Below are 142548 nucleotides of genomic sequence, written 5' to 3'. Positions count from 1 at the left end.
AAATGATCCCACAGTAACTCTGATTTTGGTGTCAAAAATGTACGACTTAGCAACGATGGGAAAATCTTCGTCTGTGATTGTGCGTCGCTTGAAAGCCTTAGCAGATCACTTACACTCGATCCTTCGGGTCTGGGAAAAAAAACCCAAACCTGGCTACGTCCACATCTTCAGGGGAACGCCACACTCCAGACGTCAGAGATTTAAATAAGACGGCATCCAGCTGTCACTCACTAAGAAGGCTCTATTTACTGGCACCCAATCTACGACGAAGCTGGACTCTAATTTTATCGATTTGAAAGGCTGCCATGTGAGTCTGTGTCGCAAAGCATTAGCAACCTGCTGCGATGCTGATGAAACATCAAAGTGTAATGACGCAGATTAAGTTTGATAGAAATTTAGTAATAATAACTCAGTTATTCAACACTTTAGCATCTCAAAGGAAGTTCAGCACTCCCATGCTGCACGTATACGGACACATAAGCATCCTAGCGTGTGTTGCAGTCCATGCATCCTCAAGTATATGATCATGTGACTCTGCTTCAATCCAAACTACAGACATGCAGGACAACAGGAACGACTTCTTGTCCGCTGTGTCCCAGGCTGCCGTTGTGTATTTTGAAGGGAGGGCGACAGATTTGTGACATTTAGCATGTTTGGAGTGTATAGCTAGTGTGCATTGTAGTTTAGTTAGTGTCTAACTTTTCTGCTTTTTTGTGGAAAAAAAAGAAGAAACTGAGATTCTGGGTTCATCCCATCTATCTATCTATAAAATATAGACATATTCAGGATGTCAGTGAGGCAGTTTCAGTGCTTGTTGGCAGAGATGATACTGTATGTAAGGAGGCAGAGAAATCATCGAGAACTGACTTACCCAAAGCAGTTTGTAGCTGTTAAAATGTATTATTTTAAATATCATTGTATATTCAGTACTGAAGCGCGTTTTGATTGGTCAGATCAGTTTATTTGTATTTTAAAAAACTAAACAAAAACCATAAATCAATCAAGCTTGAAAAAATGAAATGTTGCACATTCGTCCAGTGAAATTACACGGTTGGTATGAACGGCTGCATTAAGAATAGATGAGCTGAAACAATATTTTCAACACAAGATATTTGCATGGATTTTGCCCATCCAGTGGGACCACTTCTGTCTCTCTAACAAACTCAAACAATAGCCACTCTATCATCACACACACAGACACACACACACTAGATAAAACCCATGTCCAGTGGAATTTTCCATGATAGTTCTCTGAACAACACGCCACCAGTGACCCTGCTGACACAGCAAATACCAACGCTACACACACAGTCCACACAGACATCGTCGGTCAGGCCGAATCCCACACAGCCAGCTTTGGTGTGATAAACAGCATCCATGTGATGAGGTTGTAGTACTATACAAGTCAGAAACAAATGCATACAGATTCTGTCCCTGTTTAGTTTCAGCCTCCTCAAGGTGACGTCTGTTCATCTTGAGCTGCACCCACAGAGATCTCAGTGTTCCAGCGTCGGTCCCTGACATGTCTATAAGAGCAAGTGCGCTACGTGCTGATTTTCTGTACTAGCTGCTCAAGAGCCTTCAGAGTTTTTATGCTGCTCTCCTAGTATTAGTGCCAGTAAATTTAATTAGGCTTGAAGTACGAGCTCGTAGGGTGAGCAGAAGACAAATCTCTAATCTTATTCTACCTGGAGTCATCAGACCTAAACTGAATTAACATTTTGGAAATAAATGTATTTGCAATTCAGCTCAGGGTTACACGAGAAATTAATGCCTCTCATATCCGTAAGTTTAATGATTAGCTAACTGTGACGATGTTAAAGCTCACTGACGCTGATCATTCACACCAACGGTGGCACATTTATAAGTCATCCCACATCATGTGACCCTGTCGGAGGTGGGCTGGCATTTACATAAGCGTGGACGTATTGGTGCAGGTTGCCGGTCTAGAATCCGCCTGACTTCATGAGGTGGTGGTGCAGATAAACACAGCAACAGGTGGCTGACTGGAGCTACTCCACGAAGTTGTCAGAATGTTGGGATCATCGGATTTCTTGGTTATGTCAGGTGAGATTCCTGACTATGGAGTGTATACACCGCGTGTTTAGTTAACACGTGACGTGTGGCTTGCCTGCAGTGTGGCTTACGGTTTGTTTTAAAAATGTGTGAAAAACCAGTGAAACAGGGACCAACAAAGACAAGAGCATAAAATAAAGTGCAGAGACTGACAGACGAGAAACTCTGCTTTGAAAGCTTTTATGGGAATATCCGGCTCCGAACATCGAATACAATCAATCGGCCTTTTATCCAATCGAGACACGAGAGCAGGAAATGGAAGAGGAGAAAATGAAATCAAACCAAACATGAGGTCAAACCAGTACAGTGTGCATTTAGAAAAAAGAAACATGACAGATGGAAATGTGTTGAAGAGCGAAGAAAAGGAGAGTTGATATAACAGGATAACCATGTGGGAAAGTAAAGATTCTGCTTTTCCATCTCTCCTTGCTTCGTCTTTTTCTTTACCCCCGACTTCCCTTCTCTCTCTCAGAGGTTCACTCAGTTCCTCGTTCACACCGGGGGGCAGAGAAAGATGAAATGTCCCCGAGGACAAGATGACACAAAGGCAAAGCAAAGACATGAAATTAGCAGGAACTTTGCAGAAACTTGGAGAGTCCAAGGCTGGAAAACTGTAACTGTGGGTGACACAACTACGTCCAGGTGACTGACCTCAGAACAGTCTCCTCTTTGTTTCTGAGCTCCAGATTGAAACATTTTACCTTTAGCTTTGCCCAAAAGCTGCACTTGGCAATAAAAAGCAGCTGTTTAGAGGAACCATTTAGCTTTCTTGCTAACTGTAATGTTGCAAGACTGGTGTCATAGTGTGAGTCTCTACCATGAACAAGAGAATAGGAATGCAGCTTGACCAGTATTCAGTGTTACGAAACTAAAGTTACCCTTTAAGATTAAAAACTATAAATCCTAGAATCCCGAGGAAAACAAAAAAGAAAGCTGGTCTTACTAATACATCGATGCAACGATACACAAACATGTCACACTGAGCGCTCCTAGTGAGCTGTTAAACACGGCGACTATCCAGCATCCAGTAAAGTGTGGCTTGTCAACTATTTGGGAGCATTTCCGGTTTAGTCTTCTCGTTAAAGGTGAGACAGCAAAAACAGGAAAAGATTGTGCAGTGTGCCGTCACCGCCGCGACTTCCTTTCTGTTCTAACGAATCCTCCATCCAGACTGTTTTTAGATTGATTACATGGAAATTAAAAGAACGAGTTGCGTTACTCAGAGCGTGGAGAGCATTAGCAGCGAGAGCATTAGCAGCGAGAGCATTAGCAGCGAGAGCATTAGCAGCCTTCTTTACTCATAGGTCAATATCCATATGTTATTATGTACTGTTCTATAAGGGGTTGTGACAGATTATAATATAGGCAGTATAAATTTTCCATGATATAAAAAAAATGCCATATGACAATATTATTGCTTAAACAATACAACACCTTTACATGTGCACAACAGTGGGACAAGGCGAGGCTATAACACCTTACAAGTCGTTATAAATCCCGCTGCCTGCAAGCACCAATAAAACATTTTTCCCGTAACAATAGAAATATTTTCTTGAAATACTGCGATATTATTTCGAGGCTCTATTATCCACTCATAACCCCACATGTCTGCTTATTTTGACAAAAGGCATCCAAATACTTTATAGCTCAAAAAACTTCATCTTTCTCATCGACAACATGCAATCTGTGTATTAGCAGAGATGTGTAATGCAGCTGCAGGCGCATGTCTGCTGTGTTACACAACCGCTGTAATATAGTGATAACATCACTAATTCATTTAAACAAAAAACCCAAGAAGGGGTTGCAATATTGAACCCTTCAGTCAGCTAATAACCATCACATCCCTAGCTACAATAACCATCAACAGCTCAGCTCCCCCTAAACGAAACACTCATTTATCATCCGCCCCTGTGAGGTGCCAGGAAGTATAAAGGTATGAACAAAGCAGCCCCTTAAATGCACCGCTTTAAGGGGAGTTTGATTTCAATCTCGCACTGGTCTCACTGAGTTAAAGATTCCTGGCTGACATAAACCACGGTCACATGTTTGCATCTGCACTGCGACATTCTGCGAGGACCTTGAGCCGCTGCAGCTGATGGAGGCAGAGTCATTGTTGCATCTCCACTCTTAAGCGGTCGAGATGAATGAAGTGGACGGCGGATGCAAATGGCTCCAGGCCCCTTATTGAAGACCTCAAAGCGCGCACACAAAGAATAACGCAATCTGCTTTACAAACATTATGAGCCTGTGTTGAATGCAGAAAGCAACCTTAAGCGTAACATGTGAAGCTCTCTGTGGAAGCCACTGTGGGTGGGTGTGTTTGTGGTACTGTGGATGCGTGTGTGGCTGAAAGTGAATTGCATTTGTGTGATGGCAAAAGATGGTCCCGATCTCTCCATTTGATGACTCACTCCCTCGATGTGCGTCACTGGATTTGGTGTTTTAAACACTACAAACTTGTGAGGGCTGACCATGACCGTCAGCAAACTCCTGCTTCACACCTGTTTACACGAGGAGCCGTATGAATGCAGCTACAGACCTGAGCCCCCACCCACCCATACACCCAGGAATCCACTGTATAGCTTCCAGGTGCACGTCACCCCTGCTTCCCCCACCTCTCAGAACCCACTGTCACCCAGACACAGGCCTGAAACAATACATACGTTTTAAAATGGGTCAGTTAGGCTGCGAGGGTTTGTTTAAGTTCAAGCTTTCTTTTAAAAGCGATCAGCTAATGCAGAACTGAGACTACAACAGAAAACCAAAAAGCATCCGGTATCAAAAACCTCTCCTCCAGATTAGTTCAGCACCAAAACAAGCAGCAGCTATTATAAGTTACTATACTGTGAACAGCTCAAATCACTTTTCACTCAAATTGCTGCAGTTTCATTTTCATATGAGAGGTTTACATTTCTTGATTTAAAGGAGTTGGACTCAAACAGCATTATACTGTCCTCGGTGCACAAAGTGTCAGAATTACACCACTTGCAAAATAATTATGTTTTTTTTGGTACATTAGCATACTGTTTTAACATTGCTTAAAAAATAAAAAGCATAAAAACAATGTTTTCATGGGCTTTAGGCACCGTGTCTCTTGTATATTGATGAGGATCATCACACAGAAATCAAAAGAAGTGGCTCATTTGAAGCAGTGATTTATTCATGTGTTCTTGTGGTCGAGAGCAGGTGAGGAGTCACGACTTCGCTTTGGATTCAATTGGTAATTTTGTTGTTAATCTCATGAACTATCTGCTTAATTTTAAATAAAGCAAAAAAAACAATACAAAACTAAATTATTACTTTTTTGCCTCCTAATGCAATACTGTGTAAAACTGTTACAGGCTTTGTAACAATCTTTTTACAAGCAGGTCTTCACTGTGTTTGTATTGTACAAGCTGCAGTCTCAGATTATCCTTCTGTTGACATGAAAACTGCACTGGGGAGCTGAAGCCTTCTTCCTTTTCTTCAGGCGAACATGCTCACAGTTCTGCCCTCTCCTGTGGGTGTCGTAACCACAGCTGGTGATTCTTCCTGGATAAAGTAGGAAAAAGGAAGCGACCTGTTCAGTCACTGGACAGGGGAAATGCTTTTACTGCCATGTGTGATTTGCATTCTGAATCTCTTCAAGCTCATCTGGGCAGCCAACATTCTCCTCATCTTTTATAATGATTTGACTTTATTTTTGGCCCCAAAACAATAAGAAAAAATAAAAGATAACTTAACAGAAAGATGCATCGAAAGTAAGAAACCTGAAACCTTTGGACACCATGTGTAAGTATTTTTCTTCCTCCTTTGGGTCTTAACTTCCCGACATTCCCCATGTCTATCTTACACGTCTAAATCTCCTGGAAAATATTGACAGTATGATGCACAGACTGCTGGAGAAACATATTACACTGGAATCCAGTTAAACAGCAGCACAAACTCACTGCAACATACAGTAATGTTGCTTGTTATTGATGTACTGGGATTCTTATGCTTGGCTTTCAAATTGCCCAGAATCACAGCTGCAACAGCCAATAAAAAACCGACACAATCATGCCAGACGCCACTTCTGCTCCACTGCAATTTTGGACGTGCAATTTCCACACCGCAATAACCACAAGCTCCTGAAAACAGTGATTTGGGTAATTTAGTTATAGTCGCTTGAAGAGAACTTAAAGCAGCAGATAAGCAAGATCATATCAAGATCAGGTCAAAGGAGAAATAATCACTCATACCACTTAACTCATATTAAAGTTTCTTTTTTTTTTTAAATATATAGATTAGATATATACATACAACATATCTAAAGTGTGACGGTTGCATTTATGAGGATTCAAACATATGGTTTGAAATAAACGACCAGCAGATTTGATGGTTATAGCTGTGGGACAACAAAAGACCAACATGCTGCTAGATCAATACTGGATTAGCAAACTGACAACTGTATAACTGAATCATGGGAATTTCTCTATAACATGACAGTATATCCACGTAAACAACCATCAACAGGTTTTATGCATTGGGGATTAAATTGTCCTCGCAGACTGATTATGTTTCAGAAACTCGATTTATTTTTCAAACTAGCTAGAAGAGCAGCAACAACATTGTTTAATGTTTAGGAGCCACTGCTCAAAAACAGAAGGTTTGAGAAAACAGGTTTAGGTGAACTCTGCTCTCGACCTGAATGAATATCCTTTGCTGCACTGAAGGGCATCCACAAACGTCTTTGACCTTGGAGAGCTCTTTAGATTTTTGAGTGATTAAGTCTCTCGCTTCAGTGGGAAAGATAAGAGCAGGTCGTAAACGTTTAAGTGTTTCGATAAGACTGCTCTGCACTAAAACTAAGGTGGTTTGAGTCATGAGCACCAGGTCTGATTTTAAGTAGTCGAGTACATTTTTGTCCATGTTCATTATCTGTTTTTTTTTTTTTCTCATCCAATAAGATGAAATATTTGTTCAAATATTGTCTCAACTTCAAAGTGCAAAGGTGGATGTTCTCATTTTGATAAATCCACTAAAAATAGGCAGTCTGTGTTTCTCAGCGGTAGCAATCATCAGCTACTGGATGGATGCAGAACTATTAGAGCGCTCTGGACACAACACATGAAACAAACAACGAGCAATTAAAATCATTATGTCGACAATAAGGGCACAGAAACGGAAAATTACATCTGCTGGCTGCTCACAAAGCTCTCTCATCAATCGTTAAATCACACGTCTGTTAATAACAATGTTGAAATGAAGTTTGCAGTGAATCCATTTCCCCCGTAATCATTTACTTTGGCATCATTCAGAGCATCCAGCAGGAAATCTGACACCCAAATGGTCGATGTTGGATACGGAAATAATTCCCGTTGATCCTTTGGACGGATAAAGCTACAGTTTGTTACAACATCGATATTCAGATGTTGACACATTTTCATAAAACATGACGGTTTTTGTGCACTGAAATCAGTCATTTTAAATTCAGCAGTAAATTCGGCTTCTATTGCCCGATTTACACGACTGACCCCTCCTTTTAATCATTTGAGCCAATAGAATCACGGTAACGTCACTGCGAAGCGGTGAACATTTGTTTTGGATGCAAGACAGCACAAGTAAGAAAGTTTGTGCTGCTGTTTTTCCAAATGCGATGCGTAATTTTGGTCTTCGTTTATGGTTGATTTAGTGAATTTTGTTCAGAGCGTGACGAAATTTGCAGTTTTGGAAACTGTGAGATGTCAGCGTTTAGTAGAGGCGTTACTCATCCGCGTACGTGAATCTGGGTTATGCCTGTATTTGGCGTCGCGGCCCATTAAACTGGACGTCCCCCTCTCACCCCAGCTAGTTGGAAAAAAGCTGCCTTAGAAGTTAGCATGTGGGGAAGTTGGGGGTTGTTGGCAGACAGGCTGATTAAAAACACTTTGGACAGCAAAGCCGGCGGCAGACATGGAGACGGGAAAAAGCAGGCCTGGGTGAGGACGAGAAACTGTAGCTGTGTGAGAAAGGCTAAGAAAACAAAAGAGTGAGGGGAGTTTGTGGGGTCACTGAGCAATGCAGCTTTCTTTGAATGGAGCACAGATTTATTGCTGTTGACAGTTTGGATAAGAGCCACATTTTGATTTGTCACCTGTTGTGATTAATGATGTCCTCGCAGTAATTGTTACTTGCATATCAAATATGAAACTTTAAAGCTTGTAAGATCAGGGGGATAAAATGTGTTTGTATATTTATTAAGTAAGGTGTGTTTTATGTTTGGAGCTCTAGAGAATCTCATTTTACACCCTGCTGCACATTCAAAACTTCACCTGCTGCAGACAAACAAAATACACACATCGAAGTCAAACAGTGCAACCTGATCCTGTGGTACCATCACTCAGCCCATGTATACTTTTACAGCTTCCCACAGGATGCATCTTCCTTGACAGAGAGAATTTGGGGGATTTTGGAGGTCCCAAAGCGTTTTAACCGAAGCCAAAGTTAACTCACCAGCAGCTCTAAAGCTGTGGTGGCTACATTTACTCAAACAGTCAGAAATCAAAGGAAAATGATCTCTATCAAACATTGTATCATTTAATTACTGCAAATTGTATTTACTAATGTAGTCGCACCCAAATGGCTCCTTGTCAACCAGGAAAGTCTCTGCAAACCAACATGGCATGTCTAAACAAAGAATAATACACGTAAGCGCTATGAGAGAGGAGTTCACCTGCATAAAGACTCCATTATCACTTAAATTGTTTGCTGGCTTTGTGTGTTTCCATCAGTGGCGTCAGATGACTTTCACAGAAAGGTAAGCAGAGATGATGGGTTAATATTACTGCTGCATATGTTTGAGAAATATTCTGTTTATTCACAGCATCATAACCTATAATTCATGTTTGTTGTCCTGTAAGGACAAGTATCTCTTGCTACAATGGCTGAGCACAGCCCTACATCTTCATTTAAAAACAACAACAACAGTCAGTGGCATAAACAGGCTAGCTGTGTTTCCACACAAAGCTAGCTGCGCTGCCTCACTTCTTAAAGCAACTAGGTTGATGAAAAAGACGAGAGCAGTTACTGAGGTCAGTTACAGGACACATAATGCACTCTCAGCATTACAGAGGTGAGTGACAACAAACACATGGCCTGTAAAAGCAAAGATTCCTTAGGAGAGAAATGAAAGCTTGCACACATACAAGGTAATACCTGCACTTTGTTCCAGTCACTCACGGCATTTTGTTCAACTGTATATAAAAGAAAGTGGCTTTGGCGGTGATCTGAACCATAGTCCAGAGGACTGTACTACGAAACCAGATTACTGGATTAGCAAACCAGGTCTCGCTTCAAGTCAGAGTTTTCTGCGTCACGAGAGAGGCTCGGTTTTTACCTGGCTAAATCACCATGGTAACTTATACTGACAATAAAATCTGTTCATAGATTTGGTTTGTTTTTAACTCTTCTGGTCTTTACTGTATGTTTTAAATTTGATAGATTCTCTTCCAGGGGAATAAAATTTAAGTTGTTGAGTCGTATCTCACTAAAACCACTGAATGAAGCATTGCATTGTCACATTAACGTATAAATGTGGTACTTGATTCGAGTCTCTTTCACACTGCTGGAACTGCAGCTACCACAACAGAGGACACACACCAAGATTACCTGCTCAATCAATATTACAATTTGATCTGCAACAAACTACAGTGATTTCCATGCCTCTGTTATTAGGCTATGGGACAATAACACGTAATGTCTAAATATATCCAGCTTAAAGTTTCAGAGCCCTAATGTGCAGCAGCAATCTTAGAAATAAACAGCAACACGTTATCATCTGATAACGTCTGACTAGAGTAGGCGCCGCACAGGGACCATTTCGGGTCTAAGAAGAATGACATTTTGGGGGTTGTCCCAAAACGTTTTAACGTTTGCAAAATGCAAATTTTTAAGAGAGCACGCTCGCAACCTGAAGCAGAAAGGCCGGCTTAACAGGGAAAGTTGATCGCTAGCATCATGATACTTGTTACCTAGCTGGGGTTTTAGAATTTGTTGAGCCAGCTAATGCAAGGTAAGCTTTTCTGTGTTGAACTTGTGGGTAGAATACTCCTCGGTATCATCGCTTACGACTGACGCTGTTCTTGTCTGTGTTGTTGTCCGTTGTCATCAGTCGTCTGTTTGTTTTGAAAATGTGCATTTCATTTAGTCGCGCACTGCAGACTAAACCTACCTCGTCGTAGGCCAGACGAGGATCCATCAGAGCACTGCTCTACACCCTCCATTAAACCCAGTGTGAGACCAAAACACAAAAACCACAGTAGCATATAGGTGAGAGAAATGTGCCACAATGAATACATAAATTCAGAGAGATGAGGCAGACAAGCATCTCTGCAAATGCAGTCACATTACACTCTAATATGTAAATCAAACCAGCAGTCAGAAGTCAAAACTATCCTCTTGCTTTCTGTCATGTGATGACAGATCAGTATTCCCACTCCAAACACACACAGACACACAAACCAGTCCACGCATGAATCTATTTGCATGCACTCAGATGCATGTTTGCTGCAGGTGTCTATATGAAAATAGAATGAGGCAGAAACAATGTCATCTCAATAATGATGACATCATTTGAAGACATTATTGGGGAAATTAGGTAAAAATGTCACTGACTGGCTAGCTACTGCCATCACTTTGACTACCACTGATCTAACAGCTCCAGGTGACACAGTCTGCAAGTCTTCCAATCGGTGCTAGCGACAGGATTTAACAGGCATCGCATGACAGGTGATGGCAAGCTGGCAGCACTCATTCGTACAAGCGAGTATGTGAAAGTATGATTTATGCGTCAGCTCCAAATGACGAAACTTGAAGTGTGAAAAAGTATCCAGCACGCTGACATGATTACAGGTCAGTCAGTTAAACAGTTAATATGATGGTTATTGATACGTGCTATCAGCTGTCCGTCCTTATCAGCTAAATGATTCAGTAATATCAGCACACACAGGCGTGAGATTTTCAGATACTTTGCATATATATAAATAACAAACTCCGTGTGACACAATCACCACAGCATACACAGCTTTTACACTACTGTGACACTATGTAGTTAACAGCCAATTTCTTACAAAAATAAAACAGATGAGAAGCAGATTATGGAAAATCACACATATCCAGGTAGAGCACAGTTGCAAAGGAAAAGTCATTACTGAAAAGAAGTCCAACCAACACCAGAATAAAAGTCTGTGTGACCTCTGCCACAGACTGTTCTCACTGCATAACCAGCCCGAATGCTGGGACAAAGACAGGAAACACCTCCTCAGGGTGCAGCATTAGTCCAAACTAAATATCACTGACAAGCTGTCTGGCTGAAAAGTTTGGAAAAACAAAATCTGATTGATGACAAACTTTACATTCTCCTTCTGGCCTTGACTCTAACGTGCATGCAAACACCATGGATATTCAGCCATGACTGCTAAGATGGCTTGTGCTAACCCAGAAAGAGTCGCAGAAAAGGAAGCCAGCAGTATCGCTGTGTCCCCCGACTGCAAACAGTTCCAGCCATGATACGTTTGCATGCAAATCTTAATTTACCAGTTTAACAAAGTGCTTCCTACTTTCCAAAGTGTGAGCGGCGACGTGCCAGGCATAGATCGCAGGAGCCATTCCAGTCACAATTCCCTACCCAGCGTGGAATTTGCTCCCGAGGTAAACAACAGGAAACACAACTGCGCAAAATTTCACTCGTGCACACACACACACACACACACACACACACACACACACACACACACACACACACACACACACACACACACACACCTTTACAGGAAAGAGGCCACAAAACATTAGCAGCTCTCTTTTATCTTCTAGTTGTAGCGCGCCGGCTTCCCTCTCCACCTTCAGTTACGCACCGTCATGTTTACTGCACTTTGCTACAGAAACACACGAGCGTTACACTCGATACAGATGAAAATTAAGACTTGAAATGAGATGCAGACAGTTTGGATTTCCATCTGTTTTTGTCCCTCCTCTCTTTGCTGTGTCCTCTTTATGCTATTACACGTCTTTCTCATTGTCTCACGGGAGATTATTACACCCGATCATGTTGCATTCAAACAAGCTCCTTCTGGCTTCACAGCTGTAAAAGGAACAGTCATAAAAAAAACAAAAAAATAATCCACTGGTGAGAGTTAAAGTGGCCTGATGGCACCGTTATCGTCTATGAGGGTAGCTTCTACAGCTTGTGTTGCCGACATTCAAATGAGTGAGTATCTACCGCCATGTGTAAAACACGGTGGAGGCTCTGACCAGAACCTACAGCAGGTGGAGAGCTGGTTCAAATACCACACCCATCTCCAGCTGCAGTCAAAGAGTTTGAGTCTGAGAAGCAGCTCCAAAATTTATTGGGGTGGTTTCTTCACAGTAAGTTGCCCTCAACCTTATGAAAGACATGGCTGATAATTCAATAAATAAGAACTCAATAAAAAATGAGTGAATCCAGAATTGTTAGAGCTCAGCATTAGATCCAAACAGACCCAACAGCAGGGGGTGTCCACTGGCTTCACTGCATTCTACTGTGCAGTTTTATTGGTGGAGGATGGCATTCATATTTTGACACAACGTGCTAAATCATCACGTCAGTCAAGCTGACATCGAATGCAGTGTTTATAATAACTCCACTTCAGCGGCCATCTAAAGTAACACCATGGCATTTGAGAAGTCGTTCAATAAAACAGAAAAACCACAATAAAGCACTTAACGATGAAGTAGACTGGCAGAGATCGAAATACATCTGAAATTTATTTTCACGTTGGGGAAGTTTGAGGGTCTTATACAGTTTAAAAATACACACAGACATACAGGTGCTGGATAAAACCCAGACCTGCAACTCGCTCTGTAATTTGTGTGCAGCTCTGGAGAGACCTCAGCCTTTAACTGAAAACCACATCCTCAGTGAAACTGTGACGATAGCCAGTCAATACCTTTCCTTAGAAATCGAGGATTTTTCTTCTTCACACACAACCAAACAATAAAACTCAACGATATCTCTTGACCAACACATCTAATGAGATTTTTCTTGCTTCAACCAGCAACAGGCAGGAATCAGGGCTCAAAAACACAGGATGATCCTCCACCTTTGCTGTCCTCTGTGGCTAATGCACCCACACCCACACCCACACGGAGAGAAACAAACACGCACTTGTCCAATAATGAGCTGCTGATAGATACTGGCAATATCATGCGGCTCTTAAGCGCCCACAGATGCTCGTCTTCCAGGACTTCATTAGCTCTGAAGGGGGGGGGTGGGCGGGGGTTGAGAAAAAGCCTTTTCAAGTTTCTGAATGAAAGCCTCTGACTTTCATAAACACACACACACACACGTGTGTGTGTGTGTGTGTTTATGAAAGTCAGAGGCTTTCATAAACACACACACACACACGTGTGTGTGTGTGTTTATGAAAGCCTCTGACTTTCATAAACACACACACACACGTGTGTGTGTGTGTGTGTGTGTGTGTGTGTGTGTGTGTGTGTGTGTGTGTGTGTGTGTATATTCCCTTGCATGCTTTTGAGCCCCAACCCCCCCCCCCCCCCCCCCAAAGGAAATGAACGCCAGCTCGCGCCAGGAAAATCCTTGATGGAAAGCAAAGACTGGAAGTCAGTGAACTTTGGCGCCTCCAGTAACTTACAAATACAAACGAGCTTAAATAAAAACCACACATTTCGTCCGCTGAGCTCATTTATATAAACCACAGTGTTTGTCGAGCAGGTGTAAAGTTCACAGCTTCCTTGGGGCAAAAACTATTAGCTAGCTGCTGCAGAAATTAGCCGCGCGCTCACAGAGCAGCGCTGCGTGTGTTCGAGTCTCACCTTGTTGCCTCCAACTTCAGCACTGACGTTTCTTCTGAAGCTGGAAAAGTTTCGGCTCTGAACAGTTTGATGTCGTGCTGCGGGTTTGTTCCCCGCTGTAGAGCGTGATGAGGATGAGCTTCAGCCTCCCGGAGTCCAGCAGAGTAAACTCTTTCACTCTCTCTCGCTCTTTTTTCCTTTTTTCCTTCTTTTTTTTCTCAATGGGCGTAACACCATCGGAGTGACGTCACCTGTTACCGTAACAGGCGCTACAGCGGGACGTCAAAAACGAGCAGCCGTAAATACGCGACACAACACGCAAAGCGGATTTGTTTGTATATTTTATACAGAAAACCACTTTTTACAAGAACAAAGGAATAAATAAAATGTTTATGTTATGTTTGTTGCATTTGTATGCAAGTTACTGTTATTTTATTACGTTTCAAATAAATAGACAAACTCGTGTTGCGTGGGAATAATAAACAGCATTGTCTGCACGCTGTTTATTTCCTGAATCCTTAAGGCTTCTGAATGCCATGCAATGAATTATCTATTTCTATCGTTTCCTATTTCTGTATTGTTGGTACACAGGATTAATTCAATATTACATGTAAACTCATTGTATATATCGCACATTTGTACATAGTATAAAACACTTTTGGACTAATAATGCTTGATTTTCCCGTCTTTTAGTATATCTTTGATTCGATTTTTCCGTCTGAGGCTCCAGCGTCCCTGAAAAGGATAAGCGGAAGCGAATGGATGGATGGATTTTTCCGTCTGACTTGTGAGCTGCTGTAAGACGTAAATTTCTTAAGTGTGGGATTAATTAAGGTGTCTTATTTTTTTTAAAAACGGTCACACCGCCTGACAAAAGAGATTTCATACATTTTTGAACCAAGAAATTGTAATAAACACCTTACGTGGCACAAAGACAGCACTTATTGGAATAAACAGCTAATTTAACACATTTATTACCATTTCATGTTTTGGTGTGCGTTTTATATGAAGCTATACTTATTCTTTGTTTTGGTTTGTTTTTTAAACCATGACTAAAAACAAAATTTAACTTGAAAGGAATGTAACAGGAAATAAGATGGAAAAGGTTCACATGAAGCACTGCCTCACATTCAGCAGAGGGAGACATTTTCATACTTAAGCTCAGAATAAGTGGGAATTAGACATCAGTTATATTTTTGTAACGTTATATCCTGTTAAACACAGTGAGTCAGTGTGTTCTCTTACCACCGTCTATTGATGCTGTCCATACAATCCATGTGGGAAAAACAAAGAGAACAACACATGTACAAAGGAACGAGACTGTGGGAACAAACCTCCATTCAGTTCCATTTGCCCTTTAGATGACAAGAAAAGTGCGGTTTTGCCCGCCAAGTTAACAGTCTGCAAGGTGACCTGCTGTCGAGGCGCACACATGCCCAACCAAACACAGGAAGCTCGCAGTCTAGCATATTCACAATGAAACAAAAAGAGAAAGCTAAGGTCCGGCCTGCTTCTTTACTGAGTTTAAAGAGGCTCCTATGTTGATTTCCCATTTGACACTTTTCATATTTGAATCTACACACCAGGAAAGACATAAAGTAAGGAAGTCATATGGAATTTACTACACTACACATTTAATCCTGCGATACTGAAAGAGAAATGCAATTTTGAGTACATGGTGAAGAAATGCTGCTGCAGTAAAGGAAACTGTCAGCATGACTCTCTGGGAAGAATTCTTAAGAAATAAATGTGTAAAATGACAGAAAAAAGCTCGTGTGTGACTAAATGACACGCAAGACTAAATGGTGCATACGGTAAAATATGCTTTTGTTGACTGGTGGAGGGCTCGGTGTTGAACCACACTGGAAGTGAAAAGGCTTTCTAATCAAATGAATCAGTAAACTATAAACTCCCTGGCCGCTGGTCAACTGCTCATTAACGCAATTATCTAGTCGGCCAATCGCATGGCAGCAACTCAATACATTTGGACAGGAAGACATGGGTAGGACAATCTGCGAAAGTGCAAACGGAGCATCAGGAGGAAGAAATGTGATGTAAGTTCTCTAAGTGACGAGTATTTGTCAAGCAAACCACAAAAACAAAAAACAACTGAAAAACATTTGATTGACAGACTTTTAAATCGTCTGTAAGGATTTGGAAACTGAAAAGCCAAATGACTGTATTGTAGAAGAATGGGTTAACAATTACTGTATCAAAGAGAGTGACAGCATGTGGAATAAAACATTTCCTGTGCAGAGGGCGATCGGGATTATTCATGCTGGATAACTTTGACCTGTGACCTCCTCCCCGCCACAGCATCAGGTGTCCAGTTTGTAGCCCGTCACAGATTAAACCTTCGTAATCAGCTCCTTCAGTCTGTTAGCATCACAAGCTTAAAGCTGCTTCCTTGGCAGACCACAGTAAAGTATCTGATGGAACATTTGCTGCATGTGTTGAAGGATCTGAGCGTCTATAGGAAGTCGAGCCTTCTTGTATGCAGCCTGTGTTGGTCCTTCAGTCCTATCTAATAGGTCCTCATCTCCATGGACCTACAGGGTGCAATATGCACCAAACTACTGTGCTACAAAAATGGGAAATAGATGCAGCAGTTTACTGAAATGAGGCATGAAATTCCCCTTTCTGTTGGCATAGAAACATTTAACTGGACATTTAATCTCTGAGATTTGTCGGTATACGAAGAAAAACTGTGCAACACCAGCAGTAAGTCTCAGTTTTTCTACACGATAAAGATGCTGTAGTTTACTCTGGACACATTATACGATCAAACAAACAATAAAAACAGGAACTTTCATTTAATCATTACTGTACCATGAATGTGTGCACGAGAGGTCTGTATCAGTAGGACAAGCTGGAAAATTACAGTTAAAAGCCCAAAACTTTGTCCTACTTCAAGATGTTCTTGCTGGGCTGATTCTGGCCCATGGGTCTTATGTTTGACACCCTGGAAAGCAAACAGCACACTAACATACATGCTTTACTGACCACACATTTTGTGCTCATACATCTGCAAGGACGACACAGAACCATCCAACTTAACCACACAACACACAGTCTTTTTTAACTGTAATCTAATTTTAAAGCTGATCTAAAATATTGAGCACGACTTCTACCACCTCACGTTTCTCTCTCTCAGGAAAGCCTAATGTTGGTTGACTGCTGCCGCATGCTTTCAGTTGTGTTACTCTTACAGTCGGGTGAAACATTTCAGGGGAAACATCGGCTCTGAGTGGGTCCTCCTGTTGCCCAAAGAGCATCAATCGGCTAAGTAACACAAACACAACCAGTGCAGAGGACGATGATCTCACCCATGTGTTATAGCTCAAAACCATTTTAATAACCAATTATTAAACCATGTGCAGAAACCTCTTAATAGTGCTGTGACCACGCAGAGCCATTTTATACGCACTCTATATTAAAAATGAATGAAGCTTAATGAGAAAAGCAGCCCATTTCCCATCATCTGCTTCTGCATCAGTACTTCAGGACTCCATAAGCAACATTTTGGCAGGATGTTAATGCTTCTCTTGTGAACGTATGGCACCAGGCTTCAGGTCGCACATTAGCAAAGCACTGACGCATACATACACAACCCACAATAAGTATGAACTACTATTTATTAAGTCTTATAGCTCTAATATAGCATAATGTGCCTCAGTTAGCGGTGCAGTGGTGCATATCACACTGATAGCAGGATTCATGCTTTTTGAAACAAGGACTCAGGTCTTCTGAGAGCCTTTTGTGAAAGAATCTGTCGTGTCTGCTGAATTCCCATCGTTCAGCACTGTGTCTGCCACGCTTCAGGTCAGTGTTGTCTCCACTGACTTCATCTTAGTCAGTACTGCTGAACCCTGCAGGTCACGAGGATCTAACACAGAGGCATTTAAAAATGTGTTTAACGTGTACACAATATTTAGCTCACCAAAATATTTATAGTGCATTTTTCAACTCTGGTCCAAGATCCAATGGGAAGATTAACCCAATGATTCTGTCAGTGTTGTCTTTGACTTGAGAAGCTTTAGCTGTTTGTTTAAAGAGGAAGCCCAGAGTGTGGGAATCAGAAAAGTCAGAGGCTGACCTCAAGCTGCACTGTTGGAAGCGTTAGGATGCTGTTTGTTTTAGCTCGACTCATTCACACGTCTTCAATGGCAATGAAGCGGAACACTGAGACACAAACCACTGAAACAGGGCCTGCTTGGAATGAAAACAAGGCTCAAGTTTATGATAATAAGACAATCACAATGAAAACAATAGAACACTGTCGTCCTACAGCAGGGCAACTCCGACTGACTCAGGTTTTACAATCGCTCAGATGACACAAATTTATTGCATAAACAATGTCAGATGTTTTCAGAAACCCTCGGGGCTGGTGAAGTGAGAGATGAACACCCGAACTGTGATTATGTTTTTGTTTTCACAGTCCCCCTGACCTCATTCAGTGCTGTGCCATGTACCAAATCAAACATTGTTGCTCTCTGATACAGTGGAGCAGGTTTTGTGTAAAGTCCAACGGAGCTCTAACAAAATGAAGAAACCTCACCGCTGCTTTCTGACAACATTAATCAGCGATATTTGTCTTTCACCCCCAAACTTTGGCACTTGCTAGGTTCTAATTTTGGGACTCTGTGTGCTTATACGTACACACCTGCATGCATGCAGGCACGTGTGGTGGACGATGTTTTTCTTCAGCTCTTCTACAGGCCGACATAAAAATTTAACCTGGGACAAATTAAAAAAAGAAAACAATCTGAACAAACATTTCTCTACATTAGCAGCAACGTCACAGACCAACTGGGCTGCAGCCAGTTACATTAAAAAACCCCTAAAATAAGCACCCAAGCTACTCTCTCTCATTCCCATCTGGATCATACAAGAGAAACAATGCAGAGTCCTTTTTTTGTTTGCTTAGAAATGTGACCGTACGTTACCATTACAATTACAACAGAGTGCCAATTTCATGAATGTTGTGAAGAAAAATGAAATAAATCTGACTGAACTGTCCCTCAAAGTTTCCTTTCTATAATCACCTTTATTCTTATCTACTTCCCGATTCAGTGTATACTCGTAAAAGAGACAGGGATGGGTTATCTTCCAGCTAGTCCTACTAACAGCATAGAATAGACACACATATTGAGAGCAATGTATATATTATCTTAGTATATATAATATACAACAGTGTACATAGTCTCTGACAGTGGTGGACAGGATGAAGGGAGGCAGGACGATCGGCTGAACCTGTAGTCTCTGTTTGGTTCCCAGTGTGTGTGTTACACCCTTTCCACATCAAAAATACAACCTGTGTTTGCCGTTTGTGCATCAGGGTTGACGTATCTGAAGCAGGTCCTCCACTCCGCGCTGCTGCCTGGCCTCTAAGGGAGGCTGCCACCGCTCGGCTACACTCAGATTACAGCTGGAGCACAAATGGGACAGTGTGATATGTATATATGGGCGAGTAGAGGATCTGATTAAATCAAGAAAACAGTGGTTTGTAACCGTAACTCCCACTGTCTGTCAGTGTGAAAACAACACTGCACATTTCATGACGCTGCAGTGAAACAAACCCTGTAAATCAGTGGGCGCTGAAATATGTGAACGGTCAAATGCAGGTTGAACCTGAGGTCCTGTGTGTCACACAGGGTGTGGAAAGCTGTAGGAGAATGTGAGTGTGCGTGTACATCTCGGCGTGTACAGGGGAAGACTGACGGGAACATCTGTGTGACTGAAAAACAGAAAGGAAAACAAAACCAGTCAGATGAATTAATTTAATATTTAATAATGTGGGTGACATGTGTCACCATAAGCCCCACTCACCATGCTGTGTCACATTGTTCTGCTGTACTGGATGCCGGTCTTGGAGGCGATATTGGACCAGGGGAGCAGCGAGCGCAGCAGGGACTGGGCCTGTCGGTACAGCCTCTGAGGGATGGAGCAGGGGCTCAGGCTGGCCAGGGTTGAACCGATGTGCTGGATATAATCAGTGGGACAGGAAGTCAAGGAAAAAGAAACAATGCAACATTTACTTTTTCTCCTGCAACATCAGGACAAGTATGGCCCAGAGGAAATGAAATAACAGTGAGTAAGTGAAGTATTTTCCTGCTTCCAAAAAAGGATATAATATTGTCCAGGGTGGATGACCCCCGTTGATGTAGAGCACATATGTGAATCCATCTTTGAGGACGCCTCGGATGGAGTAGTAGTAGGGTAGGTAGTGGTGCTGCCTGAAGTCCCTGTTCTCGTAGAAGTTGATGGCAGTGTTGTTCGTGGTGAGAACGTGTAGGTAGATTGCCTTACAGTGGTCCTGGGCTGTCGTCGATATGTGCTCCTTCAAACTGTCCAGCAGCAGTGAGCCTGAATCGTTTCAATCAATATTAATGTACTGCAACATCAAATTTACATCAAGTCTCACAGCAGATGAGTTTTGAGCGTAGTTCCAACATGTGACTCAACAGATCAAATCATTAATGTCTTTGATGAGACAGTGTCTAACCCGCGATTCGTTCAGATTCTTGCTAACTGAATAAAGGGTGTTAAATTAGTTCTGAACAGTTTTTGCCTCATCTTGGTGTTGTGACTTCGAGATGTTACTGGATGTGTTTTCTTTACGTACTTTTCAATTCAATTAAATGTAATTTATATAGTGCCAACTCATAACAGTCACCTGAGGTGGCTTTATATTGTAAGGAAAAGACCCAAATCCAACAATCTGATAATCCCCCATAAGCACCATCTATGACTGTGGGAAGGAAAAACTCCCTTTTAACAGGAAGAGACCTCCAGCAGAAGCTTCAGGAAGGGGCGGAGCCATCTGCTGTGGCTAGTGGTGGTGAAAGAAGATAAAGAAGAAAAAAAAGAAAAAGAGGACTGTTCTAGTACACGTAAAAAAAGCTAGTAAGCCAAAAAATGTTAAAATGTAACAAAACACAAATAAAATTGTATAAACTGGACTTCCTCAGCCTAAATGGCATGGAGGTTGTATAACCCCAGATTAGTTTAAAGGGAAATTATTCATTGCATTTTCTGACCATCAGGTTTAAGGCACTCGTGCCCTGGCTTCACATTTCAGACCTAGAGGCTGTGTTTGTCTTGTACATAAAGCCTTTGGTTTTAGCCACAACTGCAAACAGTGTGTCTGTTTACCTATGCCATGTTTCCTGAACTCTTTGACCACTCCCAGGCTGAGGATGTAGGCTACCTGTGTGTCCACGGGGAAACTGGAGGCCAGGATGTCTCCATCCTAACACGCATACATAGAAAGAAACAGACATATACACAAGTTGATTATTTCAACGTCCACAGTGGGTGACAGAATAAAAACGACACTTCTTCAAGCTTTGTTATCTTAAGTTAATCGTACCGATTTCTCAGATGTTGGAAATATCACATTGAAAACATGCCAGAAATTTGCATACTGCACATTCAAGTTTGGAGCTTATAGTCTAAACTCATTCAAACGAGATAACATTGATCCCGATCAAAGCAAAATCAAATCCATTGCACTTCGTTTACACAAAATCAAAAAAAGACCACAAGTTACAGCTCTTCTTTCATCAGTTTCTTTCTCATTACCCTCTTCTCCTATATTTCGGGCTAATGAACCCATCTTTACCAAAGGTATCCTTTTTGCCAAAGCAGTGCACTGAAAACAGTCGACTATGTCAGTGATCTACTTATGACATCTCTAAGCAGCAGCAGACATTCACACACTCAGTGACACTATGTCCAGAGAACACAATGTCATATTTTGGAGGAAATCCACATTAAGAACGTGTCTCTTTCTAGCTGCTGCTGCAAAACATTAAAAATATTATACTGCACCTTTGACTGGACTGACAACATGTTACACTTTCTGAGCGAGAGATGGCACATCCAAACTGAACCTCTTACCTCTTTGTGTACTTTGGTCCGACCTTTGATCTCGGCCACAATCATTCCCACGATGCCTCCTCTGTAGGTGGCAGCGAGGGAGAAGAACTTCTTGTTGGAGGTGATGTCCTGATACCATGAGTCTGGGTACCTGGAACCAAACGTCATATAGTCTCATATCAGACTATTACTCAGACTCCAGAAGGTCTGCTTAACTTATGGGCCGCTACTTGTTAGCTCACTGGGCATTCAGTCCATTTATGCCAGTCAATAACAATGAAACAAAGACAGTTCCTATACACACAAATCTCGGCCAATGACACTCTCAGTATGATAACTTACTCGATTGGGAACCAATCACCACAGAGCAGCTTAACGTTCTCTATGTCATCGTGGCAAAGGAAGCGGAGCTGGACTTCACTGAGGGCTGTGGGAGGCACCACGTCACTCATTCACACCTGCAGGTTCCAACAATGTGCACAGGAGAGATGGTGAGACTGCAAAAGCAGACTAAAAAACAACAACACCCTTTACAATTAAGTACAAGGTACTGACTAACACTGAGGCATGCAGACCTCTGCTATTGTGCAGTTCTAGATAACAAAGAGAAGTCAGGTAAGCCCTCGCACAATTAACACGCATTACTGACATTTATAAAGGTTAGAATGACACACATTTAAACGGACCAGCAGAATGAAACGCAATTATGACGTAAAAAACCCCAGAAAATTAAACGCAAATATGTAATAGGCATCAAATAAGGTTGCCCATAAAAAGTGAAGTGACCATTAGCAGTCGTGTACACAAACCTCTCAAGTTCTTGTAAATACGAAAACAGTGATGTTATTTCTTTATTTACGTAACATCCCGGCAGAAACGGAGCATGCTGCCACTGGTATCAACAGTGTCACTCTTGTGTCCGCAGGTTTAACCACATTTCAGCGTACAGCACACAGGCTAGTGTTAGCTGCCGCTAGCTAGCGCTCTGATGCTAAGCTAACGTACCTTGTTTCTACACTCGGACCGGAGGAAAGCCGAACACAATTAAATTCCTTGAGTGTCACTCGATACAGTCACCACTGCGGACACAGCATGATAAAGCACTGGTTTATTCCCGACTCTCAAAGCCGTTTCATTACGGAGCCACTGCTACAAGGGTTGCTACGCTAACCAGAGCTCTCCGTGCTTTGATAACAGCTGGATGTTTTCTTCCTGTTTGTGGCTGCTACACGAGTGACGTCACTTCTAAGGCGTTTCCTTGTTCTGTTCAGTCCGTTGGCGATTTGTCGCCACCTGCTGGACAGAAGTGTGTTCTACAGGAGTGACTCCTCCATAAAGAAATGGGATGAGAAAAAAAATGAATTAAATTCAGTTTGTTTGTTTGTTTGTTTGTTTGTTTTTTATCTTAAAAGCATACAGATTCATTTGTGTTTTCGTTGTATTAACAAATTATTGCGGAAAGTAAAGACAACAGTGGTTTACTGGACATTAAAATGTTTTCTGAAGTATCAGTACTATCGGCAGTACTGGCCCTGTATTTACTTGCTATCAGACCGGCGCGAACATTTGCAGTATGGCACAGCACAGAGGCGCTGCTTATCATTGATAAATAAGACTTGCTCTGGCTGAATGAAGGGGAGGAGTTCATTTCATGACACATATCAGCGTGCAGATTCAAAACACACTTAACCTGAAATGTTATCAAGTTAAAGTTAGGAGAGTAAGAAAAAAGAAACCGGTAAGAGTGGACATGTTGTCAAAGTCAATAAAGCGATAAAGCCAAGGTAAGGTCTGTATAGCCCCGATTCACTGATGATGATTTCATGCCCCAAACAAAATACATTTGTTGATATGAACTGGTTCGTAGTCATGTTGGAACAAGAAGGGACCATCTCCAAACTGTTCCCACTAAGTTGGGGGTATGAAATTGTCCAAAAATGTTTTGGTATGCTGAAGCATTAAGAGTTCCTCTCACTGGAACAAAGGGGCCGAGCCCAGGTCCTGAAAAACAACTGCACACCGTAATTCCCCTCCACCAAACGGCAACCGCCAAACCCAGACTTATCCATCAGATTGCCAGACTCAGAAGTGTGATTGGTTATTCCAGAGAACAGGTCTTCACTGCTCTAGAGTCCAGGGGTGTGCTTTACACCACTGCAGCTGACGCTTTAGGTTGTGCTTGGTGATGTAAGGCTCCTTTAAGCAAGCACTTGGCGACAGTGCGAAGGAAAAAATCCCCCTTAACAGGAAGAAGCCTCCAGCAGAAGCAGGGTCAGAGAGAAATTTGACTATCATCAACAAAAACAAGTGGACTTTAAAAAAACAGTCAGAAACCCATCTAAAAGACAGAAATGAAAAATGGCCACGTGCACATTCAGTCGGTCACATAATGTCAGCGCGCCCTCTGGTGGTTATCTGCTGGTACTGCAGCAACACGAAAACCAAGTCAGATTAAATAATTAGTCAGAAAGACACAAGGACTGCAGTTGTATGTCTCCTTTTATTTTTATGTATGTTTTACTTTTATTATAGTGATCAGAATGTTACTGCAACCATTTCAAGCATTTAGATTCAAAGGTCGTTTGCACTGTTGTCTCCTAGTTGGGCTTTTAAACAAAGACATGTCAATAACATACATTATCTGTAAAATGTACATTAAAAACACAAAAGTCAAACACATCAATGTATAGACACAGATGCAGCAATAATAATTCATTCAAAGTGAAACCGTCTGGGTCCAGTTTGAGTTCTACTGGTGAGGAATTCTGCATGTTTATAACCCTCATGGAAAACATTTGCTCAAATAAGGATTTCATGTCACAGCACTTTGGAGTTTCCAGTATATGATCTGGCTGAAACCAGAACTCTAACCCACAAGGTCCCTGAGCACCTGCGAGGAATGGTTACTGGGAGGAATGGTTATTATGTTAACGTTTGTATGGCAGTCTTAGATTAGCAATATCAAGACTTTTAATTGCCTGTCTGCTCATCATGGAGATGCTACTCAAGAGATTACAAAGTAATTTGAATGTCTGGTAAAGAAGGAGGGAGCCTAGATCCTTAGAGCCTAGATCAGTCAGGTCAATCCAGGTTTATAGAGCCATTAATGACCTTTTGACATTAAAACCCAGAAAGCTGGTATTTCTCCAGTGATTTACATCATTTATAGCTGGAGCTTCAGTGCTGACAACTATTTCCTGTTTCCACATATTAGCCTCAAGGGGACTGAGTTTTTAGTTTACTGTTTCAGTTCTGTGTACTTGCATGTTCTGACTGTTTTCTCCAGGTTTTTAACGTAGCTCCTTTAAGAGGCTCCTTCACGGTGCTAACCTGTTGGCACACCTGTTCTCCATAATCATCAGTGAGCACAGCAGTTCATCCACCAAAGATCTCTCTGGGATTCGAAGCTGCTTCACAGCAGAGCTTCTCTGAGTTGGTGGGCCTGAGCTCCTTCTAAGGTAAACACCCAGTTTACATTTGCTGGAGTTCTTTTGCATGTTTAGATTAGTTTACCTCTTGAATATTTGTAGCTCAGGTGTCTTTGGAGAAAAGACCACAGAATCAACTCACAGCTTTACTATGACTGCATGGTAGTCTCCTTGTTTGCCATCATGGTTAATGCCAGATCCTGAAGTTAATGAATGCTTTCTAAATAATAAGAGAAGAAGTCAGAGGGATGTCGTGAAGAAGATAAGACCTCTGTAACAGCAGTTGAAGTTCACACTCGGGGATCTGTGGATTTCCTGAGTGAGAAATGAGAAAGACAGGTCAGTGTGATGGGAACCACACAGTTCAGCTGTATCCAGTACAGCAGCAGCTGCAATGACAGAATTAATAAAGCAGACTGTGAGCTATGTTTTGTAACTGCAGAGAGTCACCATCACTACGTTGCAAACATGTTGTTTGTCTGAATATATGGAGTTGCTGTGACTCATCTGCTGTTTTTCCTTGCTTGTGTGCAAAATCCTGAAGTTGAGTCGGACCTTGCCAACACGCAAGTGTCTGCCTTTTTAATTTAGTGATTGCACACAACCGGGAAGTCAAATTTAATCCAGTTCTTCGCCTCCTACATCCTCAGCATCAGCATCTTGATGCTTGTCAGGGACATGACGTCCAGCTCTTCTGAAGATCGTAGAATCGTAGAATTCCAGATGCTGAGAAGCTTTTAATCAAAACATTAGTTCAGTTAACAAATCCAGTATTTGTGCGGCGGGACTCTTTCGGTTTCTGTGCAGTTCACTTAGATATCGTATGTTGTCCACACTGACAACGAATGTGGGGAAAGAAATGTTAAAGCTGCCTCCTGGCACGCGCAATCATCAAGGTAAGGGAGTCCCAGAAAGCTGATCCTCTTCATCAGGACGTAGCATTTCCTCACTGATCCGAGTGACTTCCCTGCTCAGTGGCGCTGTCCTTACTGGTTTTTAATCCTACATCTTGCAGTCATCTTGATTTAATCCAGAACAGACTAAATCTTTGTAAAATGTCGGTAATGTGCGTTTTATTCTGGGACTAGGCTGTGAAACTGGCCCAATTAAAATCAGTTTTTCCACAGGTGTTGGGAGGTGAAAAGAGTGCGACGGAAGAGCAGAGGAACGCTGTCGGCCATCTTAGTCCAGCTCAGCCACTGAAGAAGGCAAAAAATGGCTTATTTACAAATGGTGAGACAGCAACACAAAGACGTGATTAAGTAACAGACAAACAGCATACTTGGCTCGCTCTTTGCACAGCACGCAACAAGAATAAAACATTTTCAGTAGAACTTAAATCCTATGGAGGCACTAACACGTCTGCACATGGTTTAACTCATTAAGCTTGCTCCATGACAGCTGTGTCTTTGTCGCTATAGGGACAAACAGACCCGGGCGGGGAATGCTCTCAGGAGGCCGAGGATGCTCGCCCAACGACCAGCGGAGATGAATCCCACACTTGCGATCAGTGTGAAAGGACTTTTGCTACCAAGAGTCGCCTCACAGTACACAAACGGATCCACGCAGATGTAAAACTGTATCGCTGTGACGAGTGTGGGACTTCTTTTTGTCGGAGCAGCAGCTTAAAAAGGCATCGAGTCATCCACAGTGGGCTCAGACCGTACACGTGTGAGCAGTGTGGGAAGACTTTCAATCAGATGAGCATCTTGGAAAGGCATCGACTCCTCCACAGTGGAATTAAACCACACGTCTGTGACGAGTGCGGGCTGGCTTTTACCTGGCTGCCAAGCTTGAGGAGACATCAGCTGTCCCACTCTGGGAGTAAGACATTTTGCTGTGACCTTTTGTGGACAGACTCTTAGCCAGCCAGCAACGCTAGAAGAACACACACAGATTAAGATGGTCCTGTGACCAGTGTGGGGAAAGCATAAAACCAGTTTAGAGACCATTCAAATCTGAAAAGTGTGATTAAACCGCTGCAAAGAGCTCCACACAGGATAAAGGTTACGCAGCCACTGCATACTCTTCAAAACTGTCTTTTCTGCCAGACTAATTTTGGCTGTTGGACAGCTCCCCTCAAATTGTGTGGCTTGCTGAGATGATTTTCTTTGTTCCCCTCCTTCAGTAAAGTCCCACTCTTTGCTCTTGCATCGTGCTTCTGTAATACGTATCATAGAGGAGATCTGTTAAACACAGTTTATGACCTTATTCACATTTTCCAAAGCTGCCATGACACTGGATTGTCTCATGAACCTACTTTAAACTCCGTGTGCTGCCAGTGGCTCTGAGCGAAGGTGTTGTTTTTACTACCACTAGTTAGCTCTTCAGCTGGGGCCCTGTTTTTGTTCTTCTTCTCAAGTTTTAAGTGTGATCTTAAAAGTAGAGAGGGTGCCTGTCTCCCAAATCCAAACTGGGCGCTGATTGCACAGGGGCCTGAAAACTGAAGGCTCTGCCTCCCATTCTACTTTTAAATACTCCACGAACAACAAGTAGGCCTGCAGTGTGAGAGCGAAGTGCTCTAATGTGTTGTAATGTCTGCGTCCAGGTCACGGTTGTTTTTGAAATGAAGCCAATTTGACCTCTCATCCTAGAAGTTAAGTAAAGTGGGAGAGTACCAGGAATTTAACCTCTTGTCTTAGACTCTGTGTCACCAGTGAACTATTCCCAGCATAAAATGACAGACAACCCTAACGTACTTTGTCTTTGTTTTAGTTGCAGACTGAAGCAGATGCATGCAGCGCTGTAGTAGCCACTGTTCTTTACCGGCTTCTTCACAGCAGGCCCCAACTGAAGTACTGAGAAGAACTTGGAAGATGTTTCTCCTCAGAGGCTCATTAAAAGTCCATGGAGTCACCCACAGACAGGAAAAACCGGGAGTTGGGGGTTCCTAGAACTCAAATGTCTTCTTTTCTTTTCTGTGATCTGCAGTATCTGTAATTTCTAAAGTGTCACAGTGAACATTTGGTCACTTGCGTTTCTAACTTTGAACAGTTTTAATGTCCCACTGATTGAGGTGCGCATTCAGATCTCCCATCAATTGAACCTGACCAGTAGTAAAACATCCAGAAAGTAATCAGATCACCAAGTGAAAGCTAAAACTGCTTTTAACTGCTTATTAAACTGACTGCTTCTCTTAAGTAATTGATTAGCTGCTTATAGGAAAAAGTGCCCCCCCCCCCTCCCCCCCAGCAGTTTAGTATTTATAGTTGAAAGAAATCTGATACTACGGTAACTTTTTGAATCTTAAATTGTATATTTTTTGTATTCACTGTATTTTTTTTTTCTTTCTTTTGTTGTTGTTGTTGCATGGAATCAACACATCTGTACATATAGTACTGCAGTAAAGCTGTATTTTTAGCAGTGTTTAAAGTTTGGTTGAGTTGTACTATTGGATCGTGTGTTAACATCTGAACATCATGTATTATGACACGATGCAACATTTTGGAACGACTTGGCTTCTTTCGTGTTTAGGCGGTGCAATGTAGCTACAACATGTCACATGTAATGATCTTCCAGTGTTTTTCCATAGGTTAAAAATAAAATCCTGTTTATAACTTCAGTTTGTACTGATGGTCAGTGAAACAGTAAAGCTCTCTGACTTGTAGCTCCTCATGTTTGAGGAACACACATTAATTATACAGATTTGATGAAGTTGAAGTGCTGGCAGTCAAACTCATCGTCTACCATCAGTGTAGCGGTGGAAAGTAAAAAAACCCCACAGACATCAGTATTTCCACTCACAGATGATATACTGTACTTATGTGCACAGAAAGTGTTCTTAAGTTGGTTTGATTTCAGGACGTGAAACCGTAAAAGTGAAATTAGTCTTGTTTCTTATTAGTTTAGCCCCTCCCACCAATGATGCAGGCATAGAGCTCAACAACTTTTATGCTCGTTTTGAGCGAGGGAACCCCACAACCACAACCAAAGCAGACGTGACGCCAGACCACCAACCTCTGACTCTCTCCCCCACCGATGTAGGAGCGGTGCTGAGCAGGATCAGTGTCCACAAGGCTGCAGGTCCCGATGGCATCCCCGGGCGTGTTCTCAGAGCGTGTTCTGGGGAGCTTGCAGGAGTGCTGACAGACATATTCAATCTGTCCTTGGCCCACGCTGTGGTACCGGCCTGCTTCAAATCCACCTCCATCGTCCCGATACCCAAAAACTCCAACCCATCTTGCCTCAATGATTACCGCCCAGTAGCACTCACCCCCATCATCACTAAGTGCTTAGAGCAGCTGGTCCTAGCACACTTCAAATCCTGTCTCCCCCCCACCCTGGACCCCCACCAATTCGCATACCGCCAGAACAGGAGCACAGAGGATGCAGTCTCCATCGCACTGCACTCTGTCCTCTCACACCTGGACAACAACAACACCTACGCCAGAATGCTGTTTATAGACTTCAGTTCAGCATTCAATACAATCCACCCCTCACAACTCATCAGGAAACTGACAGACCTGGGCATCAGTTCCCTCATCTGCAAATGGTCACTGGACTTCCTGACCAACCGCCCCCAACATGTCCGTCTGGATAACCACTGCTCATCTACCATCACAATGAACACCGGTGTACCACAAGGCTGTGTGATGAGCCCTTTCCTCTACTCCCTCTTCACCCACGACTGCAGACCTGCTGATGGTTCCAACACCATCATTAAGTTTGCAGATGACACCACGGTGATTGGCCTCATCAGTGACAACGATGAGGCCGCCTACAGGGAGGAGGTGGATCGTCTGGCTGAGTGGTGCGACAGAAACAACCTGCTGCTTAACACCGAGAAGACCAAGGAGCTCATCGTGGACTACAGGAGGAATGCTGACCCACATCCACCCATCCACATTAAGGGGACGGCTGTGGAGCGTGTGAGCAGCTTCAAGTTCCTGGGAGTCCACATCTCCGAGGATCTCACCTGGACGACCAACTGCTCCAAGCTGGTCAAGAAGGCTCACCAGCGCCTCTTCTTCTTGAGGACTCTGAGGAAGAACCACCTGTCCTCAGACATCCTGGTGAACTTCTATCGCTGCACCATCGAGAGCATCCTGACCAACTGTATAACAGTCTGGTACGGGAACTGCTCTGCCTCGGACCGGAAGGCGTTGCAGAGGGTCGTGAAAACTGCCCAGCGCATCGCCGGAGCACCACTTCCTGCCATAAAAGACATCTACAGGAAGCGGTGTCTGAAAAGGGCTGGGAAAATCATCAAAGACCCCAGTCACCCATCACATGGACTCTTCACCCTCCTGCCCTCTGGGAGGCGCCACAGGAGCCTCCGGACTAAGACCACCAGGTACCGGAACAGCTTCTTCCCCACAGCTGTCAGACTCCTGAACTCTGCCTCCTGACATCTGACCCACGTTAAACTCATGGACTGAACATACACACACCCACAATGGACAACTGTACCCTCAAACACACAATAATAACATGGACTGAACCACCACTCACAACCACTAGCACTTTATATAGCCTCTGTAGAAACTATCTACACCCTCACTTATCTTAACTGCACTACTGTATAGCTCTGTGTAAATAATCATTCTGTACATACGATAATTTTTAACCCTACAACTGTTTACAACTTGCATAGTTCCCATTTCTGTATAGCTGTATATCTCAGATTCTGTAAAGTTATTTATTTCATATTCTGTATAGTTTTTCATATTTATATCCTGTTCATATCCTGTACATAGCTTGTACTCACTACAGCCTGTACATACTTATAGTTATAGAATATTCACAACATACCTCATACTGTGTACATTATAACATACCATAATAGACCCATTTCTGTAATATACTCATATCTATATTATTGCTAATATATATTGTAATATATCTATATCACTAAAGCACTTCTGGATGGATGCAAACTGCATTTCGTTGCCCTGTACCTGTGCATGTGCAATGACAATAAAGTTGAATTCTATTCTATTCTATTCTATTCTATAGGAGGTACCACGAGGAGAGGGGAGTCAAGGCAACAGGCCCGTACATCTGTGCCTTGGATTTTCACTTTAAAGTGACATTAAAGCTGAGTTTGAACGCTCTGCATCTAATCAAATTCAAAATGTAGCATAACATGAAAAGCTCTGTTTACATGGAGAGTTGGATCATCAGAGAACCAGCTTTTTGAAGAGCCGTACACAGTTGCTTGTTATCTGTGCTGTGTGCATGCCTATTTATGTGCTGAAGGTGAAAACACTGAGCAAAGGGAGGAGTGTATGATCTGTAGATACTATGGAAGCTGAAGATTGTACCTGACACCCGTTTGCTGCTGCCACCTTCTGGCCTTCAGGTGCTCTGGACGTGCTGTTTTTTGTCCTACAGCTTTAAGAGGCTCTGTCTCGGCTCTTAGTTGTTGGCACACCTGTTCACCATAAGTCATCACAGCACAGCTCATGGGCTGGGCTCCTCCAAAGGTAACCACCAAGCTGATGTTGGTTGGAGTTGTTTTATATGTTTAGATTAGTTTGTTGTCTCCTGCATGCTGTCATCTGCTGCTCTCCCTCAGGTATGTTCCCAGCTCAGGTGTGTTTGTGAGGGAGTGTTAGGGACCCGCAGAGACACTGGAGACAATAACTTGTACGAGCACAACTAAACTCATGGCTGCTGATCATTTAAGGTTTACCTTCAAAGTAGGAACTGCTGTCCTCCCTTAAACTGTGTGTACAGTGACTGGAGAACAATCCTCAGTGCTGGCCTACACCTGGGACACTGCAAACCAGGGTGCTTTGCTAGAAAGCAAGTTCAGCACATGCAGGATGTGTTTCTGATATCGCGGTTTCGCAATCTAGCTTTGAGCACATTCATGGTTCCTTTCATCCTCGGCACCAGTTGCTGCTTGTTGGGAACATGACCTCCAACTATCTGTCCACTAACTCTTGGGAAGAGCCCATCAGGATGCTTGGTGAAAAACCTCATTTTAAAAACAGCCCTGCACACTGTTCCTTCACCGTGACCAAAGAGTTCCATGATTCCAGATGCTGACAAGTAATGTCGCTCGATTGTAACAGATCAAGTAGTGTAATTGTGTTTGTGTGCAGTTCTTTATTTATATATTTGGATTGTCCGGGCATACGAGCACAGCTAAACCTACAGCCGCTGATCATTTAACCTTTAGCTTGGCTTCCCAGTTAAAGTGTTTACAGAGAGGGAATGATTGAATCAGGGTGTCATTTCTCATCTGCACGTGTATGTTGTCCATGCTACCTCAGAGATATTTCAAAGGAAAGGTTAGACCTGTCTCCTTGAGGGATTATTTAAAGCTTCAAGTCCTCTGATCCTCCGTCTTGCCATCAGCTCAGTTTAATAGAATAGAATAGAATGCAACTTTATTGTCATTGCACATGCACAGGTACAGGGCAACGAAATGCAGTTTGCATCCATCCAGAAGTGCTTTAGTGATATAGATATATTACAATATATATTAGCAATAATATAGATATGTGAGTATATTACAGAAATGGGTCTATTATGGTATGTTATAATGTACACGGTATGAAGTATGTTGTGAATATTCTATAACTATAAGTATGTACAGGCTGTAGTGAGTACAAGCTATGTACAGGATATGAACAGGATATAAATATGAAAAACTATACAGAATATGAAATAAATAACTTTACAGAATCTGAGATATACAGCTATACAGAAATGGGAACTATGCAAGTTGTAAACAGTTGTAGGATTAAAAATTATCGTATGTACAGAATGATTATTTACACAGAGCTATACAGTAGTGCAGTTAAGATAAGTGAGGGTGTAGATAGTTTCTACAGAGGCTATATAAAGTGCTAGTGGTTGTGAGTGGTGGTTCAGTCCATGTTATTATTGTGTGTTTGAGGGTACAGTTGTCCATTGTGGGTGTGTGTATGTTCAGTCCATGAGTTTAACGTGGGTCAGATGTCAGGAGGCAGAGTTCAGGAGTCTGACAGCTGTGGGGAAGAAGCTGTTCCGGTACCTGGTGGTCTTAGTCCGGAGGCTCCTGTGGCGCCTCCCAGAGGGCAGGAGGGTGAAGAGTCCATGTGATGGGTGACTGGGGTCTTTGATGATTTTCCCAGCCCTTTTCAGACACCGCTTCCTGTAGATGTCTTTTATGGCAGGAAGTGGTGCTCCGGCGATGCGCTGGGCAGTTTTCACGACCCTCTGCAACGCCTTCCGGTCCGAGGCAGAGCAGTTCCCGTACCAGACTGTTATACAGTTGGTCAGGATGCTCTCGATGGTGCAACGATAGAAGTTCACCAGGATGTCTGAGGACAGGTGGTTCTTCCTCAGAGTCCTCAAGAAGAAGAGGCGCTGGTGAGCCTTCTTGACCAGCTTGGAGCAGTTGGTCGTCCAGATGAGATCCTCGGAGATGTGGACTCCCAGGAACTTGAAGCTGCTCACACGCTCCACAGCCGTCCCCTTAATGTGGATGGGTGGATGTGGGTCAGCATTCCTCCTGTAGTCCACGATGAGCTCCTTGGTCTTCTCGGTGTTAAGCAGCAGGTTGTTTGTGTCGCACCACTCAGCCAGACGATCCACCTCCTCCCTGTAGGCGGCCTCATCGTTGTCACTGATGAGGCCAATCACCGTGGTGTCATCTGCAAACTTAATGATGGTGTTGGAACCATCAGCAGGTCTGCAGTCGTGGGTGAAGAGGGAGTAGAGGAAAGGGCTCATCACACAGCCTTGTGGTACACCGGTGTTCATTGTGATGGTAGATGAGCAGCGGTTATCCAGCCGGACATGTTGGGGGCGGTTGGTCAGGAAGTCCAGTAACCATTTGCAGATGAGGGAACTGATGCCCAGGTCTGTCAGTTTCCTGATGAGTTGTGAGGGGTGGATTGTATTGAATGCTGAACTGAAGTCTATAAACAGCATTCTGGCGTAGGTGGTGTTGTTGTCCAGGTGTAGTAGTAGTATAGTAGTAGTATTTATTTATTGTCATTGTCAAGAACAATGAAATTGCGTTTGGGGCTTCCATACAACCCAAAAAAAGAAGAAAATAATAAATACCCCTTAACCCTTTACAGCCGATCGGAGCGGGCACGCTCCATTTTGCGTAACTATTTTTATATCCCGGTAGCACTGCAACCACGTAAGCTAGCGCAATAATTTTTTTTGCATATGAAACCGGAGGAGTTGTACTTACATCTTATGCCATCAGCTTGTCCTAGGTCACAGTTTCCTTCCACATATAGCTTTGCAAAAACTGCATAAAAATCACTTGCAGCAACAAAAACATGATATTCCAGAAACACGCTTCGCCGATCCGATCAGCTGTTTGTAATACTTCCTATGTCCATCAGCGCGAACTATCACATGACCACATGACCTGCCCGAAACCGGAAGTGACGTCATTTTGCGGAAATGTAGTTTTTTTTACGATCGGGGCCTTATGAGCCTATACGTGTTTTAAAAAGTTATGTTTGAGTTTATGACTTTCTGTGTCGTTTCTGGGATGCTTAGGACTCATATTGCACTGCTGGAAATAGTTTATTTTGATGCACATGCTGTTATTTTGCAAATTTGCACTATAATATTTATTTTCGTTTTTCCTGCAGTATATAAAAATTGGTGTATTTCAAAAATAAAACTATGAAGACACTCAAAATAAATTTCCTGTGGTGGGAAACTAGTTTGTGCAACTTTTTTGTATTTACAGTTTTGAGGGATGAGCCTCTTAAATTTCTCTAACTAGAAATATATGTTAAAAAAACAAAACCGATTTTCAATTTTTTTGTAGTTTATTGCACTTTTTTGCAATTTATGTAATTACTATGCACTTAATGCAGACATATTATTAAAGTTTGGGCTATAATGGTTGTATTGATGTATAGCAACTTGAAATGCTCCCAAAAATGGCTACACAGCATGTAAAAATATAATATAAGCTCTGGCGGACTTGGTTCTATGGTAGGTCTTAAAGGGTTAAAACCCAAGTGTACATATTTAACCCAGTGTGACTCCAATGCAATAAGACAATCCTTAGCAATAATGTTCGTAGAAATTCAGACAAAGACCTGAGAAACATGACAAAATACAACAATGCACCCATTCAATATTATTGTACTGTGAGATATGATATCAGATATGATAGTTATCTATTTAAGAAAGAGGGGGGGGGGGGGCAGGAGGGGGAAGAGAATAAAGATATGATGCACCAATGCAGACCAGTTCATTGCTATTAAGAAGTTGGATATGGTTATTGTCCGTGAGAGGGGGGCAGAGAGTTCAGGAGCCTCACAGCCTGTGGATACAGGCTGTTGGCCAGTCTGGATGTTCTGGCCTGTATAGACCTGTACCTTCTCCCTGAGGGCAGCAGATGGAAAAGGTGGCGCGCAGGGTGATGTTGGTCCCGCAGGATACTGTGCACCCTCCTCAGACAGCGAGTGGGGAAGATATTACTGATCTCTGGCAGACTTGTTCCAATAATTCTGCCAGCTTCTTTCACCACCCGCTGGAGTGCTTGCTGATCGGCCTTGGTGCAGCTGGGGAACCACACTAGAAATCCATACGTCAGAACGCTGCTGATGGCACAGTTGTAGAAGTTCAACATCAGAGATCTGGGAATGTGTGCGCTCCGCAGTCTCCTCAGGTAGTAGAGGCGCTGTTGGGCCTTCCGTACAACTGAGGTGATATGGTTGCCCCAGGACAGGTCCTCGGTCACAGTTACCCCCAAGAATTTAAAACTGCTCACCCTCTCCACCGCCTCACTGCCAATGAAGAGAGGCAGATGGTTGTTATGACCCCTCTTCCGGAAATCTACAATGATCTCCTTGGTCTTTTTGGTGTTTAAGACCAAGTTATTGTCGTGGCACCATGACTCTAGTTGTTGCACCTCTGTCCTATAGTTTGTCTCATCATTGTTGGATATAAGTCCGAGCACTGTAGTGTCATCTGCAAACTTAACAATGAGATTGGACGCGCAGGAGGAAATACAGTCATGGGTGAAGAGAGTGTATAGCAGAGGGCTCAGAACACACCCCTGAGGGGCACCGGTGTTGACCACAAGGGTGGAAGAGGTGTTCTTACCCACTCTGACACTCTGTCTACGGTTAGTGAGGAAGTCCACAATCCAGTTGCACAGAGAGGAGTTAAGTCCCAGTTGGTGGAGTTTGGGACGGAGTTTGTATGGCCGGATGGTATTAAAAGCCGAGCTGTAGTCTACAAAGAGGAGCCGTGCATAGGTGTTCCTGTGTTCCAAGTGCTTCAGTAATGTGTGCAGCACTGTGGCGATCGCATCCTCGGTTGACCGGTTCTCCCTGTATGCAAACTGGTGCGAGTCCAGGGATGGTGGAAAAGCAGCTCTGATGTGTTTAATGACCAGTCTCTCCAGGCATTTGGCGGGAATGGGGGTGAGTGCCACAGGTCTGAAATCGTTCAGACATGTGACATTTGACTGTTTTGGGATGGGAACGATGGTTGCTGCTTTGAAACAGGATGGTACCAGTGAACAGGACAACGAGGTGTTATATATAGAGGTGAAGACGTCCGCCAGGTCCGCAGCACAGTCTTTTAGCACCCGGCCCAGCACTCCATCTGGCCCGGCCGCCTTCCTGGTGTTAATGCTCCGGAACACACGCCTCAGCTCATGAGTGCTCAGGACTGGAGCAGGGTCGGTTGAGGGGAGAGGGGACAGGACAGGGTCGGTGTTCTCCCTATCAAAACGGGCATAAAAGAGATTTAGATCCTCAGCCAGAGTAGAACTGTCGGCTGAGGGTGATGGTGTTCTTCTTTTGTAGTCCGTGATAGCCCTGATGCCCTCCCAGACCTGCCTTGGGTTTGTGTTGTTCTCAAACCTGGCCTCGATACGCCTCCTGTGCTGCTGCTTGGCAGTCTTGATGCCTCTTCTCAGGTTGGCCCTGGCAGCACTGTATGCTTCCTGGTCCCCGGATTTGAAAGCGTTGTTCCTTGTTCGAATAAGTTGTTGAACTCCGTGTGTCATCCAGGGTGGATTATTAGGGAACACACGGAATCGTTTCCAAGTTGTTACATTGTCCACACAGAAACAGATGTAGTCCAAGACAGTGGAGGTGTAACTGTCCAATGCGACATGATTGTCAGTGTCCTGCACCTTGAATACATCCCAGTCTGTGCAGTGGAAACAGTCCTGAAGCATCGGAATAGCATCCTGCGGCCATGTTCTCACGGTTTTGGTTGTAATCCCAGTGCTCTTGATCTTTTGTGTGTATATTGGGTGTAGCAGAAGGGAGAGATGGTCTGACAGACCCAGGTGGGGATAAGCCTGGGCTCTGTACGCATTCGCCATGTTGGTGTACACCTGGTCCAACGTTCTATCTCCTCTGGTAGCACACTTCACATTACGGTGGAAATTGTGAAGTACAGATTTCAGGTCCGCGTGGTTAAAATCCCCAGCCGCAATAAAGACACTGTCCGGGTGTGCTACCAGGCTGTTATTGATGCTGCTGCTCAATTGTGCTAACGCTAGCTTAGCATTAGCATCTGGTGGAATGTAAACAGCGCAGATGTAAACGGCAGAAAATTCCCGAGGGAGATAGAATGGACGGCACTTTAACACCAACAGTTCTACCTCTGTACTGCAGTCTTTCCGTTACCGTGACGTTCGTGCACCAAAAGTTGTTAATATAGATGCACAGCCCCCCGCCAGTCTTCTTACCCGAGTCCGCAGACCTGTCGGCTCGATAGGCGGTGCGGCCTGCTAGATCAATAGCCGCATCGGGAATGGCGCTGTCCAGCCAGGTTTCAGTGAAAATCATGCACGAACAGTTATTAAAAGTCCGTCGAGTGGCGATCTGCAGTCGTATCTCATCCAGTTTGTAACGGATTGAACGGGCGTTGGAGAGGAATATGATCGGGAGTGGTGGTTTAAACGGACTAGTCTTTAGCCGTGCCCACAGGCCTCCCCGCCTGCCTCTCTTCTGCCTCCGCTCGCAACGTCTGTGAGAGGACAGAGTGCAGTGCGATGGAGACTGCATCCTCTGTGCTCCTGTTCTGGCGGTATGCGAATTGGTGGGGGTCCAGGGTGGGGGGGAGACAGGATTTGAAGTGTGCTAGGACCAGTCGCTCTAAGCACTTAGTGATGATGGGGGTGAGTGCTACTGGGCGGTAATCATTGAGGCAAGATGGGTTGGAGTTTTTGGGTATCGGGACGATGGAGGTGGATTTGAAGCAGGCCGGTACCACAGCGTGGGCCAAGGACAGGTTGAATATGTCTGTGAGCACTCCTGCAAGCTCCCCAGAACACGCTCTGAGAACACGCCTGGGGATGCCATCAGGGCCTGCAGCCTTGTGGACATTGATCCTGCTCAGCACCGCTCCTACATCGGTGGGGGAGAGAGTCAGAGGTTGGTGGTCTGGCGTCACGTCTGCTTCGGTTGTGGTTGTGGGGTTCCCTCGCTCAAAACGAGCATAAAAGTTGTTGAGCTCGTTGAGGAAGGAGACATCAGAGGATGCGGGGGAGGGTTTGGTGGTCCTGTAGTCTGTGATGGTCTGGAGTCCTTGCTACATGCGTCGGGGGTTGGAGTTGGAGAAGTGTTCTTCTACCTTCTTTTTGTAATGGTGTTTGGCTTTTTTGATGCCCTTCTTTAGATTAGCCCTGGCTGTACTGTAGGCGTGTGCATCTCCTGACCTAAAGGCAGTGTTGCGGGCCTTCAGGAGGAGACGAACATCCCGGTTCATCCAAGGCTTCTGGTTGGGGTACATGGTGATCCGTTTCTGGGTGGTGACACTGTCTGTGGTTTTGGAGATGTAATCCAGTACAGATGAGGCGTACTGGTCCAGGTCTGTGTGGGTGAACATATTCCAGTCTGTGTTTTTAAATCTGTCCTGGAGCACTGCCTCTGTCCCCTCTGGCCACACTTTAATTGTCCTCACAGCAGGTTTCACACGTTGGATGAGTGGTGAATACCGAGGTGTGAGGAACATGGAGAGATGGTCCGATTGTCCAATGTGGGGGAGGGGTGTGGCTTTGTAGGCTCCAGCCAGGTTGGAATACACATGGTCTAAAGTCTTGTCTCCTCTGGTGTGGCAGGAGACATGTTGGTGGAATCTGGGGAGGACTGTCTTTAAGTTGGTGTGGTTGAAGTCGCCAGCAACAATAAAAGCAGCCTCGGGGTGTTTATTCTTGTGTTTGTTAATGGCTGCAGAAAGTTCTTTCATGGCCAACCTAGCATTAGCGTCGGGGGGGATATACACGGCAGTGAGTATGATAGAGGTCTAGAGAATCTAGACCAGGCTAAAAGTTTATTATCTTAGGACGGTCTAAGTCATCTGGATGTAAAGTGACTTTAATGTGCATTTCGGCTCCGGAGCCTAATAAAGCTCTTTCCTGGCAGGTGTTGGTGGGTCGAGCAGTCTGACGGAGGAACGTAGTCGGCCATCTTGGAAAGAAGAAAATGTTTTCTTCACACACGGTGAGAAAAACATCGTTTTTATAAATCATGAGTCCGAACATTCTACAGACTTTTATACGTGAAATTGTTCGTAGTTTATAAACACATCTGGAAGTGCCGTGCAAACCAAGGCCGAGCTGCTTTTAGGAAACGTGAAAAGTCTATCAGTACAACTTTCATGAATGATCATCATTTATTGTCATTATATCATTATGATTATTGTTAACTACCACCCTTTAGTAATTATTTACAGTTTTCCAGAACATGAGAAACTAAATGCATGTTAAGAAAAGAAAATAGTAAATGGAAAGACGAAGGCTTCAACCTCTTAGACCTTTCCTTATTTCCAACACAGCTGATTTAAATGGTTAAATGACTTCCAGTTCTCCTGGTAATTAACTAATCAATTGATTCAGGTGTGCTGACCCAGGGTGAGATCTAAAACCTGCAGGACACCGGCCCTCGAGGCCTGGAGTTCGACACCCCTGGTCTTACACCAAGGACTAAATGGTTCATTTTTGGCTCGCTGCACTGTAACGGGGACGGGGTGATTTGCAGAGCACTTTGTAAATGAGGACTGTGTGCAAGAGGTGCAAGTGCACGGGTGAAGTCGCACTGTCCCCTCTGCATTTGATTGTCCCTCGTTGGGTCGGGCGTAAAGACTGAGCAGGGCAATCAGCTGGTAGAACCGATGTCCACAAGATGCAATCAGCGATGCACTTGTTTAAATGTATTTTATGCAATAATACAGTCTTTCTTTTCCAAAACGCATCCAAACAATTTACAACACAACAGGTTACTATTATGGGCATCATCCAACAAACATGTTTCTTATCGAAGCAGAGAGGCCGGCACGACAAAACAAGATTTAACTCAAACACTTATTAAGCTTCTGACTCCCTGCCTGTGTCTTTGTTGCTGTAGGAACAAGACGCCAAAGAGAGCCCAACACCTCAGTGCTCTCAGTTGGCTGAAGATGCTCACTCAAGTGCAAACTTACTTGAGCACTACAGGTGTGATCAGTGTAACAAGAAGTTTCATGCCCCGTCTCACCTCAGAAGACACCAGCGCATCCACAGTGGGGAAAAGCCCTTCAGTTGTGACCAGTGTGGAAAGACTTTTACTCGGAAAAGCAACTTAAAAACACATCACCTCAGCCACAGCGGCGTCAAACCACACATGTGCCACCAGTGTGGAAAGACATTTAGTTTGATGGGCAACTTGAGAACTCATCAGCGCCTACACAGAGGAGTCAAACCATACGCATGTAGCCAGTGTGAGAAGGCTTTTACTCAGATGGGCCACTTACAAACCCATAAGATGGTCCACAGCGGAGAAAAACCCCACATATGTGAGGAGTGCGGAAAGACATTTAGTTTGATGAGCAGCTTGAGAACTCATCAGCGCCTGCACAGAGGAGTCAAACCATACGCATGTAGCCAGTGTGAGAAGGCTTTTACTCGGATGAGCCACTTAAAAATCCATGAGATGGTCCACAGCGGAGAAAAACCCCACACATGTGAGGAGTGCGGAAAGGCTTTTAATCATCAGAGCAACTTAAAGAGACATAAACTGGTCCACAGTGGAGTTAAAGCACACAAGTGTGACCAGTGTGGGAGGGCTTTTGCTTTGAAGTCGAGCTTGGCGACACACAAGCTGGCGCCGCATGTGACCTTTCTGGGAAAGCCTCCAGCCAGCGACCCCAGAAACACGCCAACAGACGCTGATACGTGCAGCAGTTCAGTTTACACAAACTCGAGCTTAAGTCAACCCTACACTTACTGACCATGGACACGCACCAGTGCGACCAGTGTGACAAAGCCTAGAACCAGTTTAGAGGTAATTCAGTCAGTTTTTTTAAACAAGCTAATGTGTATATAAAAGATTTGTTACTGGTAATACAGCAAAACTTTATTGTAGTTTTTAAAGTTCAAGTTAAACCATGTGAAATAAGTTGGATAATACACGGTGTTACATATGGGACACAAACGCAGCGTTTTGGGACAACATGGTTTCTGTTGGGTTTACACAAACTGTAAAAATGTTATTACGATGTTATTACGATGTTATTACGATGTTATTACGATGTTATTACGATGTTATTACGATGTTATTACGATGTTATTACGGTCAATGTTAGCTCTACATGGGTGTTAGATTTCAAAATAAAATCCTTTTAAACGATCGTCTCGTTTCATTTATCACCAGCAGAACAGTCTCCAACAGTGTCCAACTTTATGGCTCATAATGGGCAAAGACGCGGCTACAACTTTAATGCTAATCTGAAGTGAATAAAACTATAATAGGACATGAAATGCATTTAGATCTGTACATATGCTGTAATGATCACATGATGTGGCGCCATCCTTTCTGAAATTAAACCGACAACAGATTTGTTATCTGGGGCATTTAACACAAACTGATTTGAATAAAACGACATCATGAATGCAAAAAACGATGCAGCTGCATTCATATTCATATTTCCTCCTTGGTTCCAACTATTAATACAGAAATGCAAATGCATCATTCTTTTCTTGAAATTTAAACACAGGTTTATAAACGGTCTCAGCAGTTCTTAAGTACATTTAGTAAAACAGGTAAACACTTACTAAAACACAGTCATTGTGTCCTTACATGCTGTCGTTTTAGCAGACTCTCAAACCAGTTTCAGTCCAGTAGTGTCCGTATCACTGCCGCCCAAAACCAGTATCACGAGCTCAGTGTGTCACATGGCCTTGCTTGACCAGATGGTGCTATTCAAAATGTTGCCAGAAGGGATAATGAGCATCACTCTCATGCCAACAGTTATGGCAAAGATTTTATTCTGCACGTTTGATCTGAGACACGACTGGTTATCCATCAAAGTTCAACACTTTAAAGTCCACAACTTTCCACACTCTGATAAGCACATCCCAGCGGTGACCGCCCCGCCGGTTCCCAGACTGCAGCCTTGCCGTTCGCTCTGGGGCTTATTTTTAGCTACACACATGGCACTTTTCCATTTTATCATTCTTTATTAAACATCTTACAAAGAAGTATTTAACTTTAATTAGTTTTACCAGAGTGTGCATGTTTATGGATGTTAGAGAAAAATATAATATAAAATAAAATATAAATATAAGGTGCAGATACTGCACATCTGCACCCCCCAACAGGTCACATGTGCATATAACCAAAAGTCAAATACAGAAAATGATCCTGCTACTTTGGCCCTAGTGCAACTCTCTGTTGGTCTTTGGTTTAAACTGCAAGAGTGGCTACAAATCTGTGGTTAAGCTGCACTTCCTGCTGTTTCTCCCTCTGTACTCGTTGCTCTTTAGGTCAGTATGTGGTAGTTTTCCATGTCCCAGTGGAGATTTCCTCTCGTGCAAGCTTTCCTCACGCGCACACTGAGCCCTCATCCTTTCTACACAAAATTCGTTTGTCTACTTCATAAACAAGACTAATAGTCAGCAAACATCTTGGCTTCACTTGGATTCTCAAGTTTAAAATACATTGAAAGTTTGGGAAACTATGGTTTACCCTGACGGGAGCATGAATGTGGACAGCAGCGGTGGCACCGAAATTTATTCAGTATTTGCTGAGGCATCAGATTCTCGACAGCTGGCAGTAAAGAAAGAGTCAGGAGGCTGGGTGTAGTGGACACCGGTATATGTCTAAGCACCGACCTGGCAGATCTGATTACAATGTTAAAAACATAGAGCTTAACCCTCATCAGTAACATGACAACTGTAACATGCTGTAAGTATGAGCACTTTTATGAAACTTCACTAAAGTGTATTATTGTGTTGTCAAGCTTGAATGCATTGTAAGTGAATGGGTTCTGTTTGTTCAGCTACAACTGGGAAGAAAAACTTTCTGACCAATAAGGTGGAGACGGTGGCATACTTGTGTTGTATCAGCCTATCGGAAGGTTTTTGAAGGTCTGATTTCAAATCAAATCAAATCAAATCACTTTTATTGTCACATCACATGTGCAGGTACATTGGTACAGCACATGCGAGTGAAATTCTTGTGTGCGAGCTTCACAAGCAACAGAGTTGTGCAAAATACAATAATGTAAACAAGCAAAATACAAGAATGGCTACATCTGAAACTAATAAATATATGTACAATATATAATAGTATATGCATTCCTGGATGTGTATACTAAATATTTTTCTACGTGTGTGTGTGTGTGTGTGTGTACACATATTTTACAAATTAAATAGAGTAAACAATAAATAACATATATAAAATAAAATATACAGAGTTGAATATGTGCAAAACAGTGGCGTTACTGTACAGTATGGAGTGCATAATGTTAAAGTTCCAGTAGTGAAGCTGAGGTGTCTATGACGTGTTCAGCAGTCTGATGGCCTGGTGGAAGAAGCTGTCTCTCAGTCTGCTGGTACGGGACCGGATGCTGCAGAACCTCCTTCCTGATGGAAGCAGTCTGAACAGTTTATGGCTGGGGTGACTGGAGTCCTTGATGATCCTCCCCGCTTTCCTCAGGCACCGCTTCCTGTAGATGTCTTGGAGGGAGGGAAGCTCACCTCCAATTATCCGTTCAGAGTACCGCACTACTCGCTGGAGAGCTTTGCAGTTGTAGGCGGTGCTGTTGCCATACCAGGTGGTGATGCATCCAGTGAGGATGCTCTCAATGGCACAGTGATAGAAGGTCCTGAGGATGCGGGGGCTCATGCCGAATCTTTTCAGTCTCCTGAGAAAGAAGAGGCGCTGCTGCGCCTTCTTCACTGTTTTGTTTGTGTGTACTGACCACGTAAGATCCTCAGCCAGATGTACGCCAAGGAACCGGAAGCTGCTCACTCTCTCCACAGCAGCACCGTTGATGGTGATGGGGGTGTGTACTTCTCTGCACCTCCGGAAGTCCACTATCAACTCCTTTGTCTTTGCGACGTTGAGGGTGAGATGGTTGTCTTGACACCAGTGGGTCAGGGCGCTGACCTCCTCCCTGTAAGCCGTCTCATCACCGTTGGTGATAAGACCCACCACTGTAGTGTCGTCCGCAAACTTCACAATGATGTTGGAGCTGTTAGTGGCTGTGCAGTCGTAGGTGTAGAGTGAGTACAGGAGAGGGCTCAGTACACACCCCTGTGGAGCACCAGTGTTCAGTGTGATGGGGGATGAGGTGATGCTGCCCAGTCTGACCACCTGGCGTCTGTCAGACAGGAAGCTAAGGATCCAGCTGCAGAGGGAGCTGCTCAGTCCTAGATCCTGCAGTTTCCTGTCCAGCTTCGAGGGAACGATGGTATTGAATGCTGAGCTGTAATCTACAAACAGCATCCTCACATACGTGTCTCTCTTCTCCAGGTGTGACAGGGCAGTGTGTAGTGTCAGGGCTATGGCATCATCAGTGGACCTGTTGTGGCGGTATGCAAACTGTAGAGGGTCCAGTGAGTCGGGTAGTGCAGAGCAGATGAAGTCCCTGACCAGCTTCTCGAAGCATTTGCTCATGATGGGGGTCAGGGCTACAGGTCGCCAGTCGTTCAATGAGGAGATGGTGGAGGATTTGGGTACAGGGACGATGGTGGCCATTTTGAAGCAGGCTGGGACTACAGACAGAGAGAGGGAAAGGTTGAAGATGTGCGTGAACACTCCAGCCAGCTGAGCCGCGCATGACTTGAGGACGCGGCCGGGAATCCCGTCCGGACCTGTAGCTTTGCGTGCGTTCACCTTCCTGAAGCACCTCCGCACATCCTCCTCAGACACAGTGTGCGCACTGACGTCATCCGCGGTGCGCACACTGTCCGGTCTCATGGTGTTCGCTGTGTCGAATCTAGCGTAGAATACGTTTAGATCCTCACACAGAGAGGCCGTGGTCTGCGGTGTGCTGGTTTTCCCTCTAAAGTCTGTGATCGTGTTTAGTCCCTGCCACATACTCCGAGGGTTGTCAAACTGTTGCTCCACCCTGTCCCTGTACTCACGTTTGGCTGCTTTGATCGTCTTCCGGAGTTGGTAATGTGCGTGTTTGTAGTCCGATGTGTTCGCGGAGGCAAAGGCGGTGTTCCGTGCCGCCAGTGCCGCGCGAACATCTCCGTTAATCCAGGGTTTTTGATTTGGGAAGGATTTAACTGTTCTGGATGGGACAACATCTTCCACGCATTTCCTGATAAATCCACAGACTGAGTCTGTGTATTCATTAATGTCCCTAGCAGCCACGTGAAACATTTCCCAGTCCGCGTGATCAAAACAGTCCCGCAGAGCAGACTCCGATTGGTCCGTCCAACAGTGCACCGCCCTCCGGGTTGGAGCTTCCTGTTTCAGCTTCTGCCTGTAGGCGGGCAGGAGCAGGATGGAGCGGTGATCTGATTGGCCGAATGGGGCGCGGGGGAGGGCTTTGTACGCATCCCGGAAAGAGGTGTAGCAGTGGTCGAGTAGCCGGTCTCCACGGGTGTTAAAATGGATGTGTTGGTGGAGTTTGGGTGAGACTTTCTTCAGGTTTCCCTTATTAAAGTCTCCGGCTGTGATAAACGCCGCCTCTGGGTGTGCGGTTTCCTCGCTGCTGATCGCGCTGTACAGTTCCCTGAGTGCTCGGTCAGTGTCGGCTTGTGGGGGTATGTAAACAGCCGTAATAATCACTGCTGTAAATTCCCTCGGTAGCCAGAATGGCCGGCACTTAATCATCAGGTACTCCAGGTCCGGTGAGCAGAAGGATTTGACCGGGTGCACGTTCGCATAATCACACCAGCTGTTGTTGATCATGAAACACACACCACCGCCTCTGCTTTTCCCAGTAAGATCCTGTGACCTGTCCGCGCGGTGCACAGAGAACCCCGGCAGTTGTATTGCGGAGTCCGGTACCTTGTCCGATAGCCAGGTTTCTGTGAGGCAGATCACGCAGCAGTCCCGCATCTCTCGCTGGAATGAGATCCGTGCCCGAAGCTCGCACAGCTTGTTCTCCAGAGACTGCATATTAGCCAGTAATAAACTGGGTAACGGTGGTCTGTTAGTGCGCCGTCTCAGTCGAACCAGAACGCCAGATCTTCTCCCTCTGCGTCGGCGTTTGCGGCCTCCAGGACCAGAGAACAAAGGCGTCTCAGGTGAGATGAATGGGGGGTCTGCAAACGGAGCGTCCGTGTTGCAAAACTTGAACTCCGGAAAGTTATAAGAAAGACCGTCTTTTATGTCCAGTAAGGTTTGGCGGTCGTAGACAAGGAGACATGTGCTACTCGCGAAAAAATGAAGGAAAAGTAAAATTAAACACAGAAAAAAGCCGTTGCTTGGGGGAGCTCGCGACGAGGCTGCCATACTTGGCGCCATCTTGGATGATATAAGATATAACACTGGGACAGATGATAGTTTAACAAGGCTGTAGCAATATTACTGTTGTTATTGTTAATGACTGTTACGTGTCTCTGCTGGAGCAGACCTAGAGTAGATATTATGTTTTGTCTGTCCCTGCTCTCATGAACAAGGCATCTTTCAAACTGCTTGAAGGAATTTCTTCAGTTTCCGTAAGGATTTTGCCAAAGTTTAAGGTCATCCCAACACTGCGACACTCATTCTGAGTTCATTTGTGAAGTGTGACAGAACTTCACACAAATGCCAAACAGGACAACAGCAAGTTAAAACAATGCTGAAGTGTTTTTATTGTATGACGAGCAGAAAAGAATTTGAGGTTGCAACGTTATCCTTGTTGCACTGCAATCTTGGGATGTGAGAACCTGAAAGCCTGAAATCTGTACCCCATCCACAACACACCTTTTCTCTGTACTCCTCCCCAGCACCCTGCAGTCACATGCGCCTGCAGGTAGATAAAAACCTCAAAAGAGACACTGGTCGCCATTCTGCTCAGAAGCTTTTCAGGAGCTTTCAGAAGATTCACGAGTTCAGGCGTCTCCACCGTGCAGACATACAGGAGCAGGTATGGACCTCTCACTCGCTACAAAAACATCTGAGCTGTATTCGGTGCAATACTGTGAGCCAGTTTCTTGTTTAGAGTGGATGTTTCAGGCTACAGCAGCATTACAGTAACTTTTGTGCATTTTTCCTGCAGTAATTGTGCGTTTACAAACACATTTCAGCAGCACATGCAAACCATCACAGTATAAATGCAGCTCTCTGTTTCCATATTTGGCAACCTTTGGTCTTCCACAACAGCTCCAGGACGGTGTAACCAGGGCAACAGAGTAATATATTGTCCTAAAAGGATAATATTTTACCAAGCCTTGCAACATGCTGCAAATAGCGACGCGCTAAATAGCATGTTAGATAAACTGCCAAAAATACATCCAGAGGAGCAGGTGTTTGGTCTCTCACTCTCATGTCATGAGCTCTCAGCAGATGGTGGAACATGAGCCGCTTTGTTTTGGACTAACCTCCATGTTAAACTGGACTTTATGACAGAGAAATATGGAGTGAAAGGAAAGGCCTTACTTCAGCCTGCAAATCGGTTTTTAATGCACAGGACAGATAAAAATAAGAAAACTTTAACTTCAAAGTTGAAATATGTAAGATGTGTGAATTCTTTGAAAAACTAGGGGGTATCTAGGAATGCCTCGAGTATAAACGTAATGAACAAAAAAACACAAAGAAGAAGAAGCAAAGAGCAATGGAAACATGGACGTGTATAACATAGAACAATTACTTCTAGGCTCTGAACACAAACCCTCTGTTGTCAGATCTAGCAGATCCAGTTGTAGTAAAAACTACCACAACTTACAGGCCAGTTAAACCACAATATCCCTTAAGCACAGAAGCAAAAACAGGGATCAGGCCAGTAATTGCAGATATGGAAAAAGCAGGCATTTAGTAAAAACAACTGAAACAACCTGTAACACTCCGATTTTCCCAGTGAAAAACGCAAACACGGGGAAATATCGACTAGTACATGACCTTAGATCAATGAATGACATAACAGAACAAATCCCACCTGTGGTGGCAAATCCACACACCATTTTAAATCAAGTAATACCAAAAGAACAGTGCTTTTCTGTAACAGACCTATCAAATGCTTTCTTTTCCATACCACTACACTTTGACTCACAAAAGTTATTTGGATTCACTTTTGGCAACCAGAAGTATACCTATACAAGGTTGCCTCAGGGATTCCAGAATAGCCCCACTCTTTATGCAGAAGCTCTAAGAAAATCCATGTCATTTTGCACGCTTCCTGCCCCAGGTAAACTCCTGCTATACGTTGATGATATTTTGATTACAGGCTACACACAGACTAATTGCGTAGCAAACACACTGACAGTTTTGCAACATCTAGCGAAGCAAGGCCATAAAGTCTCACAGCATAAATTGCACTTGTGGAGCCAAGAAGTAACATACCTTGGCCACAAACTGACAGGACAAGGCAGACAGCTGTTAGACAGCAGAAAAGTAGCTGTACAAAACGCTCCTAAGCCTGTCACCAAACAACAAATGATGAGTTATTTAGGTCTCTGCAACTTTTGCAGATGTTGGATACCTGAATATGCACTGCTGGACCAACCTTTGCAAAACCTGATCTATGGCAAACACTTAGCTCTGAAAGATGAAATAGAATGGACACCAGAGGCAGATAAAGCATTTATTGACTTAAAACTTGCCCTGCAAACAAGCACAGTTTTAGCTTTGCCTGTCGGTGACAAGCACTCTCCTTCCTGCGGAAGTAGATGGTGCCGAACACAGCTGTATGCTGAAGCTAACTGAAAAAATGAAACCCCGACCAGACATTTTTAGTACACTGCAGCCTACTGTTTTAGAAGTGAAAGCTCTTACTTCCTCTTTTTCAGCACAGAGTGCAGAACTAGCGGCTATCATACGTGCATGCTGCGCAAAGGTCGAGAAATAGAAATATATAAATATTCACACTGACAGTCAATATGCGTTGCACACCAAAAAAGATAATTCAGAAATTACTGAAGGCAATAACTTTGCAGACCGAGCAGCAAAGAGGGCAGCACAGCAACCTGTACAGACTTTGATGTCTGAAACCTCACATCTAATACCACTTGATGTACTTAAAGATGGACAGAAAGCCGCACCCATCGCAGAGCAAAAGAAGTGGTTAAAGTGTGGAGCACGGCTACAAAATGACCTGTAATGGCGAACCAATACTGCCAAAATTGCTACACAAGACAGCAGCATTAGTGACACATAGCTTAACGCATTTGTCAAGGGGTGGAATGATGAATATCCTCCCCAAACACTTCTATACTCAAAATTTTGAAGCTTCAGCACAAGAGTTTATCAGAACATGCATGATTTGCCAGAAACATATTGCACAGGGAAACCTCAGGCCTAAAAGAGGCTTTTCCCCAACACCACCGCACCCATTTCACACAATCCACATGGATTTTATTAAACTGAACGAATGTCAAGCATCAAAATACGCTCTAGTAATTGTGGATGTGTTCTCAAAATGGCCAGAAATCTATCCAGTAAAAAGAGCAGATGCAATCTCAGTAGCAAAATGTTTATGCAACCATTTTATTCCTACTTACGGCATTCCTACTCTGATAAGATCAGACAATGGCCTGAGTGTTTGGGCCTGGTGAAGATGTGGATGCGACTAACCCAGGGTTCGCAAAAGCTCACACCCTTTGAAATCGTTCACGGGAGGCAATTTCCGCTTCCTCTCACTAGTGAGCCTATTAATAAGTCTATAAGAGAAACCACTCTAGCAGAGTGGATGACTAAATTATTTGAGAATAAAGAGATTGTGCTAACAATAAACTGCCGAGCGATATCTCTCCAGTTTCTTGCAGGTTGCACCCAGGTGATTGGATCCTGATCAAAGTGCTCCAGAGGAAAAATTGGAGTTCACCAAGGTGGGAAGGCCAATATCAGGCCCACCACACTGACTGCCTGCAAAATAGCAGAAAGACCATCTTGGATCCACCAAAGCCACTGCAAAAAAGTGAGTGACAACACAAGCATAGACGCCGGTTCCCCCGACTCCTAGGTGTTCCCTGGTGGAGGAAAGGGCTGTTTGGGTATATCCCGCCCTTTTGTCTTCTCGCCAGTGGTCTACTCACCTGGAGCCCGGGTGTGCCTGGTCATCATGAAGAACCTTGTCCTCATAATGACTGGCATTGCGCTCCTAGAGAGCCTACTGATACTCACCTGGAAAGACGAGGACCCACAGCACCACCTGCAGAAGAAATGGTCATATAACAACTTACACCTAAAGGATATGGATAAAGAGCACAACCACCCCTGGCTGAACAATGCCTGGTACCGGTACGTCTACAACCGAGTACATACAGAAGACAACCACACTGGCTGCCACGTCTGTTCACACCTCCCAACAACAGCAATGCAAGCCACCCTATATGGAAAATCACCCAGCCTTTCCGAAGCCCTATGTATATTCTACAAAGCCACCAGCGGAACATGTTCCCCCGAAGACATCTTCGCCTTCAAGTTTGAGTTAAAAAGACAAGGGAAAATCTTTCAATGTCAGGAGGGAACCAGGAATACAACATCCAATGTGTTTCACCTTCGCATACGGCAACAGAAAGCTGGGGATGAACCAAAACTGCTCCCAGACTTTCCGGATGCCGCAGGAAAGACAAGGACCAACCAAGACGCAAGAGGAGCACTGATGACGTGCAACCTCATGATCCAATCTGGGGCAGTGATGTGCCAGCGGAGTTCAAGTTGTGGACCACTGGACAGAAAGTCCTGCACTCACTTTTCCCATGGATCGGGAATGGAAAAAACATGCTAAGGATCGAGACTCTTGACTACCGATTTGGACTTTTCCTGAACAGCTCAACATGGATAAAACAAGGCTCAGAATGAGGAAATCGACGCGATCAGAACAGTGGTCATGCAACACAGAGTCGCCCTGGACATGATTCTCGCTGAGAGAGGGGGCCTCTGTGTCTTATTCAACACCACTTGCTGCACCCATATTCCAGATAGCGTGCATTCCTTGACCATGACCACCGCCCTGGAGAAGTTACGACAACTGAGCAATGCACAGCAACAAGACTATGTCATGAACACAGAGGACTGGCTGACCTGGCTGCTGAGCGGCAGCTGGAGGACCCTCATGATCAAAGGACTTGTCTTGATAGGAGTTCTTCTTTTATTGCTTTGCATGTTCTCTACATGCATTCTACCCTGTATCAGATCAATGATTGGCAAGATGGTACAGGCCACAGTGATCACATATGTTGGACTGCCACAAGAAGATGAACCGGACGAAGAAGATTTAGTATAGGAACACACACACTCACACATACTGAATGATGCTACAATTGAAAAGGTTATAAGCAAGTGATTGTTGGCTGAATAATAAAGTATGATTGAAGTGGTGAAATACGGTAACAACAGGAGGGAATGTCAGGGAGTTTTTATTGTTTTATTTGCTTATGCTTCAAAAGTTATGTTATACATATTTCACCAGACACAGTTTTCTGTTAAAACAGGAAGCTGACCCTGTGACACTGACAAGAGATCAGTACAGAAATACACATCTGCAGAAGTTGACTCGCAGTATATTATTCTTAGAAATTGACTTGCAACACACATACTTTGTGACAAACACACACACACACAGACAGCATCAGGACCTGCGTAACAGGAAATGTGATTATATTTGCATATTGACGATGTAACCTATAAAAATAAACGAATACTGCAGTTCGGGGTGATTTGCTCTGAGCTTTTCACCCGTGCAGCACGTTAACCTACACAAGTGTCTCAGTGTTGTTTATTCACCTGACTGTTTGTTAACTGTAAATCTCTGACAACCTGAAAATTATTAACCTGATAACCTGGGAAGTCATTAGCTTACATACGTGTAAAATAAATATGAAATCATTTGTAAGCGTCAGTGTTTCATGTGATTTCTAAGTCATTTTTAACATGTGACCTGTTTGGTGTAGGATGCATTTGGTGGGCACTTTGGGGCTTTTTCTGACCTTGCTGCATCTCTCTAACTCGCTGCTGCTGGGAGCCTTTAACATCAAATCCTTCGGAGACACCAAAGCCTCCAACACCACTCTGATGAACATCATTACCAAGGTCTGGGACTTTTCCCTCTTTGGTAGATATGACAGTTTGTACAAAATGTTTACATCCACCCATTTGTAATGCAATTTGGGTCAGAGTGCTTTCAAAACCAATCCAGAAGTGTTATCTTGTGTGTGCGTTTTGAAATAGTTTGAACTGAATTTTGAGAAATGCTTTGGATGATTTGGCCGGTTGCAGAAGTAAACCTGAATATTCCCAGAATATTCCCACCTCTATGCTTAAGGAATGATCAATGAAATAACTGGATGTGCAACAGCTGTAGCGTTGCCTTTACAATCTAAAGCTTAACACATGAATTTTTTCGTGAAAGGTAAAATATAAACAAACGTGATGTTGCAAGATGGACAATCAGGTGATTCATTTTCATTTTTTATGTGTGTTTTGCAGATTGTCCAACGCTATGACGTCATTCTGATCCAAGAAGTCAGAGACGGTGATCTCTCAGCAGTGTTGGACGGTGTTGGATCATCATCACTTAGACCTCAGAGGGTTAAAGAACCTCCCATAAGTTTCTCAAATAACCATTCAAAACAACTTGATTAAAAATTTATATTTCCAGCATGTTTGTAGTGTTTGAGGCATGTTTGAAGTAATTTAACGGCAAATCCTCCGTCTTTGTTCTGGCATAAACATACATCTTATACACACTCAGAATTCAGAAGAAGTGATTTAAAAAAAGGGGAAAAGCAGAACTACAATAAATTTGTCCCGAGAAGCAACTGGACATGTTTAGAAATGAAGTACACACTGGCAGCAAATGAAAAGGTGGTGATTTTCTCCACAGGGAGGCGCTGGTATCGGTGGCAAAAAGCTACACCTATGACGACGGCCCGGAGGAAACTGGACAAGACGCCTTTAGCAGGGAGCCGTTTGTCGTAATGTTCTCCTCCAAACACACTGGTAGGTGCTGTGGCTCGAGTTATACAGCTGTTTCTGCATCACACTGATAATGATGTGGATCCTCATTCAAACATTTGTGCGTGGTAGTTCCTGGGACATGTTAGTCACTAGTCCTTTATCATTCTCATGCGGTGTAAGCACCTCCGTCACTGTCAACACTCCTTCGTTCCCTTCTCTTCTGTAGCTGTGAGAGACTTTACTCTGATCCCTCAGCACACCTCCCCAGAATCAGCTGTTCGGGAGCTAAATGCTCTCTATGACGTGGTGGCAGATGTCCGCGCTCGCTGGAACAATGATGTATTTACAGCCTACAAGTAAAAATCATTTATTTGGTGGAAAAACACACATTCGGTAAATGCGACTCACACTACTCTCCCTGCAGGACATCGTGCTGCTGGGTGACTTCAACGCAGGCTGTAGTTATGTGTCCGGGTCTGACTGGCAGCAGATCCGCATCTTCACTGACAAGACTTTCCATTGGCTGATCACTGATGCGGCCGACACTACCGTGTCGCAAACTGTCTGCCCTTACGACAGGTAGACAGATTGTGGCAGGTCGTTCTGATGTGTGCACGCAAACTCTAAACTCTAATCATCTTTCTGTGTTTGCAGGATTGTGGTCACTGCGGACATGATGAGAGGAGTGGTGAAAGATAGTGCGAAGGTGTATAACTACATGACGGACCTGAATCTCAAACAAGATCTGGTAACAGATGAATTTCAATCCTTATCTCTGTAAGAATTCATTTGAACTAAAAAGCACAACCTGCCTCATTCCCCGCTGACACTAATGGAAACGTCAATATAAAAAGTTAACATAATGCTGTATTCACTGCAACTGAGACCATAGACTCGTCAGCAAAATGTTTACTGAGCTCCAATCAGAAGAGAGGCATTCTACACAAAGGGCAAAGCAGTCGCCCCATCAGAAATCATGCAGTTTTAAAGCACTTTTGCTTTTTTAATATCAGCTTTGAGCTACAGAAAATCGAGCAACTTTGTAAAGCAGTGGCTGTAGTAACGACCACAGAGATGCAAACAAAATCATAATGCAGTGTATACTGTAGTGATGGCATTACCATGCAGGCACGTTGAGTTTTTCAGCACTGGAAAGAAACCTGTGGAAACTGAAGCCGTCTGCAGCACAAACTGTGAGCCACTAAAAGAACGGTTTCTCTGTCTCTCAGGCGTTGGCTGTCAGCGACCACTTCCCCGTGGAGGTGAAGCTGAGCGGTTAGGCTCACGTTGCTTGAACCGTGACTTCCACAAGCTTTCCACACATCGTGCTCAATCTGCAGCCAGCACAATGATCATTCAGTTGGGGACTACTGTCAGCCACAGCTTCATGAAATGCAAATGCACAATAAAGCCACTAAAAGAATTTCACTGAAAACTTGTGTGTTGTAAAGAATTCGGCTTCTTGTTGCAGTGGAGCACATTTGTCTGGAACATTTACTGAGACCCTTTGTTGATTTGGAAACCTTTAATAACGCGTGTGTATTTTGTTTCACTTCCTTTGTCTGCTTAAATGTCTTCAGAGTTTTGAGTTACTAAAGTTTTTTAATTAATTTCCCAAAACAGCTCAAACACACAGCAAAACACTAACCTGCAAAACTGAGCCAAAAATGTTGAAAAAAAGCGGTAGAGTAATACAATCAGTCATCTTCAGTTACTCCTGTAAAGCTGAAATGTGTTCACCACATATGTTAACCTGTGATTTTTAAACACTGAAATGGAAAATCAGGTTGTCTGCATACAAAAAGCTAAAGACGCCTGGGAAATAGAGACACTAGAGTTTCTAATAGCGTCCAAGAGAAGTGTGCTTGGAGAGACGATAGCTGACTGCAGCCTCAAGATGGCAGTGATGTAGAAGCACATCACTTATGCTTTGGTATAACTGACTAGACAAGCACTGCTTGTCCTGGCTGAACAGTTGAGTTGGGGTTGCTGTAGTTCAGTTCTACTAATTGGAAGGTTTGCAGTTCAATACCAAGCTGCTGCAAAATACTTAGCCTCCCCCCCGAGGATGTAATATTAAAGTGAATACACGTGCTGATTTCATCTCTTTACATGAAAGAACATTTACTTTTCCAGGAGTCACATTAGTGACTTGTAGCTTTAGGCTTAGTAGACGACTCACACATTGACAAATCCAAACACATTTGAGGGTAATACTCTTAAATGTGTAAATGTAGTGCTCAAAGAAAACAGGGAGCACCACAGCAGAGGTCATTCATGTCTGTCACACACAGGACGTGACAGTGAAAAGTGTGGAGACACTGCACACCTGAAGTTTAGCCGATTGTGTTGCGCTGACACTCAGGTCCTTTTGAAGTGTCGTATATTGATTCAATTGTCCAAAACACAAACATACAAAGAATGAAAAATGCTCCTTGTTATAAGAATGCAAGATTCATTTTGATTTGGTTGTCCGCTGAATTTTTAACTCCTGGCTGACCCTTAAAAATGCATCCCTTTAGAGCCCTGGGGACCAAAAATGGTCCCGCCCCAAAAGTGCAATAAAAAGATTATATATTCATATTTTTTTCCACTTTAAATTGGTCAGTCTTTTAAAACTACTTCTCCCTGAAATATTCATATAAAGTTTTAATTCGATTTTCGTTGTTTTAACCCTTTAAATCCCAGTTTTATTACATGAGCGTCCTGTTTTTTTAGCCCCAAAAAACTAAATATTTTCCAAATAAAACATTTGAAGTAATATTTGTTTGTTATTATAATTAGGCCTTTAGATGGACCAAAGATTGGCACCAACATTCATTTTGATCGCCTTTTATTTTTTTTGCAGGAGCGCATTTCATAAAATGCACACACTATCGGTCCTAATCGACCACGCCCAAAAAAGTGCTATAAAAAATTTATATATTAATATTTTATTCCACTTTAAATTAGCCAATCTTTTAGACCTACTTCTCCTTGAAATATTCATGTCAAGTTTTAATTACATTTCGCGGATTTTAACCCTTTATATCCCGGTTTCGTCACATGAGCGCACTGCTTTTTTTACCCCAAAAAACATAAAACTTGAATATTTTCCAAAAAAAACATTTGAGGTAATATTCAATTGTTATTATAATTAGGCCTTTAGATGGACTAAAGATTGGCACCAACATTCATTTTGATCGCCTTTTATTATTTTTTTCAGGACCAGAAAATGGTCTCCAGGTGGCAAATGCTTCTCCTCTAGGCCGAAATAAGTGCATCTTCCCGGGGTAAGTCGCGACGATGACCGGGGCACGATCACCGGGGACTCCTTTTTCCAGCCCACACGTCCGATACCACGTGACAACAAATACGTCATTTCCTGTTGACTAAAAAAAAAAAAGCACCCTCTAACGGTCCTAGGGACCGAAAATGGTCCCGCCCGATCAGCGGGCGAAGCCGCTGCTGCACGCCGGAAATGAGGCTTCATTTCCCGCAGGTCTGTCCAAGCAGCCCGCTGTTTTCCAGCAGGGATCAAATGTGGAGCAAGGGCGCCACCCGGTGGACAAATAAAAAAATTACAACTCTAAGGCTCATAGACCAAAACGAAACGGAAACATAAGTAATCACCAAGACATTAACGGTAATAATTCTGCAGTGAAAAATAGCGTTTATAATGGAAGTCAATGGGTCAAAAATGGTCCCTAGGGCTCTAAGAGGATGTGTATTGTTAGCTTAGCCACTGAAGCTAATTTAAGGAAGTCAGACTTGAATTTTGAAATGAAATTATGCCAAACTTTTTTTTAGAGAATTTGGCTATATTCCATTCAACACAGTGCAAATGGCTTGTAACTGAAAAACTAAAATGTACAAAAATGGTCCCAGGGCCTCTTAACATTCTCCACTGTCATTTGAATGTAGAGACGTCTGAGTTACAGAGATAATGAATGAGAACCACATTTAATCCATTTAATGTATGAATCCAGACATTTATTTGGATATTTCACAGTAAAAACCAAACATTTGTTAGAGATGACAAAGGCTTTGCCACATTTAGATGCACTAAAGGTCAGATTTGCTGTTAGTCCTTCATATGTGAGACTCTTTTGCAACAATTAGCAGTTTGCTCGCGTAAGCATACTGCAGGTAATGCTGAGTGATGGAGAAGGCTCGGCAGGTTGCCCGAGTGTACGGCTCTTCAAACCAAAACAAAAAGTCACACCCTAACCTCGAGTGTTTTTATTAACACCTTGAGGGGTAAATGCTGGGTTTTATCCCCCAAACATGTAGACTGCTCACTGCCTGATGTCAGATCACATCTGTAGCTGGTGCTACAAAGTGTGCAAACATGTTTCCCCTCTCTAAGCCTTTCTTCTCTTAAGCATCTCCAGATACATCCCCAGGGACTTCTGAATAGAGTCCTTGGTGATGAACTTGACAAAGTTATTGACATCAGCCTCTCTGTTAGCCGCCAGCTTGTCTATGGTTGGCTTCCTCATCATGGACTTTGTGAGCTGTCTGGCGTGATCTGCAAATGAAACAAATGCACATGTAAGGAAGCTGTGCATTCATATACAATTTCTTCTATGAATACTGACATGGGCTTCAATTCATTGCAAAATATATTCAATTGCAGCACTATTGTGGAGCACCTTTTATTTCTTATGTGGGAAAGTGACATTTCTAACAGGTGCTGAAAGCTTATGCTCTTTCTCTGCCTCCTGCACATCCTGCCAAGTACCAGGATGTACTAAATACTGCTGTACAGATGGAAATACACCCATATCGACACTTCTGAGGTACGAGGTTACATCTCCCTACATGCGGGTTCGTGCCACCTCACCTTAAAACAAACATACACTGATAGCAGCTCATTTTTTTCCTACCTGCCTTGGAAATGTTACCTGCAATTTTATTACCCAAATGGTAAATGGACTGGTTCTTATGTAGCGCGTTTCTACTCATCTGAGCGCTCAAAGCACTGATGAGGCCAATCACCGTGATGTCATCTGCAAACTTAATGATGGTGTTGGAACCATCAGCAGGTCTGCAGTCGTGGGTGAAGAGGGAGTAGAGGAAAGGGCTCATCACACAGCCTTGTGGTACACCGGTGTTCATTGTGATGGTAGATGAGCAGCGGTTATCCAGCCGGACATGTTGGGGGCGGTTGGTCAGGAAGTCCAGTAACCATTTGCAGATGAGGGAACTGATGCCCAGGTCTGTCAGTGTCCTGATGAGTTGTGAGGGGTGGATTGTATTGAATGCTGAACTGAAGTTTATAAACAGCATTCTGGCGTAGGTGTTGTTGTTGTCCAGGTGTGAGAGGACAGAGTGCAGTGCGATGGAGACTGCATCCTCTGTGCTCCTGTTCTGGCGGTATGCGAATTGGTGGGGGTCCAGGGTGGGGGGGAGACAGGATTTGAAGTGTGCTAGGACCAGCTGCTCTAAGCACTTAGTGATGATGGGGGTGAGTGCTACTGGGCGGTAGTCATTGAGGCAAGATGGGTTGGAGTTTTTGGGTATCGGGACGATGGAGGTGGATTTGAAGCAGGCCGGTACCACAGCGTGGGCCAAGGACAGACTGAATATGTCTGTCAGCACTCCTGCAAGCTCCCCAGAACACGCTCTGAGAACACGCCCGGGGATGCCATCAGGACCTGCAGCCTTGTGGACACTGATCCTGCTCAGCACCGCTCCTACATCGGTGGGGGAGAGAGTCAGAGGTTGGTGGTCTGCTTTGGTTGTGGGGTTCCCTCGCTCAAAACGAGCATAAAAGTTGTTGAGCTCATTGAGGAAGGAGACATCAGAGCAGAGGAGGAGCCAGACATTTGAAACACCCGGGGCTTAGCCCTAAAGGGTAGTATGCATGTGGGATTTTTTTTTTTTTTGAGGGGGGGGGGGGGGGGGGGGGGGGGGGTGTGTGTGTGTGTGTAGAAATGACTGAAAGATTAATAGGCTCTGTTTTGAGTTTTGTTCAAAAAAGAATGACTTCATATAGGGAAAAATATATATCACACATGCAGGACACCTTAAACTAGTTTTTTAATTAAGCAGCAAGGCGGAACAAACTCGGGGCTGTATCAAGACACGAGGACTAAACCCCAATTCAACCAGACCCAGAACTGATCCAGAATTAAAACAGGACTACAACAGTTCAAAAGCAGGATTACTGAGGACTTAACCAAGACATAACCACAATCAGAACTAGATGATAGTAGCACTAAAAATCATCATAGACCTGCACTACACTTATTTATTTAATTCTACCAAAGTACAATATTTAGATTGAGAAAAGTTTATATAATTATTTAGCCTTGTTGTGCAAACAAGCCTGCAGAACTTAATAAATATAGAATTTGAAAAATAGCAAACCTAAAAAGAAACACTAGGTACGAGATACATGAGTACCTATGATACAGTGATACTTTTAGTAAGCAACCATTTGACTAACATGTGTGTCTCACCTGCTCTTGTTCATCTCTGTTCTGTCCTCATTCTCCATCTCAATCTCTGCTCCTCTCTCTCCCTCTTTGTGCTGACAATCATCAAATATACAGCTGAAACCAGATATTTACAAACTCTTCAGATCAAAACACAAACACTTTTTAATTGTAACATCAAATCAGACTAAATGTTTATTTTTTTAGATTGATAAATATAAAAACATATTTGTTAACTTTAAGAGTAAAGAGAGAAACTGTCTGTGTTTTTTAATTGCAAATGGCACCAAATTGTATTCAAACTGAGCCACACTTATGGAGCTCCACGATTGTTTTCCTGGTGTTTGGTTGACATCTCTTGATTTTCCCATGTCACAGAAACAGCCTCTGTGTTTTGCCTTATATGCATCCACAGCTGTGCCACCAGTTTACTCACATGGACTCTACTAACCTATCAGAAGCTTCTTCAGCTCAGAATGGAATCGTCTGGAGTTTTCTTATTAATTAACAATAAACTTAGTGTACATGTACTCCTAAATTTAATGAAAGTGATAAAAAATAGACAGCTCTGTCTCTCTTTATTCTGACATTTAACTAATTCAAAATATATTTCAATATTTATCTAAAACAAAAGTTTACTCTAAATTGATGTTGTACAGTAAAAATGTTTTATGTTTTCTCCCTAAAGTGTAAATATCTGGTTACAAATGTGAATATCCTGCTGTGTACTGAAATCCCTCTTGTTTTGCATAGAAATATACTGAACAACATACAAAGCATAATATATAAAATAACATTTACCTGAGTTTTTTCTTTGAAAGAAGCCTCTAATGTCCATTCTTATATTTCAGTACATAACTGAAACCGATTTAGTCGGGGAGGGTAAGAACTGAAAATATGAAATAAACACATGTAAGCTAAGACTCTCTAAAAAATAGCATTTGTTCGGCTTTTCATTTCGCCATTTGTTGATTCACTTGAAGAGCAAGTAAAATAATATTGGTCAAGTGATCAGTTTCATATCAATCTTTCGTGATGCACCGTCACATTTACATTATTTGTACGGTACGAATGATTTGCTTTGGTACCTGCTCAAACTTAAGCTCTCCTTAGTATGGCTGGCTCCGTCTCTCCAACAGCGCACTCACAGGCAGCAGCTGCCCCGCCCCCTCGCTCAGTCGCTTAGTGCCTGAGCTTGGATCATACCAATATCAGGGGGGGATTCACGCACAGTCGTAAATTCCCACAGTGTGCACTATGTGCTTCGAATATTGTGTGTACTTTTTGTTTTATACAGTTGTCAGCCAGGCATCTAACTATGAAAAAATTACACTCCAAAATACCCCGGGCTTCTGACAAAACAACCCGGGCTTAAGCCCCGTAAGCCACCCCCACGCTCCGCCCCTGCATCAGAGGATGCGGGGGAGGGTTTGGTGGTCCTGTAGTCTGTGATGGTCTGGAGTCCTTGCCACATGCGTCGGGGGTTGGAGTTGGAGAAGTGTTCTTCTACCTTCTTTTTGTAATGGTGTTTGGCTTTTTTGATGCCCTTCTTTAGATTAGCCCTGGCTGTGCTGTAGGCGTGTGCATCTCCTGACCTAAAGGCGGTGTTGCGGGCCTTCAGGAAGAGACGAAGATCCCGGTTCATCCAAGGCTTCTGGTTGGGGTACATGGTGATCCGTTTCTGGGTGTAAAGTAAAGTGTGCATGTTAGTCCCCGTAGGGATATAGTTCCTCTGCATTTAACCCATTCACCCAGTGAAGCAGTGGGCAGCCACCAATGCAGCGCCCGGGGAGCAGTGTGTAGGGACGGTACCTTGCTCAGGGGTACCTCAGGGTAGCCGTTCAGTGGAGTCGAACCACCGACCTTCCGATCATGGTGCCACCACTCTACCTACTGAGCTATCCCTGCCCACTGTCAGGTGGTGACACTGTCTGTGGTTTTGGAGATGTAATCCAGTACAGATGAGGCGTACTGGTCCAGGTCTGTGTGGGTGAACATATTCCAGTCTGTTGGTGTGGTTGAAGTTCACCTTTATGTGCTGAAGGTGAAAACACTGAGCAAAGGGAGGAGTGTATGATCTGTAGATACTATGGAAGCTGAAGATTGTACCTGACACCCGTTTGCTGCTGCCACCTTCTGGCCTTCAGGTGCTCTGGACGTGCTGTTTTTTGTCCTACAGCTTTAAGAGGCTCTGTCTCGGCTCTTAGTTGTTGGCACACCTGTTCACCATAAGTCATCACAGCACAGCTCATGGGCTGGGCTCCTCCAAAGGTAACCACCAAGCTGATGTTGGTTGGAGTTGTTTTATATGTTTAGATTAGTTTGTTGTCTCCTGCATGCTGTCATCTGCTGCTCTCCCTCAGGTATGTTCCCAGCTCAGGTGTGTTTGTGAGGGAGTGTTAGGGACCCGCAGAGACACTGGAGACAATAACTTGTACGAGCACAACTAAACTCATGGCTGCTGATCATTTAAGGTTTACCTTCAAAGTAGGAACTGCTGTCCTCCCTTAAACTGTGTGTACAGTGACTGGAGAACAATCCTCAGTGCTGGCCTACACCTGGGACACTGCAAACCAGGGTGCTTTGCTAGAAAGCAAGTTCAGCACATGCAGGATGTGTTTCTGATATCGCGGTTTCGCAATCTAGCTTTGAGCACATTCATGGTTCCTTTCATCCTCGGCACCAGTTGCTGCTTGTTGGGAACATGACCTCCAACTATCTGTCCACTAACTCTTGGGAAGAGCCCATCAGGATGCTTGGTGAAAAACCTCATTTTAAAAACAGGCCTGCACACTGTTCCTTCACCGTGACCAAAGAGTTCCATGATTCCAGATGCTGACAAGTAATGTCGCTCGATTGTAACAGATCAAGTAGTGTAATTGTGTTTGTGCAGTTCTTTATTTATATATTTGGATTGTCCGGGCATACGAGCACAGCTAAACCTACAGCCGCTGATCATTTAACCTTTAGCTTGGCTTCCCAGTTAAAGTGTTTACAGAGAGGGAATGATTGAATCAGGGTGTCATTTCTCATCTGCACGTGTATGTTGTCCATGCTACCTCAGAGATATTTCAAAGGAAAGGTTAGACCTGTCTCCTTGAGGGATTATTTAAAGCTTCAAGTCCTCTGATCCTCCGTCTTGCCATCAGCTCAGTTTAATCTAGACCAGGCTAAAAGTTTATTATCTTAGGACGGTCTAAGTCATCTGGATGTAAAGTGACTTTAATGTGCATTTCGGCTCCGGAGCCTAATAAAGCTCTTTCCTGGCAGGTGTTGGTGGGTCGAGCAGTCTGACGGAGGAACGTAGTCGGCCATCTTGGAAAGAAGAAAATGTTTTCTTCACACACGGTGAGAAAAACATCGTTTTTATAAATCATGAGTCCGAACATTTTACAGACTTTTATACGTGAAATTGTTCGTAGTTTATAAACACATCTGGAAGTGCCGTGCAAACCAAGGCCGAGCTGCTTTTAGGAAACGTGAAAAGTCTATCAGTACAACTTTCATGAATGATCATCATTTATTGTCATTATATCATTATGATTATTGTTAACTACCACCCTTTAGTAATTATTTACAGTTCTCCAGAACATGAGAAACTAAATGCATGTTAAGAAAAGAAAATAGTAAATGGAAAGACGAAGGCTTCAACCTCTTAGACCTTTCCTTATTTCCAACACAGCTGATTTAAATGGTTAAATGACTTCCAGTTCTCCTGGTAACGAACTAATCAATTGATTCAGGTGTGCTGACCCAGGGTGAGATCTAAAACCTGCAGGACACCGGCCCTCGAGGCCTGGAGTTCGACACCCCTGGTCTTACACCAAGGACTAAATGGTTCATTTTTGGCTCGCTGCACTGTAACAGGGACGGGGTGATTTGCAGAGCACTTTGTAAATGAGGACTGTGTGCAAGAGGTGCAAGTGCACGGGTGAAGTCGCACTGTCCCCTCTGCATTTGATTGTCCCTCGTTGGGTCGGGCGTAAAGACTGAGCAGGGCAATCAGCTGGTAGAACCGATGTCCACAAGATGCAATCAGCGATGCACTTGTTTAAATGTATTTTATGCAATAATACAGTCTTTCTTTTCCAAAACGCATCCAAACAATTTACAACACAACAGGTTACTATTATGGGCATCATCCAACAAACATGTTTCTTATCGAAGCAGAGAGGCCGGCACGACAAAACAAGATTTAACTCAAACACTTATTAAGCTTCTGACTCCCTGCCTGTGTCTTTGTTGCTGTAGGAACAAGACGCCAAAGAGAGCCCAACACCTCAGTGCTCTCAGTTGGCTGAAGATGCTCACTCAAGTGCAAACTTACTTGAGCACTACAGGTGTGATCAGTGTAACAAGAAGTTTCATGCCCCGTGTCACCTCAGAAGACACCAGCGCATCCACAGTGGGGAAAAGCCCTTCAGTTGTGACCAGTGTGGAAAGACTTTTACTCGGAAAAGCAACTTAAAAACACATCACCTCAGCCACAGCGGCGTCAAACCACACATATGCCACCAGTGTGGAAAGACATTTCGTTCTATGGGCAACTTGAGAACTCATCAGCGCCTACACAGAGGAGTCAAACCATACGCATGTAGCCAGTGTGGCAAGGCTTTTACTCAGATGAGCCACTTACAAACCCATAAGATGGTCCACAGCGGAGAAAAACCCCACACATGTGAGGAGTGCGGAAAGACATTTAGTTTGATGGGCAACTTGAGAACTCATCAGCGCCTGCACAGAGGAGTCAAACCATACGCATGTAGCCAGTGTGAGAAGGCTTTTACTCGGATGAGCCACTTAAAAATCCATGAGATGGTCCACAGCGGAGAAAAACCCCACACATGTGAGGAGTGCGGAAAGGCTTTTAATTATAAGAGCAACTTAAAGAGACATAAACTGGTCCACAGTGGAGTTAAAGCACACAAGTGTGACCAGTGTGGGAGGGCTTTTGCTTTGAAGTCGAGCTTGGCGACACACAAGCTGGCGTCGCATGTGACCTTTCTGGGAAAGCCTCCAGCCAGCGACCCCAGAAACACACCAACAGACGCTGATACGTGATCGGTGCAGCAGTTCAGTTTACACAAACTCGAGCTTAAGTCAACCCTACACTTACTGACCATGGACAATAACCAGTGCGACCAGTGTGACAAAGCCTAGAACCAGTTTAGAGGTAATTCAGTCAGTTTTTTTTAAACAAGCTAATGTGTATATAAAAGATTTGTTACTGGTAATACAGCAAAACTTTATTGTAGTTTTTAAAGTTCAAGTTAAACCATGTGAAATAAGTTGGATAATACACGGTGTTACATATGGGACACAAACGCAGCGTTTTGGGACAACATGGTTTCTGTTGGGTTTACACAAACTGTAAAGATGTTATTACGATGTTATTACGATGTTATTACGATGTTATTACGATGTTATTACGATGTTATTACGATGTTATTACGATGTTATTACGATGTTATTACGATGTTATTACGATGTTATTACGATCAATGTTAGCTCTACATGGGTGTTAGATTTCAAAATAAAATCCTTTTAAACAATCGTCTCGTTTCATTTATCACCAGCAGAACAGTCTCCAACAGTGTCCAACTTTATGGCTCATAATGGGCAAAGACGCGGCTACAACTTTGATGCTAATCTGAAGTGAATAAAACTATAATAGGACATGAAATGCATTTAGATCTGTACATATGCTGTAATGATCACATGATGTGGCGCCATCCTTTCTGAAATTAAACCGACAACAGATTTGTTGTCTGGGGCATTTAACACAAACTGATTTGAATAAAACGACATCATGAATGCAAAAAACGATGCAGCTGCATTCATATTCATATTTCCTCCTCGGTTCCAACTATTAATACAGAAATGCAAATGCATCATTCTTTTCTTGAAATTTAAACACAGGTTTATAAACGGTCTCAGCAGTTCTTAAGTACATTTAGTAAAACAGGTAAACACTTACTAAAACACAGTCATTGTGTCCTTACATGCTGTCGTTTTAGCAGACTCTCAAACCAGTTTCAGTCCAGTAGTGTCCGTACCACTGCCGCCCAAAACCAGTATCACGAGCTCAGTGTGTCACATGGCCTTGCTTGACCAGATGGTGCTATTCAAAATGTTGCCAAAAGGGATAATGAGCATCACTCTCATGCCAACAGTTATGGCAAAGATTTTATTCTGCACGTTTGATCTGAGACACGACTGGTTATCCATCAAAGTTCAACACTTTAAAGTCCACAACTTTCCACACTCTGATAAGCACATCCCAGCGGTGACCGCCCCGCCGGTTCCCAGACTGCAGCCTTGCCGTTCGCTCTGGGGCTTATTTTTAGCTACACACATGGCACTTTTCCATTTTATCATTCTTTATTAAACATCTTACAAAGAAGTATTTAACTTTAATTAGTTTTACCAGAGTGTGCATGTTTATGGATGTTAGAGAAAAATATAAGGTGCAGATACTGCACATCTGCACCCCCCAACAGGTCACATGTGCATATAACCAAAAGTCAAATACAGAAAATGATCCTGCTACTTTGGCCCTAGTGCAACTCTCTGTTGGTCTTTGGTTTAAACTGCAAGAGTGGCTACAAATCTGTGGTTAAGCTGCACTTCCTGCTGTTTCTCCCTCTGTACTCGTTGCTCTTTAGGTCAGTATGTGGTAGTTTTCCATGTCCCAGTGGAGATTTCCTCTCGTGCAAGCTTTCCTCACGCGCACACTGAGCCCTCATCCTTTCTACACAAAATTCGTTTGTCTACTTCATAAACAAGACTAATAGTCAGCAAACATCTTGGCTTCACTTGGATTCTCAAGTTTAAAATACATGGAAAGTTTGGGAAACTATGGTTTACCCTGACGGGAGCATGAATGTGGACAGCAGCGGTGGCACCGAAATTTATTCAGTATTTGCTGAGGCATCAGATTCTCGACAGCTGGCAGTAAAGAAAGAGTCAGGAGGCTGGGTGTAGTGGACACCGGTATATGTCTAAGCACCGACCTGGCAGATCTGATTACAATGTTAAAAACATAGAGCTTAACCCTCATCAGTAACATGACAACTGTAACATGCTGTAAGTATGAGCACTTTTATGAAACTTCACTAAAGTGTATTATTGTGTTGTCAAGCTTGAATGCATTGTAAGTGAATGGGTTCTGTTTGTTCAGCTACAACTGGGAAGAAAAACTTTCTGACCAATAAGGTGGAGACGGTGGCATACTTGTGTTGTATCAGCCTATCGGAAGGTTTTTGAAGGTCTGATTTCAAGATATAACACTGGGACAGATGATAGTTTAACAAGGCTGTAGCAATATTACTGTTGTTATTGCTAATGACTGTTACGTGTCTCTGCTGGAGCAGACCTAGAGTAGATATTATGTTTTGTCTGTCCCTGCTCTCATGAACAAGGCATCTTTCAAACTGCTTGAAGGAATTTCTTCAGTTTCCGTAAGGATTTTGCCAAAGTTTAAGGTCATCCCAACACTGCGACACTCATTCTGAGTTCATTTGTGAAGTGTGACAGAACTTCACACAAATGCCAAACAGGACAACAGCAAGTTAAAACAATGCTGAAGTGTTTTTATTGTATGACGAGCAGAAAAGAATTTGAGGTTGCAACGTTATCCTTGTTGCACTGCAATCTTGGGATGTGAGAACCTGAAAGCCTGAAATCTGTACCCCATCCACAACACACCTTTTCTCTGTACTCCTCCCCAGCACCCTGCAGTCACATGCGCCTGCAGGTAGATAAAAACCTCAAAAGAGACACTGGTCGCCATTCTGCTCAGAAGCTTTTCAGGAGCTTTCAGAAGATTCACGAGTTCAGGCGTCTCCACCGTGCAGACATACAGGAGCAGGTATGGACCTCTCACTCGCTACAAAAACATCTGAGCTGTATTCGGTGCAATACTGTGAGCCAGTTTCTTGTTTAGAGTGGATGTTTCAGGCTACAGCAGCATTACAGTAACTTTTGTGCATTTTTCCTGCAGTAATTGTGCGTTTACAAACACATTTCAGCAGCACATGCAAACCATCACAGTATAAATGCAGCTCTCTGTTTCCATATTTGGCAACCTTTGGTCTTCCACAACAGCTCCAGGACGGTGTAACCAGGGCAACAGAGTAATATATTGTCCTAAAAGGATAATATTTTACCAAGCCTTGCAACATGCTGCAAATAGCGACGCGCTAAATAGCATGTTAGATAAACTGCCAAAAATACATCCAGAGGAGCAGGTGTTAGGTCTCTCACTCTCATGTCATGAGCTCTCAGCAGATGGTGGAACATGAGCCGCTTTGTTTTGGACTAACCTCCATGTTAAACTGGACTTTATGACAGAGAAATATGGAGTGAAAGGAAAGGCCTTACTTCAGCCTGCAAATCGGTTTTTAATGCACAGGAACTGGAAATTATTAACCTGATAACCTGGGAAGTCATTTGCATACATACGTGTAAAATAAATATGAAATCATTTGTAAGCGTCAGTGTTTCATGTGATTTCTAAGTCATTTTTAACATGTGACCTGTTTGGTGTAGGATGCATTTGGTGGGCACTTTGGGGCTTTTTCTGACCTTGCTGCATCTCTCTAACTCGCTGCTGCTGGGAGCCTTTAACATCAAATCCTTCGGAGACACCAAAGCCTCCAACACCACTCTGATGAACATCATTACCAAGGTCTGGGACTTTTCCCTCTTTGGTAGATATGACAGTTTGTACAAAATGTTTACATCCACCCATTTGTAATGCAATTTGGGTCAGAGTGCTTTCAAAACCAATCCAGAAGTGTTATCTTGTGTGTGCGTTTTGAAATAGTTTGAACTGAATTTTGAGAAATGCTTTGGATGATTTGGCCTGTTGCAGAAGTAAACCTGAATATTCCCAGAATATTCCCACCTCTATGCTTAAGGAATGATCAATGAAATAACTGGATGTGCAACAGCTGTAGCGTTGCCTTTACAATCTAAAGCTTAACACATGAATTTTTTCGTGCAAGGTAAAATATAAACAAACGTGATGTTGCAAGATGGACAATCAGCTGATTCATTTTCATTTTTTATTTGTGTTTTGCAGATTGTCCAACGCTATGACGTCATTCTGATCCAAGAGGTCAGAGACAGTGATCTCTCAGCAACCCAAAAACTCATGGAGTACGTCAACAAGTGAGTCCACACACCGAACATGGAACATTCAGAGTAACACTGAGCATGAAATGCAAACGTATGGAAACATAAAAGTGTGTGTTTGTTTCCCCCCAGAGATTCTCCTCAGTACAAATACATCGTCAGCGAGCCTCTCGGTGCGAGCACCTATAAAGAGCGATATCTCTTCCTTTACAGGTGCACCACGATGAAAAAAATAAGTCTCTACTCTACACACAGTGAAATGATATTTATTCAGTTCAATTTTATTTACACAGCGCCAAATCACAACAAGAGTCGCCTCAAGGCGCTTTATACTGTCAGGTAGACCCTACAATAACACATACAGAGAAAAACCCAACAATCAAATGACCCCTATGAGCAGCACTTTGGCAACAGTGGGAAGGAAAAACTCCCTTTTGACAGGAAGAAACCTCCGGCAGAGTCAGGCTCAGGGAGGGGCGGCTGTTTGCAACAAAACATGGTTCGTTGCAGTGATGCCGTGTAAAAAGCATTTTTAGTTCTTGCTCTAAATATGTATTTTGTAGAAAGGGAAAAAGTCTTTTTCATGGCAGAATGTGAATAGTTTGATTGTTTTCTTTGTTTCTTAAAGCCAAACAATTTAACAAAAATAAAAATGACTTGTTCACGTTGCCCGGGGTTAAAGTCAGGATTGGTGTTGGATCATCATCATCACTTAGACCTCAGAGGGTTAAAGAACCTCCCATAAGTTTCTCAAATAACCATTCAAAACAACTTGATTAAAAATATATATTTCCAGCATGTTTGTAGTGTTTGAGGCATGTTTGAAGTAATTTAACGGCAAATCCTCCGTCTTTGTTCTGGCATAAACATACATCTTATACACACTCAGAATTCAGAAGAAGTGATTTAAAAAAAGGGGAAAAGCAGAACTACAATAAATTTGTCCCGAGAAGCAACTGGACATGTTTAGAAATGAAGTACACACTGGCAGCAAATGAAAAGGTGGTGATTTTCTCCACAGGGAGGCGCTGGTATCGGTGGCAAAAAGCTACACCTATGACGACGGCCCGGAGGAAACTGGACAAGACGCCTTTAGCAGGGAGCCGTTTGTCGTAATGTTCTCCTCCAAACACACTGGTAGGTGCTGTGGCTCGAGTTATACAGCTGTTTCTGCATCACACTGATAATGATGTGAATCCTCATTCAAACATTTGTGCGTGGTAGTTCCTGGGACATGTTAGTCACTAGTCCTTTATCATTCTCATGCGGTGTAAGCGCCTCCGTCACTGTCAACACTCCTTCGTTCCCTTCTCTTCTGTAGCTGTGAGAGACTTTACTCTGATCCCTCAGCACACCTCCCCAGAATCAGCTGTTCGGGAGCTAAATGCTCTCTATGACGTGGTGGCAGATGTCCGCGCTCGCTGGAACAATGATGTATTTACAGCCTACAAGTAAAAATCATTTATTTGGTGGAAAAACACACATTCGGTAAATGCGACTCACACTACTATCCCTGCGGGACATCGTGCTGCTGGGTGACTTCAACGCAGGCTGTAGTTATGTGTCCGGGTCTGACTGGCAGCAGATCCGCATCTTCACTGACAAGACTTTCCATTGGCTGATCACTGATGCGGCCGACACTACCGTGTCGCAAACTGTCTGCCCTTACGACAGGTAGACAGATTGTGGCAGGTCGTTCTGATGTGTGCACGCAAACTCTAAACTCTAATCATCTTTCTGTGTTTGCAGGATTGTGGTCACTGCGGACATGATGAGAGGAGTGGTGAAAGATAGTGCGAAGGTGTATAACTACATGACGGACCTGAATCTCAAACAAGATCTGGTAACAGATGAATTTCAATCCTTATCTCTGTAAGAATTCATTTGAACTAAAAAGCACAACCTGCCTCATTCCCCGCTGACACTAATGGAAACGTCAATATAAAAAGTTAACATAATGCTGTATTCACTGCAACTGAGACCATAGACTCGTCAGCAAAATGTTTACTGAGCTCCAATCAGAAGAGAGGCATTCTACACAAAGGGCAAAGCAGTCGCCCCATCAGAAATCATGCAGTTTTAAAGCACTTTTGCTTTTTTAATATCAGCTTTGAGCTACAGAAAATCGAGCAACTTTGTAAAGCAGTGGCTGTAGTAACGACCACAGAGATGCAAACAAAATCATAATGCAGTGTATACTGTAGTGATGGCATTACCATGCAGGCACGTTGAGTTTTTCAGCACTGGAAAGAAACCTGTGGAAACTGAAGCCGTCTGCAGCACAAACTGTGAGCCACTAAAAGAACGGTTTCTCTGTCTCTCAGGCGTTGGCTGTCAGCGACCACTTCCCCGTGGAGGTGAAGCTGAGCGGTTAGGCTCACGTTGCTTGAACCGTGACTTCCACAAGCTTTCCACACATCGTGCTCAATCTGCAGCCAGCACAATGATCATTCAGTTGGGGACTACTGTCAGCCACAGCTTCATGAAATGCAAATGCACAATAAAGCCACTAAAAGAATTTCACTGAAAACTTGTGTGTTGTAAAGAATTCGGCTTCTTGTTGCAGTGGAGCACATTTGTCTGGAACATTTACTGAGACCCTTTGTTGATTTGGAAACCTTTAATAACGCGTTTGTATTTTATTTCACTTCTTTTGTCTGCTTAAATGTCTTCAGAGTTTTGAGTTACTAAAGTTTTTTAATTAATTTCCCAAAACAGCTCAGACACACAGCAAAACACTAACCTGCAAAACTGAGCCAAAAATGTTGAAAAAACATAAAAGAGCGGTAGAGTAATACATCTGTAGGGGAGACCGGGGATAGTTGTCACATCTTTGACATTTCTGTCTGTAAATTGGAGCTCTTTTAAGGTAGTGGATTCAAAATGTAATGCAAAGTATTTACATGTCTCTGCTATTAAATAGTGCAGCTACTTTCTCTGCAGCACAATTACCCATTGCATGGTATGGTCTCAAACACGAAGAGTGAAATGTTACAATTAACCCCATAGTCTGGGTTAGTTGTAACATATCCTGGGGTGAAATGTAACACAATGAAATAAGAGTACTAACAAAACATTAACATGTAATCTTTGTTTATTCAACACATGAATGCACTTAGAGCCATTTATGTAGCTGTGTGTGTGTGTGTGACAGAATGCAGAAATCTAGCTTTTGAACATATTCCAACCCCCCAAAAAAGACAAATTATGGAATTTTCTGCAACTGAATATTTCCTTAATTTTGGTTGGTCTTCCTTGAGTTTGGCCTCATTGGCTCAGTGGGCATTATAACCTACAACTCTTGCACCAACTTTGAACATAACAATGAAGCTGAAAAAATGTAGCTGTGCACCAGCATCGCAATTCCATTACTTTTTTTCATGGCTTACCTTGGTGTGGTTTGCAAAGTGCTTCAGAAAGATGAGTGTTGTGTTCCGTAATGTTTATATCATATTGCACCACTAGAGGGTGGTGTCGCAAAATAAGAGGTAAAGCGGAGCCGGAAAAGGTTTAGAGAATAGAAAGAGATAGAATACAGTTAGGTGGCTAGCTGATAGCCGATGTGTGTCACTGCTATCCCTTGGATGTTAGTCTGTGCTGAATTCATTAAAGAGCACTGTTCTTCATGAGGACTGGTTATTACCGCCCACCATTACATTTTGGCGACGAGTAACCCTGCGTGTTTTTTTTCTCTGCTTTGAGTTTTTTTGCCGAGTCATCATGACTGCAAACGTCCATCCGCCACCGATGTTTTTGCCTTGCCCTGGAGACCCTCTTTTGCCATTCAACATGTGGATGCGTATGTTCAACAATTATTTGCTTGTGATCAATGCAACAGGGAATGCTTGGCCTGAAGCATGAAGAAGAGCTACTTTACTTCACTGCTTAGGAACTGAGGGACAAAGGATTTTCTACTCACTGCCAAATACAGGTGACACTTTTGCCTCTGCTGTTACTGCCCTAGAACAATACTTTTCACCCAAGGTAAATGTTGTTGTGGAAAGACATGCTTTCAGACAGCGAACACAAGCTTCACATGAGACTGTTATCCAGTATGTGGCCAGCTTGCGTGACCTTGCTTCTAAATGTGAGTTTGATGACAGGACAGAAGAAATGATCCGTGATCAGCTAGTTGAACATGTGTCTAGCCCCAGCATAAGAGAAAGCCTCTTGCTTGAACCTGATTTGACACTAGATAAAGCTGTTACACTGGCAACACAAATGGAATCTGCAGTCCAACAAGCTAAATCCATAGCTGCAGACAGCAGTACTCCAGTCCAAGCTGTGCAGTCTCACTCGCACTCCATGCAGAGGAAACATAAGTACAATGCTCACCCTGCAAAGCCATCTCATGCAACAAAAACATCTAAGAACTGTTTTAGATGTGGTTCAAACAGTCATTTAGCCAACTTTCGTCAGTGTCCTGCTGCCAAAGCTACTAGTAAACTGTGTCATAAAATTGGACATTTTGCTCGTGTCTGCTGCTCATCCAAGACAAGAGATGTACGGGAAGTCCATTTACCAAAACTCACAGTCCTTTACTTAACAGATTTTTTCACTTAAGAAATATTGCCAAACTCAGGACTATTGTCTCCACAACCGAACTGGAGATGCTTGTCCACGCCTTTATCTCCTCCCGGCTGGATTATTGTAATGCACTCTTTTCCTGCGTATCTAAGGCCTCACTAAATCGGCTCCAAGCGGTTCAGAATGCTGCAGCAAGGCTTTTGACCCATAGCAATAAATTTTCCCATATCACTCCTATACTAAAATCCCTGCATTGGCTTCCGGTTGAGTATAGATATAAGTTCAAAATCCTCACCTTTACGTTTATGTCTCTACAAGGTGGGGCCCCCATCTATATCTCGGAGCTTCTCCAGCCCTATTCTCCAAAGCGAACTCTTAGATCCACTGATAGCGGTCGTCTATCTATCCCACGGACTCGTCTGAAAACAAAGGGGGATCACGCATTTCAAACCCTGGCTCCTATACTGTGGAATGGTTTACCCCCCCCACTACGCACCATCGATACAATGGCTTCTTTCAAAAAACAGCTTAAAACTCATCTGTTTAGACAGGCATTTGGGAAATGTTAATGCGTAACATGTTGTTTTATTTTATATTTATATTGTACTATTGCTTTTTTGATATGCTTTTATACTTTCTTTATGTTGCTATATTGTTTGTTTGACATGTTTTCTTGTGAAGCACTTTGTAACAGCGTTTTGTCTTAAAAAAGTGCTATATAAATAAATTTTACTTACTTACTTACTTACTAGATCCTTCTCATGCATCAAAAGGATTGCAATGCAGCATAAATGTGAGCACACCTACGTCATCAGCTAAGGATATTGAACTGATTGTGGACACAGGTTCTGCAGTTTCTATCCTGCCTAACCACATCTACGAAGAGCACTTCAGTGGTACGCCACTAAAACCACCTGACCTTCAACTAGTTACATACACAAAGAAAACAATCCCTGTGTTAGGCTGCCTGCAAGTCACAGTGAGCAGAGGAAATGCATCTGCCTCAGCTGTGTTCTTTGTTGTAAGAAAAGGAACTCCTCTTCTTGGAAGAGATCTGATGGAAGCGCTGAATGTCAGCATTGCAGGCAATACTGTTCTACCTCCATGTACTGATCCTACTGCTTCTGTGATGTCTACAAACCCATCACCTGCTTCTTGCATCCCTGCTGCCCCAGATATTGGCTGTGTGCGTGCCTTTGTGCATAAAGTGAAAGTTGACCCAACAGTCAAACCTGTGCGTCAGAAGCTGCGACGTCTCCCGTTTGCTGTGAGGGCTTCAGTTTCAGCAGAACTGGATCGTTTACTCAAAGCTGGTGTCATTGAACGGATTGATGCATCACCATGGGTATCCCCAATTGTTGTGACAGGACGGAAAACTGGTGGAATAAGGCTGTGTGCAGACCTCCGTGAACCAAACAAAGCTGTGATCACTGATTGCTACCCCTTACCACATGTGGATGAATTGTTTGCCAGCTTACAGGGTGCAAAAGTGTTTTCTACAATTGATCTTGCAAATGCATACTACCAGCTGCCCCTGCATGAAGATAGCAGAGATTTGACAGCATTCATTACACATGATGGACTCTTCAGATTCTGTAGAGTACCTTATGGACTGGCCTCTGCCCCCTCAGCTTTTCAGAAAATGATGGCTGAAATTCTTAAAAACCTCCCAGGTGTCCAAAACTACCTGGATGACCTTATTGTCTACAGTAAAAGTGCAGCTGAGCATGACCAAAACCTTAGCACTGTCCTGCAGAAGCTCAAAGATGCTGGACTTGTGCTTAACGAAAACAAATGCCATTTTAGGAAGACATCGCTACGCTTCCTAGGTCATGTTGTCACTGCTGATGGCATTCTTCCTGATGAGGAGCATATTGATGCTGTTTTGAGAGCCCCTCCCCCATCTGATGCTGTTGCTCTGAGATCCTTCCTGGGCTTGGTGTCATGGTACTCCAAGTTCTTGCCAAACTTTGCAACTGTTGTAGCCCCTATGCCTGCCTGTGCTAATGACAAGAACACCTTCACATGGACTTTAGATGCACAAGCGAGCTTTGAAGAAGTAAAAAAACTCCTGGCACTGTTTGACCCTGCCTTGCGTGTCGTGATCTCTACTGATGCAAGTGACTATGGGCTTGGTGCTGTATTTGCTCAAGTGCAACCTGATGCCACAGAAAAACCTGTGGCGTTTGCTTCCCGCACACTGTCTGCAACAGAACAAAAGTACTCAACTGTTGAAAAAGAAGCTTATGCTTGTGTGTGGGCTGCAGAGAAATGGAGAACGTATTTGTGGGGCCGACGTTTTACTCTGCGGACAGACCACCAAGCTCTGACAACACTGCTGAGCACCAAAGGGATTAATAGGGCTGGAATGCGCATCGCCCGCTGGTCTGCCCGCCTCCTGTGTTTTGACTATGATGTTATTTACCGCCCAGGTTCTCAGAACTATACAGCTGACTGTCTCTCTCGCCTGCCCCTGCCTGTTTCTTCCCATCCTACATCAGATGCAGATCATGAAATGGTAGCCCAAGTTTCTGCTGCCATGTCCTCTCTTCCTGTTGCGGACTTTGACTCTGCCTGTTCAACTTGCCCTGAACTGGTTGCTTTGCGTTCACAAATACAAAGCGACTGGCCTGCCTCAATCAAAGCACTTGATGTCACGCTTGCACCTTACTACAAAATCCGTAATGAACTTTCAACCCTAAGTGATTATGTTCTCAGAGGCTCAAGGCTCATTGCACCACTTTCAGTGAGACTTAAACTGATTGCACTGGCACATGAAAGTCATCAAGGGATTGTGCGCACAAAACAAAGACTACGAGACCTCTACTGGTGGCCAAAAATGGACTCACAAGTTCAGTCTGCCATAACCTCATGCCTCCTCTGTCAGTCCAATGACAAAACTGCACATACTAACCCTGCTCCTCTCCAACCCGTCCCACTGCCTGATGGACCGTGGAAAAAATTTGGTCTTGACATTGTTGGGCCTTTTGATACTGCTATACCTGCTTGTAGATATGTCATAACATTGACTGACTACTACTCCAAATGGCCTGAGCTTGCCTTTTCACCTTCTGCTACTACTGATGATGTCATTCAGTTTCTCTCATCTGTCTTTAGTCGTCATGGCAACCCAGAGAACATCGTGACTGACAATGGTACACAGTTCACCTCTGTAATGTTCACCTCATTCCTCCAGGATAGAGGCATCTCCCACAGCAGAACATCTGTCTACTACTCAGCTTCAAACGGAGCAATCGAACGGTTTCATCGTGCTCTCCACACCTGTATCCAGACAGCAATCCAGCAGTCGAAACCATGGAAGGCGACTGTGCTGGATTGGCTTCAAGTTTACCGTGCAACACAGCATGCAACTACTTCCCTCGCTCCCTATGAACTCCTGTATGGCAGGAAGATGTGTACTTTATTTTATTTTATTTATTTTATATATTTTATTTATTGTTTACTCTATTTAATTTGTAAAATATGTGTACACACACACACACACACACACACACACACACACACACACACACGTAGAAAAATATTTAGTATACACATCCAGAAATGCATATACTATTATATATTGTACATATATTTATTAGTTTCAGATGTAGCCATTCTTGTATTTTGCTTGTTTACATTATTGTATTTTGCACAACTCTGTTGCTTGTGAAGCTCGCACACAAGAATTTCACTCACATGTGCTGTACCAATGTACCTGCACATGTGATGTGACAATAAAAGTGATTTGATTTGATTTAAACTGGATGTCCTCCCTTTGCCTCCTGCTGTGTCTCCACTGGATGACGTTGCACGTCGCTCAGTTCAGAAATATCAGTTGAAAATGCAACGTTACACTGATGGTAGGCGTCACGCACGGAAACCTTCTTTTCTACCAGGAGAGAGTGTGAGGATAAGGAAACCCCACCATGTCCCTAAAGGACATCCCAGATTTACCCCTCCTGTAACAGTAACAAAAGCCACAGGCTCGAATGCCTTCTTGCTGAGTGATGGGAAGATTTGGAATGCCACTCATCTAGCACGCTGTCGCCCAGTGACTGAAAAGAACGCTGACACTGCTAGGTTGCACCACACCCAGACTGGCTCACCTACTGCTAGAAGACTGCCACGCGTCAAGTACAAGCCTCGTTGGCACAAAGACTATATTGTACCATAATAGGTTGCTTGAAAAGGACATTAGAGAAATGTCATTACTTGTTCTATTTTGGGTTTAAGAAGAACTGATTTCCTGTCACCAATGCACTAGAGAAAAATATTGTAATGGAAAAACGGGAATAATTTCTTTTCATTTTACAATGTCAGGCTTATTTAGCTTTTCTAGCTGTAGTATTCTGATGTTATAACTATTGCGACATTTAAGTTCACCAGTGTATGTTTGGTTTGCTAAACAGTGAATTACTTTATTTCTGTACTATGCTATTTGGTGAACTCGTTTTATAAAGAGAGAGGAGATGTTGTGTTCCGTAATGTTTATATCATATTGCACCACTAGAGGGTGGTGTCGCAAAATAAGAGGTAAAGCGGAGCCGGAAAAGGTTTAGAGAATAGAAAGAGATAGAATACAGTTAGGTGGCTAGCTGATAGCCGATGTGTGTCACTGCTATCCCTTGGATGTTAGTCTGTGCTGAATTCATTAAAGAGCACTGTTCTTCATGAGGACTGGTTATTACCGCCCACCATTACAATGAGGAAATCTGTTTCTTGCACCCATCCTGATTTATTTCCACTACCAGTACTTCCTACTGGTCCATCTCTGACACAGTGGTCTGCATAATGTATGTGTGGGAACACAAACAGTGGAGGAATTGTGTTGCCAATGGCATTAACCACATATACAAATGCGACCAGTGAACCTCTCTCTGCTGATGTCGTTGCCCCAACTTGTTTAATATAAGTTAAAGTAATAGTGTGGTAAGTTGTAACATCTGCGTTATTGTTACAACTGACCCCGACTGTAGCTGTTACAACTGACCCAGACTCCTATAGCCATGAACTAGCTAACATTACAGCCAACGGCTAAAACATTAGCACTAAAGACCTACACAGAATATATCCCCATAGACATACAAATAACATAATTTAAGTTTGATGAGTTTAACTGCAAAGCAGATAATGCTATTAGAAATTGAAATAAAGTAGAAAAACGTACTTTTTGGCATACAAATGACTTTTTTTCGTGTTAAATTGTCTGTGTTTGACAAAATGTGCTGATTTTTCACATGTGATAGCAGAACTGAGTTGGGCATGCACAGGATGAGTCACATCATTTGAAACTTAGCCCTGATTGGAGAAACTGGAAGTGTTACAACTGACCCACGTTACAACTATCCCCGGTCTCCCCTACACAAAAGAAGAAACAATGTATTCATTAAAGATTATTTTCAGTCATCTTCAGTTACTCCTGTAAAGCTGAAATGTGTTCACCACATATGTTAACCTGTGATTTTTAAACACTGAAATGGAAAATCAGGTTGTCTGCATACAAAAAGCTAAAGACGCCTGGGAAATAGAGACACTAGAGTTTCTAATAGCGTCCAAGAGAAGTGTGCTTGGAGAGACGATAGCTGACTGCAGCCTCAAGATGGCAGTGATGTAGAAGCACATCACTTATGCTTTGGTATAACTGACTAGACAAGCACTGCTTGTCCTGGCTGAACAGTTGAGTTGGGGTTGCTGTAGTTCAGTTCTACTAATTGGAAGGTTTGCAGTTCAATACCAAGCTGCTGCAAAATACTTAGCCTCCCCCCCGAGGATGTAATATTAAAGTGAATACACGTGCTGATTTCATCTCTTTACATGAAAGAACATTTACTTTTCCAGGAGTCACATTAGTGACTTGTAGCTTTAGGCTTAGTAGACGACTCACACATTGACAAATCCAAACACATTTGAGGGTAATACTCTTAAATGTGTAAATGTAGTGCTCAAAGAAAACAGGGAGCACCACAGCAGAGGTCATTCATGTCTGTCACACACAGGACGTGACAGTGAAAAGTGTGGAGACACTGCACACCTGAAGTTTAGCCGATTGTGTTGCGCTGACACTCAGGTCCTTTTGAAGTGTCGTATATTGATTCAATTGTCCAAAACACAAACATACAAAGAATGAAAAATGCTCCTTGTTATAAGAATGCAAGATTCATTTTGATTTGGTTGTCCGCTGAATTTTTAACATTCTCAACTGTCATTTGAATGTAGAGACGTCTGAGTTACAGAGATAATGAATGAGAACCACACGCTTTAATCCATTTAATGTATGAATCCAGACATTTATTTGGATATTTCACAGTAAAAACCAAACATTTGTTAGAGATGACAAAGGCTTTGCCACATTTAGATGCACTAAAGGTCAGATTTGCTGTTAGTTCTTCATATGTGAGACTCTTTTGCAACAATTAGCAGTTTGCTCGCGTAAGCATACCGCAGGTAATGCTGAGTGATGGAGAAGGCTCGGCAGGTTGCCCGAGTGTACGGCTCTTCAAACCAAAACAAAAAGTCACACCCTAACCTCGAGTGTTTTTATTAACACCTTGAGGGGTAAATGCTGGGTTTTATCCCCCAAACATGTAGACTGCTCACTGCCTGATGTCAGATCACATCTGTAGCTGGTGCTACAAAGTGTGCAAACATGTTTCCCCTCTCTAAGCCTTTCTTCTCTTAAGCATCTCCAGATACATCCCCAGGGACTTCTGAATAGAGTCCTTGGTGATGAACTTGACAAAGTTATTGACATCAGCCTCTCTGTTAGCCGCCAGCTTGTCTATGGTTGGCTTCCTCATCATGGACTTTGTGAGCTGTCTGGCGTGATCTGCAAATGAAACAAATGCACATGTAAGGAAGCTGTGCATTCATATACAATTTCTTCTATGAATACTGACATGGGCTTCAATTCATTGCAAAATATATTCAATTGCAGCACTATTGTGGAGCACCTTTTATTTCTTATGTGGGAAAGTGACATTTCTAACAGGTGCTGAAAGCTTATGCTCTTTCTCTGCCTCCTGCACATCCTGCCAAGTACCAGGATGTACTAAATACTGCTGTACAGATGGAAATACACCCATATCGACACTTCTGAGGTACGAGGTTACATCTCCCTACATGCGGGTTCGTGGCACCTCACCTTAAAACAAACATACACTGATAGCAGCTCATTTTTTTCCTACCTGCCTTGGAAATGTTACCTGCAATTTTATTACCCAAATGGTAAATGGACTGGTTCTTATGTAGCGCGTTTCTACTCATCTGAGCGCTCAAAGCACTGATGAGGCCAATCACCGTGATGTCATCTGCAAACTTAATGATGGTGTTGGAACCATCAGCAGGTCTGCAGTCGTGGGTGAAGAGGGAGTAGAGGAAAGGGCTCATCACACAGCCTTGTGGTACACCGGTGTTCATTGTGATGGTAGATGAGCAGCGGTTATCCAGCCGGACATGTTGGGGGCGGTTGGTCAGGAAGTCCAGTAACCATTTGCAGATGAGGGAACTGATGCCCAGGTCTGTCAGTGTCCTGATGAGTTGTGAGGGGTGGATTGTATTGAATGCTGAACTGAAGTCTATAAACAGCATTCTGGCGTAGGTGTTGTTGTTGTCCAGGTGTGAGACAGACAGAGTGCAGTGCGATGGAGACTGCATCCTCTGTGCTCCTGTTCTGGCGGTATGCGAATTGGTGGGGGTCCAGGGTGGGGGGGAGACAGGATTTGAAGTGTGCTAGGACCAGCTGCTCTAAGCACTTAGTGATGATGGGGGTGAGTGCTACTGGGCGGTAGTCATTGAGGCAAGATGGGTTGGAGTTTTTGGGTGTCGGGACGATGGAGGTGGATTTGAAGCAGGCCGGTACCACAGCGTGGGCCAAGGACAGATTGAATATGTCTGTGAGCACTCCTGCAAGCTCCCCAGAACACGCTCTGAGAACAGGCCCGGGGATGCCATCAGGACCTGCAGCCTTGTGGACACTGATCCTGCTCAGCACCGCTCCTACATCGGTGGGGGAGAGAGTCAGAGGTTGGTGGTCTGCTTTGGTCGTGGTTGTGGGGTTCCCTCGCTCAAAACGAGCATAAAAGTTGTTGAGCTCATTGAGGAAGGAGACATCAGAGGATGCGGGGGAGGGTTTGGTGGTCCTGTAGTCTGTGATGGTCTGGAGTCCTTGCCACATGCGTCGGGGGTTGGAGTTGGAGAAGTGTTCTTCTACCTTCTTTTTGTAATGGTGTTTGGCTTTTTTGATGCCCTTCTTTAGATTAGCCCTGGCTGTGCTGTAGGCGTGTGCATCTCCTGACCTAAAGGCGGTGTTGCGGGCCTTCAGGAAGAGACAAAGATCCCGGTTCATCCAAGGCTTCTGGTTGGGGTACATGGTGATCCGTTTCTGGGTGTAAAGTAAAGTGTGCATGTTAGTCCCCGTAGGGATATAGTTCCTCTGCATTTAACCCATTCACCCAGTGAAGCAGTGGGCAGCCACCAATGCAGCGCCCGGGGAGCAGTGTGTAGGGACGGTACCTTGCTCAGGGGTACCTCAGGGTAGCCGTTCAGTGGAGTCGAACCACCGACCTTCCGATCATGGTGCCACCACTCTACCTACTGAGCTATCCCTGCCCACTGTCAGGTGGTGACACTGTCTGTGGTTTTGGAGATGTAATCCAGTACAGATGAGGCGTACTGGTCCAGGTCTGTGTGGGTGAACATATTCCAGTCTGTTGGTGTGGTTGAAGTTCACCTTTATGTGCTGAAGGTGAAAACACTGAGCAAAGGGAGGAGTGTATGATCTGTAGATACTATGGAAGCTGAAGATTGTACCTGACACCCGTTTGCTGCTGCCACCTTCTGGCCTTCAGGTGCTCTGGACGTGCTGTTTTTTGTCCTACAGCTTTAAGAGGCTCTGTCTCGGCTCTTAGTTGTTGGCACACCTGTTCACCATAAGTCATCACAGCACAGCTCATGGGCTGGGCTCCTCCAAAGGTAACCACCAAGCTGATGTTGGTTGGAGTTGTTTTATATGTTTAGATTAGTTTGTTGTCTCCTGCATGCTGTCATCTGCTGCTCTCCCTCAGGTATGTTCCCAGCTCAGGTGTGTTTGTGAGGGAGTGTTAGGGACCCGCAGAGACACTGGAGACAATAACTTGTACGAGCACAACTAAACTCATGGCTGCTGATCATTTAAGGTTTACCTTCAAAGTAGGAACTGCTGTCCTCCCTTAAACTGTGTGTACAGTGACTGGAGAACAATCCTCAGTGCTGGCCTACACCTGGGACACTGCAAACCAGGGTGCTTTGCTAGAAAGCAAGTTCAGCACATGCAGGATGTGTTTCTGATATCGCGGTTTCGCAATCTAGCTTTGAGCACATTCATGGTTCCTTTCATCCTCGGCACCAGTTGCTGCTTGTTGGGAACATGACCTCCAATCTGTCCACTAACTCTTGGGAAGAGCCCATCAGGATGCTTGGTGAAAAACCTCATTTTAAAAACAGCCCTGCACACTGTTCCTTCACCGTGACCAAAGAGTTCCATGATTCCAGATGCTGACAAGTAATGTCGCTCGATTGTAACAGATCAAGTAGTGTAATTGTGTTTGTGTGCAGTTCTTTATTTATATATTTGTATTGTCCGGGCATACGAGCACAGCTAAACCTACAGCCGCTGATCATTTAACCTTTAGCTTGGCTTCCCAGTTAAAGTGTTTACAGAGAGGGAATGATTGAATCAGGGTGTCATTTCTCATCTGCACGTGTATGTTGTCCATGCTACCTCAGAGATATTTCAAAGGAAAGGTTAGACCTGTCTCCTTGAGGGATTATTTAAAGCTTCAAGTCCTCTGATCCTCCGTCTTGCCATCAGCTCAGTTTAATCTAGACCAGGCTAAAAGTTTATTATCTTAGGACGGTCTAAGTCATCTGGATGTAAAGTGACTTTAATGTGCATTTCGGCTCCGGAGCCTAATAAAGCTCTTTCCTGGCAGGTGTTGGTGGGTCGAGCAGTCTGACGGAGGAACGTAGTCGGCCATCTTGGAAAGAAGAAAATGTTTTCTTCACACACGGTGAGAAAAACATCGTTTTTATAAATCATGAGTCCGAACATTTTACAGACTTTTATACGTGAAATTGTTCGTAGTTTATAAACACATCTGCACTGTAAACCCGAACAAGTTGACTGAACTTAAAACTTTTGTGGAAACTGATTACCTCAAAAGATTTAAGTACAAAAACTCATATCTTCTAAGTATGGGGTACTCAAAATTTGTATTTATTGTTAACCTAAAAATTTTAAATTATATTTTATTAATTGAGCTTTACTCAAAGACTGTATACTTTAATTTCAATATTTTTGTGTTTCTTGTAGTTTATTATTTTGATGCAACACAATGCAATTATATTACAACCTAAACTCAAATTATCTGATTATTAATTAAAAGATATTTATGTTGTGAGTGTAGACTACTAAAAAAAAGTACAGAAATTCAGTTACTTTACATTTTGTTTATTTAACATTTTTTCATGAAAATTTAAAAACATCACAAATGTTTTTATAAAACAACTAACATGGACATCGGCACCAAAAAGTGAGCATTATAAATTCTGTGTAGAACATTTATCTTTTATCTTTTTATAAACTCACAAAGGACGACATCAGTCCTAATTGCATCTTTCTCAAAATACACAAAAATGCAAAACAAAAAGTCAAATACTAATCACTTTTTTTTTTAAATAGAAATGAAAAACAATTTTTTAAAATGGGTACAAAGACGATCAGCTTCCAAATAACCAGATAAGGCAGTCAAGTATAGGAAAATTAGGTAAACTGATGGAGTTAAATCCACCCAAAGCCTGTAGTAAACTTAAAGTGCTTAAAGTGCTTCAAACAAAGTGCTCAGTAACAGAGTGCGTGTCCTAACAAACATTGCCTTATATTCCTTAAGAGCATGTAGGCAGGGGTTTCAGGGGTTTGCCGTCATCAAGCCCCATGAAGATATTTTGGACTAAGGCAAATGTGTGAACCAGCTTCCTGGGGTAGTCTAAATGCAGAGCATAGATCAAGCCAAACAATAAAGCAAATGCATTTGCAAATCTGGGAATATCACGCATCACCTAGTCGCCTTTCACCAAAACAGCCATGCTTGAGGAAGTAAAATGGACTGGACTGGGAAGCGCCGTCGGTAACCACTGTGAGAAGGGCAACTGGAGTGTCAATGAGGGTCGACTCATCCAATGCGTCCGCCTGGAATAGACACAGTATCAATGGTAAATGGCCTGTATTTGTATAGTGCTTTACACATTCAGTCATCCAGACATTCACACCCATTCACACACTGGTGATGGCAGCTACATTGTAGCCACAGCCACCCTGGGGCGCACTGACAGAGGCGAGGCTGCCGGACACTGGCGCCACCGGGCCCTCTGACCACCACCAGTAGGCAACGGGTGAAGTGTCTTGCCCAAGGACACAACGACCGAGACTGTCGGAGCCAGGGCTCGAACCGGCAACCTTCTGATTACAAGGCGAACTCCCAACTCTTGAGCCACGATCGCCCCAATTAAATAAGTAAGGTTGGTTTGAGAGAATGTGACAAGCATGACCTGTAATCTAGCAAAACATTCAGCAGTGTAGTGGGTTACTTTGTAACGAGTTAGGGTACTCTACTTTTTTTTGAAAAATGTACATTAACGTGTTAGCTTCTTGCATTACATAATTTGTATTTTTATTATTTTTCTAAAAAAAAAAAAGTAATTTTTTATTTCATGACTTTATCTCAAAAAGAAACTAAATCTTGACTTCAGCCTGGTTTTTGGGCCACCTGCAGCATAGCCATAGTGCTGTGATACGCCTGTGCCCTGCTCCTGACCTGTGTGTGTGTTGGTTTTCTACAGAGAGGGTATTTTGTTTGTACAATTTGGTAGCTGCTAGGGTATTAAATTGTATTTAAAAAAATCCATAGCATTTTATCTTACTGGCAGAATTTAAGTAATGCAAAAATACACTTACATTACATGTCTAAAAGAATTCTGGGTCCTCCTCCCGCAGGTATACAGGAAGGGCACGAAGTACTGCAGTGCGTTTCATGTTGATATCAGGCGCCTCCTAAAAAGGGAAAAGAAAAGTTCATTTAACGCAAAGTTTTCAGGTGTCATTCTTTGGGGAGAATACATGTTTATGAAACTGCATGACATCAGACTCTACTAAATTTTGGAGACTTTTCTTTTAAGACACAACCTTTCTGTCTCTTGTGACAGAGAGTATGTTTCTTAATCATTTGACAAAAACCCTACACAGTATTTTAAAATAGTGTTCTCCAGATCAGAGCTGTGATCTATATAGAACATGGGGTTCAAAGCAAGGAAAAATTGTGTGTTTATCAGTGAAACTTTTAATTTGTGTTAATTTTATCATTATCAATATATGAAATCTTCACCTTAAGGGACTTAATGAATGGTTTCTTCAATAGATCTTTCAACTCACCTGTGTTTACTGTCTCCACCTGAAATTAATTGCAGTCTGAATTTTTTTTTCTTCTGTCTTTTTGTCTTTGGCCTTCAGCCTTGGAAGAAAAAATAAAAATATTGAAAACCTTATCAGCACACTAAATATACAACACCTTGCTATATTTCAATTGTTTTAGATAGAAGTTGCCACTGCTAGCTAAGTCACTTTTGAATGATGCTAATGAGAAGAAAAAAAAAAAAAACCTGCCGAACAATGAGGCTGCTGTTGTAAAAACACCAACTTTCTTGCGTTGGCAAGGGGTCGTTAAAATATCACTAAGACCCTTTCTTTATGTGTGATTCTTCGTAAAACTGTGTTTTAATCGGTTAAAACTGTAAAACTGACGACATAATCTATGTTTGAAAAAGAGCGCGAACAACCGCGAACAACTATTCACCACCTGGGTCTGTGCTTTTTAACACAACAGCGCATTCGAAAACAAGTTATTGGCTGCAACATATTAATATACTTGCTTTTTTACGGAAAAAATAAACATAACGAAGGTTCCGTTTTACTTACAAGTTTCTCCAAATGTGTTCTCCAGTCGCTCGAGAAGGGCAGCCATATTGAACAGAATTTTCTGTCAACGTCGTTCAGGTTAGAGAGAAGACGTCATGACGTCATGACGTCCACATGCGGAGCTCGGAAAAAAACATTTACTCAAAAATCATAATTAAGAAAGCAGTATTTACTCTTAACTTCTAAGCCATGTACAATTATAACTGTTTGAATCGTTAACCGAACAGAAAAGTTTTAAGTTGTTTCAACTTTGTGAGGAATTTTAATTGTTATATCCACAAACTTTATAAGTCAGGTAGACTGTTGGGGTTTACAGTGTGGAAGTGCCGTGCAAACCAAGGCCGAGCTGCTTTTAGGAAACGTGAAAAGTCTATCAGTACAACTTTCATGAATGATCATCATTTATTGTCATTATATCATTATGATTATTGTTAACTACCACCCTTTAGTAATTATTTACAGTTTTCCAGAACATGAGAAACTAAATGCATGTTAAGAAAAGAAAATAGTAAATGGAAAGACGAAGGCTTCAACCTCTTAGACCTTTCCTTATTTCCACTTTGTAAATGAGGACTGTGTGCAAGAGGTGCAAGTGCACGGGTGAAGTCGCACTGTCCCCTCTGCATTTGATTGTCCCTCGTTGGGTCGGGCGTAAAGACTGAGCAGGGCAATCAGCTGGTAGAACCGATGTCCACTAGATGCAATCAGCGATGCACTTGTTTAAATGTATTTTATGCAATAATACAGTCTTTCTTTTCCAAAACGCATCCAAACAATTTACAACACAACAGGTTACTATTACGGGCATCATCCAACAAACATGTTTCTTATCGAAGCAGAGAGGCCGGCACGACAAAACAAGATTTAACTCAAACACTTATTAAGCTTCTGACTCCCTGCCTGTGTCTTTGTTGCTGTAGGAACAAGACGCCAAAGAGAGCCCAACACCTCAGTGCTCTCAGTTGGCTGAAGATGCTCACTCAAGTGCAAACTTACTTGAGCACTACAGGTGTGATCAGTGTAACAAGAAGTTTCATGCCCCGTGTCACCTCAGAAGACACCAGCGCATCCACAGTGGGGAAAAGCCCTTCAGTTGTGACCAGTGTGGAAAGACTTTTACTTGGAAAGGCAACTTAAAAACACATCACCTCAGCCACAGCGGCGTCAAACCACACATGTGCCACCAGTGTGGAAAGACATTTAGTTTGATGAGCAACTTGAGAACTCATCAGCGCCTGCACAGAGGAGTCAAACCATACGCATGTAGCCAGTGTGAGAAGGCTTTTACTCAGATGAGCTACTTAAAAATCCATGAGATGGTCCACAGCGGAGAAAAACCCCACACATGTGAGGAGTGCGGAAAGGCTTTTAATTATAAGAGCAACTTAAAGAGACACAAACTGGTCCACAGTGGAGTTAAAGCACACAAGTGTGACCAATGTGGGAGGGCTTTTGCTTTGAAGTCGAGCTTGGAGACACACAAGCTGGTGCCGCATGTGACCTTTCTGGGAAAGCCTCCAGCCAGCGACCCCAGAAACACGCCAACAGACGCTGATCGGTGCAGCAGTTCAGTTTACACAAACTCGAGCTTAAGTCAACCCTACACTTACTGACCATGGACACGCACCAGTGTGACCAGTGTGACAAAGCCTAGAACCAGTTTAGAGGTAATTCAGTCAGTTTTTTTTAAACAAGCTAATGTGTATATAAAAGATTTGTTACTGGTAATACAGCAAAACTTTATTGTAGTTTTTAAAGTTCAAGTTAAACCATGTGAAATAAGTTGGATAATACACGGTGTTACATATGGGACACAAACGCAGCGTTTTGGGACAACATGGTTTCTGTTGGGTTTACACAAACTGTAAAGATGTTATTACGATGTTATTACGATGTTATTACGATGTTATTACGATGTTATTACGATGTTATTACGATGTTATTACGATGTTATTACGATGTTATTACGATGTTATTACGATGTTATTACGATCAATGTTAGCTCTACATGGGTGTTAGATTTCAAAATAAAATCCTTTTAAACGATCGTCTCGTTTCATTTATCACCAGCAGAACAGTCTCCAACAGTGTCCAACTTTATGGCTCATAATGGGCAAAGACGCGGCTACAACTTTGATGCTAATCTGAAGTGAATAAAACTATAATAGGACATGAAATGCATTTAGATCTGTACATATGCTGTAATGATCACATGATGTGGCGCCATCCTTTCTGAAATTAAACCGACAACAGATTTGTTGTCTGGGGCATTTAACACAAACTGATTTGAATAAAACGACATCATGAATGCAAAAAACGATGCAGCTGCATTCATATTTCCTCCTCGGTTCCAACTATTAATACAGAAATGCAAATGCATCATTCTTTTCTTGAAATTTAAACACAGGTTTATATGGTTTATAAACGGTCTCAGCAGTTCTTAAGTACATTTATTAAAACAGGTAAACACTTACTAAAACACAGTCATTGTGTCCTTACATGCTGTCGTTTTAGCAGACTCTCAAACCAGTTTCAGTCCAGTAGTGTCCGTATCACTGCCGCCCAAAACCAGTATCACGAGCTCAGTGTGTCACATGGCCTTGCTTGACCAGATGGTGCTATTCAAAATGTTGCCAGAAGGGATAATGAGCATCACTCTCATGCCAACAGTTATGGCAAAGATTTTATTCTGCACGTTTGATCTGAGACACGACTGGTTATCCATCAAAGTTCAACACTTTAAAGTCCACAACTTTCCACACTCTGATAAGCACATCCCAGCGGTGACCGCCCCGCCGGTTCCCAGACTGCAGCCTTGCCGTTCGCTCTGGGGCTTATTTTTAGCTACACACATGGCACTTTTCCATTTTATCATTCTTTATTAAACATCTTACAAAGAAGTATTTAACTTTAATTAGTTTTACCAGAGTGTGCATGTTTATGGATGTTAGAGAAAAATATAATATAAAATAAAATATAAATATAAGGTGCAGATACTGCACATCTGCAGTCCCCATCAGGTCACATGTGCATATAACCAAAAGTCAAATACAGAAAATGATCCTGCTACTTTGGCCCTAGTGCAACTCTCTGTTGGTCTTTGGTTTAAACTGCAAGAGTGGCTACAAATCTGTGGTTAAGCTGCACTTCCTGCTGTTTCTCCCTCTGTACTCGTTGCTCTTTAGGTCAGTATGTGGTAGTTTTCCATGTCCCAGTGGAGATTTCCTCTCGTGCAAGCTTTCCTCACGCGCACACTGAGCCCTCATCCTTTCTACACAAAATTCGTTTGTCTACTTCATAAACAAGACTAATAGTCAGCAAACATCTTGGCTTCACTTGGATTCTCAAGTTTAAAATACATGGAAAGTTTGGGAAACTATGGTTTACCCTGACGGGAGCATGAATGTGGACAGCAGCGGTGGCACCGAAATTTATTCAGTATTTGCTGAGGCATCAGATTCTCGACAGCTGGCAGTAAAGAAAGAGTCAGGAGGCTGGGTGTAGTGGACACCGGTATATGTCTAAGCACCAACCTGGCAGATCTGATTACAATGTTAAAAACATAGAGCTTAACCCTCATCAGTAACATGACAACTGTAACATGCTGTAAGTATGAGCACTTTTATGAAACTTCACTAAAGTGTATTATTGTGTTGTCAAGCTTGAATGCATTGTAAGTGAATGGGTTCTGTTTGTTCAGCTACAACTGGGAAGAAAAACTTTCTGACCAATAAGGTGGAGACGGTGGCATACTTGTGTTGTATCAGCCTATCGGAAGGTTTTTGAAGGTCTGATTTCAAATCAAATCAAATCAAATCACTTTTATTGTCACATCACATGTGCAGGTACATTGGTACAGCACATGCGAGTGAAATTCTTGTGTGCGAGCTTCACAAGCAACAGAGTTGTGCAAAATACAATAATGTAAACAAGCAAAATACAAGAATGGCTACATCTGAAACTAATAAATATATGTACAATATATAATAGTATATGCATTCCTGGATGTGTATACTAAATATTTTTCTACGTGTGTGTGTGTGTGTACACATATTTTACAAATTAAATAGAGTAAACAATAAATAAAATATATAAAATAAAATATACAGAGTGAGACATGTGCAAAACAGTGGCATTACTGTACAGTATGGAGTGCATAATGTTAAAGTTCCAGTAGTGAAGCTGAGGTGTCTATGACGTGTTCAGCAGTCTGATGGCAGAAATGGTAAATGGACTAGTTCTTATATAGCGCTTTTCCACTCTTCTGAGCACTCAAAGCACTTTACACAACTTGTGCATTCACCCATTCACACAAGCACAACTGACATTCACACACATTCATACATGAATGCATCGGAGAGCAATTTCGGGTTAGTATCTTGCCCAAGGATATTTGGCATGCAGACTAGGGGAAGCCGGGAATCGAACCACCAACCTTCCGATCAGTAGATGACCTGCTCTACCACCTGAGCTACAGCCACCCCACCTGAGCTGAAGCTGTCTCTCAGTCTGCTGGTACGGGACCGGATGCTGCAGAACCTCCTTCCTGATGGAAGCAGTCTGAACAGTTTATGCTGGGGTGACTGGAGTCCTTGATGATCCTCCCCGCTTTCCTCAGGCAGCGCTTCCTGTAGATGTCTTGGAGGGAGGGAAGCTCACCTCCAATTATCCGTTCAGAGCACCGCACTACTCGCTGGAGAGCTTTGCAGTTGTAGGCGGTGCTGTTGCCATACCAGGTGGTGATGCATCCAGTGAAGATGCTCTCAATGGCACAGTGATAGAAGGTCCTGAGGATGCGGGGGCTCATGCCGAATCTTTTCAGTCTCCTGAGAAAGAAGAGGCGCTGCTGCGCCTTCTTCACTGTTTTGTTTGTGTGTACTGACCACGTAAGATCCTCAGCCAGATGTACTCCAAGGAACCGGAAGCTGCTCAGTCTCTCCACAGCAGCGCCGCTGATGGTGATGGGGGTGTGTACTTCTCTGCACCTCCGGAAGTCCACTATCAACTCCTTTGTCTTTGCGATGTTGAGGGTGAGATGGTTGTCTTGACACCAGTGGGTCAGGGCGCTGACCTCCTCCCTGTAAGCTGTCTCATCACCGTTGGTGATAAGACCCACCACTGTAGTGTCGTCCGCAAACTTCACAATGATGTTGGAGCTGTTAGTGGCTGTGCAGTCGTAGGTGTAGAGTGAGTACAGGAGAGGGCTCAGTACACACCCCTGTGGAGCACCAGTGTTCAGTGTGATGGGGGATGAGGTGATGCTGCCCAGTCTGACCACCTGGCGTCTGTCAGACAGGAAGCTAAGGATCCAGCTGCAGAGGGAGCTGCTCAGTCCTAGATCCTGCAGTTTCCTGTCCAGCTTCGAGGGAACGATGGTATTGAATGCTGAGCTGTAATCTACAAACAGCATCCTCACATACGTGTCTCTCTTCTCCAGGTGTGACAGGGCAGTGTGTAGTGTCAGGGCTATGGCATCATCAGTGGACCTGTTGTGGCGGTATGCAAACTGTAGAGGGTCCAGTGAGTCGGGTAGTGCAGAGCAGATGAAGTCCCTGACCAGCTTCTCGAAGCATTTGCTCATGATGGGGGTCAGGGCTACAGGTCGCCAGTCGTTCAATGAGGAGATGGTGGAGGATTTGGGTACAGGGACGATGGTGGCCATTTTGAAGCAGGCTGGGACTACAGACAGAGAGAGGGAAAGGTTGAAGATGTGCATGAACACTCCAGCCAGCTGAGCCGCGCATGACCTGAGGACGCGGCCGGGAATCCCGTCCGGACCAGTAGCTTTGCGCGTGTTCACCTTCCTGAAGCACCTCCGCACATCCTCCTCAGACACAGTGTGCGCACTGACGTCATCCGCGGTGCGCACACTGTCCGGTCTCATGGTGTTCGCCGTGTCGAATCTAGCGTAGAATACGTTTAGATCCTCACACAGAGAGGCCGTGGTCTGCGGTGTGCTGGTTTTCCCTCTAAAATCTGCGATCGTGTTTAGTCCCTGCCACATACTCCGAGGGTTGTCAAACTGTTGCTCCACCCTGTCCCTGTACTCACGTTTGGCTGCTTTGATCGTCTTCCGGAGTTGGTAATGTGCGTGTTTGTAGTCCGATGTGTTCGCGGAGGCAAAGGCGGTGTTCCGTGCCGCGCGAACATCTCCGTTAATCCAGGGTTTTTGATTTGGGAAGGATTTGACTGTTCTGGATGGGACGACATCTTCCACGCATTTCCTGATAAATCCACAGACTGAGTCTGTGTACTCATCAATGTCCCTAGCAGCCACGTGAAACATTTCCCAGTCCGCGTGATCAAAACAGTCCCGCAGAGCAGACTCCGATTGGTCCGTCCAACAGTGCACCGCCCTCCGGGTTGGAGCTTCCTGTTTCAGCTTCTGCCTGTAGGCGGGCAGGAGCAGGATGGAGCAGTGATCTGATTGGCCGAATGGGGCGCGGGGGAGGGCTTTGTACGCATCCCGGAAAGAGGTGTAGCAGTGGTCGAGTAGCCGGTCTCCACGGGTGTTAAAATGGATGTGTTGATGGAGTTTTGGTGAGACTTTCTTCAGGTTTCCCTCATTAAAGTCTCCGGCTGTGATAAACGCTGCCTCTGGGTGTGCGGTTTCCTCGCTGTTGATCGCGCTGTGCAGTTCCCTGAGTGCAGGGTCAGTGTTGGCTTGTGGGGGAATGTAAACAGCCGTAATAATCACTGCTGTAAATTCCCTCGGTAGCCAGAATGGCCGGCACTTAATCATCAGGTACTCCAGGTCCGGTGAGCAGAAGGATTTGACCGGGTGCACGTTCGCATAATCACACCAGCTGTTGTTGATCATGAAACACACACCACCGCCTCTGCTTTTCCCAGTAAGATCCTGTGACCTGTCCGCGCGATGCACGGAGAACCCCGGTAGTTGTATTGCGGAGTCCGGTACCTTGTCCGATAGCCAGGTTTCTGTGAGGCAGATCACGCAGCAGTCCCGCATCTCTCGCTGGAATGAGATCCGTGCCCGAAGCTCGCACAGCTTGTTCTCCAGAGACTGCATATTAGCCAGTAATAAACTGGGTAACGGTGGTCTGTTAGTGCGCCGTCTCAGTCGAACCAGAACGCCAGATCTTCTCCCTCTGCGTCGGCGTTTGCGGCCTCCAGGACCAGAGAACAAAGGCGTCTCAGGTGAGATGAATGGGGGGTCTGCAAACGGAGCGTCCATGTTGCAAAACTTGAACTCCGGAAAGTTATAAGAAAGACCGTCTTTTATGTCCAGTAAGGTTTGGCGGTCGTACACAAGGAGACATGTGCTACTCGCGAAAAAATGAAGGAAAAGTAAAATTAAACACAGAAAAAAGCTGTTGCTTGGGGGAGCTCGCGACGAGGCTGCCATACTCGGCGCCATCTTGGATGATATAAGATATAACACTGGGACAGATGATAGTTTAACAAGGCTGTAGCAATATTACTGTTGTTATTGTTAATGACTGTTACGTGTCTCTGCTGGAGCAGACCTAGAGTAGATATTATGTTTTGTCTGTCCCTGCTCTCATGAACAAGGCATCTTTCAAACTGCTTGAAGGAATTTCTTCAGTTTCCGTAAGGATTTTGCCAAAGTTTAAGGTCATCCCAACACTGCGACACTCATTCTGAGTTCATTTGTGAAGTGTGACAGAACTTCACACAAATGCCAAACAGGACAACAGCAAGTTAAAACAATGCTGAAGTGTTTTTATTGTATGACGAGCAGAAAAGAATTTGAGGTTGCAACGTTATCCTTGTTGCACTGCAATCTTGGGATGTGAGAACCTGAAAGCCTGAAATCTGTACCCCATCCACAACACACCTTTTCTCTGTACTCCTCCCCAGCACCCTGCAGTCACATGCGCCTGCAGGTAGATAAAAACCTCAAAAGAGACACTGGTCGCCATTCTGCTCAGAAGCTTTTCAGGAGCTTTCAGAAGATTCACGAGTTCAGGCGTCTCCACCGTGCAGGTCACGTCCGGTTGGGGGCTCTGTTGGCTCTCAGGTGACTGTTTCCTCGCGGCTGCGTGCAGCGGGGCTAGGGGAGGGTCTGTGCTGACGGACGTGGGTTACTGACCTGGTAGCCTGGCTGCCCCTGGGTGGGTCCGGGATGGGCGTGAGGTTCTGGGGGCGCTCCGTCTCTGGGCTGGGGCCCGGGCCGGGCCTCGGGGGCTTGGGTCCTGGTTGGTGTGTTGCCGGGGTTGTGGGCGGGTGGGTGCATGGGGGCCCGGCCCTGGAGCAGGGTGCCGCCGGTGCGTCGAGCCGCCTGGGGGGCTCTTCAACTGGTGGGGGGGATGGTCACATCTTGCAGGAGCTTTCTTCTCTTCAGGAACTCTCTGCAGGAGGGGGAGATACAGGAGAGGTGGAGGAATATCTCAGCCTGGGCGTTTACCGTCTTATGTAGTCTGGAAGATGTGTGGATGGTGGGGTGGGTGCAGTTTTCTCTGTGGTGGGGTTGGGTGGACTGTCCAGGGCTCTGTGGAGCCGGGGGGCGCTACTGCACTGGGCCCCGGTCTGATGGGCCTGGGCCCCCCTTCCCTGGCGGGTCGCGGAGGGTGGGGGTGCCTACTGGGGTCAGCGGGGGAGCTGGCCCCAGGGAGGGGTTACCTGCCCCTCCCTTCCTTCCCTCCCCATCTCCAGCTGCCTCCCTCTTCCCGCTCCTCCACAACCACCCACACATGCAGGGCCTTGGAGTAGGGGTATGTCACCAGGGTGCAGAGGAGGCTACCCCCCCCCCCCCTGTCCCCTTCTGGCTGCCTCTGCCTCAATTTTAACCCACAACTTAGACATTCACATTATTCACACTCTCATTACACATACATATAGGATCTTGGGGGTGGGCACAATCACGGAGTCCAAATCACCATCAGGGTGTACACCTCACCCCTGACGTCGTTGCCCACCTCTCAATTTTAAATACACTTAGTCATTGAGGGCTAGCAGGAGGGACCATGCGCTTACCTGCTGCTCTCTGGCAGGTAGCTCCATGCCCTCCTGGGTTTTAATTGCACCTTAGAACACATATGCATCAACACTACAATGAGCGGGTGGAGGGAGGTTTGGAGTCTTCTCCCACCCCCATTCTCTGCGGCCTGCTGGAGCGGGAGGGCTAGTAGGAGGAGTTGGCCGTCCGACTGCGGTCTGGGGTGTGGGGCCTCCCTGCTGCTGCGGAGTCGGGGTGGTCTGCCTCTCCCCACCGCAGGGAAAAGGGTAACACCACCTGGGTCTGGGTGCAATTCCCCCCTCCAGGGGCAAGGGTACCTAGACCCGGTTTGTAGAGTACGCTTGGGGAGTGTGATTGTGTGTACAGCGTCTCTTTATGTCTGTCTCCACGTTGGTTGAGTGTGGAGTGAGTGCATATGAGAGCATGAGGGTGGGAATGGATGTTTGTGTCTGTGTGTGCCTGTATGTCTGTGTCTATATGTCAGGTTGGGTATCAGACGCCACCTCTCTGTGGACACCTCAGGCCCTCCAAGGTTTGGAGGCCTATCTCCACCCACCACCACTTCCCCTGCCGGTGGCGGACTCCCTCAGGTGTCGGTGTGTTGGTGGTTCTTTGTGTCTGGGGGTGGGCGTCCGGGTACACACCGGCTCACTCCTTGGCGGCCGCTTGTCGGGGCCTGGGGCTCGCTCGGGCCCCTTTGGAGGTGGGGTGCCCCCGGCCTCTCGGCCTGGGGCTCGGTCACTCAGGCACAGCTGGGGGCCGGCGGAGCTCACGGGCGCGTCACTGCAACTCCCCCTGACTTCTGCTCCGCGGCTGCTGAGTGAGCCCTCATCTGGAACTCTCCTCAGCTCTTACTGGAACAGTGGCGCGGCTGCCCCTCTGTTGGTCTTCCATGGTCTCTTGTGTTCTGGGGGCCTCTGGATGTCTGGAGTTTTGATCTCCTCCATACCTGCTTCACACCCTGGAGGACGGGGCTGTGGCCCCCCCACACTCCCTAGCAGATCATTACATGGAGAAACCTTTGGAATGCAAGCATGCTGATCCACACAGGTATGCACACATGGGTATTCACAGACGCGGACTAAAGCTTTCTTGGCTGCTGCCTCAAAGCACACTGTGCGCTGTCTATCTTGCGTGCTGCACAATATCGTTTATTATTTAGTAAATATTGATATCTATGACTAGCTAGTTTATTGTGATGGTGCTTTGTTTTCTCTATTATTATGTTGCTCTTTGTTGTTTGCTGTCTCCTCTGTTTGTTTGTTTTTTTTGTTTTGTTTTTTTCTCCATACAGGTGACCCAGGAGTTCTTTTTTTTTTTTTTCTCTCTCTCTTCCCCCCCCTTCTCACCGTCTCTTCTCCCCTTTGGTTTTCTTTCTTTCTCTCCCCCTCTTTCTCTCATTCATTCCCCCTGTCCTATTTATTAAAAAAAAAAAAAAAAAAAAAAAAAATGACAAAGGATGAACTGAAGCTCTGCCATCACGTAATGTCGCATACTGCTGTTTCTGATGTCATTTAGAAAAAAAAAAAAAAAAAAAAAAAAAAAAGATATAACACTGGGACAGATGATAGTTTAACAAGGCTGTAGCAATATTACTGTTGTTATTGCTAATGACTGTTACGTGTCTCTGCTGGAGCAGACCTAGAGTAGATATTATGTTTTGTCTGTCCCTGCTCTCATGAACAAGGCATCTTTCAAACTGCTTGAAGGAATTTCTTCAGTTTCCGTAAGGATTTTGCCAAAGTTTAAGGTCATCCCAACACTGCGACACTCATTCTGAGTTCATTTGTGAAGTGTGACAGAACTTCACACAAATGCCAAACAGGACAACAGCAAGTTAAAACAATGCTGAAGTGTTTTTATTGTATGACGAGCAGAAAAGAATTTGAGGTTGCAACGTTATCCTTGTTGCACTGCAATCTTGGGATGTGAGAACCTGAAAGCCTGAAATCTGTACCCCATCCACAACACACCTTTTCTCTGTACTCCTCCCCAGCACCCTGCAGTCACATGCGCCTGCAGGTAGATAAAAACCTCAAAAGAGACACTGGTCGCCATTCTGCTCAGAAGCTTTTCAGGAGCTTTCAGAAGATTCACGAGTTCAGGCGTCTCCACCGTGCAGACATACAGGAGCAGGTATGGACCTCTCACTCGCTACAAAAACATCTGAGCTGTATTCGGTGCAATACTGTGAGCCAGTTTCTTGTTTAGAGTGGATGTTTCAGGCTACAGCAGCATTACAGTAACTTTTGTGCATTTTTCCTGCAGTAATTGTGCGTTTACAAACACATTTCAGCAGCACATGCAAACCATCACAGTATAAATGCAGCTCTCTGTTTCCATATTTGGCAACCTTTGGTCTTCCACAACAGCTCCAGGACGGTGTAACCAGGGCAACAGAGTAATATATTGTCCTAAAAGGATAATATTTTACCAAGCCTTGCAACATGCTGCAAATAGCGACGCGCTAAATAGCATGTTAGATAAACTGCCAAAAATACATCCAGAGGAGCAGGTGTTAGGTCTCTCACTCTCATGTCATGAGCTCTCAGCAGATGGTGGAACATGAGCCGCTTTGTTTTGGACTAACCTCCATGTTAAACTGGACTTTATGACAGAGAAATATGGAGTGAAAGGAAAGGCCTTACTTCAGCCTGCAAATCGGTTTTTAATGCACAGGAACTGGAAATTATTAACCTGATAACCTGGGAAGTCATTTGCATACATACGTGTAAAATAAATATGAAATCATTTGTAAGCGTCAGTGTTTCATGTGATTTCTAAGTCATTTTTAACATGTGACCTGTTTGGTGTAGGATGCATTTGGTGGGCACTTTGGGGCTTTTTCTGACCTTGCTGCATCTCTCTAACTCGCTGCTGCTGGGAGCCTTTAACATCAAATCCTTCGGAGACACCAAAGCCTCCAACACCACTCTGATGAACATCATTACCAAGGTCTGGGACTTTTCCCTCTTTGGTAGATATGACAGTTTGTACAAAATGTTTACATCCACCCATTTGTAATGCAATTTGGGTCAGAGTGCTTTCAAAACCAATCCAGAAGTGTTATCTTGTGTGTGCGTTTTGAAATAGTTTGAACTGAATTTTGAGAAATGCTTTGGATGATTTGGCCTGTTGCAGAAGTAAACCTGAATATTCCCAGAATATTCCCACCTCTATGCTTAAGGAATGATCAATGAAATAACTGGATGTGCAACAGCTGTAGCGTTGCCTTTACAATCTAAAGCTTAACACATGAATTTTTTCGTGCAAGGTAAAATATAAACAAACGTGATGTTGCAAGATGGACAATCAGCTGATTCATTTTCATTTTTTATGTGTGTTTTGCAGATTGTCCAACGCTATGACGTCATTCTGATCCAAGAGGTCAGAGACAGTGATCTCTCAGCAACCCAAAAACTCATGGAGTACGTCAACAAGTGAGTCCACACACCGAACATGGAACATTCAGAGTAACACTGAGCATGAAATGCAAACGTATGGAAACATAAAAGTGTGTGTTTGTTTCCCCCCAGAGATTCTCCTCAGTACAAATACATCGTCAGCGAGCCTCTCGGTGCGAGCACCTATAAAGAGCGATATCTCTTCCTTTACAGGTGCACCACGATGAAAAAAATAAGTCTCTACTCTACACACAGTGAAATGATATTTATTCAGTTCAATTTTATTTACACAGCGCCAAATCACAACAAGAGTCGCCTCAAGGCGCTTTATACTGTCAGGTAGACCCTACAATAACACATACAGAGAAAAACCCAACAATCAAATGACCCCTATGAGCAGCACTTTGGCAACAGTGGGAAGGAAAAACTCCCTTTTGACAGGAAGAAACCTCCGGCAGAGTCAGGCTCAGGGAGGGGCGGCTGTTTGCAACAAAACATGGTTCGTTGCAGTGATGCCGTGTAAAAAGCATTTTTAGTTCTTGCTCTAAATATGTATTTTGTAGAAAGGGAAAAAGTCTTTTTCATGGCAGAATGTGAATAGTTTGATTGTTTTCTTTGTTTCTTAAAGCCAAACAATTTAACAAAAATAAAAATGACTTGTTCACGTTGCCCGGGGTTAAAGTCAGGATTGGTGTTGGATCATCATCATTACTTAGACCTCAGAGGGTTAAAGAACCTCCCATAAGTTTCTCAAATAACCATTCAAAACAACTTGATTAAAAATTTATATTTCCAGCATGTTTGTAGTGTTTGAGGCATGTTTGAAGTAATTTAACGGCAAATCCTCCGTCTTTGTTCTGGCATAAACATACATCTTATACACACTCAGAATTCAGAAGAAGTGATTTAAAAAAAGGGGAAAAGCAGAACTACAATAAATTTGTCCCGAGAAGCAACTGGACATGTTTAGAAATGAAGTACACACTGGCAGCAAATGAAAAGGTGGTGATTTTCTCCACAGGGAGGCGCTGGTATCGGTGGCAAAAAGCTACACCTATGACGACGGCCCGGAGGAAACTGGACAAGACGCCTTTAGCAGGGAGCCGTTTGTCGTAATGTTCTCCTCCAAACACACTGGTAGGTGCTGTGGCTCGAGTTATACAGCTGTTTCTGCATCACACTGATAATGATGTGGATCCTCATTCAAACATTTGTGCGTGGTAGTTCCTGGGACATGTTAGTCACTAGTCCTTTATCATTCTCATGCGGTGTAAGCGCCTCCGTCACTGTCAACACTCCTTCGTTCCCTTCTCTTCTGTAGCTGTGAGAGACTTTACTCTGATCCCTCAGCACACCTCCCCAGAATCAGCTGTTCGGGAGCTAAATGCTCTCTATGACGTGGTGGCAGATGTCCGCGCTCGCTGGAACAATGATGTATTTACAGCCTACAAGTAAAAATCATTTATTTGGTGGAAAAACACACATTCGGTAAATGCGACTCACACTACTCTCCCTGCAGGACATCGTGCTGCTGGGTGACTTCAACGCAGGCTGTAGTTATGTGTCCGGGTCTGACTGGCAGCAGATCCGCATCTTCACTGACAAGACTTTCCATTGGCTGATCACTGATGCGGCCGACACTACCGTGTCGCAAACTGTCTGCCCTTACGACAGGTAGACAGATTGTGGCAGGTCGTTCTGATGTGTGCACGCAAACTCTAAACTCTAATCATCTTTCTGTGTTTGCAGGATTGTGGTCACTGCGGACATGATGAGAGGAGTGGTGAAAGAGAGTGCGAAGGTGTATAACTACATGACGGACCTGAATCTCAAACAAGATCTGGTAACAGATGAATTTCAATCCTTATCTCTGTAAGAATTCATTTGAACTAAAAAGCACAACCTGCCTCATTCCCCGCTGACACTAATGGAAACGTCAATATAAAAAGTTAACATAATGCTGTATTCACTGCAACTGAGACCATAGACTCGTCAGCAAAATGTTTACTGAGCTCCAATCAGAAGAGAGGCATTCTACACAAAGGGCAAAGCAGTCGCCCCATCAGAAATCATGCAGTTTTAAAGCACTTTTGCTTTTTTAATATCAGCTTTGAGCTACAGAAAATCGAGCAACTTTGTAAAGCAGTGGCTGTAGTAACGACCACAGAGATGCAAACAAAATCATAATGCAGTGTATACTGTAGTGATGGCATTACCATGCAGGCACGTTGAGTTTTTCAGCACTGGAAAGAAACCTGTGGAAACTGAAGCCGTCTGCAGCACAAACTGTGAGCCACTAAAAGAACGGTTTCTCTGTCTCTCAGGCGTTGGCTGTCAGCGACCACTTCCCCGTGGAGGTGAAGCTGAGCGGTTAGGCTCACGTTGCTTGAACCGTGACTTCCACAAGCTTTCCACACATCGTGCTCAATCTGCAGCCAGCACAATGATCATTCAGTTGGGGACTACTGTCAGCCACAGCTTCATGAAATGCAAATGCACAATAAAGCCACTAAAAGAATTTCACTGAAAACTTGTGTGTTGTAAAGAATTCGGCTTCTTGTTGCAGTGGAGCACATTTGTCTGGAACATTTACTGAGGCCCTTTGTTGATTTGGAAACCTTTAATAACGCGTTTGTATTTTATTTCACTTCCTTTGTCTGCTTAAATGTCTTCAGAGTTTAACGTTTTTTAATTAATTTCCCAAAACAGCTCAAACACACAGCAAAACACTAACCTGCAAAACTGAGCCAAAAATGTTGAAAAAACATAAAAGAGCGGTAGAGTAATACATCTGTAGGGGAGACCGGGGATAGTTGTCACATCTTTGACATTTCTGTCTGTAAATTGGAGCTCTTTTAAGGTAGTGGATTCAAAATGTAATGCAAAGTATTTACATGTCTCTGCTATTAAATAGTGCAGCTATTTTCTCTGCAGCACAATTACCCATTGCATGGTATGGCCTCAAACACGAAGAGTGAAATGTTACAATTAACCCCATAGTCTGGGTTAGTTGTAACATATCCTGGGGTGAAATGTAACACAATGAAATAAGAGTACTAACAAAACATTAACATGTAATCTTTGTTTATTCAACACATGAATGCACTTAGAGCCATTTATGTAGCTGTGTGTGTGTATGTGTGTGTGTGTGTGTGTGTGTGTGTGTGTGTGTGTATGTGTGTGTGTGTGTGTGTGTGTGTGTGTGTGTGTGTGTGTGTGTGTGTGACAGAATGCAGAAATCTAGCTTTTGAACATATTCCAACCCCCCAAAAAAGACAAATTATGGAATTTTCTGCAACTGAATATTTCATTAATTTTGGTTGGTCTTCCTTGAGTTTGGCCTCATTGGCTCAGTGGGCATTATAACCTACAACTCTTGCACCAACTTTGAACATAACAATGAAGCTGAAAAAATGTAGCTGTGCACCAGCATCGCAATTCCATTACTTTTTATCATGGCTTACCTTGGTGTGGTTTGCAAAGTGCTTCAGAAAGATGAGGAAATCTGTTTCTTGCACCCATCCTGATTTATTTCCACTACCAGTGCTTCCTACTGGTCCATCTCTGACACAGTGGTCTGCATAATGTATGTGTGGGAACACAAACAGTGGAGGAATTGTGTTGCCAATGGCATTAACCGCATATACAAATGCGACCAGTGAACCTCTCTCTGCTGATGTCGTTGCCCCAACTTGTTTAATATAAGTTAAAGTAATAGTGTGGTAAGTTGTAACATCTGCGTTATTGTTACAACTGACCCCGACTGTAGCTGTTACAACTGACCCAGACTCCTATAGCCATGAACTAGCTAACATTACAGCCAACGGCTAAAACATTAGCACTAAAGACCTACACAGAATATATCCCCATAGACATACAAATAACACAATTTAAGTTTGATGAGTTTAACTGCAAAGCAGATAATGCTATTAGAAATTGAAATAAAGTAGAAAAACGTACTTTTTGGCATACAAATTACTTTTTTTGTGTTAAATTGTCTGTGTTTGACAAAATGTGCTGATTTTTCACATGTGATAGCAGAACTGAGTTGGGCATGCACAGGATGAGTCACATCATTTGAAACTTAGCCCTGATTGGAGAAACTGGAAGTGTTACAACTGACCCACGTTACAACTATCCCCGGTCTCCCCTACACAAAAGAAGAAACAATGTATTCATTAAAGATTATTTTCAGTCATCTTCAGTTACTCCTGTAAAGCTGAAATGTGTTCACCACATATGTTAACCTGTGATTTTTAAACACTGAAATGGAAAATCAGGTTGTCTGCATACAAAAAGCTAAAGACGCCTGGGAAATAGAGACACTAGAGTTTCTAATAGCGTCCAAGAGAAGTGTGCTTGGAGAGACGATAGCTGACTGCAGCCTCAAGATGGCAGTGATGTAGAAGCACATCACTTATGCTTTGGTATAACTGACTAGACAAGCACTGCTTGTCCTGGCTGAACAGTTGAGTTGGGGTTGCTGTAGTTCAGTTCTACTAATTGGAAGGTTTGCAGTTCAATACCAAGCTGCTGCAAAATACTTAGCCTCCCCCCCGAGGATGTAATATTAAAGTGAATACACGTGCTGATTTCATCTCTTTACATGAAAGAACATTTACTTTTCCAGGAGTCACATTAGTGACTTGTAGCTTTAGGCTTAGTAGACGACTCACACATTGACAAATCCAAACACATTTGAGGGTAATACTCTTAAATGTGTAAATGTAGTGCTCAAAGAAAACAGGGAGCACCACAGCAGAGGTCATTCATGTCTGTCACACACAGGACGTGACAGTGAAAAGTGTGGAGACACTGCACACCTGAAGTTTAGCCGATTGTGTTGCGCTGACACTCAGGTCCTTTTGAAGTGTCGTATATTGATTCAATTGTCCAAAACACAAACATACAAAGAATGAAAAATGCTCCTTGTTATAAGAATGCAAGATTCATTTTGATTTGGTTGTCCGCTGAATTTTTAACTCCTGGCTGACCCTTAAAAATGCATCCCTTTAGAGCCCTGGGGACCAAAAATGGTCCCGCCCCAAAAGTGCAATAAAAAGATTATATATTCATATTTTTTTCCACTTTAAATTGGTCAGTCTTTTAAAACTACTTCTCCCTGAAATATTCATATAAAGTTTTAATTCGATTTTCGTTGTTTTAACCCTTTAAATCCCAGTTTTATTACATGAGCGTCCTGTTTTTTTAGCCCCAAAAAACTAAATATTTTCCAAATAAAACATTTGAAGTAATATTTGTTTGTTATTATAATTAGGCCTTTAGATGGACCAAAGATTGGCACCAACATTCATTTTGATCGCCTTTTATTTTTTTTGCAGGAGCGCATTTCATAAAATGCACACACTATCGGTCCTAATCGACCACGCCCAAAAAAGTGCTATAAAAAATTTATATATTAATATTTTATTCCACTTTAAATTAGCCAATCTTTTAGACCTACTTCTCCTTGAAATATTCATGTCAAGTTTTAATTACATTTCGCGGATTTTAACCCTTTATATCCCGGTTTCGTCACATGAGCGCACTGCTTTTTTTACCCCAAAAAACATAAAACTTGAATATTTTCCAAAAAAAACATTTGAGGTAATATTCAATTGTTATTATAATTAGGCCTTTAGATGGACTAAAGATTGGCACCAACATTCATTTTGATCGCCTTTTATTATTTTTTTCAGGACCAGAAAATGGTCTCCAGGTGGCAAATGCTTCTCCTCTAGGCCGAAATAAGTGCATCTTCCCAGGGTAAGTCGCGACGATGACCGGGGCACGATCACCGGGGACTCCTTTTTCCAGCCCACACGTCCGATACCACGTGACAACAAATACGTCATTTCCTGTTGACTAAAAAAAAAAAAGCACCCTCTAACGGTCCTAGGGACCGAAAATGGTCCCGCCCGATCAGCGGGCGAAGCCGCTGCTGCACGCCGGAAATGAGGCTTCATTTCCCGCAGGTCTGTCCAAGCAGCCCGCTGTTTTCCAGCAGGGATCAAATGTGGAGCAAGGGCGCCACCCGGTGGACAAATAAAAAAATTACAACTCTAAGGCTCATAGACCAAAACGAAACGGAAACATAAGTAATCACCAAGACATTAACGGTAATAATTCTGCAGTGAAAAATAGCGTTTATAATGGAAGTCAATGGGTCAAAAATGGTCCCTAGGGCTCTAAGAGGATGTGTATTGTTAGCTTAGCCACTGAAGCTAATTTAAGGAAGTCAGACTTGAATTTTGAAATGAAATTATGCCAAACTTTTTTTTAGAGAATTTGGCTATATTCCATTCAACACAGTGCAAATGGCTTGTAACTGAAAAACTAAAATGTACAAAAATGGTCCCAGGGCCTCTTAACATTCTCCACTGTCATTTGAATGTAGAGACGTCTGAGTTACAGAGATAATGAATGAGAACCACACGCTTTAATCCATTTAATGTATGAATCCAGACATTTATTTGGATATTTCACAGTAAAAACCAAACATTTGTTAGAGATGACAAAGGCTTTGCCACATTTAGATGCACTAAAGGTCAGATTTGCTGTTAGTCCTTCATATGTGAGACTCTTTTGCAACAATTAGCAGTTTGCTCGCGTAAGCATACTGCAGGTAATGCTGAGTGATGGAGAAGGCTCGGCAGGTTGCCCGAGTGTACGGCTCTTCAAACCAAAACAAAAAGTCACACCCTAACCTCGAGTGTTTTTATTAACACCTTGAGGGGTAAATGCTGGGTTTTATCCCCCAAACATGTAGACTGCTCACTGCCTGATGTCAGATCACATCTGTAGCTGGTGCTACAAAGTGTGCAAACATGTTTCCCCTCTCTAAGCCTTTCTTCTCTTAAGCATCTCCAGATACATCCCCAGGGACTTCTGAATAGAGTCCTTGGTGATGAACTTGACAAAGTTATTGACATCAGCCTCTCTGTTAGCCGCCAGCTTGTCTATGGTTGGCTTCCTCATCATGGACTTTGTGAGCTGTCTGGCGTGATCTGCAAATGAAACAAATGCACATGTAAGGAAGCTGTGCATTCATATACAATTTCTTCTATGAATACTGACATGGGCTTCAATTCATTGCAAAATATATTCAATTGCAGCACTATTGTGGAGCACCTTTTATTTCTTATGTGGGAAAGTGACATTTCTAACAGGTGCTGAAAGCTTATGCTCTTTCTCTGCCTCCTGCACATCCTGCCAAGTACCAGGATGTACTAAATACTGCTGTACAGATGGAAATACACCCATATCGACACTTCTGAGGTACGAGGTTACATCTCCCTACATGCGGGTTCGTGGCACCTCACCTTAAAACAAACATACACTGATAGCAGCTCATTTTTTTCCTACCTGCCTTGGAAATGTTACCTGCAATTTTATTACCCAAATGGTAAATGGACTGGTTCTTATGTAGCGCGTTTCTACTCATCTGAGCGCTCAAAGCACTGATGAGGCCAATCACCGTGATGTCATCTGCAAACTTAATGATGGTGTTGGAACCATCAGCAGGTCTGCAGTCGTGGGTGAAGAGGGAGTAGAGGAAAGGGCTCATCACACAGCCTTGTGGTACACCGGTGTTCATTGTGATGGTAGATGAGCAGCGGTTATCCAGCCGGACATGTTGGGGGCGGTTGGTCAGGAAGTCCAGTAACCATTTGCAGATGAGGGAGCTGATGCCCAGGTCTGTCAGTGTCCTGATGAGTTGTGAGGGGTGGATTGTATTGAATGCTGAACTGAAGTCTATAAACAGCATTCTGGCGTAGGTGTTGTTGTTGTTGTGAGATTATAATATTATTTTATGCCATGTTAGACCCCTAATTAAAGATTGTGAATTATTATGTAGTTTTAGTTTGCATTATTCTCCTGAATTAGAAGAAGGTGATAACTCTTGCATTAGTTTGCATTACCTTAGACTGCTGATTTATTGTGGATGAATGATATTGTTTTATGATGCATTATACTGCTGAGTTATAAGAAATACTGTTCGCAGAAAGTCATCGCCTTATTTGTCTGATTAGAAGAGAACAGAACATGCTGGAGTTTTCTGCCCCATCTCAGCAGGAGCAGATAAACAGGGAGCCAAGGTCGTAGCTTAGGCGCCGTGTGAGAGAAAGCATGTGAATGTTTAGGCTTTTTATGATAAGGTGGAGGCACCAGAGGCTATAAGAGTTTGAGCAATGCTCCACCATTTTGAGATCTGATGCTGTCTGCGTACGGTGTCCATCTCCCACGCGTGTGATCATTAAAATCATCGTTTGACTCAACCCGGCAGGACCAGTGTTGTTATTGTGGTTTTTCCTCTTGTCTCCATCCCCAATATTTGAACTCGTAACATTGTCCAGGTGTGAGAGGACAGAGTGCAGTGCGATGGAGACTGCATCCTCTGTGCTCCTGTTCTGGCGGTATGCGAATTGGTGGGGGTCCAGGGTGGGGGGGAGACAGGATTTGAAGTGTGCTAGGACCAGCTGCTCTAAGCACTTAGTGATGATGGGGGTGAGTGCTACTGGGCGGTAATCATTGAGGCAAGATGGGTTGGAGTTTTTGGGTATCGGGACGATGGAGGTGGATTTGAAGCAGGCCGGTACCACAGCGTGGGCCAAGGACAGATTGAATATGTCTGTCAGCACTCCTGCAAGCTCCCCAGAACACGCTCTGAGAACAGGCCCGGGGATGCCATCAGGACCTGCAGCCTTGTGGACACTGATCCTGCTCAGCACCACTCCTACATCGGTGGGGGAGAGAGTCATAGGTTGGTGGTCTGCTTTGGTTGTGATTGTGGGGTTCCCTCGCTCAAAACGAGCATAAAAGTTGTTGAGCTCATTGAGGAAGGAGACATCAGAGGATGCGGGGGAGGGTTTGGTGGTCCTGTAGTCTGTGATGGTCTGGAGTCCTTGCCACATGCGTCGGGGGTTGGAGTTGGAGAAGTGTTCTTCTACCTTCTTTTTGTAATGGTGTTTGGCTTTTTTGATGCCCTTCTTTAGATTAGCCCTGGCTGTGCTGTAGGCGTGTGCATCTCCTGACCTAAAGGCGGTGTTGCGGGCCTTCAGGAAGAGACAAAGATCCCGGTTCATCCAAGGCTTCTGGTTGGGGTACATGGTGATCCGTTTCTGGGTGTAAAGTAAAGTGTGCATGTTAGTCCCCGTAGGGATATAGTTCCTCTGCATTTAACCCATTCACCCAGTGAAGCAGTGGGCAGCCACCAATGCAGCGCCCGGGGAGCAGTGTGTAGGGACGGTACCTTGCTCAGGGGTACCTCAGGGTAGCCGTTCAGTGGAGTCGAACCACCGACCTTCCGATCATGGTGCCACCACTCTACCTACTGAGCTATCCCTGCCCACTGTCAGGTGGTGACACTGTCTGTGGTTTTGGAGATGTAATCCAGTACAGATGAGGCGTACTGGTCCAGGTCTGTGTGGGTGAACATATTCCAGTCTGTTGGTGTGGTTGAAGTTCACCTTTATGTGCTGAAGGTGAAAACACTGAGCAAAGGGAGGAGTGTATGATCTGTAGATACTATGGAAGCTGAAGATTGTACCTGACACCCGTTTGCTGCTGCCACCTTCTGGCCTTCAGGTGCTCTGGACGTGCTGTTTTTTGTCCTACAGCTTTAAGAGGCTCTGTCTCGGCTCTTAGTTGTTGGCACACCTGTTCACCATAAGTCATCACAGCACAGCTCATGGGCTGGGCTCCTCCAAAGGTAACCACCAAGCTGATGTTGGTTGGAGTTGTTTTATATGTTTAGATTAGTTTGTTGTCTCCTGCATGCTGTCATCTGCTGCTCTCCCTCAGGTATGTTCCCAGCTCAGGTGTGTTTGTGAGGGAGTGTTAGGGACCCGCAGAGACACTGGAGACAATAACTTGTACGAGCACAACTAAACTCATGGCTGCTGATCATTTAAGGTTTACCTTCAAAGTAGGAACTGCTGTCCTCCCTTAAACTGTGTGTACAGTGACTGGAGAACAATCCTCAGTGCTGGCCTACACCTGGGACACTGCAAACCAGGGTGCTTTGCTAGAAAGCAAGTTCAGCACATGCAGGATGTGTTTCTGATATCGCGGTTTCGCAATCTAGCTTTGAGCACATTCATGGTTCCTTTCATCCTCGGCACCAGTTGCTGCTTGTTGGGAACATGACCTCCAACTATCTGTCCACTAACTCTTGGGAAGAGCCCATCAGGATGCTTGGTGAAAAACCTCATTTTAAAAACAGCCCTGCACACTGTTCCTTCACCGTGACCAAAGAGTTCCATGATTCCAGATGCTGACAAGTAATGTCGCTCGATTGTAACAGATCAAGTAGTGTAATTGTGTTTGTGTGCAGTTCTTTATTTATATATTTGTATTGTCCGGGCATACGAGCACAGCTAAACCTACAGCCGCTGATCATTTAACCTTTAGCTTGGCTTCCCAGTTAAAGTGTTTACAGAGAGGGAATGATTGAATCAGGGTGTCATTTCTCATCTGCACGTGTATGTTGTCCATGCTACCTCAGAGATATTTCAAAGGAAAGGTTAGACCTGTCTCCTTGAGGGATTATTTAAAGCTTCAAGTCCTCTGATCCTCCGTCTTGCCATCAGCTCAGTTTAATCTAGACCAGGCTAAAAGTTTATTATCTTAGGACGGTCTAAGTCATCTGGATGTAAAGTGACTTTAATGTGCATTTCGGCTCCGGAGCCTAATAAAGCTCTTTCCTGGCAGGTGTTGGTGGGTCGAGCAGTCTGACGGAGGAACGTAGTCGGCCATCTTGGAAAGAAGAAAATGTTTTCTTCACACACGGTGAGAAAAACATCGTTTTTATAAATCATGAGTCCGAACATTTTACAGACTTTTATACGTGAAATTGTTCGTAGTTTATAAACACATCTGGAAGTGCCGTGCAAACCAAGGCCGAGCTGCTTTTAGGAAACGTGAAAAGTCTATCAGTACAACTTTCATGAATGATCATCATTTATTGTCATTATATCATTATGATTATTGTTAACTACCACCCTTTAGTAATTATTTACAGTTTTCCAGAACATGAGAAACAAAATGCATGTTAAGAAAAGAAAATAGTAAATGGAAAGACGAAGGCTTCAACCTCTTAGACCTTTCCTTATTTCCAACACAGCTGATTTAAATGGTTAAATGACTTCCAGTTCTCCTGGTAACGAACTAATCAATTGATTCAGGTGTGCTGACCCAGGGTGAGATCTAAAACCTGCAGGACACCGGCCCTCGAGGCCTGGAGTTCGACACCCCTGGTCTTACACCAAGGACTAAATGGTTCATTTTTGGCTCTCTGCACTGTAACAGGGACGGGGTGATTTGCAGAGCACTTTGTAAATGAGGACTGTGTGCAAGAGGTGCAAGTGCACGGGTGAAGTCGCACTGTCCCCTCTGCATTTGATTGTCCCTCGTTGGGTCGGGCGTAAAGACTGAGCAGGGCAATCAGCTGGTAGAACCGATGTCCACAAGATGCAATCAGCGATGCACTTGTTTAAATGTATTTTATGCAATAATACAGTCTTTCTTTTCCAAAACGCATCCAAACAATTTACAACACAACAGGTTACTATTATGGGCATCATCCAACAAACATGTTTCTTATCGAAGCAGAGAGGCCGGCACGACAAAACAAGATTTAACTCAAACACTTATTAAGCTTCTGACTCCCTGCCTGTGTCTTTGTTGCTGTAGGAACAAGACGCCAAAGAGAGCCCAACACCTCAGTGCTCTCAGTTGGCTGAAGATGCTCACTCAAGTGCAAACTTACTTGAGCACTACAGGTGTGATCAGTGTAACAAGAAGTTTCATGCCCCGTGTCACCTCAGAAGACACCAGCGCATCCACAGTGGGGAAAAGCCCTTCAGTTGTGACCAGTGTGGAAAGACTTTTAATCGGAAAGGCAACTTAAAAACACATCACCTCAGCCACAGCGGCGTCAAACCACACATGTGCCACCAGTGTGGAAAGACATTTAGTTTGATGGGCAACTTGAGAACTCATCAGCGCCTACACAGAGGAGTCAAACCATACGCATGTAGCCAGTGTGAGAAGGCTTTTACTCAGATGAGATACTTAAAAATCCATGAGATGGTCCACAGCGGAGAAAAACCCCACACATGTGAGGAGTGCGGAAAGACATTTAGTTTGATGGGCAACTTGAGAACTCATCAGCGCCTGCACAGAGGAGTCAAACCATACGCATGTAGCCAGTGTGGGAAGGCTTTTGCTCAGATGAGCTACTTAAAAATCCATGAGATGGTCCACAGCGGAGAAAAACCCCACACATGTGAGGAGTGCGGAAAGGCTTTTAATCATCAGAGCAACTTAAAGAGACATAAACTGGTCCACAGTGGAGTTAAAGCACACAAGTGTGACCAGTGTGGGAGGGCTTTTGCTTTGAAGTCGAGCTTGGCGACACACAAGCTGGCGCCGCATGTGACCTTTCTGGGAAAGCCTCCAGCCAGCGACCCCAGAAACACGCCAACAGACGCTGATACGTGATCGGTGCAGCAGTTCAGTTTACACAAACTCGAGCTTAAGTCAACTCTACGCTTACTGACCATGGACACGCACCAGTGCGACCAGTGTGACAAAGCCTAGAACCAGTTTAGAGGTAATTCAGTCAGTTTTTTTAAACAAGCTAATGTGTATATAAAAGATTTGTTACTGGTAATACAGCAAAACTTTATTGTAGTTTTTAAAGTTCAAGTTAAACCATGTGAAATAAGTTGGATAATACACGGTGTTACATATGGGACACAAACGCAGCGTTTTGGGACAACATGGTTTCTGTTGGGTTTACACAAACTGTAAAGATGTTATTACGATGTTATTACGATGTTATTACGATGTTATTACGATGTTATTACGATGTTATTACGATGTTATTACGATCAATGTTAGCTCTACATGGGTGTTAGATTTCAAAATAAAATCCTTTTAAACGATCGTCTCGTTTCATTTATCACCAGCAGAACAGTCTCCAACAGTGTCCAACTTTATGGCTCATAATGGGCAAAGACGCGGCTACAACTTTGATGCTAATCTGAAGTGAATAAAACTATAATAGGACATGAAATGCATTTAGATCTGTACATATGCTGTAATGATCACATGATGTGGCGCCATCCTTTCTGAAATTAAACCGACAACAGATTTGTTGTCTGGGGCATTTAACACAAACTGATTTGAATAAAACGACATCATGAATGCAAAAAACGATGCAGCTGCATTCATATTCATATTTCCTCCTCGGTTCCAACTATTAATACAGAAATGCAAATGCATCATTCTTTTCTTGAAATTTAAACACAGGTTTATAAACGGTCTCAGCAGTTCTTAAGTACATTTAGTAAAACAGGTAAACACTTACTAAAACACAGTCATTGTGTCCTTACATGCTGTCGTTTTAGCAGACTCTCAAACCAGTTTCAGTCCAGTAGTGTCCGTACCACTGCCGCCCAAAACCAGTATCACGAGCTCAGTGTGTCACATGGCCTTGCTTGACCAGATGGTGCTATTCAAAATGTTGCCAGAAGGGATAATGAGCATCACTCTCATGCCAACAGTTATGGCAAAGATTTTATTCTGCACGTTTGATCTGAGACACGACTGGTTATCCATCAAAGTTCAACACTTTAAAGTCCACAACTTTCCACACTCTGATAAGCACATCCCAGCGGTGACCGCCCCGCCGGTTCCCAGACTGCAGCCTTGCCGTTCGCTCTGGGGCTTATTTTTAGCTACACACATGGCACTTTTCCATTTTATCATTCTTTATTAAACATCTTACAAAGAAGTATTTAACTTTAATTAGTTTTACCAGAGTGTGCATGTTTATGGATGTTAGAGAAAAATATAAGGTGCAGATACTGCACATCTGCACCCCCCAACAGGTCACATGTGCATATAACCAAAAGTCAAATACAGAAAATGATCCTGCTACTTTGGCCCTAGTGCAACTCTCTGTTGGTCTTTGGTTTAAACTGCAAGAGTGGCTACAAATCTGTGGTTAAGCTGCACTTCCTGCTGTTTCTCCCTCTGTACTCGTTGCTCTTTAGGTCAGTATGTGGTAGTTTTCCATGTCCCAGTGGAGATTTCCTCTCGTGCAAGCTTTCCTCACGCGCACACTGAGCCCTCATCCTTTCTACACAAAATTCGTTTGTCTACTTCATAAACAAGACTAATAGTCAGCAAACATCTTGGCTTCACTTGGATTCTCAAGTTTAAAATACATGGAAAGTTTGGGAAACTATGGTTTACCCTGACGGGAGCATGAATGTGGACAGCAGCGGTGGCACCGAAATTTATTCAGTATTTGCTGAGGCATCAGATTCTCGACAGCTGGCAGTAAAGAAAGAGTCAGGAGGCTGGGTGTAGTGGACACCGGTATATGTCTAAGCACCGACCTGGCAGATCTGATTACAATGTTAAAAACATAGAGCTTAACCCTCATCAGTAACATGACAACTGTAACATGCTGTAAGTATGAGCACTTTTATGAAACTTCACTAAAGTGTATTATTGTGTTGTCAAGCTTGAATGCATTGTAAGTGAATGGGTTCTGTTTGTTCAGCTACAACTGGGAAGAAAAACTTTCTGACCAATAAGGTGGAGACGGTGGCATACTTGTGTTGTATCAGCCTATCGGAAGGTTTTTGAAGGTCTGATTTCAAGATATAACACTGGGACAGATGATAGTTTAACAAGGCTGTAGCAATATTACTGTTGTTATTGCTAATGACTGTTACGTGTCTCTGCTGGAGCAGACCTAGAGTAGATATTATGTTTTGTCTGTCCCTGCTCTCATGAACAAGGCATCTTTCAAACTGCTTGAAGGAATTTCTTCAGTTTCCGTAAGGATTTTGCCAAAGTTTAAGGTCATCCCAACACTGCGACACTCATTCTGAGTTCATTTGTGAAGTGTGACAGAACTTCACACAAATGCCAAACAGGACAACAGCAAGTTAAAACAATGCTGAAGTGTTTTTATTGTATGACGAGCAGAAAAGAATTTGAGGTTGCAACGTTATCCTTGTTGCACTGCAATCTTGGGGTGTGAGAACCTGAAAGCCTGAAATCTGTACCCCATCCACAACACACCTTTTCTCTGTACTCCTCCCCAGCACCCTGCAGTCACATGCGCCTGCAGGTAGATAAAAACCTCAAAAGAGACACTGGTCGCCATTCTGCTCAGAAGCTTTTCAGGAGCTTTCAGAAGATTCACGAGTTCAGGCGTCTCCACCGTGCAGACATACAGGAGCAGGTATGGACCTCTCACTCGCTACAAAAACATCTGAGCTGTATTCGGTGCAATACTGTGAGCCAGTTTCTTGTTTAGAGTGGATGTTTCAGGCTACAGCAGCATTACAGTAACTTTTGTGCATTTTTCCTGCAGTAATTGTGCGTTTACAAACACATTTCAGCAGCACATGCAAACCATCACAGTATAAATGCAGCTCTCTGTTTCCATATTTGGCAACCTTTGGTCTTCCACAACAGCTCCAGGACGGTGTAACCAGGGCAACAGAGTAATATATTGTCCTAAAAGGATAATATTTTACCAAGCCTTGCAACATGCTGCAAATAGCGACGCGCTAAATAGCATGTTAGATAAACTGCCAAAAATACATCCAGAGGAGCAGGTGTTTGGTCTCTCACTCTCATGTCATGAGCTCTCAGCAGATGGTGGAACATGAGCCGCTTTGTTTTGGACTAACCTCCATGTTAAACTGGACTTTATGACAGAGAAATATGGAGTGAAAGGAAAGGCCTTACTTCAGCCTGCAAATCGGTTTTTAATGCACAGGAACTGGAAATTATTAACCTGATAACCTGGGAAGTCATTTGCATACATACGTGTAAAATAAATATGAAATCATTTGTAAGCGTCAGTGTTTCATGTGATTTCTAAGTCATTTTTAACATGTGACCTGTTTGGTGTAGGATGCATTTGGTGGGCACTTTGGGGCTTTTTCTGACCTTGCTGCATCTCTCTAACTCGCTGCTGCTGGGAGCCTTTAACATCAAATCCTTCGGAGACACCAAAGCCTCCAACACCACTCTGATGAACATCATTACCAAGGTCTGGGACTTTTCCCTCTTTGGTAGATATGACAGTTTGTACAAAATGTTTACATCCACCCATTTGTAATGCAATTTGGGTCAGAGTGCTTTCAAAACCAATCCAGAAGTGTTATCTTGTGTGTGCGTTTTGAAATAGTTTGAACTGAATTTTGAGAAATGCTTTGGATGATTTGGCCTGTTGCAGAAGTAAACCTGAATATTCCCAGAATATTCCCACCTCTATGCTTAAGGAATGATCAATGAAATAACTGGATGTGCAACAGCTGTAGCGTTGCCTTTACAATCTAAAGCTTAACACATGAATTTTTTCGTGCAAGGTAAAATATAAACAAACGTGATGTTGCAAGATGGACAATCAGCTGATTCATTTTCATTTTTTATGTGTGTTTTGCAGATTGTCCAACGCTATGACGTCATTCTGATCCAAGAGGTCAGAGACAGTGATCTCTCAGCAACCCAAAAACTCATGGAGTACGTCAACAAGTGAGTCCACACACCGAACATGGAACATTCAGAGTAACACTGAGCATGAAATGCAAACGTATGGAAACATAAAAGTGTGTGTTTGTTTCCCCCCAGAGATTCTCCTCAGTACAAATACATCGTCAGCGAGCCTCTCGGTGCGAGCACCTATAAAGAGCGATATCTCTTCCTTTACAGGTGCACCACGATGAAAAAAATAAGTCTCTACTCTACACACAGTGAAATGATATTTATTCAGTTCAATTTTATTTACACAGCGCCAAATCACAACAAGAGTCGCCTCAAGGCGCTTTATACTGTCAGGTAGACCCTACAATAACACATACAGAGAAAAACCCAACAATCAAATGACCCCTATGAGCAGCACTTTGGCAACAGTGGGAAGGAAAAACTCCCTTTTGACAGGAAGAAACCTCCGGCAGAGTCAGGCTCAGGGAGGGGCGGCTGTTTGCAACAAAACATGGTTCGTTGCAGTGATGCCGTGTAAAAAGCATTTTTAGTTCTTGCTCTAAATATGTATTTTGTAGAAAGGGAAAAAGTCTTTTTCATGGCAGAATGTGAATAGTTTGATTGTTTTCTTTGTTTCTTAAAGCCAAACAATTTAACAAAAATAAAAATGACTTGTTCACGTTGCCCGGGGTTAAAGTCAGGATTGGTGTTGGATCATCATCACTTAGACCTCAGAGGGTTAAAGAACCTCCCATAAGTTTCTCAAATAACCATTCAAAACAACTTGATTAAAAATTTATATTTCCAGCATGTTTGTAGTGTTTGAGGCATGTTTGAAGTAATTTAACGGCAAATCCTCCGTCTTTGTTCTGGCATAAACATACATCTTATACACACTCAGAATTCAGAAGAAGTGATTTAAAAAAAGGGGAAAAGCAGAACTACAATAAATTTGTCCCGAGAAGCAACTGGACATGTTTAGAAATGAAGTACACACTGGCAGCAAATGAAAAGGTGGTGATTTTCTCCACAGGGAGGCGCTGGTATCGGTGGCAAAAAGCTACACCTATGACGACGGCCCGGAGGAAACTGGACAAGACGCCTTTAGCAGGGAGCCGTTTGTCGTAATGTTCTCCTCCAAACACACTGGTAGGTGCTGTGGCTCGAGTTATACAGCTGTTTCTGCATCACACTGATAATGATGTGGATCCTCATTCAAACATTTGTGCGTGGTAGTTCCTGGGACATGTTAGTCACTAGTCCTTTATCATTCTCATGCGGTGTAAGCGCCTCCGTCACTGTCAACACTCCTTCGTTCCCTTCTCTTCTGTAGCTGTGAGAGACTTTACTCTGATCCCTCAGCACACCTCCCCAGAATCAGCTGTTCGGGAGCTAAATGCTCTCTATGACGTGGTGGCAGATGTCCGCGCTCGCTGGAACAATGATGTATTTACAGCCTACAAGTAAAAATCATTTATTTGGTGGAAAAACACACATTCGGTAAATGCGACTCACACTACTATCCCTGCGGGACATCGTGCTGCTGGGTGACTTCAACGCAGGCTGTAGTTATGTGTCCGGGTCTGACTGGCAGCAGATCCGCATCTTCACTGACAAGACTTTCCATTGGCTGATCACTGATGCGGCCGACACTACCGTGTCGCAAACTGTCTGCCCTTACGACAGGTAGACAGATTGTGGCAGGTCGTTCTGATGTGTGCACGCAAACTCTAAACTCTAATCATCTTTCTGTGTTTGCAGGATTGTGGTCACTGCGGACATGATGAGAGGAGTGGTGAAAGATAGTGCGAAGGTGTATAACTACATGACGGACCTGAATCTCAAACAAGATCTGGTAACAGATGAATTTCAATCCTTATCTCTGTAAGAATTCATTTGAACTAAAAAGCACAACCTGCCTCATTCCCCGCTGACACTAATGGAAACGTCAATATAAAAAGTTAACATAATGCTGTATTCACTGCAACTGAGACCATAGACTCGTCAGCAAAATGTTTACTGAGCTCCAATCAGAAGAGAGGCATTCTACACAAAGGGCAAAGCAGTCGCCCCATCAGAAATCATGCAGTTTTAAAGCACTTTTGCTTTTTTAATATCAGCTTTGAGCTACAGAAAATCGAGCAACTTTGTAAAGCAGTGGCTGTAGTAACGACCACAGAGATGCAAACAAAATCATAATGCAGTGTATACTGTAGTGATGGCATTACCATGCAGGCACGTTGAGTTTTTCAGCACTGGAAAGAAACCTGTGGAAACTGAAGCCGTCTGCAGCACAAACTGTGAGCCACTAAAAGAACGGTTTCTCTGTCTCTCAGGCGTTGGCTGTCAGCGACCACTTCCCCGTGGAGGTGAAGCTGAGCGGTTAGGCTCACGTTGCTTGAACCGTGACTTCCACAAGCTTTCCACACATCGTGCTCAATCTGCAGCCAGCACAATGATCATTCAGTTGGGGACTACTGTCAGCCACAGCTTCATGAAATGCAAATGCACAATAAAGCCACTAAAAGAATTTCACTGAAAACTTGTGTGTTGTAAAGAATTCGGCTTCTTGTTGCAGTGGAGCACATTTGTCTGGAACATTTACTGAGACCCTTTGTTGATTTGGAAACCTTTAATAACGCGTGTGTATTTTATTTCACTTCTTTTGTCTGCTTAAATGTCTTCAGAGTTTTGAGTTACTAAAGTTTTTTAATTAATTTCCCAAAACAGCTCAGACACACAGCAAAACACTAACCTGCAAAACTGAGCCAAAAATGTTGAAAAAACATAAAAGAGCGGTAGAGTAATACATCTGTAGGGGAGACCGGGGATAGTTGTCACATCTTTGACATTTCTGTCTGTAAATTGGAGCTCTTTTAAGGTAGTGGATTCAAAATGTAATGCAAAGTATTTACATGTCTCTGCTATTAAATAGTGCAGCTACTTTCTCTGCAGCACAATTACCCATTGCATGGTATGGTCTCAAACACGAAGAGTGAAATGTTACAATTAACCCCATAGTCTGGGTTAGTTGTAACATATCCTGGGGTGAAATGTAACACAATGAAATAAGGGTACTGACAAAACATTAACATGTAATCTTTGTTTATTCAACACATGAATGCACTTAGAGCCATTTATGTAGCTGTGTGTGTGTGTGTGTGTGTGTGTGTGTGTGTGTGTGTGTGTGTGTGTGACAGAATGCAGAAATCTAGCTTTTGAACATATTCCAACCCCCCAAAAAAGACAAATTATGGAATTTTCTGCAACTGAATATTTCATTAATTTTGGTTGGTCTTCCTTGAGTTTGGCCTCATTGGCTCAGTGGGCATTATAACCTACAACTCTTGCACCAACTTTGAACATAACAATGAAGCTGAAAAAATGTAGCTGTGCACCAGCATCGCAATTCCATTACTTTTTTTCATGGCTTACCTTGGTGTGGTTTGCAAAGTGCTTCAGAAAGATGAGTGTTGTGTTCCGTAATGTTTATATCATATTGCACCACTAGAGGGTGGTGTCGCAAAATAAGAGGTAAAGCGGAGCCGGAAAAGGTTTAGAGAATAGAAAGAGATAGAATACAGTTAGGTGGCTAGCTGATAGCCGATGTGTGTCACTGCTATCCCTTGGATGTTAGTCTGTGCTGAATTCATTAAAGAGCACTGTTCTTCATGAGGACTGGTTATTACCGCCCACCATTACATTTTGGCGACGAGTAACCCTGCGTGTTTTTTTTCTCTGCTTTGAGTTTTTTTGCCGAGTCATCATGACTGCAAACGTCCATCCGCCACCGATGTTTTTGCCTTGCCCTGGAGACCCTCTTTTGCCATTCAACATGTGGATGCGTATGTTCAACAATTATTTGCTTGTGATCAATGCAACAGGGAATGCTTGGCCTGAAGCATGAAGAAGAGCTACTTTACTTCACTGCTTAGGAACTGAGGGACAAAGGATTTTCTACTCACTGCCAAATACAGGTGACACTTTTGCCTCTGCTGTTACTGCCCTAGAACAATACTTTTCACCCAAGGTAAATGTTGTTGTGGAAAGACATGCTTTCAGACAGCGAACACAAGCTTCACATGAGACTGTTATCCAGTATGTGGCCAGCTTGCGTGACCTTGCTTCTAAATGTGAGTTTGATGACAGGACAGAAGAAATGATCCGTGATCAGCTAGTTGAACATGTGTCTAGCCCCAGCATAAGAGAAAGCCTCTTGCTTGAACCTGATTTGACACTAGATAAAGCTGTTACACTGGCAACACAAATGGAATCTGCAGTCCAACAAGCTAAATCCATAGCTGCAGACAGCAGTACTCCAGTCCAAGCTGTGCAGTCTCACTCGCACTCCATGCAGAGGAAACATAAGTACAATGCTCACCCTGCAAAGCCATCTCATGCAACAAAAACATCTAAGAACTGTTTTAGATGTGGTTCAAACAGTCATTTAGCCAACTTTCGTCAGTGTCCTGCTGCCAAAGCTACTAGTAAACTGTGTCATAAAATTGGACATTTTGCTCGTGTCTGCTGCTCATCCAAGACAAGAGATGTACGGGAAGTCCATTTACCAAAACTCACAGTCCTTTACTTAACAGATTTTTTCACTTAAGAAATATTGCCAAACTCAGGACTATTGTCTCCACAACCGAACTGGAGATGCTTGTCCACGCCTTTATCTCCTCCCGGCTGGATTATTGTAATGCACTCTTTTCCTGCGTATCTAAGGCCTCACTAAATCGGCTCCAAGCGGTTCAGAATGCTGCAGCAAGGCTTTTGACCCATAGCAATAAATTTTCCCATATCACTCCTATACTAAAATCCCTGCATTGGCTTCCGGTTGAGTATAGATATAAGTTCAAAATCCTCACCTTTACGTTTATGTCTCTACAAGGTGGGGCCCCCATCTATATCTCGGAGCTTCTCCAGCCCTATTCTCCAAAGCGAACTCTTAGATCCACTGATAGCGGTCGTCTATCTATCCCACGGACTCGTCTGAAAACAAAGGGGGATCACGCATTTCAAACCCTGGCTCCTATACTGTGGAATGGTTTACCCCCCCCACTACGCACCATCGATACAATGGCTTCTTTCAAAAAACAGCTTAAAACTCATCTGTTTAGACAGGCATTTGGGAAATGTTAATGCGTAACATGTTGTTTTATTTTATATTTATATTGTACTATTGCTTTTTTGATATGCTTTTATACTTTCTTTATGTTGCTATATTGTTTGTTTGACATGTTTTCTTGTGAAGCACTTTGTAACAGCGTTTTGTCTTAAAAAAGTGCTATATAAATAAATTTTACTTACTTACTTACTTACTAGATCCTTCTCATGCATCAAAAGGATTGCAATGCAGCATAAATGTGAGCACACCTACGTCATCAGCTAAGGATATTGAACTGATTGTGGACACAGGTTCTGCAGTTTCTATCCTGCCTAACCACATCTACGAAGAGCACTTCAGTGGTACGCCACTAAAACCACCTGACCTTCAACTAGTTACATACACAAAGAAAACAATCCCTGTGTTAGGCTGCCTGCAAGTCACAGTGAGCAGAGGAAATGCATCTGCCTCAGCTGTGTTCTTTGTTGTAAGAAAAGGAACTCCTCTTCTTGGAAGAGATCTGATGGAAGCGCTGAATGTCAGCATTGCAGGCAATACTGTTCTACCTCCATGTACTGATCCTACTGCTTCTGTGATGTCTACAAACCCATCACCTGCTTCTTGCATCCCTGCTGCCCCAGATATTGGCTGTGTGCGTGCCTTTGTGCATAAAGTGAAAGTTGACCCAACAGTCAAACCTGTGCGTCAGAAGCTGCGACGTCTCCCGTTTGCTGTGAGGGCTTCAGTTTCAGCAGAACTGGATCGTTTACTCAAAGCTGGTGTCATTGAACGGATTGATGCATCACCATGGGTATCCCCAATTGTTGTGACAGGACGGAAAACTGGTGGAATAAGGCTGTGTGCAGACCTCCGTGAACCAAACAAAGCTGTGATCACTGATTGCTACCCCTTACCACATGTGGATGAATTGTTTGCCAGCTTACAGGGTGCAAAAGTGTTTTCTACAATTGATCTTGCAAATGCATACTACCAGCTGCCCCTGCATGAAGATAGCAGAGATTTGACAGCATTCATTACACATGATGGACTCTTCAGATTCTGTAGAGTACCTTATGGACTGGCCTCTGCCCCCTCAGCTTTTCAGAAAATGATGGCTGAAATTCTTAAAAACCTCCCAGGTGTCCAAAACTACCTGGATGACCTTATTGTCTACAGTAAAAGTGCAGCTGAGCATGACCAAAACCTTAGCACTGTCCTGCAGAAGCTCAAAGATGCTGGACTTGTGCTTAACGAAAACAAATGCCATTTTAGGAAGACATCGCTACGCTTCCTAGGTCATGTTGTCACTGCTGATGGCATTCTTCCTGATGAGGAGCATATTGATGCTGTTTTGAGAGCCCCTCCCCCATCTGATGCTGTTGCTCTGAGATCCTTCCTGGGCTTGGTGTCATGGTACTCCAAGTTCTTGCCAAACTTTGCAACTGTTGTAGCCCCTATGCCTGCCTGTGCTAATGACAAGAACACCTTCACATGGACTTTAGATGCACAAGCGAGCTTTGAAGAAGTAAAAAAACTCCTGGCACTGTTTGACCCTGCCTTGCGTGTCGTGATCTCTACTGATGCAAGTGACTATGGGCTTGGTGCTGTATTTGCTCAAGTGCAACCTGATGCCACAGAAAAACCTGTGGCGTTTGCTTCCCGCACACTGTCTGCAACAGAACAAAAGTACTCAACTGTTGAAAAAGAAGCTTATGCTTGTGTGTGGGCTGCAGAGAAATGGAGAACGTATTTGTGGGGCCGACGTTTTACTCTGCGGACAGACCACCAAGCTCTGACAACACTGCTGAGCACCAAAGGGATTAATAGGGCTGGAATGCGCATCGCCCGCTGGTCTGCCCGCCTCCTGTGTTTTGACTATGATGTTATTTACCGCCCAGGTTCTCAGAACTATACAGCTGACTGTCTCTCTCGCCTGCCCCTGCCTGTTTCTTCCCATCCTACATCAGATGCAGATCATGAAATGGTAGCCCAAGTTTCTGCTGCCATGTCCTCTCTTCCTGTTGCGGACTTTGACTCTGCCTGTTCAACTTGCCCTGAACTGGTTGCTTTGCGTTCACAAATACAAAGCGACTGGCCTGCCTCAATCAAAGCACTTGATGTCACGCTTGCACCTTACTACAAAATCCGTAATGAACTTTCAACCCTAAGTGATTATGTTCTCAGAGGCTCAAGGCTCATTGCACCACTTTCAGTGAGACTTAAACTGATTGCACTGGCACATGAAAGTCATCAAGGGATTGTGCGCACAAAACAAAGACTACAAGACCTCTACTGGTGGCCAAAAATGGACTCACAAGTTCAGTCTGCCATAACCTCATGCCTCCTCTGTCAGTCCAATGACAAAACTGCACATACTAACCCTGCTCCTCTCCAACCCGTCCCACTGCCTGATGGACCGTGGAAAAAATTTGGTCTTGACATTGTTGGGCCTTTTGATACTGCTATACCTGCTTGTAGATATGTCATAACATTGACTGACTACTACTCCAAATGGCCTGAGCTTGCCTTTTCACCTTCTGCTACTACTGATGATGTCATTCAGTTTCTCTCATCTGTCTTTAGTCGTCATGGCAACCCAGAGAACATCGTGACTGACAATGGTACACAGTTCACCTCTGTAATGTTCACCTCATTCCTCCAGGATAGAGGCATCTCCCACAGCAGAACATCTGTCTACTACTCAGCTTCAAACGGAGCAATCGAACGGTTTCATCGTGCTCTCCACACCTGTATCCAGACAGCAATCCAGCAGTCGAAACCATGGAAGGCGACTGTGCTGGATTGGCTTCAAGTTTACCGTGCAACACAGCATGCAACTACTTCCCTCGCTCCCTATGAACTCCTGTATGGCAGGAAGATGTGTACTTTATTTTATTTTATTTATTTTATATATTTTATTTATTGTTTACTCTATTTAATTTGTAAAATATGTGTACACACACACACACACACACACACACACACACACACACACACACACACACACACACACACGTAGAAAAATATTTAGTATACACATCCAGAAATGCATATACTATTATATATTGTACATATATTTATTAGTTTCAGATGTAGCCATTCTTGTATTTTGCTTGTTTACATTATTGTATTTTGCACAACTCTGTTGCTTGTGAAGCTCGCACACAAGAATTTCACTCACATGTGCTGTACCAATGTACCTGCACATGTGATGTGACAATAAAAGTGATTTGATTTGATTTAAACTGGATGTCCTCCCTTTGCCTCCTGCTGTGTCTCCACTGGATGACGTTGCACGTCGCTCAGTTCAGAAATATCAGTTGAAAATGCAACGTTACACTGATGGTAGGCGTCACGCACGGAAACCTTCTTTTCTACCAGGAGAGAGTGTGAGGATAAGGAAACCCCACCATGTCCCTAAAGGACATCCCAGATTTACCCCTCCTGTAACAGTAACAAAAGCCACAGGCTCGAATGCCTTCTTGCTGAGTGATGGGAAGATTTGGAATGCCACTCATCTAGCACGCTGTCGCCCAGTGACTGAAAAGAACGCTGACACTGCTAGGTTGCACCACACCCAGACTGGCTCACCTACTGCTAGAAGACTGCCACGCGTCAAGTACAAGCCTCGTTGGCACAAAGACTATATTGTACCATAATAGGTTGCTTGAAAAGGACATTAGAGAAATGTCATTACTTGTTCTATTTTGGGTTTAAGAAGAACTGATTTCCTGTCACCAATGCACTAGAGAAAAATATTGTAATGGAAAAACGGGAATAATTTCTTTTCATTTTACAATGTCAGGCTTATTTAGCTTTTCTAGCTGTAGTATTCTGATGTTATAACTATTGCGACATTTAAGTTCACCAGTGTATGTTTGGTTTGCTAAACAGTGAATTACTTTATTTCTGTACTATGCTATTTGGTGAACTCGTTTTATAAAGAGAGAGGAGATGTTGTGTTCCGTAATGTTTATATCATATTGCACCACTAGAGGGTGGTGTCGCAAAATAAGAGGTAAAGCGGAGCCGGAAAAGGTTTAGAGAATAGAAAGAGATAGAATACAGTTAGGTGGCTAGCTGATAGCCGATGTGTGTCACTGCTATCCCTTGGATGTTAGTCTGTGCTGAATTCATTAAAGAGCACTGTTCTTCATGAGGACTGGTTATTACCGCCCACCATTACAATGAGGAAATCTGTTTCTTGCACCCATCCTGATTTATTTCCACTACCAGTACTTCCTACTGGTCCATCTCTGACACAGTGGTCTGCATAATGTATGTGTGGGAACACAAACAGTGGAGGAATTGTGTTGCCAATGGCATTAACCACATATACAAATGCGACCAGTGAACCTCTCTCTGCTGATGTCGTTGCCCCAACTTGTTTAATATAAGTTAAAGTAATAGTGTGGTAAGTTGTAACATCTGCGTTATTGTTACAACTGACCCCGACTGTAGCTGTTACAACTGACCCAGACTCCTATAGCCATGAACTAGCTAACATTACAGCCAACGGCTAAAACATTAGCACTAAAGACCTACACAGAATATATCCCCATAGACATACAAATAACATAATTTAAGTTTGATGAGTTTAACTGCAAAGCAGATAATGCTATTAGAAATTGAAATAAAGTAGAAAAACGTACTTTTGGCATACAAATTACTTTTTTTCGTGTTAAATTGTCTGTGTTTGACAAAATGTGCTGATTTTTCACATGTGATAGCAGAACTGAGTTGGGCATGCACAGGATGAGTCACATCATTTGAAACTTAGCCCTGATTGGAGAAACTGGAAGTGTTACAACTGACCCACGTTACAACTATCCCCGGTCTCCCCTACACAAAAGAAGAAACAATGTATTCATTAAAGATTATTTTCAGTCATCTTCAGTTACTCCTGTAAAGCTGAAATGTGTTCACCACATATGTTAACCTGTGATTTTTAAACACTGAAATGGAAAATCAGGTTGTCTGCATACAAAAAGCTAAAGACGCCTGGGAAATAGAGACACTAGAGTTTCTAATAGCGTCCAAGAGAAGTGTGCTTGGAGAGACGATAGCTGACTGCAGCCTCAAGATGGCAGTGATGTAGAAGCACATCACTTATGCTTTGGTATAACTGACTAGACAAGCACTGCTTGTCCTGGCTGAACAGTTGAGTTGGGGTTGCTGTAGTTCAGTTCTACTAATTGGAAGGTTTGCAGTTCAATACCAAGCTGCTGCAAAATACTTAGCCTCCCCCCCGAGGATGTAATATTAAAGTGAATACACGTGCTGATTTCATCTCTTTACATGAAAGAACATTTACTTTTCCAGGAGTCACATTAGTGACTTGTAGCTTTAGGCTTAGTAGACGACTCACACATTGACAAATCCAAACACATTTGAGGGTAATACTCTTAAATGTGTAAATGTAGTGCTCAAAGAAAACAGGGAGCACCACAGCAGAGGTCATTCATGTCTGTCACACACAGGACGTGACAGTGAAAAGTGTGGAGACACTGCACACCTGAAGTTTAGCCGATTGTGTTGCGCTGACACTCAGGTCCTTTTGAAGTGTCGTATATTGATTCAATTGTCCAAAACACAAACATACAAAGAATGAAAAATGCTCCTTGTTATAAGAATGCAAGATTCATTTTGATTTGGTTGTCCGCTGAATTTTTAACATTCTCAACTGTCATTTGAATGTAGAGACGTCTGAGTTACAGAGATAATGAATGAGAACCACACGCTTTAATCCATTTAATGTATGAATCCAGACATTTATTTGGATATTTCACAGTAAAAACCAAACATTTGTTAGAGATGACAAAGGCTTTGCCACATTTAGATGCACTAAAGGTCAGATTTGCTGTTAGTTCTTCATATGTGAGACTCTTTTGCAACAATTAGCAGTTTGCTCGCGTAAGCATACTGCAGGTAATGCTGAGTGATGGAGAAGGCTCGGCAGGTTGCCCGAGTGTACGGCTCTTCAAACCAAAACAAAAAGTCACACCCTAACCTCGAGTGTTTTTATTAACACCTTGAGGGGTAAATGCTGGGTTTTATCCCCCAAACATGTAGACTGCTCACTGCCTGATGTCAGATCACATCTGTAGCTGGTGCTACAAAGTGTGCAAACATGTTTCCCCTCTCTAAGCCTTTCTTCTCTTAAGCATCTCCAGATACATCCCCAGGGACTTCTGAATAGAGTCCTTGGTGATGAACTTGACAAAGTTATTGACATCAGCCTCTCTGTTAGCCACCAGCTTGTCTATGGTTGGCTTCCTCATCATGGACTTTGTGAGCTGTCTGGCGTGATCTGCAAATGAAACAAATGCACATGTAAGGAAGCTGTGCATTCATATACAATTTCTTCTATGAATACTGACATGGGCTTCAATTCATTGCAAAATATATTCAATTGCAGCACTATTGTGGAGCACCTTTTATTTCTTATGTGGGAAAGTGACATTTCTAACAGGTGCTGAAAGCTTATGCTCTTTCTCTGCCTCCTGCACATCCTGCCAAGTACCAGGATGTACTAAATACTGCTGTACAGATGGAAATACACCCATATCGACACTTCTGAGGTACGAGGTTACATCTCCCTACATGCGGGTTCGTGCCACCTCACCTTAAAACAAACATACACTGATAGCAGCTCATTTTTTTCCTACCTGCCTTGGAAATGTTACCTGCAATTTTATTACCCAAATGGTAAATGGACTGGTTCTTATGTAGCGCGTTTCTACTCATCTGAGCGCTCAAAGCACTGATGAGGCCAATCACCGTGATGTCATCTGCAAACTTAATGATGGTGTTGGAACCATCAGCAGGTCTGCAGTCGTGGGTGAAGAGGGAGTAGAGGAAAGGGCTCATCACACAGCCTTGTGGTACACCGGTGTTCATTGTGATGGTAGATGAGCAGCGGTTATCCAGCCGGACATGTTGGGGGCGGTTGGTCAGGAAGTCCAGTAACCATTTGCAGATGAGGGAACTGATGCCCAGGTCTGTCAGTTTCCTGATGAGTTGTGAGGGGTGGATTGTATTGAATGCTGAACTGAAGTCTATAAACAGCATTCTGGCGTAGGTGTTGTTGTTGTCCAGGTGTGAGACAGACAGAGTGCAGTGCGATGGAGACTGCATCCTCTGTGCTCCTGTTCTGGCGGTATGCGAATTGGTGGGGGTCCAGGGTGGGGGGGAGACAGGATTTGAAGTGTGCTAGGACCAGCTGCTCTAAGCACTTAGTGATGATGGGGGTGAGTGCTACTGGGCGGTAGTCATTGAGGCTAGATGGGTTGGAGTTTTTGGGTGTCGGGACGATGGAGGTGGATTTGAAGCAGGCCGGTACCACAGCGTGGGCCAAGGACAGATTGAATATGTCTGTCAGCACTCCTGCAAGCTCCCCAGAACACGCTCTGAGAACAGGCCCGGGGATGCCATCAGGACCTGCAGCCTTGTGGACACTGATCCTGCTCAGCACCGCTCCTACATCGGTGGGGGAGAGAGTCAGAGGTTGGTGGTCTGCTTTGGTCGTGGTTGTGGGGTTCCCTCGCTCAAAACGAGCATAAAAGTTGTTGAGCTCATTGAGGAAGGAGACATCAGAGGATGCGGGGGAGGGTTTGGTGGTCCTGTAGTCTGTGATGGTCTGGAGTCCTTGCCACATGCGTCGGGGGTTGGAGTTGGAGAAGTGTTCTTCTACCTTCTTTTTGTAATGGTGTTTGGCTTTTTTGATGCCCTTCTTTAGATTAGCCCTGGCTGTGCTGTAGGCGTGTGCATCTCCTGACCTAAAGGCGGTGTTGCGGGCCTTCAGGAAGAGACGAAGATCCCGGTTCATCCAAGGCTTCTGGTTGGGGTACATGGTGATCCGTTTCTGGGTGTAAAGTAAAGTGTGCATGTTAGTCCCCGTAGGGATATAGTTCCTCTGCATTTAACCCATTCACCCAGTGAAGCAGTGGGCAGCCACCAATGCAGCGCCCGGGGAGCAGTGTGTAGGGACGGTACCTTGCTCAGGGGTACCTCAGGGTAGCCGTTCAGTGGAGTCAAACCACCGACCTTCCGATCATGGTGCCACCACTCTACCTACTGAGCTATCCCTGCCCACTGTCAGGTGGTGACACTGTCTGTGGTTTTGGAGATGTAATCCAGTACAGATGAGGCGTACTGGTCCAGGTCTGTGTGGGTGAACATATTCCAGTCTGTTGGTGTGGTTGAAGTTCACCTTTATGTGCTGAAGGTGAAAACACTGAGCAAAGGGAGGAGTGTATGATCTGTAGATACTATGGAAGCTGAAGATTGTACCTGACACCCGTTTGCTGCTGCCACCTTCTGGCCTTCAGGTGCTCTGGACGTGCTGTTTTTTGTCCTACAGCTTTAAGAGGCTCTGTCTCGGCTCTTAGTTGTTGGCACACCTGTTCACCATAAGTCATCACAGCACAGCTCATGGGCTGGGCTCCTCCAAAGGTAACCACCAAGCTGATGTTGGTTGGAGTTGTTTTATATGTTTAGATTAGTTTGTTGTCTCCTGCATGCTGTCATCTGCTGCTCTCCCTCAGGTATGTTCCCAGCTCAGGTGTGTTTGTGAGGGAGTGTTAGGGACCCGCAGAGACACTGGAGACAATAACTTGTACGAGCACAACTAAACTCATGGCTGCTGATCATTTAAGGTTTACCTTCAAAGTAGGAACTGCTGTCCTCCCTTAAACTGTGTGTACAGTGACTGGAGAACAATCCTCAGTGCTGGCCTACACCTGGGACACTGCAAACCAGGGTGCTTTGCTAGAAAGCAAGTTCAGCACATGCAGGATGTGTTTCTGATATCGCGGTTTCGCAATCTAGCTTTGAGCACATTCATGGTTCCTTTCATCCTCGGCACCAGTTGCTGCTTGTTGGGAACATGACCTCCAATCTGTCCACTAACTCTTGGGAAGAGCCCATCAGGATGCTTGGTGAAAAACCTCATTTTAAAAACAGCCCTGCACACTGTTCCTTCACCGTGACCAAAGAGTTCCATGATTCCAGATGCTGACAAGTAATGTCGCTCGATTGTAACAGATCAAGTAGTGTAATTGTGTTTGTGTGCAGTTCTTTATTTATATATTTGTATTGTCCGGGCATACGAGCACAGCTAAACCTACAGCCGCTGATCATTTAACCTTTAGCTTGGCTTCCCAGTTAAAGTGTTTACAGAGAGGGAATGATTGAATCAGGGTGTCATTTCTCATCTGCACGTGTATGTTGTCCATGCTACCTCAGAGATATTTCAAAGGAAAGGTTAGACCTGTCTCCTTGAGGGATTATTTAAAGCTTCAAGTCCTCTGATCCTCCGTCTTGCCATCAGCTCAGTTTAATCTAGACCAGGCTAAAAGTTTATTATCTTAGGACGGTCTAAGTCATCTGGATGTAAAGTGACTTTAATGTGCATTTCGGCTCCGGAGCCTAATAAAGCTCTTTCCTGGCAGGTGTTGGTGGGTCGAGCAGTCTGACGGAGGAACGTAGTCGGCCATCTTGGAAAGAAGAAAATGTTTTCTTCACACACGGTGAGAAAAACATCGTTTTTATAAATCATGAGTCCGAACATTTTACAGACTTTTATACGTGAAATTGTTCGTAGTTTATAAACACATCTGCACTGTAAACCCGAACAAGTTGACTGAACTTAAAACTTTTGTGGAAACTGATTACCTCAAAAGATTTAAGTACAAAAACTCATATCTTCTAAGTATGGGGTACTCAAAATTTGTATTTATTGTTAACCTAAAAATTTTAAATTATATTTTATTAATTGAGCTTTACTCAAAGACTGTATACTTTAATTTCAATATTTTTGTGTTTCTTGTAGTTTATTATTTTGATGCAACACAATGCAATTATATTACAACCTAAACTCAAATTATCTGATTATTAATTAAAAGATATTTATGTTGTGAGTGTAGACTACTAAAAAAAAGTACAGAAATTCAGTTACTTTACATTTTGTTTATTTAACATTTTTTCATGAAAATTTAAAAACATCACAAATGTTTTTATAAAACAACTAACATGGACATCGGCACCAAAAAGTGAGCATTATAAATTCTGTGTAGAACATTTATCTTTTATCTTTTTATAAACTCACAAAGGACGACATCAGTCCTAATTGCATCTTTCTCAAAATACACAAAAATGCAAAACAAAAAGTCAAATACTAATCACTTTTTTTTTTAAATAGAAATGAAAAACAATTTTTTAAAATGGGTACAAAGACGATCAGCTTCCAAATAACCAGATAAGGCAGTCAAGTATAGGAAAATTAGGTAAACTGATGGAGTTAAATCCACCCAAAGCCTGTAGTAAACTTAAAGTGCTTAAAGTGCTTCAAACAAAGTGCTCAGTAACAGAGTGCGTGTCCTAACAAACATTGCCTTATATTCCTTAAGAGCATGTAGGCAGGGGTTTCAGGGGTTTGCCGTCATCAAGCCCCATGAAGATATTTTGGACTAAGGCAAATGTGTGAACCAGCTTCCTGGGGTAGTCTAAATGCAGAGCATAGATCAAGCCAAACAATAAAGCAAATGCATTTGCAAATCTGGGAATATCACGCATCACCTAGTCGCCTTTCACCAAAACAGCCATGCTTGAGGAAGTAAAATGGACTGGACTGGGAAGCGCCGTCGGTAACCACTGTGAGAAGGGCAACTGGAGTGTCAATGAGGGTCGACTCATCCAATGCGTCCGCCTGGAATAGACACAGTATCAATGGTAAATGGCCTGTATTTGTATAGTGCTTTACACATTCAGTCATCCAGACATTCACACCCATTCACACACTGGTGATGGCAGCTACATTGTAGCCACAGCCACCCTGGGGCGCACTGACAGAGGCGAGGCTGCCGGACACTGGCGCCACCGGGCCCTCTGACCACCACCAGTAGGCAACGGGTGAAGTGTCTTGCCCAAGGACACAACAACCGAGACTGTCGGAGCCAGGGCTCGAACCGGCAACCTTCTGATTACAAGGCGAACTCCCAACTCTTGAGCCACGATCGCCCCAATTAAATAAGTAAGGTTGGTTTGAGAGAATGTGACAAGCATGACCTGTAATCTAGCAAAACATTCAGCAGTGTAGTGGGTTACTTTGTAACGAGTTAGGGTACTCTACTTTTTTTGAAAAATGTACATTAACGTGTTAGCTTCTTGCATTACATAATTTGTATTTTTATTATTTTTCTAAAAAAAAAAAAGTAATTTTTTATTTCATGACTTTATCTCAAAAAGAAACTAAATCTTGACTTCAGCCTGGTTTTTGGGCCACCTGCAGCATAGCCATAGTGCTGTGATACGCCTGTGCCCTGCTCCTGACCTGTGTGTGTGTTGGTTTTCTACAGAGAGGGTATTTTGTTTGTACAATTTGGTAGCTGCTAGGGTATTAAATTGTATTTAAAAAAATCCATAGCATTTTATCTTACTGGCAGAATTTAAGTAATGCAAAAATACACTTACATTACATGTCTAAAAGAATTCTGGGTCCTCCTCCCGCAGGTATACAGGAAGGGCACGAAGTACTGCAGTGCGTTTCATGTTGATATCAGGCGCCTCCTAAAAAGGGAAAAGAAAAGTTCATTTAACGCAAAGTTTTCAGGTGTCATTCTTTGGGGAGAATACATGTTTATGAAACTGCATGACATCAGACTCTACTAAATTTTGGAGACTTTTCTTTTAAGACACAACCTTTCTGTCTCTTGTGACAGAGAGTATGTTTCTTAATCATTTGACAAAAACCCTACACAGTATTTTAAAATAGTGTTCTCCAGATCAGAGCTGTGATCTATATAGAACATGGGGTTCAAAGCAAGGAAAAATTGTGTGTTTATCAGTGAAACTTTTAATTTGTGTTAATTTTATCATTATCAATATATGAAATCTTCACCTTAAGGGACTTAATGAATGGTTTCTTCAATAGATCTTTCAACTCACCTGTGTTTACTGTCTCCACCTGAAATTAATTGCAGTCTGAATTTTTTTTTCTTCTGTCTTTTTGTCTTTGGCCTTCAGCCTTGGAAGAAAAAATAAAAATATTGAAAACCTTATCAGCACACTAAATATACAACACCTTGCTATATTTCAATTGTTTTAGATAGAAGTTGCCACTGCTAGCTAAGTCACTTTTGAATGATGCTAATGAGAAGAAAAAAAAAAAAAAACCTGCCGAACAATGAGGCTGCTGTTGTAAAAACACCAACTTTCTTGCGTTGGCAAGGGGTCGTTAAAATATCACTAAGACCCTTTCTTTATGTGTGATTCTTCGTAAAACTGTGTTTTTAATCGGTTAAAACTGTAAAACTGACGACATAATCTATGTTTGAAAAAGAGCGCGAACAACCGCGAACAACTATTCACCACCTGGGTCTGTGCTTTTTAACACAACAGCGCATTCGAAAACAAGTTATTGGCTGCAACATATTAATATACTTGCTTTTTTACGGAAAAAATAAACATAACGAAGGTTCCGTTTTACTTACAAGTTTCTCCAAATGTGTTCTCCAGTCGCTCGAGAAGGGCAGCCATATTGAACAGAATTTTCTGTCAACGTCGTTCAGGTTAGAGAGAAGACGTCATGACGTCATGACGTCCACATGCGGAGCTCGGAAAAAAACATTTACTCAAAAATCATAATTAAGAAAGCAGTATTTACTCTTAACTTCTAAGCCATGTACAATTATAACTGTTTGAATCGTTAACCGAACAGAAAAGTTTTAAGTTGTTTCAACTTTGTGAGGAATTTTAATTGTTATATCCACAAACTTTATAAGTCAGGTAGACTGTTGGGGTTTACAGTGTGGAAGTGCCGTGCAAACCAAGGCCGAGCTGCTTTTAGGAAACGTGAAAAGTCTATCAGTACAACTTTCATGAATGATCATCATTTATTGTCATTATATCATTATGATTATTGTTAACTACCACCCTTTAGTAATTATTTACAGTTTTCCAGAACATGAGAAACTAAATGCATGTTAAGAAAAGAAAATAGTAAATGGAAAGACGAAGGCTTCAACCTCTTAGACCTTTCCTTATTTCCACTTTGTAAATGAGGACTGTGTGCAAGAGGTGCAAGTGCACGGGTGAAGTCGCACTGTCCCCTCTGCATTTGATTGTCCCTCGTTGGGTCGGGCGTAAAGACTGAGCAGGGTAATCAGCTGGTAGAACCAATGTCCACTAGATGCAATCAGCGATGCACTTGTTTAAATGTATTTTATGCAATAATACAGTCTTTCTTTTCCAAAACGCATCCAAACAATTTACAACACAACAGGTTACTATTACGGGCATCATCCAACAAACATGTTTCTTATCGAAGCAGAGAGGCCGGCACGACAAAACAAGATTTAACTCAAACACTTATTAAGCTTCTGACTCCCTGCCTGTGTCTTTGTTGCTGTAGGAACAAGACGCCAAAGAGAGCCCAACACCTCAGTGCTCTCAGTTGGCTGAAGATGCTCACTCAAGTGCAAACTTACTTGAGCACTACAGGTGTGATCAGTGTAACAAGAAGTTTCATGCCCCGTCTCACCTCAGAAGACACCAGCGCATCCACAGTGGGGAAAAGCCCTTCAGTTGTGACCAGTGTGGAAAGACTTTTACTTGGAAAGGCAACTTAAAAACACATCACCTCAGCCACAGCGGCGTCAAACCACACATGTGCCACCAGTGTGGAAAGACATTTAGTTTGATGAGCAACTTGAGAACTCATCAGCGCCTGCACAGAGGAGTCAAACCATACGCATGTAGCCAGTGTGAGAAGGCTTTTACTCAGATGAGCTACTTAAAAATCCATGAGATGGTCCACAGCGGAGAAAAACCCCACACATGTGAGGAGTGCGGAAAGGCTTTTAATTATAAGAGCAACTTAAAGAGACACAAACTGGTCCACAGTGGAGTTAAAGCACACAAGTGTGACCAATGTGGGAGGGCTTTTGCTTTGAAGTCGAGCTTGGAGACACACAAGCTGGTGCCGCATGTGACCTTTCTGGGAAAGCCTCCAGCCAGCGACCCCAGAAACACGCCAACAGACGCTGATCGGTGCAGCAGTTCAGTTTACACAAACTCGAGCTTAAGTCAACCCTACACTTACTGACCATGGACACGCACCAGTGCGACCAGTGTGACAAAGCCTAGAACCAGTTTAGAGGTAATTCAGTCAGTTTTTTTAAACAAGCTAATGTGTATATAAAAGATTTGTTACTGGTAATACAGCAAAACTTTATTGTAGTTTTTAAAGTTCAAGTTAAACCATGTGAAATAAGTTGGATAATACACGGTGTTACATATGGGACACAAACGCAGCGTTTTGGGACAACATGGTTTCTGTTGGGTTTACACAAACTGTAAAGATGTTATTACGATGTTATTACGATGTTATTACGATGTTATTACGATCAATGTTAGCTCTACATGGGTGTTAGATTTCAAAATAAAATCCTTTTAAACGATCGTCTCGTTTCATTTATCACCAGCAGAACAGTCTCCAACAGTGTCCAACTTTATGGCTCATAATGGGCAAAGACGCGGCTACAACTTTAATGCTAATCTGAAGTGAATAAAACTATAATAGGACATGAAATGCATTTAGATCTGTACATATGCTGTAATGATCACATGATGTGGCGCCATCCTTTCTGAAATTAAACCGACAACAGATTTGTTGTCTGGGGCATTTAACAGAAACTGATTTGAATAAAACGACATCATGAATGCAAAAAACGATGCAGCTGCATTCATATTTCCTCCTCGGTTCCAACTATTAATACAGAAATGCAAATGCATCATTCTTTTCTTGAAATTTAAACACAGGTTTATATGGTTTATAAACGGTCTCAGCAGTTCTTAAGTACATTTAGTAAAACAGGTAAACACTTACTAAAACACAGTCATTGTGTCCTTACATGCTGTCGTTTTAGCAGACTCTCAAACCAGTTTCAGTCCAGTAGTGTCCGTATCACTGCCGCCCAAAACCAGTATCACGAGCTCAGTGTGTCACATGGCCTTGCTTGACCAGATGGTGCTATTCAAAATGTTGCCAGAAGGGATAATGAGCATCACTCTCATGCCAACAGTTATGGCAAAGATTTTATTCTGCACGTTTGATCTGAGACACGACTGGTTATCCATCAAAGTTCAACACTTTAAAGTCCACAACTTTCCACACTCTGATAAGCACATCCCAGCGGTGACCGCCCCGCCGGTTCCCAGACTGCAGCCTTGCCGTTCGCTCTGGGGCTTATTTTTAGCTACACACATGGCACTTTTCCATTTTATCATTCTTTATTAAACATCTTACAAAGAAGTATTTAACTTTAATTAGTTTTACCAGAGTGTGCATGTTTATGGATGTTAGAGAAAAATATAATATAAAATAAAATATAAATATAAGGTGCAGATACTGCACATCTGCAGTCCCCATCAGGTCACATGTGCATATAACCAAAAGTCAAATACAGAAAATGATCCTGCTACTTTGGCCCTAGTGCAACTCTCTGTTGGTCTTTGGTTTAAACTGCAAGAGTGGCTACAAATCTGTGGTTAAGCTGCACTTCCTGCTGTTTCTCCCTCTGTACTCGTTGCTCTTTAGGTCAGTATGTGGTAGTTCTCCATGTCCCAGTGGAGATTTCCTCTCGTGCAAGCTTTCCTCACGCGCACACTGAGCCCTCATCCTTTCTACACAAAATTCGTTTGTCTACTTCATAAACAAGACTAATAGTCAGCAAACATCTTGGCTTCACTTGGATTCTCAAGTTTAAAATACATGGAAAGTTTGGGAAACTATGGTTTACCCTGACGGGAGCATGAATGTGGACAGCAGCGGTGGCACCGAAATTTATTCAGTATTTGCTGAGGCATCAGATTCTCGACAGCTGGCAGTAAAGAAAGAGTCAGGAGGCTGGGTGTAGTGGACACCGGTATATGTCTAAGCACCGACCTGGCAGATCTGATTACAATGTTAAAAACATAGAGCTTAACCCTCATCAGTAACATGACAACTGTAACATGCTGTAAGTATGAGCACTTTTATGAAACTTCACTAAAGTGTATTATTGTGTTGTCAAGCTTGAATGCATTGTAAGTGAATGGGTTCTGTTTGTTCAGCTACAACTGGGAAGAAAAACTTTCTGACCAATAAGGTGGAGATGGTGGCATACTTGTGTTGTATCAGCCTATCGGAAGGTTTTTGAAGGTCTGATTTCAAATCAAATCAAATCAAATCACTTTTATTGTCACATCACATGTGCAGGTACATTGGTACAGCACATGCGAGTGAAATTCTTGTGTGCGAGCTTCACAAGCAACAGAGTTGTGCAAAATACAATAATGTAAACAAGCAAAATACAAGAATGGCTACATCTGAAACTAATAAATATATGTACAATATATAATAGTATATGCATTCCTGGATGTGTATACTAAATATTTTTCTACGTGTGTGTGTGTGTGTGTGTGTGTGTGTGTGTGTGTGTACACATATTTTACAAATTAAATAGAGTAAACAATAAATAAAATATATAAAATAAAATATACAGAGTGAGACATGTGCAAAACAGTGGCATTACTGTACAGTATGGAGTGCATAATGTTAAAGTTCCAGTAGTGAAGCTGAGGTGTCTATGACGTGTTCAGCAGTCTGATGGCAGAAATGGTAAATGGACTAGTTCTTATATAGCGCTTTTCCACTCTTCTGAGCACTCAAAGCACTTTACACAACTTGTGCATTCACCCATTCACACAAGCACAACTGACATTCACACACAGATGAATGCATCGGAGAGCAATTTCGGGTTAGTATCTTGCCCAAGGATATTTGGCATGCAGACTAGGGGAAGCCGGGAATCGAACCACCAACCTTCCGATCAGTAGATGACCTGCTCTACCACCTGAGCTACAGCCACCCCACCTGAGCTGAAGCTGTCTCTCAGTCTGCTGGTACGGGACCGGATGCTGCAGAACCTCCTTCCTGATGGAAGCAGTCTGAAGAGTTTATGGCTGGGGTGACTGGAGTCCTTGATGATCCTCCCCGCTTTCCTCAGGCAGCGCTTCCTGTAGATGTCTTGGAGGGAGGGAAGCTCACCTCCAATTATCCGTTCAGAGCACCGCACTACTCGCTGGAGAGCTTTGCAGTTGTAGGCGGTGCTGTTGCCATACCAGGTGGTGATGCATCCAGTGAAGATGCTCTCAATGGCACAGTGATAGAAGGTCCTGAGGATGCGGGGGCTCATGCCGAATCTTTTCAGTCTCCTGAGAAAGAAGAGGCGCTGCTGCGCCTTCTTCACTGTTTTGTTTGTGTGTACTGACCACGTAAGATCCTCAGCCAGATGTACTCCAAGGAACCGGAAGCTGCTCACTCTCTCCACAGCAGCGCCGCTGATGGTGATGGGGGTGTGTACTTCTCTGCACCTCCGGAAGTCCACTATCAACTCCTTTGTCTTTGCGATGTTGAGGGTGAGATGGTTGTCTTGACACCAGTGGGTCAGGGCGCTGACCTCCTCCCTGTAAGCCGTCTCATCACCGTTGGTGATAAGACCCACCACTGTAGTGTCATCCGCAAACTTCACAATGATGTTGGAGTTGTTAGTGGCTGTGCAGTCGTAGGTGTAGAGTGAGTACAGGAGAGGGCTCAGTACACACCCCTGTGGAGCACCAGTGTTCAGTGTGATGGGGGATGAGGTGATGCTGCCCAGTCTGACCACTTGGCGTCTGTCAGACAGGAAGCTAAGGATCCAGCTGCAGAGGGAGCTGCTCAGTCCTAGATCCTGCAGTTTCCTGTCCAGCTTCGAGGGAACGATGGTATTGAATGCTGAGCTGTAATCTACAAACAGCATCCTCACATACGTGTCTCTCTTCTCCAGGTGTGACAGGGCAGTGTGTAGTGTCAGGGCTATGGCATCATCAGTGGACCTGTTGTGGCGGTATGCAAACTGTAGAGGGTCCAGTGAGTCGGGTAGTGCAGAGCAGATGAAGTCCCTGACCAGCTTCTCGAAGCATTTGCTCATGATGGGGGTCAGGGCTACAGGTCGCCAGTCGTTCAATGAGGAGATGGTGGAGGATTTGGGTACAGGGACGATGGTGGCCATTTTGAAGCAGGCTGGGACTACAGACAGAGAGAGGGAAAGGTTGAAGATGTGCATGAACACTCCAGCCAGCTGAGCCGCGCATGACCTGAGGACGCGGCCGGGAATCCCGTCCGGACCAGTAGCTTTGCGCGTGTTCACCTTCCTGAAGCACCTCCGCACATCCTCCTCAGACACAGTGTGCGCACTGACGTCATCCGCGGTGCGCACACTGTCCGGTCTCATGGTGTTCGCCGTGTCGAATCTAGCGTAGAATACGTTTAGATCCTCACACAGAGAGGCCGTGGTCTGCGGTGTGCTGGTTTTCCCTCTAAAATCTGCGATCGTGTTTAGTCCCTGCCACATACTCCGAGGGTTGTCAAACTGTTGCTCCACCCTGTCCCTGTACTCACGTTTGGCTGCTTTGATCGTCTTCCGGAGTTGGTAATGTGCGTGTTTGTAGTCCGATGTGTTCGCGGAGGCAAAGGCGGTGTTCCGTGCCGCGCGAACATCTCCGTTAATCCAGGGTTTTTGATTTGGGAAGGATTTGACTGTTCTGGATGGGACGACATCTTCCACGCATTTCCTGATAAATCCACAGACTGAGTCTGTGTACTCATCAATGTCCCTAGCAGCCACGTGAAACATTTCCCAGTCCGCGTGATCAAAACAGTCCCGCAGAGCAGACTCCGATTGGTCCGTCCAACAGTGCACCGCCCTCCGGGTTGGAGCTTCCTGTTTCAGCTTCTGCCTGTAGGCGGGCAGGAGCAGGATGGAGCAGTGATCTGATTGGCCGAATGGGGCGCGGGGGAGGGCTTTGTACGCATCCCGGAAAGAGGTGTAGCAGTGGTCGAGTAGCCGGTCTCCACGGGTGTTAAAATGGATGTGTTGATGGAGTTTTGGTGAGACTTTCTTCAGGTTTCCCTCATTAAAGTCTCCGGCTGTGATAAACGCTGCCTCTGGGTGTGCGGTTTCCTCGCTGCTGATCGCGCTGTACAGTTCCCTGAGTGCAGGGTCAGTGTTGGCTTGTGGGGGAATGTAAACAGCCGTAATAATCACTGCTGTAAATTCCCTCGGTAGCCAGAATGGCCGGCACTTAATCATCAGGTACTCCAGGTCCGGTGAGCAGAAGGATTTGACCGGGTGCACGTTCGCATAATCACACCAGCTGTTGTTGATCATGAAACACACACCACCGCCTCTGCTTTTCCCAGTAAGATCCTGTGACCTGTCCGCGCGATGCACGGAGAACCCCGGTAGTTGTATTGCGGAGTCCGGTACCTTGTCCGATAGCCAGGTTTCTGTGAGGCAGATCACGCAGCAGTCCCGCATCTCTCGCTGGAATGAGATCCGTGCCCGAAGCTCGCACAGCTTGTTCTCCAGAGACTGCATATTAGCCAGTAATAAACTGGGTAACGGTGGTCTGTTAGTGCGCCGTCTCAGTCGAACCAGAACGCCAGATCTTCTCCCTCTGCGTCGGCGTTTGCGGCCTCCAGGACCAGAGAACAAAGGCGTCTCAGGTGAGATGAATGGGGGGTCTGCAAACGGAGCGTCCATGTTGCAAAACTTGAACTCCGGAAAGTTATAAGAAAGACCGTCTTTTATGTCCAGTAAGGTTTGGCGGTCGTACACAAGGAGACATGTGCTACTCGCGAAAAAATGAAGGAAAAGTAAAATTAAACACAGAAAAAAGCTGTTGCTTGGGGGAGCTCGCGACGAGGCTGCCATACTCGGCGCCATCTTGGATGATATAAGATATAACACTGGGACAGATGATAGTTTAACAAGGCTGTAGCAATATTACTGTTGTTATTGTTAATGACTGTTACGTGTCTCTGCTGGAGCAGACCTAGAGTAGATATTATGTTTTGTCTGTCCCTGCTCTCATGAACAAGGCATCTTTCAAACTGCTTGAAGGAATTTCTTCAGTTTCCGTAAGGATTTTGCCAAAGTTTAAGGTCATCCCAACACTGCGACACTCATTCTGAGTTCATTTGTGAAGTGTGACAGAACTTCACACAAATGCCAAACAGGACAACAGCAAGTTAAAACAATGCTGAAGTGTTTTTATTGTATGACGAGCAGAAAAGAATTTGAGGTTGCAACGTTATCCTTGTTGCACTGCAATCTTGGGATGTGAGAACCTGAAAGCCTGAAATCTGTACCCCATCCACAACACACCTTTTCTCTGTACTCCTCCCCAGCACCCTGCAATCACATGCGCCTGCAGGTAGATAAAAACCTCAAAAGAGACACTGGTCGCCATTCTGCTCAGAAGCTTTTCAGGAGCTTTCAGAAGATTCACGAGTTCAGGCGTCTCCACCGTGCAGGTCACGTCCGGTTGGGGGCTCTGTTGGCTCTCAGGTGACTGTTTCCTCGCGGCTGCGTGCAGCGGGGCTAGGGGAGGGTCTGTGCTGACGGACGTGGGTTACTGACCTGGTAGCCTGGCTGCCCCTGGGTGGGTCCGGGATGGGCGTGAGGTTCTGGGGGCGCTCCGTCTCTGGGCTGGGGCCCGGGCCGGGCCTCGGGGGCTTGGGTCCTGGTTGGTGTGTTGCCGGGGTTGTGGGCGGGTGGGTGCATGGGGGCCCGGCCCTGGAGCAGGGTGCCGCCGGTGCGTCGAGCCGCCTGGGGGGCTCTTCAACTGGTGGGGGGGATGGTCACATCTTGCAGGAGCTTTCTTCTCTTCAGGAACTCTCTGCAGGAGGGGGAGATACAGGAGAGGTGGAGGAATATCTCAGCCTGGGCGTTTACCGTCTTATGTAGTCTGGAAGATGTGTGGATGGTGGGGTGGGTGCAGTTTTCTCTGTGGTGGGGTTGGGTGGACTGTCCAGGGCTCTGTGGAGCCGGGGGGCGCTACTGCACTGGGCCCCGGTCTGATGGGCCTGGGCCCCCCTTCCCTGGCGGGTCGCGGAGGGTGGGGGTGCCTACTGGGGTCAGCGGGGGAGCTGGCCCCAGGGAGGGGTTACCTGCCCCTCCCTTCCTTCCCTCCCCATCTCCAGCTGCCTCCCTCTTCCCGCTCCTCCACAACCACCCACACATGCAGGGCCTTGGAGTAGGGGTATGTCACCAGGGTGCAGAGGAGGCTACCCCCCCCCCCCCCCCCCTGTCCCCTTCTGGCTGCCTCTGCCTCAATTTTAACCCACAACTTAGACATTCACATTATTCACACTCTCATTACACATACATATAGGATCTTGGGGGTGGGCACAATCACGGAGTCCAAATCACCATCAGGGTGTACACCTCACCCCTGACGTCGTTGCCCACCTCTCAATTTTAAATACACTTAGTCATTGAGGGCTAGCAGGAGGGACTATGCGCTTACCTGCTGCTCTCTGGCAGGTAGCTCCATGCCCTCCTGGGTTTTAATTGCACCTTAGAACACATATGCATCAACACTACAATGAGCGGGTGGAGGGAGGTTTGGAGTCTTCTCCCACCCCCATTCTCTGCGGCCTGCTGGAGCGGGAGGGCTAGTAGGAGGAGTTGGCCGTCCGACTGCGGTCTGGGGTGTGGGGCCTCCCTGCTGCTGCGGAGTCGGGGTGGTCTGCCTCTCCCCACCGCAGGGAAAAGGGTAACACCACCTGGGTCTGGGTGCAATTCCCCCCTCCAGGGGCAAGGGTACCTAGACCCGGTTTGTAGAGTACGCTTGGGGAGTGTGATTGTGTGTACAGCGTCTCTTTATGTCTGTCTCCACGTTGGTTGAGTGTGGAGTGAGTGCATATGAGAGCATGAGGGTGGGAATGGATGTTTGTGTCTGTGTGTGCCTGTATGTCTGTGTCTATATGTCAGGTTGGGTATCAGACGCCACCTCTCTGTGGACACCTCAGGCCCTCCAAGGTTTGGAGGCCTATCTCCACCCACCACCACTTCCCCTGCCGGTGGCGGACTCCCTCAGGTGTCGGTGTGTTGGTGGTTCTTTGTGTCTGGGGGTGGGCGTCCGGGTACACACCGGCTCACTCCTTGGCGGCCGCTTGTCGGGGCCTGGGGCTCGCTCGGGCCCCTTTGGAGGTGGGGTGCCCCCGGCCTCTCGG

The 142548-nt window shown here is 43.8% G+C and overlaps 7 protein-coding genes, 4 long non-coding RNA genes and 3 other non-coding genes across 19 annotated transcripts in view; 10 read left to right on the top strand and 4 right to left on the bottom strand.

Annotated features, from left to right (window-relative positions):
• carhsp1 (calcium regulated heat stable protein 1) overlaps positions 1-14085 on the bottom strand; it is a 23142-nt gene extending 9057 nt beyond the window's left edge. Inside the window, exon 1 of one of the 3 annotated variants that reach the window (XM_004575912.5) lies at positions 13891-14085. The gene's annotated coding sequence lies outside the window, so the exon portion shown is untranslated. Of the gene's footprint in view, positions 1-11610; positions 11719-13890 lie in introns of those variants that run through there. The other 2 variants (XM_004575913.3, XM_004575914.5) reach the window with 2 other exon arrangements.
• Positions 14086-19470: 5385 nt separating this feature from the next.
• naa60 (N-alpha-acetyltransferase 60, NatF catalytic subunit) lies at positions 19471-22976 on the bottom strand. Its single transcript, XM_004575915.3, has 7 exons — positions 22756-22976; positions 22093-22208; positions 21772-21901; positions 21025-21121; positions 20001-20235; positions 19699-19864; positions 19471-19606 (listed from the first exon to the last, which is right to left on the bottom strand). Exons 2-6 carry the CDS (start codon positions 22200-22202, stop codon positions 19708-19710), a joined length of 729 nt encoding a protein of 242 aa, XP_004575972.1. The 5' UTR covers positions 22203-22208; positions 22756-22976; the 3' UTR covers positions 19471-19606; positions 19699-19707.
• On the top strand, positions 22351-28912 carry LOC101463640 (uncharacterized). Its single transcript, XR_013098231.1, has 5 exons — positions 22351-22365; positions 25037-25208; positions 26306-26411; positions 26600-27002; positions 27894-28912. It is a non-coding gene; the product is annotated as an uncharacterized LOC101463640 (transcript).
• Positions 28913-31461: 2549 nt separating this feature from the next.
• Positions 31462-41726, top strand: LOC112434687 (uncharacterized). Of its 2 annotated transcripts, none has more exons than XM_076882867.1 (3): positions 31462-31603; positions 39485-39562; positions 40466-41726. In XM_076882867.1, exons 2-3 carry the CDS (start codon positions 39545-39547, stop codon positions 41324-41326), a joined length of 879 nt encoding a protein of 292 aa, XP_076738982.1. In that variant the 5' UTR covers positions 31462-31603; positions 39485-39544; the 3' UTR covers positions 41327-41726. The 2 variants fall into 2 exon arrangements, with proteins under 2 accessions (XP_076738982.1, XP_076738983.1); XM_076882868.1 differs by having other exon boundaries at positions 31556-31695.
• Positions 41727-52350: 10624 nt separating this feature from the next.
• LOC143418442 (deoxyribonuclease-1-like) lies at positions 52351-54812 on the top strand. The gene is made up of 7 exons (XM_076883555.1): positions 52351-52510; positions 52907-52976; positions 53285-53419; positions 53604-53716; positions 53802-53956; positions 54032-54125; positions 54607-54812. Exons 1-7 carry the CDS (start codon positions 52373-52375, stop codon positions 54655-54657), a joined length of 756 nt encoding a protein of 251 aa, XP_076739670.1. The 5' UTR covers positions 52351-52372; the 3' UTR covers positions 54658-54812.
• A 7210-nt stretch (positions 54813-62022) lies between these two features.
• On the top strand, positions 62023-65351 carry LOC112431508 (uncharacterized). The gene is made up of 3 exons (XR_013098232.1): positions 62023-62162; positions 63070-63147; positions 64051-65351. It is a non-coding gene; the product is annotated as an uncharacterized LOC112431508 (transcript).
• Positions 65352-68349: 2998 nt separating this feature from the next.
• LOC112431513 (deoxyribonuclease-1) lies at positions 68350-71467 on the top strand. Its single transcript, XM_024800134.2, has 8 exons — positions 68350-68488; positions 68885-68973; positions 69070-69150; positions 69959-70074; positions 70259-70371; positions 70457-70611; positions 70687-70780; positions 71262-71467. Exons 1-8 carry the CDS (start codon positions 68351-68353, stop codon positions 71310-71312), a joined length of 837 nt encoding a protein of 278 aa, XP_024655902.1. The 5' UTR covers position 68350; the 3' UTR covers positions 71313-71467.
• Positions 71468-82389: 10922 nt separating this feature from the next.
• Positions 82390-88520, top strand: LOC143418301 (uncharacterized). The gene is made up of 3 exons (XR_013098233.1): positions 82390-82529; positions 83436-83513; positions 87394-88520. It is a non-coding gene; the product is annotated as an uncharacterized LOC143418301 (long non-coding RNA).
• Positions 83938-86773, bottom strand: LOC106675832 (uncharacterized). The gene is made up of 4 exons (XR_001342102.4): positions 86474-86773; positions 85931-86009; positions 85457-85552; positions 83938-84691 (listed from the first exon to the last, which is right to left on the bottom strand). It is a non-coding gene; the product is annotated as an uncharacterized LOC106675832 (long non-coding RNA).
• Positions 88521-97037: 8517 nt separating the features above from the next.
• Positions 97038-101336, top strand: LOC112431505 (deoxyribonuclease-1-like). Of its 3 annotated transcripts, XM_024800115.2 has the most exons (10): positions 97038-97140; positions 97411-97550; positions 98231-98369; positions 98766-98854; positions 98930-99031; positions 99840-99955; positions 100140-100252; positions 100338-100492; positions 100568-100661; positions 101143-101336. In XM_024800115.2, the coding sequence occupies exons 3-10, from the start codon at positions 98232-98234 to the stop codon at positions 101191-101193; spliced, it is 858 nt and encodes a 285-aa protein (XP_024655883.1). In that variant the 5' UTR covers positions 97038-97140; positions 97411-97550; position 98231; the 3' UTR covers positions 101194-101336. The 3 variants fall into 3 exon arrangements, with proteins under 3 accessions (XP_024655883.1, XP_024655882.1, XP_024655885.1); XM_024800114.2 differs by lacking the exon at positions 97038-97140 and having other exon boundaries at positions 97307-97550; XM_024800117.2 differs by lacking the exon at positions 97038-97140 and having other exon boundaries at positions 97316-97550; positions 98951-99031.
• A 7146-nt stretch (positions 101337-108482) lies between these two features.
• Positions 108483-111769, top strand: LOC112432657 (uncharacterized). The gene is made up of 3 exons (XR_013098229.1): positions 108483-108622; positions 109532-109609; positions 110513-111769. It is a non-coding gene; the product is annotated as an uncharacterized LOC112432657 (transcript).
• A 2997-nt stretch (positions 111770-114766) lies between these two features.
• LOC112431506 (deoxyribonuclease-1) lies at positions 114767-117881 on the top strand. Its single transcript, XM_024800120.2, has 8 exons — positions 114767-114905; positions 115302-115390; positions 115487-115567; positions 116373-116488; positions 116673-116785; positions 116871-117025; positions 117101-117194; positions 117676-117881. Exons 1-8 carry the CDS (start codon positions 114768-114770, stop codon positions 117724-117726), a joined length of 837 nt encoding a protein of 278 aa, XP_024655888.1. The 5' UTR covers position 114767; the 3' UTR covers positions 117727-117881.
• A 10971-nt stretch (positions 117882-128852) lies between these two features.
• Positions 128853-134906, top strand: LOC112431510 (uncharacterized). Its single transcript, XR_013098234.1, has 3 exons — positions 128853-128992; positions 129899-129976; positions 133858-134906. It is a non-coding gene; the product is annotated as an uncharacterized LOC112431510 (long non-coding RNA).
• Positions 130401-133237, bottom strand: LOC112431207 (uncharacterized). The gene is made up of 4 exons (XR_013098235.1): positions 132938-133237; positions 132393-132471; positions 131919-132014; positions 130401-131154 (listed from the first exon to the last, which is right to left on the bottom strand). It is a non-coding gene; the product is annotated as an uncharacterized LOC112431207 (long non-coding RNA).
• Positions 134907-142548: the final 7642 nt, after the last annotated feature.

The sequence above is a fragment of the Maylandia zebra genome, linkage group LG4 (genome assembly GCF_041146795.1).
Source record: "Maylandia zebra isolate NMK-2024a linkage group LG4, Mzebra_GT3a, whole genome shotgun sequence".
Taxonomy (NCBI): Eukaryota; Metazoa; Chordata; class Actinopteri; order Cichliformes; family Cichlidae; genus Maylandia; species Maylandia zebra.
The sequence above is the reverse complement of the archived record's forward strand: the minus strand, read 5'-3'. Positions and strand labels throughout refer to the sequence as shown.

Excerpts from the sequence above, each read along its gene's own strand:
- naa60 (XM_004575915.3), bottom strand. The coding sequence starts at position 22,202 with ATGAGTGACGTGGTGCCTCCCACAGCCCTCAGTGAAGTCCAGCTCCGC. Across the intron at positions 21,902-22,092 it reads GGTGATTGGTTCCCAATCGA|GTACCCAGACTCATGGTATC; the intron begins GTAAGTTATCAT and ends GTTTGGTTCCAG. Across the intron at positions 19,865-20,000 it reads CATCCACCCTGGACAATATT|TGATTATATCCAGCACATCG; the intron begins ATATCCTTTTTT and ends TTCCTGTCCCAC.
- LOC143418442 (XM_076883555.1), top strand. The coding sequence starts at position 52,373 with ATGCATTTGGTGGGCACTTTGGGGCTTTTTCTGACCTTGCTGCATCTC. Across the intron at positions 53,717-53,801 it reads GCGCTCGCTGGAACAATGAT|GACATCGTGCTGCTGGGTGA; the intron begins GTATTTACAGCC and ends CTCTCCCTGCAG. Across the intron at positions 54,126-54,606 it reads TGAATCTCAAACAAGATCTG|GCGTTGGCTGTCAGCGACCA; the intron begins GTAACAGATGAA and ends TCTGTCTCTCAG.
- LOC112431513 (XM_024800134.2), top strand. The coding sequence starts at position 68,351 with ATGCATTTGGTGGGCACTTTGGGGCTTTTTCTGACCTTGCTGCATCTC. Across the intron at positions 68,974-69,069 it reads CTCATGGAGTACGTCAACAA|AGATTCTCCTCAGTACAAAT; the intron begins GTGAGTCCACAC and ends GTTTCCCCCCAG. Across the intron at positions 70,612-70,686 it reads ACTGTCTGCCCTTACGACAG|GATTGTGGTCACTGCGGACA; the intron begins GTAGACAGATTG and ends CTGTGTTTGCAG.
- LOC112431505 (XM_024800115.2), top strand. The coding sequence starts at position 98,232 with ATGCATTTGGTGGGCACTTTGGGGCTTTTTCTGACCTTGCTGCATCTC. Across the intron at positions 98,370-98,765 it reads TGATGAACATCATTACCAAG|ATTGTCCAACGCTATGACGT; the intron begins GTCTGGGACTTT and ends TGTGTTTTGCAG. Across the intron at positions 99,956-100,139 it reads GTTCTCCTCCAAACACACTG|CTGTGAGAGACTTTACTCTG; the intron begins GTAGGTGCTGTG and ends TCTCTTCTGTAG.
- LOC112431506 (XM_024800120.2), top strand. The coding sequence starts at position 114,768 with ATGCATTTGGTGGGCACTTTGGGGCTTTTTCTGACCTTGCTGCATCTC. Across the intron at positions 116,489-116,672 it reads GTTCTCCTCCAAACACACTG|CTGTGAGAGACTTTACTCTG; the intron begins GTAGGTGCTGTG and ends TCTCTTCTGTAG. Across the intron at positions 116,786-116,870 it reads GCGCTCGCTGGAACAATGAT|GACATCGTGCTGCTGGGTGA; the intron begins GTATTTACAGCC and ends CTATCCCTGCGG.